The 144179-nt window shown below is 39.4% G+C and overlaps 2 protein-coding genes across 3 annotated transcripts; both read right to left on the reverse strand.

Annotated features, from left to right (window-relative positions):
- Positions 1 to 5876: 5876 nt before the first annotated feature.
- DPY19L1 (dpy-19 like C-mannosyltransferase 1) lies at positions 5877 to 57613 on the reverse strand. The gene is made up of 23 exons (XM_068935876.1): positions 57087 to 57613; positions 56028 to 56096; positions 51586 to 51610; positions 50196 to 50283; positions 49418 to 49555; positions 45263 to 45383; positions 43520 to 43613; positions 35252 to 35309; positions 30515 to 30606; positions 28258 to 28357; positions 26878 to 26955; positions 25260 to 25346; positions 24484 to 24543; positions 21799 to 21879; positions 20299 to 20400; positions 19470 to 19541; positions 19047 to 19096; positions 17919 to 17943; positions 16285 to 16404; positions 11538 to 11712; positions 10358 to 10457; positions 8942 to 9067; positions 5877 to 7622 (listed from the first exon to the last, which is right to left on the reverse strand). Exons 1-23 carry the CDS (start codon positions 57382 to 57384, stop codon positions 7466 to 7468), a joined length of 2316 nt encoding a protein of 771 aa, XP_068791977.1. The 5' UTR covers positions 57385 to 57613; the 3' UTR covers positions 5877 to 7465.
- A 19362-nt stretch (positions 57614 to 76975) lies between these two features.
- Positions 76976 to 119121, reverse strand: TBX20 (T-box transcription factor 20). Of its 2 annotated transcripts, XM_068935887.1 has the most exons (9): positions 118994 to 119121; positions 116780 to 117014; positions 115275 to 115439; positions 109978 to 110086; positions 104004 to 104162; positions 99946 to 100022; positions 88239 to 88348; positions 85359 to 85577; positions 76976 to 79442 (listed from the first exon to the last, which is right to left on the reverse strand). In XM_068935887.1, the coding sequence occupies exons 1-9, from the start codon at positions 119118 to 119120 to the stop codon at positions 79423 to 79425; spliced, it is 1221 nt and encodes a 406-aa protein (XP_068791988.1). In that variant the 5' UTR covers position 119121; the 3' UTR covers positions 76976 to 79422. The 2 variants fall into 2 exon arrangements, with proteins under 2 accessions (XP_068791988.1, XP_068791987.1); XM_068935886.1 differs by lacking the exon at positions 76976 to 79442 and having other exon boundaries at positions 79708 to 85577; positions 118994 to 119120.
- Positions 119122 to 144179: the final 25058 nt, after the last annotated feature.

Below are 144179 nucleotides of genomic sequence, written 5' to 3' on the forward strand. Positions count from 1 at the left end.
CACAAATAATTCAAGTTTTCTGTTTGCAGACACCCTGGATATGTCATCTTCTGCTCCAAAGACCCTGAGATCAGAAGGGGTGATTTCATTGGTTGTATGTTCATTAAAACACAGCTCTTCAGCAAAGTTTGCCAACTGAACTACTTAGAGTGGCAAGACATCTTCCTGCTTCTCCTTCAGTAACTTGTCTCAATTTGCTTTAGCATCAATCTTAGAAAGGGTAGGGAAAAACAAACAAACAAACAAAGGAGCCTCAGAGCAGCAGCACTGTGTAATTCTCCAAGGGTCAGCAAAAAACAATCACACACTAGTCCTACATTCAACACACCTGTGGGTAAAGAGCAACTTGAAAAAAATGCCCACTGAGAACAGAAATTTTGATGTTCTGTGATCAGATATGTTTTTTTAACTGAAAATTCTTGTAACACTTCCAAGATGCGTTGTAACTACTATTGTATAGCTAACACGAAGTCAGTTAGGGAGTAGGATTTTCCTCTCTCTCTCTCTCTCTCTCTCTCTTAAACAACATTTGGCAGTTAAAGTTTTGCTTTACACAGCCAATTTGGAGTGACTGTATTGACCAATCTTTCTTTCCAGAAGTTAGGCTGAGATTGCATATCCTAAAGTGGAGGCACATAAAATCATTCACTACCTCTGAAAAGCCAGATCTTCAGCTCTTTTGTGCTAAAGTTTGTCTCATTACATTCCCATCATTAACAACACCAACAATCCCTCATTTTTCTGCTACAGATTTGACAATCATCCCAGCTTTAAATAGTCTCTTGTAAAATTGGTAACAAGGTAAGTTAGCTTGAATACTTTGAACACAGCACCTATGGCAGGATGCTCTGGGATCTCCAAAGCATCTCCTCTGTGCTCTTCTACTCGGTTACATACATCAGATGGATTGAGTCACACTACTAAGGCATACATCATGATACAGTATATGACATTTCTCCACAGGATGTTGAAGCTGCAATCGAAGTCTGGGGACACTCAATCAAATCACCATTCTGACATAACACAGATGTCAGTCTAATTTAGAGTAGCTTCAGGGAATACTTTGCTAAAACATACTTCTGGACTTAACGATTTTGTTCATAGCAACATAAGTCCTATTTACAAATGAATCTAGCTCCTACCAGACAGACAGTTCAAGACCATGCAGAAGGCACAACACTGATCATAGCTGCTATGCGTTCACTTCCACTAGACACAGTGCAGCAAAACGTGCTTTTCATATGTTACCATGATGAGCATCTGCTTCACAGAAATGACTTGGGGAGACTGGAGATCTGCTACTTGTAGAATTTCTAGACAAATAAGTTATTTGCAGATCATATAAACAAATACAAATGATTTTTTTCTCCCTTCCCCTCTCCAATTGCATTTGCTTTCCATAAGGTCCTGATACTGATGTGCCCTCCAGGACAACTGTAAGGAGTTCATGAATCTTTTTAACTCATGAATAAATAAATTGTAGAACAATGGAGAACGTAGCCACAGATTATCTAGGTGCAGCAATACCAACAAATATGGACAACTCCCTGTAAGCCAAGCATCGGACAAACAAAATTTAGAAGAAAAATGGTCATATTTGGAAGACAAAAGCACCTTCTTAGTTTTCAGCTATGCAGTTTTAATCCATTCTATTCTGTTCAGTTTTATTCCATTTTCCAGTATGAGAGGGAAGCAGAATCGGATAAAATTAAACACAAAAAAAACACCCCGCTGTTCCAAATAAGGTCTCGGTTTATTGAAACTGTGTTTCTTTTCAGCAGTTCTGCTGGACCTCGACATGACAAATATTTATGCTTTTCAACTTATTTCAGTTGGAACTTTATTGTTTCACTCCTTCTTCCGTATGCAAGGATAATCCCACCAAACAAACCATCAGTGCTGACATACTTCTTTCTAAAGTCATTTATCAACTCTGGTGCACATTGAGGGTTAAAGGTATGCAACAGATGTTGTCACAGGCTCCAAATTCAATGGTGTCTTTTGACAAAGGAGTGGCATTTGATAGGTTTTTAAGCACTGAGAATAGTAAAATCTAAGACAAAAGTGCTGGATCAGGAGGTCTTGGAATACAACTAGTTTTGATCATTAAGTTACCATTTTAAGTTCTCTTCTCAAAATATTTTATCTACTTAAATTACGTAATAAAACAAAAATGGCCAAACAGTATCAAATCAAAGTTCCTACATGAAGCAGCAAGTAGCATGATAATTGATGCTAAAACAAATAGGGTTCTAGAACAAAGGAAACAAAGGTTAAGGAAAACATCTACTCCTGGCCTTTTTATGCAACTTGAGTTGAGTGACCCTTAAAATACTTAAGGAATATGAGAATTTTCCTCAACTATTAAGCTAGGTAATTTCCCCTCCATAATCAACATAGGTCTTCTTGTGCAGCACTTCCATTTCTTGGCCTCTCAGTTCAACTTCTCAGCTCATGAACTCATCTCACACAATTCCTTATGGACAAAGAAACCCTTTGTCCTATCCATGTTACTACCTTGCTCATCCAGGATCTTCTACATCACTTTCTTATCTTTTTGCTTCTAACTTTAGCTCATTTTTATGAGCACTGGGAGTTAAAGTTTACCAAACATAGATGCATTGCATTTTCATAATCAAAATCAAAGAAGAAAAGCAATGCAGTAATTCAAGTACTATCATAAAGCTAATTCAGGAACAAACTGGAAGTATCCTGTTGTGGGGTATTTTCAGTCTTTGCTACCTTTTATCAGCTAAAAAAAAAAAAAAAAAAGAAAACTTTTTATAACGTAACTATTTCTAAAATAGTGACTTTTTTTAGAAAAGGCTAGGAGTTTTTCCAGTGCTCAGAGACACCCAAAGCAAAACACTAACTGCCTGTATTATTACATTTCCTAGACTGCATCCTGAGATGCTTTAGGGCCTGGTAATCAGGGCAGCTGAGCAATCAGTTGCTCAGTAATATAAAGGCAAGACTGCTCAGGTGTCTAAATACACCAATAATCAGTAATAAAAGCAAGAATTTTTGGCACTGAAAATAAGCTTGGGCACGCCGACTGAATAAACTCAAATGACTTGTCTCCTTCCAAATGAACATCAAAAGGTCAGACATTTTCCCTTTAGAAGTTTTCCTGTTTCAGGTCAAAAGCTAGATCTCATCCTTCCTGCTAAACTCGGAAGACAAGTGCTGCTTGCACTCAAGAATCAATTTATACATTAGTATTTTGAGTAGGTGTAAGACTGGCCACAGTAATATTCCCATTTGCAGGAATTTTACAGAATAATCAAGCAGTATTTTCTCACCTAATAGGAAAAGGAGAAGAAACTTCCTAATAAATGACTTCCTGTGTATATCTGACATGGTTGGGGAGGCCATTAAGCTAAGGTAGCTGTAATGCCTGATCCAAAGTCCAGGGAAGTCAATTTGATATTTAGGAAAAGGCTTAGTTGACATCATTATGATCTCTTCTTATGTCCTTCATCGATGTTGAAATGTAGGCTATCCTACTTCAGGCCTCAGCCAGATACGAAGACAGCGTTATTCATTCATCACATTTTGTATCTATACTTCATCATCTATTGGCAATAGATGTTATGCACATGTTCTTACAGGAGCTAATAAAATTGTTCAACTACATGACGAATCCACTCCAACAGCTGACATTTTAATACACTATTTAGACTTTATCAATAATGGAGACTCACAGGACAAGGGCAGAAATAGAAGTCAATTTGCTGAAGAGAAGATAGGGATTTTAAAACTAGCAAGTGTAGTGTTAAGATCAATTGGAAAATTCACATTGTTCTTTCAAGATAACACTAGCACTGTTTGACCTGATTTCTCTGCCGCTCCACACAAGAGCAAGGTAGATCAGTTTTTGAAACAAACATTATTATTTAAATAAGCATCTGATTGTTCCTCATCTCTAACTGCACCTTGTTTAGTAACTTCTTCTACTTGAGCAGTTATGTTATATTAAAAATTGTAATTCATGCCTTCTTAAGAGGTGAACAGATTGTATATATACTGATTAATAAGAATGGCATAACTCAGTATAGTTAAATCAACATAAATTGCAAAATAAACTGAAAAAAAATGGTAAAGCAATTCTTACCCCTTCTATACTCAGACTCAGGCAAAGGTGAATAAGAAGAATCTAAAATTTGGAGAACCTAAGAAGACCAGCCATTCCTTTCTGGAAGTAGAAGGAAAATTGCTCAATATTACAGAGTTTAGGGAACATTTTGCAGATGTTTTGCAGACCTTTCTTCCCCTAAGTTTATCATGGAAGAGGTGATCTAGCCCATGGAATTTCATTAATGGCTGCAATTTGGCATCTGTTCAACACAGAAGCCAAATCTGTATGGCCATCCATCTATGCTTATGAACCAATATACCAGCTAACATACTTTGTCAAGTGTTCATGTTCATACCATGTACTTCCACAATTATTATTTCCACAACTATTTCTGGCAAGTTTAGGAAAACTGTTCCTGTATTCCATTGCTCTGCATTAACTTTTGATATTTCTCCTCAGCTTTCCATTTCCACCTAGCAAAACTTAAGTTTGTTCCAGACAAGGTAGTTAAAAGCTGTTCCTAGGCACCATCTGGCTACGGCTTAGTACCCAAGGTACCCAACTCAGCACATCCTTCTTTTCTGCTCCAAACAAACAGGTCAGCTTTAACCTCTGCTGAAGACAGTTTATCATAATCTGTTTGACTTTGTACTGAAATAGCTTTGAAATGCTTGTGTCAGCTACAGTTGAGAATTTGTACATCATACCAAGAAGAGAGCTTTCATCATCCAAGCAATTATTACACAGCTGACCAGATCTCAGATTAACAACTTTTGCATGCCATTTTACGTCCCCAGTCTTAATGTCATTCTAAGAACAATCATTCCTTAACATTTATACTGTTTAAATATTTATAGAGTTAGGCTTAGCTTTCACACCACATCTGCCATCCTACTCTTTCCTTATAGTACAACCATAAAGCTTATACAGAAGATCTCTAGTATCAGTTAAGATTTCAAGTCCTTTGTCTAGCTGTTGAAATGAGAGGATTACTTTATTTGTCTTAAAAATATCGTATTATTTTACTGTAGTCCTTCACATTTTGTAACTTAGGTGAAATAACAATGTTTACAGAAAATGTGCAACAATGCAATTTGAATACACAGGTCCCAAAACATAATTTGCATTTCCTAATTGTTTTCAACAATGCTGATTTCTGAAAACCCTATAGTCTTCCTTATGCATTTGCTTTTGCTGAAGGAGCTTTCTTTACTTGTCTTGGATTGAGACCTGTATTGTGGAACTCGCATCTTAATTGAAAATCCAAGTGAAACTGACTGATTTAGTTTCACTGTTTAAGCTGAATTGCAAAAAATGGCAAAAGCAAAACATTTTTTTTAAATGGTAGATAAGAATGACAAAGGGTCAGGCAGTACTGAATAGCACTTAGCATCTTTATCTCACAAAGGTGCCTCATTTTATCTTCATACTAAACGTTACAGTTGGCACAATTATCAGAAATGAGATACTGAATTATAAGTAGTGCCCACTGTACTGAAGAAATTTATTGCAGTGAAAGCTAGAAGGATTTCCAATTGCAACAGACAAATCAGGTAAATAAGAGCAGAAATGTAACATCAGAAACATGAAAACACTTCACATCTTTTTTTTTTTATTTAACCACATACAAGTACATGTCAACAGTTGGCATAAACCTCATAAAAATACAGTACCTTTTTGTGCTGTAACACTAGTCACAATGTTTTATATAAAGATTTTTTTCCTGCTTCCTTGAATTCAATCAACATTTTAAAAAGTGACTTCCTGAAAGCCCTTTTTGTGATAGCTTCCTTATAGAAATTTTTCCAAAATCCACTCTGTAAAAGTTAAAAAGCTAATGCATTTTCAGGCATTTCCCCCTCACTCTCTCGATAAAACAGATCTTTTTTTAAAAAAAAGTTTTTGAATATTGATCAGCTTTTATACTAGTACTTTATCATAAGTTCTCATTTAATTGTTACTGTTACAGGTGTGAAAAATTTTACTTCTATAGCACCTCATACTGCTAGATGCTATCAGGGCTGAAAAAGACCAGTCATGTCAACAGACTGATGTCTGAACAAAAAACAAACACGAATGATATCCAGAGGATCCTCCAACTACTACAATCTTAGACTGTAGAATCACAATTACTGTAATGCTTCCAATGGCTATTTATACAAAAACTCTGTCAAGTTAGTTAAATGACTACAGGGAGTCCTTGCACTGAGTATATTGGAAAGTAATTCTCTAAACCCTTTATAATGTTGGTTTGACACCAAGACAAGCGAAAAACTGTAGAACCACCCTAATGTTGTGTGGAACGATTACGTCCACACCACCATTTGCCTATCCCCATATCACAACTGGGGTGAATTTCATTTTTCTTTAGAGCTGAAGATCCTTCAAACTATCTGAAAAATTAGCATTACATCACTAAAACTGGATGAACAATATACAATAAAATCCAGGCAGGATCCAATACATGGGGAAAGAAAATTGGGCATAAATTTTGAAAGTCATTTCTTACCAAGTTAGAGACCGAAGGTCTAGTTAAGGCAGTGGAGAGTTTATTTTAGTATCTTTATAAGGCTATAATAGATTTTTCCTGAATAAAGAGTTTTCCCTTAAAAATTTCACATACGTTATGTCAGCTTATTCTGAATGTGTAAGAATGCCAAAATCCTTGAACACTGAGAAGCTAAACTATTGCTCACTGCAAATATTACCCCTGTTAATTTTTTTTAATACCAATAAGGTTCCAGAGAGATGCATCTAAACAATAAAGTTTCAAGATTGTTTACAAATCTTTCCATTTCAAAAGCAAGTTTAAAGCATGTGTTTAAGTGATCCAAAACGATCAATGTTCTTAATCCTCTCAAAGAAGAAAAGTATTTCTCTCAGACATGACTAATGAATTTGTGTGACTTTTAAAAGAATTTCTAGCAAGTATCACATTGTCCAGAAGAGAGATGGGTAATGACAGCGACATGAGAAATGCAATGCCAGATGCTATAGCACCATTCCTTTGCTCCTAGCTGAAAGCACCAATGCTTTAAACAAACTTGCTTTGCTAAAACATTCTGACAGTCCCATTTCACAATAGTACTGGTTTTGAGAATGGAGTTTCTTGCCACAGCTACTTTTAACTCTTTTTGGATCAGTGTTAAATAAAATGTGCAAACATACAGTCATTTGCATAGCAAATCTCAAGGGACTGACCCTGAAATAGAAATCCAAACTGTTAGGTTTAAGATACTTCTATAATCAGAATTCATTTTAAATGGTAAAAAATAAAATACACATTTTTTCATTTCAAGTTTAGTAGAAAAAGTATTTTTGATTTAGAATTCTTATAGTTATTAGTTTAAAAAATTTGAAAGATCGATGGTTTTCTGCATTGAGACGTTATTCCTTTGGAACCTTCAGGACTTTGTAATTGCTATTCTCAAATACAGTGATGAAATATGGTCTAGAATCCTTGCTCATCAGGTTACATAAAGGAATTTTGCCACTATTGGCAGGATCTTCCACATCCCAAATTTCAGGCATGCTGCAACCAGGCCTGGAAAATATTTGAGTATGTAAACAGAAATTAAGAAATGCCGTCAAAACATGTAGCTCTTTAAATTCATTTGTACAAACTTTTCTATGAATATTTGATTGTGCCTTTTTTTTAAAGTTTGTTTTCATGCTAGAAGTTCTTATCAGATTAGAGAATGAATAATTATACTAGTAATTCAAGAAGAAGTATTTAGAACATATAAAATTAGTCTGCTTTTGGAGTTACAAAATTAATAATGATTAATTTCGAAGAGGCAGCATACATTACAAAACGACTCTTAAATTATATAATATACATTGCCAGAGACCCTTAAAAGCTCCTATAAAACGGAAGGCAATGTTCACATCCCCAAAACTTCTAAAGAAAACTCAGGAAATAAAACAACGTTTTTTAAAAAAAGTGGTGTCTTCTTGCTTTTTTATTAAGGCACACAAACAACATCAATTCCTTATAGGGTTATCTTTCAAAGTTAAAATTACTGAAAATTTCCTAATTTTGTCAAAGATAGTATCTAAGAAATAGCACAATTTATTTCATTTTATTCTAAATACATAGAAAATCAAGTTACCTGAATGAATGATGTTTTAAAGGGTAAAAAGAAAAATAAAGAAAAAAAGCATAGCTTTTTCTTTAGTACAGTTTAAATTCGACAAAATATTCATGGACCTACAATGGTGATATTTTGGTTCTCAAATTATGTTTTATTCTGCACCTTTTAATCACAGTCGATGATTTTCATTATAAACACACATCTGCTCTTTCCACCACAGAATTAGGGGGATATTAGGGCAGATCTTATCAATGTGTATAAGTTTCTGAAGGGAGGGTGTAAAGAAGATGGGTCCAGACTCTTCTCAGTGGTAACAGAGCACTGGAACAGGCTGCTCAGAGAGGTTGCAGCATCTCCATCTCTGGTGATACTCAAAAGCTGTCTGGACACAGTCCTAGGCAATGTGTTCTAGGAGACCCTGCTTGAACAGGGGGGTTGAACTAGGTGTTCTCCAGAGGTCCCTTCCAACCTCCATCACTCCGTGATTCTGTGAATTATAACGTGTTTCCTTTGTGAACCTCCTCCATATTCTACAGTGAAGTTAAAAAGCTGTGTTGTGACTATTTAGAGTGCAAATGAAGACCACAGCATTATCAATGTGTTGCTAACATTAGTAATATGTATTAGTGTCTGGAGAAGTTGGATGAAAATGCATTTTGGGCACTTTTATTAAAGCATAGATCAACATTTCAAAACTACTGCTTTATGTGAATACTAGACTACATATTTGAGTGCCATACCACTCCTGTGAGAAAGACAGATTACTCACTTAGTTCTTCTTATGCACCATGACTCTTCTAGAATGTAGTAATCCACTCCTAGCTTTATCAATTCTTTTTTTACTTCTTTTGCAGGTTTTCGACTGTACATGGAATACACTATCTTAGTTCTGGCCCTTCAAAAAGAGACGTACCATAAAAGTTAGCTAACAACATGGCAAGAAAACCATAAGCTTAAATTTTAGGCTACACAGGAAGGCTTATTTCACAAGGCAACTAGTGATAAATAAAGTCTAAAATAAGAGTGTCATTTGTCTTAATGCAATGATTTCTTCACAAATAGAACGATTCTAACAACAATATACGCAGTCCTTCCATTTTTTTGTATCAGGAGACAACTTTGTAACAAGATCTGTGGTTACTGGGAACACAAAAGATAAAGATGCCTAATCAAGGTATTCAAAATGTAGTATTCAAGGCTAGATACAAAGACATCAGTTCAAGCTCGCTTGGACCAGACGTCATCAGAAGTTGTTTGCTCACTCTCCTTTGCCAAAGGTAATTCTCATTGCTCTTGTTTAGACTATTCTTAAATGCAGAGCCCAAGACCAAAAGTTCACTCTGAAGTCTCTGTATGCTGAATAGAGCAAAATTGTCACTTGTAAAACATGGTCTTGTTTGTATTACCCAGTAATATCCTTCTTTGACTGTGCAAAGCATGACATTTTAACTCCTGTTCATTTTCTGATTCCATATATCTTCCCCAAACATGCCCTGTCCTATATTTTTGGACTTAACACGAGATACAGAACTAAGGTCATAAGGAACTTAACATCAGTGTCCCATCACCTCCTTTATCCCTCTCTATCTTGTTTTTAATCAAACAAATGACCTTAAAATAAAGAAATTCATGACCTTTCTGCATAAGTCAATTCTGATTTAGAAAAATTTCCTAATTTTAAAAATAACAAAGAGCACAACTCAGTGATCAATGTGGAATGAACTGGTAGAAGTTTCATTAAAAGTTTCTATTCCAACTAGTCTTAGTACCTCAATAATTAGATACAATAAGATGAAAAATGACACTCAATGGCAGAAAGGTGAAAAGAATAACTAAAGTGGCTCTCTTGAGGAAAAAAAAAAAACTGTCCATCTACAATGTCATGGGAAAACAGAATGAAGAAAGGATATATTAGTACATGTTAATCCCAATTCCAGAATCATATTCTAATTTTTTTTAGACATAAGTAAGTCTGAAGCTGTATCTATCCTACAGTATATCCTGGATGGTGAACAAAAATCCTGAAAGAAACTTCATGTTTTCAATCTGACTAAAAATCAAATCAAGTTTTACAAGTTTTTAACCAGTTTTACTATATAACATGATGACAGTCCTACTTCATATTACCAATGTTAAGAGAGCTAATAGCTCATTAAAAAAAAAAACCCTCAACCTTTATATTTACCTCAATCCAGCATCTTCGTAATGAGGATGATTTACAATAGGACGAAGAGTAGACAGTTTAACACTTGCCATTGTAGGCATTGCTCCTGCAAAAACTGCATCTGAAACACAGAATAAAAAAAGTATTTGAAATTAAGAATCAAGCAGTAAAAGCAGAGAAGGGATCTTCAAATATCTAAAACAGTATTCCTGCAGAACAAAATAACAGAAATGCAAGGAGGGAAAGGTGCTCTTTTTTAAAGAGCTTACACGGCACCCGCAGGAGACACACAAATTTGCTCTTTTTTTAAAATCTTGACCCCAATATAAGTCATTAGATAACTAAACATATAATAATGGGTATTTAATATATATTATTTTTCATTCTTAAATGGATACTACAATGTATTCATTATGAGAACATTTGTTTATTTATCCCTACTTATGCCACTGTTAAATGTGTTAAAATAAGAGAGAGACAGACAGAGACAGACAGAGACAGACAGAGACAGACAGAGACAGACAGAGACAGACAGAGACAGACAGAGACAGACAGAGACAGACAGAGACAGACAGAGACAGACAGAGACAGACAGAGACAGACAGAGACAGACAGAGACAGACAGAGACAGACAGAGACAGACAGAGACAGACAGAGACAGACAGAGACAGACAGAGACAGACAGAGACAGACAGAGACAGACAGAGACAGACAGAGACAGACAGAGACAGACAGAGACAGACAGAGACAGACAGAGACAGACAGAGACAGACAGAGACAGACAGAGACAGACAGAGACAGACAGAGACAGACAGAGACAGACAGAGACAGACAGAGACAGACAGAGACAGACAGAGACAGACAGAGACAGACAGAGTGTGTGTGTGTCTCTCTCTCTCTCTCTCGCTCTACTGTCTGGAAAGTATTTTCCCATCACTTTTTTCCTCCTGCAAAAACTGCATCTGAATTGCAGGAATACTACAACAGTGGTTAGAACTTCCAGACAGGTAGGCTGGAGTCTAACGAAACAAGCATTTTGCTATTTTTTTTATTGGAGATAACTTCTGGCTGGGTGAGTACCCATGACTAAATAGGGACTCCTGGATGGTCCCAAGACAATACCTTTGCAGTCATTCATACCAAGTCCTATAGTTTCATCTCATGGTAAGCAGGGAATATCAAACATTATTAAATAGTTTACCTTGTCTGGTATTGATTTTTATCCACTCTAAAAGTTCCTCCTGTGGCAAATTGCTAAATTCTCCCATGATGTTCCATTGAGTTTGAAGGTTTGATGATCCTTCTATTGTCATCAATGCTAAAATGGCAAAGACCAATATTTTGGGCTGGACTTTACAGAAGAGCCATCCAAACAACTGAAACAGAACAATCAATTAATTCCTAAACAACAATTCTGTAACACTAGGAACAGGACAACTGATTTTTATTTCTCTGTAAGGAATCCAACAATATACGACAATATGAAATCATTCTTCTATTGCTTCTCCACCATAGTTCAATGAGACCTCATAAGAAGTACTCACATTTATTAAAACGTATTTTGCACTGCATTCAATACTGTAAAAAAAGAATACTGACACTAATGCAGCTTCTAAAGTTGCATTCAATAATGCTAGCTGCACTTAGGCAGCATTTTATCTTCTTATATCAAGAGTTTCTAGCTCTAGCATATGGATTATGCAATTTTCTGAAAAATATATCAGAAAAGCAGAATTTTAGAATATGGGCTTAATATTGCTTTATAGCCTATGCTTTGCTTTTCTGAACTGAAAAAGATAGCCCTTGCATTTTTCCCTAAAGACTATATGCTAGAGGCTTAAAACAACTACTAATGAATCTGAAAAAAGAACCAAATTTACTGTGTTGTTCTTTGGTTTGAGCAAGGATGCTTTAACCTATCCATATCTGAACTAAACCTTAGATCACATTAAAAATATATAGTATTTTTTTAGCTATCTGTTGATTGGAAAGCTTAACATTTCAAAATATCAAACCCGCACTAAATAAGCATATTTCACTCAGAGTACTTTTATTAAAGTATGAAATAAAGTTTCCCAGTAAAGTCTCCCACTAGGCTGACTATATCAATTAAGTAATGTATATTATTTTTGGTATACACTAACCCTAAACTATTTTAGATTATTTAATCTCCCATGCCAGTGAACTCCACTCTTTATCCTAACAGACTTCCTGCTGAACCCTCTAGCAAAAACAGCAGCACTGTCCAAGGAAACTTAATATACCAAATATGCCTGACCCCTGGCACAGGTCTAGAAGGGAAATTAATTCATTTGTATGCTGGTCTGCATGAGCCAACCTCTTTTTTAAACAGCAGTTGCAATAATCTTGGTTCAACTAAGACCATGTCAGAAGTTCAGAATTCTTTAAGGAGTTTCATGGCTTTTCAAATCCAAGGAAATCACATACCTATATGCTTTTATAAAACATCAATAATGTTAAGAAATACCTCAATTTAACACTATTTTGTTTATATAAAGAGCCTAGAATGGCTGAACTTATATGCAGTGCAAAAGAAACATTTCTTTTTCCGGGATGTTGTTTCTTTTTTTTTTTTTTTTGTATTGATTCAAGGTTTTTTGGTGGGTTTTTTTTTTGGTGAAATAAACAAATAAGTTTTAAATCTCTCTAACTGTCCATCAGATGCCACAAGCTGTAACACTGAGATAATGGAGAGTATACAGATTCATGAAATGGTCTCAAACAATGCTACATGCAAAATTCCTTTTCCATTTACAGATTCCTTCTGATATATCCTCTTTACAAAATTCCCTCTCAGACTGTTTACTAATAAAAGGATACATTTTTACTGGCAGCTGATTAACATGTCTCAAAATAAAGCACTTGTATTAACTTATCCCTTGCAGGTAAATTAAAAAGGTCTGTTAGAGGAAAGGATAGTGCTGACCTCACTTACAATGAGATAATTACATATGTTTAATTTGCTTAGGTTTTTTTTTTTTTTTGCATCTGTAAAGACAAATTGTTGCTTGTCAGCATATCATCCACGTAAACATCTAAAACTTTAAACAGTGAAAAATGTAGCAGACTCTAGTCAATCTTCTGGTCCCAAGTCCTACCTTCCTCAGCTCACCCCTCAATCACAAGAATTCCTCTGTATCATTGTTACACATACGGAGTCAGATTTTTCAATCTCAGAAAATTATTTCTGCTCAGAAGTCAGTAGGGCAGAAAAAAATATGAAAAAACATTTGATATTTTCTTGAGCCTACCAAAAATAAAGAGTTTTCTTAGGCCTTTGTTTGCTTAAGCCAGAGTAACTTAGAAGTGGTCTGATAGCCCTGTGGACCAGGATGTCAACGTTTCTCTCTCGTGCTCAACCCAGTCACGTGCTACCTGGAAAACTACCAGCAGCTCCACACTGAAAAAAGCGTACATCAGTCAGACTGGAGAGAATCTAACTTGTCTTTTGCAGGTATCAATCAGCATCAACCCAGAGAACGTTTTAAAGGCAAAAGGACCTTCACTGACAGCAACGTGAGATTTTGTTTTATCATTATTATTATTTTTACTTATATTACAGCTGGTCATTTAACTTCTTCCATATGGAACAACTCTCTTAAACTACAGCAACTTAAAAGTCTTGTCTTTCCTAGCATTCAATAACTTGTTCTTTCATTCCAACTATACCTCCACAATGCTGCAAAGAAGGAGGAAAAACAAAAACAAAAAAAATCACTGGACCTGAGCTATGTGGTCCAACAGGAACAGCTCCCAAAACAGATTATCATTTGGATTTGTACCTTCCTGAGAATCTTGCTTTCGTTCAACAACCAAAAAAATAAGAGCAGAACAACCAAAGGACCAAAAGGCTTTTGGAAGCAAAATACACCTTGTCTTGCACTTTTTTGTTCTTTCCAATCTCTCTCTCTTTTTCAACACAATCAACAATCTTTCCTACTGACAGACCGGATAAAAGTTAGTGGCATAACCTAAATCGTAGAAAATTGATACTACTTGAAAGGGAGAAAAAAGTATTGACAAATTATTCTGAACCTTTCCTTTGCGCAAGTATTTACATAGTGCTAACATGGCACCTCTAAGATCGAAAAGGCAATGATTACCAAAAGTACTCTATTTCATTAACTGGCACAATTAAATTAGTTGCAATAGTATAACTGTTATCCAAAATGAATTTTAAATTATAACCAAAATGATTCCAAAAATATTGCTTTGGTACTAAACCAACTAAATAAAGTTAAAATTTTTGCTAGTTTGCTATGTACTAGCCAGCTTACTATACAAAAAAAGTAAAGGAGACAACCTGTTAGCAGAAACCTTCCTATCAGCTCATCTTTCATCATTACCAGGTACAATATATACTTTTTCTTATTTTTCAGAGAATATTTCTCTCCACGCAACAGAAAAATAGTAGTTCAGATTTCCTAAGTAATACATCTGTCAGCTCTCAGAGGTTTGAGAGAGAAGCATCAGGCACAGAATACAGAAATAGTACAACTTTGAAAGTTCACCCGCTACAAAATCACACAAGAATTTTGTTATCCACAAATTACAACAACATGTTAGAAGATAAACAGATATTCTTTTTGCTTTTCTGATGTTTTACAAGCTATTTCATTTCAAAATACCATACACTGATACTTCCACTGCTAGTTTAAGACAGAGGCACCTTGCGAAAGTCCACTTAGAAAATTTTAACTGCAGTGTAACTCCTATTAATTACTCAACAAACAACCAGTCTCCCTAAGAGGACAACAATACTGCAAGATCAAGTAACCAGAAGCTGGGGAGTGCCATAACAACATCGGCCTACCTTTCAGAATGGCAACAGAATATAGGAAAATTAAGTTCCTATTAAATCTGAAGAGTCAGTTCCAAGGTGACTAAATGAACTTGTTTTTTAAAGTATATGTCACATGTTCATAGCATTTTATATGCTCCAAGTACAGATTCCTTTGATGTCAGCAAGCACTCAGCACTTTTGCATACACGGTCTCCAAGTAGCAAAATAGGCACCAAGAAAGTAAGGAGCACCATATTACACCAGACAGATTACTATGTAGCCTGTACAACATTATGGAAGAACTATCCTTCCCTGGATCCTGTATCGCATTGAACCTCATTGTAGTGTTCCCCATATAGACATTCTCAGTAGTTCCCTGAAAGCTGAGTAAAAGATGATGATTATTACTCTCTCAGTGAGGGATATTTACTTTGTATGATGTAACACTTTCCAGACAGAAGACTGCTTACCCTACTTTTGCAGCAACTGCAAAGCTTCTGAAACAGCTGCCCAGATAGAGATTCAATCAAGTTCACTTCTCAAAAACACAACTAGAGAAACATGGAGAGCCAATTCTAACAGATATTCTATATCTGCAAAACAATCTAATAACATTTGATGTTATGGATGATTTCAAGCTAGGAAAATTAAATGAGTTACGCATATTACTTCTGATATTTAAATTTAAACTGTTTTCAACATGCAACACCATTTAGAAATGCATTTTTAGAGTGAATTAATAGACAAAAATATGGAAAGCGATCCAAAAAGCTGTGAAAAAAATGTAAACAAGCTTAAACACCATTTGGATAAAATGAGTAGTTCACACAAAGCTTGCAAGGGCATAGAGGTGTTCAAATAAAACAAGATCTAGTATATGCCTCCCTGTGCTCCAGCTCAATCTGTAGTGTATTAATTCGTATTATAATGCAGTTGGGCAAGCTGCATAATACAAGATTTTTCTTTATTTGCGCTGAGGGGAGAGGGAACATATGTAACCTTATTTTTAGACAGGCTTAACTGGTTTATTTTTAACTGGTACATTCAGATTTAGCAATGAGAAACATAGAAATTTGTTTTAAAACCAATAGCTGCGTAATAGTACGACTGCTGAGATAGTTATAGAATCAAAAAAAGATCTTACCTGCTTTGAACACACCAAGGAAGCCATAACACACAGATGAGGCGTCAAAAACAGTTTCAGTCTCATAATTAAAATCGCTAGGACACTGTATGCCAACAGTTGCAATACATGATACACCAGCTGCAAAAACAAACATACCACACAGAAGCATAAACTAGTATTTGCATATGGTTCAGCACTATCAACTTCTTTTTCAGCATAGCTTAAACAACAAGCTTATCCAAAAAAGAGTCTGTGTCAAAATAAAAAGCTTCACATTTCAGATAGTGATAACAACTTTGTAATTTTTTTTTCAGGAAAAAGAAACAGTAATGGTAAGACTGAAAGCAGCTAGAGAAATGCCTAGCTATCCAAAAGATCCTGAAGCATGAGGCAGGCAATAATACATGCAAAATTTCTTGTATAATTTGCTTATAAGAGTGAAGAGATCTTATTATTTGGTATCTAAAATACTTAACAATTATGAAATGAAAGAAACAACTAAAATCATCCTCAGTAATCACACAACCACAGATCTGGTTATAGCCCCAGAATGCTTTAACATTCTCAAAAGTAAAAGCTTAGAAAGTTCAACAAGGTCATCGCTCAACACTCCTAACGCTGAATCTATGTTACCTGTGGAAGTGCTGTATTTAAACATTAAGCATTGATTGCAAAAATACCTGTATCTAATTGATTGATTAAAATATTTTGAATGGCATGAGATTTCTCTCACAGCACAATCCACAATAAACTGCTAAAATACCCACAACAAAACTGAAGCTCCTTAGGAAACCTGTTTGCATGGGAAGTGAGAGCTCATTCCTTCACATCTGAATCAATTTTGTAAAGTCGATTCACTATTTTTGGTGCATCGTGCTATAGTTATATTTTCTTAATTATTTAAATAATTCAGTAATTCCATATCCTAATAACACTTTCCACATGCCAGTGTCTGCATATTTAAAACTGATCTTCAGTGAACTATTTACTTATTCTACTATAGAGTTACAATAGTTTTCTTACTAAAGAATTTGAATAAATGGGTATATGAAGGTCAAAAAAGGTTATAAAAAGCTTAACTAAAAAGCTACGTTAGCTGTTAAGAAAATTTTGTACTGTCCACGCTGACTTACCCGCAAATAAAAATGAAATCACAAAGAAAGCGCTACCATTCAAGTATACTATTTAGGTAATTTTAATAAAAGAACCACATGTAGGACTATTTTCATTATGACATATTTAAAAAGGAATTTTAAAAGGATAATATTGTTTGTCAAACAACGACAAGCTCTGTTACCACAGACAGAAGATTATACCATGAAACTACATCTAGTAACCACTTGCTGTCACAGTCTATACAGGGGGAAGCTGAAAGGCCCAGTTTAAGATCAGTGTTCTGTATCTCGACAGCAAAAGCCCAGAAGATTCCTCTCCTGCACTACCTCACCTCCCCATTAGCTAGTACATTTTTTTTGTTCATTCCACACTTATTTTGGTGATATACTGGACCCAATACAGAACACGGGAACAGAAGCTGATATAAATACTCAGCTTCAAATAATCATGTATCAGCATCAGATCACCGCAATTTGTATTTCAATATTGAACATTCACATTAACATAGGAATAGAACTGTGCAGAACGAGTCTTACCTCACCATGGTTAAAACGCTCCTCTCTGAATCAAAAACAAAAAATCAAATTATTTGTTTATATCATACAGAAGCAGTCGTTTTACTTTAGAAGCAATTATGACAGTTCTAAACAATTGAACTAACCTGGCAAGCATGACTCAGCACCTGCACAGATATTTTGTTTTTCTTAATAACAAGCTTTGAAATATATTGCAAATCAGTAACTATTCTCTTCCATCCCTATGTCTATTTCCAATCTGAAGATTAATTTTAGCAGTTTTTTAATTACTTCCGTGAAATATTTCACATATTGAACAGCTTATTTAGAGCACGATATCTCACTAACACAAAAGAGGCAGAACACTGTCACCAAAGAGTCAATCATTTACTTGGTTACTACATATGTGGTCTTGGGCTTCTTGGAAGAAAACACAAACATCAATACAATCAAAAGGACATATACTTGCTGTTCTGCTAAAACACCAGTGAGGACAGGATGGTGAATCCTGCTCACATCTGCTGAAATTTTGATAAAAATCATCAGACTACGGAAAGCAGAGAAGACTAAACTGACTGGAGGTAAATAAAAGAAAGAAATTGCAGCAGAAGATGTGTCAGGGAAATGAACAACGCTCAGTTGGCCAAATTCCCCATTCTTGAGCCTGGTATCAACAGCTGATGCCAAATGGATATAACAGATAGAGCAAGCATTACACATATTTAGTGAATAAAACGAATACGGTAGGGATTCCCTTCTAAGGATGAAACTCAAGTACCTTGATAACACAGCAAAAAAAGATAATAGGAAGGAAAGTGTTTGCATTCACTGTTTATGAGAGAAAAGTGAATAGGAGCATACATAAATACTGGTTTAAGAACATACAGTAGAAAATTATATTAAGAAAAAAAAGATTTGGGGGGAGGGGCTAGTATGTCTAAAACGAAGTTCAGCAGCTAAACTTAGTTTTAGACATCCTACAAAAACATCATAAGTAGTACATCCAAACCATTCAGTTACTGAACTGCAAATAATTTATACTTCAAAAAGGGCCAACACAATGTAAAATTCTAAATTATCTAGCATATACCAAATCAAATAAACTTCCGGCAGAAAATTCTGTTTTAGATTCAAAAAGACGACATTTACCTTTCACATTGGCCTTTTTGAGATAAGGTCCACACGAGATATTTAATTGCCTGAAGAAAATGAAAGTTAACAACAAGCATGAATAAACTTTCATAAGCATTCTAAAGCATTTTCAACACTTGCAAAATTAAATTGCACCTGGGCAATCTCATTCTAAGATAATACTAAGATAAAGACATGCAATATTTTAGCTAAAATCTCTTTGTTAGCATGTTTAATTAGTCAGGCAGTTTTCAGTTACCCATTTGTTCTTGTGTAAATTGTAAGTTGTTTTTACACAAATTACATATAATGAAATTTACAGAAATAGTTATAAACTATAGTTATATGACCTATCTCCTATCTCAATATAAATAGTTGTCCCCTCAAAAAACCTAAAAAACAAATACAAGGTAAAGGTGATTCACTAAATCAATCACTTACCCTTTTGGTGATAACCCCAAAAACCACCAGAACAACTGGTAGTAGCAGAGTCTTCGTGTATCTCATAGGGGTCTACAAAGGAAATAACTGCATTAATTGCATTCCATTCATCTATAACTACTACAATGATCATTTTAAAGAAAATAATAAAAAGACATCCTTCCTCAAGGCAAATGTAAATTTAAACATACAAGAAAAACAAAGTAAGTTTAAAAGAGACTGAAATTTAAACTCTATCTAGAAATCTGAGTAGAGGTCTTAATACTAAGGTCATAAGCAAATGTTTCCCATTTCTTTGGCAAGCTTCCCTCAGGCTAAGAGCAGATTGTATGCCATCTGAATTTGAGTACTATGGTTTGAGGAACCTATAAATTTTGCAAATATATATTGAGATACTGATGAACTACCAAAGTCCACTAACAGCAAATTAAGAAGCATCAATGCTCCTTGGTAATCCAGATCCACCACACAGGACCGTTATAGCTCTAATCACATTTTCCCTCCATTCAAAGTCAATTACCGACAGCCACATAAAACCTGAAGTTTGCAAAGCTGTAAATTTCCATTTGCCCTTGAACCAACAATTCTTTCATTCAAGCAAGCATGTTTTCTAGATCTGAAATCAAAATATTCCTTTTAGTCCATTTAAAAGTAATAAAGCTAGTTAAATTTAGCTGAAGTCCATGTACGTCTCTAACTTCACCAGCAACCTCTTGAATTCAAAAAAGAAAAGTCTTATTATGCAAGCAGGAGACAGCTGTTTTTAGTTATAAATTGATATAAACCAAAAAGGTTCCACTTCCACAATCACCCGATTTCATCAGATTACCTCTTTTTCCATGAAGTCAAATTCTGCTGCACAGGTATACATTAATGTATCAAAATCCTTGTAGCCAGTAAATTTAGATTTTAATAGATTACCTATATGAGCCTGTTAGGAAATACAAAACAAAAGTAGTAGTAAGCAAAAATTGGCCTGTGTTCTGCAGTGAAGTAGATGAAAGGTATATGTACAGATTTTTAATTAGAATAGAAGTCTATAGGATTTACAATATTGTGACAAAAGCATCAAAAATTTGCAAAGATTAAATGAAGTTTTCACATATAAGAAAGCTTGGACAAAATAAAAAGTGGAAAGTGGTACAAGAAGGGGGTTATCCCCGGGACTAAGCTCAACAAGAGTATAGTTTTGCATACTCATTTTAAGATATGAGCTTGCCACCTTTTACCTCTTGATGTAGCATCTGCACAGATAAGGTCTAAACAGTAGAATCTGATAATAAAAGGACCAAAGTGCAATGAGAAGTTCTAGTCACAACAAAGATTTCAAAACCATCTTAAAAAATAGCTTCACAGAAAAGTAAACTACGGAATTGAGCAAATACAGGAAAAGATATCAGAAGATATCAGAAATGCACAAAGCTCTGTAAAGCCACATTTACAGACAAACAAATGATTTGTTAATTCAAAAGTAAAAACTTTCGTCTTTTTACAAACTTAGGTTATAGCACCTCAAAGTGATAATTCATAATGAATGGGAAAGCAATTATGCAATCTCTCTCCCACTTCTGCAAAAATAATCTTGGAGATTCAGGAAAATAGATGACTAAGATAATAAAAATCAAAATATTAGAAATTAGGAAGTTTTCTAAAGACATCAGTCAACCTAAATAAAAGAAACACATCAATACCTGACTTGTAGCCTCCATTGACTTCAGTTGATATGTGTTACTTGCTGATTTGTCATTAGTTGACTATTTATATAGTTTTATTATTATACCACTCCCCTACCCCAATGCTATAAACTTTAATATAACATCTTTCAAGTAAGATTTTTTCTTAAATAAAAAAAATTCATAATGATGGAACAGAACGGCAGGAAAATAAAGGTTCCATGTACAAAGTAATACTCTTCCACAAAACATAAAAAACATAATTTCTTTCAAACATAAATCAAACTTACTTAAAAGCCTGAAAATAGTTTGTTAAATTGCTTCCCATGGGCCTAAAATATCTAATTGGACATATGTACTCCTAGGCTAAGGAAAAATTATTTTTTTCTATGCTAACTTACCTTCTTTCAATATCATGCTTCACTGGCAAAATAATGTTGGTTTTTAACCTAACTCCCACTTCAGTTTCATTTAATTTAAAAAAGAAAGAAAACAGAATAATAAATGAGCTATCATATAAAATATTATCACATATATCACTATCAGATAAATCTACTCAGAAAATAGTATTTACAAAAAAGTGTTACGTAATAGCAGACAGCTTTCTGAACAGAAATCAAAATGCCAGATAGTAAGCTAAGAGAAAGAACACTTACATCGTCAGTTATTCCAAATGCTAAAGAAGTCAAATATTTCAAGGCGACTGTCCCAAATATCCAGGCACATCCTTCAATGACCTTAAAAATACATTCACAATGATATAAACACGTCTCAAAGGAAGTTCAAATAGAAACTTTCTTTTTAGAAAAGCTGATTAAATTAAGCACTTGGTTAAAAACTCTCGGATGGCAACACCAGGAAGTGCAACCATCTCTAACCACTCATACTTCACTAAGCAGAGTGCACTAGGTAGTTTTTTTTTGTTTTTTTTGTTTTTTTCCTGTTACAACCGAAATCATTTTTGTGCAACTGATTTATGTTATGGCTGTATCACCACACACTACACTGTAGTAGAGGAGATACCTAAGCTGACTTTAAACAGGAGCAGCCTAACTCTGAATGCCATTTGTTTTCCGTAGATTGGGGTAGTAGGATTATTTTCCACTGATAGCTCCTCCAATATTATAAGGTTGTACTTTTCAACCAGTCCAGCCCTTTAGAGGAATTTTCTTATTTACAGTACCTTCTCAAGATGAATTCAAGTTAGAAATTCATGGAAATATAAACAAAATACAATTTATACTTTTAGTTATATATTAGGTTTAGCCCTAATGATGCAAAAGAATGATGCAAAAGAAATTGTAGACAATCTAACTGAAGCTATCCCCAAATCTTTATAAAATCAACTGGATAGGACAACTTGGCTCAATATCTTGTATCTGACAGATACCCACAGTAGATGCTTTCAAAGTGAATATAACAACAAAATACAAATTGATCTTTCCTTTAACGTAATCAGGGGGGTAACATGACCACTGGTTGCATTCGATCATCATATTTAATGACTGCAAACAAACCTAAATTCCTGGGAGATACCTAATCCTTTCCTAACACCTCTGTATTTTTTTGCTTCACAGTACTTTTCTTCCATTTCCTACTATGAACTTGCTGTTGCAAAGATAAGGGGCATCAGAAACTATAATAAACCATAAACTAAACATAAGTTGTAATCATATCCTCTTTCCATTCTCCGGTTTTAGCACATATACCTCTATCTTACCAGATGAAGAACTCCAACCTGTTGAAAAATCTCTATTTCACTATTCTACATTGATAATTATATTCATGCCTTCTGTACTTAAGTTTGATGGTCAGACTTTTGGGGCGTGGTTGTTTCGGGGGCGGGGGTTAGATTTTTTAAGATAGACATGTTGACTGAGACGGCAGGCAATATTTAGGATGGTGAGCATGCCAGATATTTACAAAATAATACAGTATTTCCTGTGCTGGTCTCCATTCCCTTCTCCAATAACCCCCCATCATGTATTTGCCTTTTTCATGCCTGCTCAGTAAGAAATTGATGTGTTCAGAGAACTTTTCATAGGAACTCCAAAATTTCTTTGCTGAGTGGCGAACGCTTATTTAGGATCCATTATTTTATACACATAGTTCGGGTGGTCTTTCATTTAGAAAACTTACCATTTAATCCCACCCTTTGTTTCTTACCTTCTAACATTCACACCTTATCCCATGGAGCTTATTTTCTTTAATAGTTCCAGTTAGATATCTTCCCCAAAAGGTTTCTGAAATTCAAGTGCATTACATTCACCCACACACCCTTACCTATATCCTTTGAAGAAGTCAAATACATTTGCGAGGCATGACTTCCTTTCACAGAGGCTCTACCGAGTCCATCCCATTATATCACACATCTTTAACAACTTTATCACCGTTTAAATACTTATTCTTTTGCAAAAGTTACACTTATTAGTCTACAGTTCCACAAATCCTCTGGGTCACCTTTTTGAAAACTGATACAAAATTTGCCTACGCTTCCATTCCCCTGGAATGCAGTGACAGGTATATATCCCCTGCAGTTTGTTATAAATAATTTTTAATTTTAATTCCTTTATATTTTAATTCCTTTACAACAGCTGCATGAATTCCATTCTGTTCTGGTAATAGGTCACCATTCAGTTTATTTTAATAAGAATGTCCATCTTAAGCATCTTGATCGACTCACCGATTCCTTGGTAGGTTCTTATTTCAGATGTTTCTACAAGTTGCTTTTTGTGTCTTTAGCAGTAAGTTGCTCCTTTTCATTTTATTACAGTGTTAAATTTTATTTGTAAGAATTGTGGGTATTGCCTCTGTGTTTGGACATGGCTTCTATTGCCCTGAAACCCCAACCCACATCTTTTTACTTCTACATGCTTCCTTTACTTAATTATAGGCTGTTTATTGTTGTTATCAAAAAGATTTTAGAACAGTAATTATATAGGACATATTTTTATGTGAATCTCTGATGCAGTATCTTAATTTCTATGTCTGCAAACACTGTTATCCTTTTAGCTGCTTCTTCTAAATTCTTTATTTTAAAGGGAATTTCATACAGATCTTAGTAATTGTAAATATGTTCAAGTTGGTAGTATAAAATTAAATGTGCTGCCATAGAAAGGATGTTATTTCAATTTTATGAAATAAATATATGTTTATGCCCCATTTTTCTTTTTCCTTAAATGAAGATTAATTTCAGAGAATATGGACAATTTAGATGAATACAGCAGTTCAGTTATATTTCTAGATTTTAAAACACAAGAAACTAAACCAGAAACTATTTCATAAACACAAATAAAAGTAATAGTCCTTTTCTGAAATTCAAAATATATCAAAATCCTTACCCATAAACTGACTTCTCTTCTACTCATTTTCAAGACTTTTGGACTCAATGCAAGAATTCCCTAATAATAAAAAGAATGTGTATTTTAAGGTAAGCTATAGTAGCCACATAACATTTTCCAGTATCCCAGATTATTATTTTATTTTAGTAAGAGCTTATTGTACTATGCAACTATGTATTAAAAAAAAAAAAAAACTCCAGAATCAATGCAACCTAAAATATGAAAGAACATATTATTCAGCAATTTCATCCTGCACAGATAGGACATACTAAATAAAGACAGATGATGACGACATGATGAATTTTTCATGAATGATTTCACATTTGGGCTCAGCAGTTTCAAATTGTTTTAAACCATAGTTATATATGTTTTAGTCATTTGTCCTATATTTGCAATTTCGCAAGCAATACAGAAACGTTTTAAAACAAACTCCTCTTTGCTCAAGTTCTCTTTTTCTAACTATTTAGGGCTAATACTTTATGAAAGTGTCAGCCAGCATGCACACGCTTGTACAATTTAATCGGATCTTTAAAAAGAGAGTTGAGCCCTACTCAAGTTTCCCTTATGAAAAGGTCTTGATGTGAAAAAATATATATATAAAAATATCTATTAATTCTCCAAATATCTTAAAAGGTTTAATCCCGTTTGTCATGTGAAAACAATCTTTCTGAACTATTTGGCAATGCAGCAGTTTCACATTTTACATCAATGCATTAAATAACAGTACAGCACTATATTCTTAGCATCTCTCATGATTTCTTTCTTAAACAACTTACCCAGATAACTACTAAAGATGCAGCATAATAGGATGTCAATAACATTGAATTACCAAACATCAGAATAAAACACACTACAAGAGATACCTGAAATAAAAAAATAAAAGTAATCAAATTTAAAATAGAAAATATAAGAATTGTCTAAGTACTGAAATCGCTTTTTAACAACTTGAAATTTAAAGAAACTTGCTTCACAGCAAATGCAAACTACATACCCAGCTTATAATTAGTGTTTTCCGAACAATTCTGTAAGAATGTAATGGTTGTCAGGGAACCAAATGTAGACTACTATAGCAACTTACATGAAAATGCAAGTAGAAATGGACAAAAAGATTTGATCACAGGACTAATTCATTTTATGTGATATATCAATTACATTTTTAAAGTTATTCCTAACATACACATTTTTTCAAATTATTATATCTCTATCCTGTTTATTGTCTTTCAGAGTCCTAGACAAACAGTAACAATCTTGAACAAATGTTTCTTTGTTTGTTATTGTTTTTATTTCTTACACACCAAAATACAAGCATCGCTAAATTTAAAAAAGCAAAATTCTAATTTGACACTTCAATCATATAACACATAACTATTTCAGCTGATAAGGTTGAAAGTCAAAGCTGAAATACAACTTTTATCCAGCATCTTGATTTTCTGCTGTGCCTGTTTTAGTTTTTCAAGATTTTTCTCTTAAGAGAAAGCAAGATGAATTAAATTTTGTAACTTGAAAAGTTAGACCAATGATCAATCAATCTCTCGACCTTCTCCTACATTCAGGAACATAAGGAAAAATAATGCAGTTATTTGTAAAATATGCAGCCTTTTGAACTTTTTTATTATTTTTCATGGTTAGACTTCCTCATATTCCACAGAAACGTGGAAGAAAAAAATCGAAAACACAAAACACTGGCAGTTAAGCCCGGCTCACTAAATTTTCTCTAGAATATCACACACTTGTGTATCTTTCTGAAATTGGACTTTTTATGATACTGACAGCAAAAGTATAATACAGTTATTGACAGAAAGGCATAAGTATTTCATCCTGTTTCTGACAAAAAAGAATTACTAAATCAGGAGGCTTATTTGCAAATTTTCCTGACAAGTCTGACTGGAAACAACCACTTGGTGCGCCAGGTTTATTTCAGAAATAAGTTGTACAGAGCTTACTACTGCCTTTTACTTAGGATTTAGAGTATTTCAGCATGTCTGAAAACATATGAAGTACGATTTCATTCACAGCTGTTTTCCTGTAGTAGATATTCTCTCTTTGCCCACCGAATTTCCTTAGCACGATTTTAGCAAAAATGTATTTTTAAAAGCAGCCATATTTCTTCAAAAAAAATTTACTTCTTTCTGTATATTTAAGACTTCCACAAATCTTGTAGGGCTGATAATTTTCTTGAGTTCAAAGATGCTGGTGTGCCAGAAGGATTCTAGTTTCTGGCACTGTGATCTAAATATATGTCAGGTCAAACTGTTCTAATGGAGGCCCTTCCACCCCTTATTTATTGCATCTTTTCAATCATCTTGTAACTAAGCAAAACACTTCAGAGAGCTAGCGTCTTTTGATGCTCTAACCTAGTTGACAGGATTTAGCTTAAAAAGAAATAAAAATTACCATATGAGCAGAAAGTATCTTCTGTAATTTGCAGGAGTCAATATAACCCATAACATACACAGCAAATAAAGAAGCTATCTAGAATCAAAAGTGAAAGATAGTTAAAACAATTTAAAGTGATGCACTCTCTCTTTAGCAGAATAAATACTCATTCATACAGAAAAAGTAACTGTGAACAATCATACATCAATTTTTATAGCTACATATTTGAATATTTAAGAAATAAGTTTTCAGCTTTACAAAAAATGAAGGACATTGAAATATAATACTAAAATAACACCTTTCACCCTTGATTAAAAAAAAATATTAACATTGTTGAAATTTTACAGTTAAGTAAAGTACGAAAATCTAAAATTTGCTGACAAGGAAACTGAGATTCAGTGATTAAGTAGCTTGCTAAAAGTAAAACAGCAAATCCATGAAATTATGAACCGAACCCGTCATTTCAAATTTCAGGCCCAGCATTTTAAACAGGTGTCTACTCCAACTTGTCTTACTGTTTCTGAAAAAACACACAAAAAAACCTCCAAAAAACAACTAGAAGTTTATAATGACAGATTTCTAAAATATTTTATATAATTTAATGGCTTCCTCTTTTTTAGTTAGAAAATACGTGTACTGCAGTACCGACTGATTGTTCAAAACTATCCACTCAAACCAAATAGTAACAACTTTGAATGGGATAAAGAAGTGAAAAGGTTTGGACACACGTTTGGATTCTGATCCACAGGCTACAGTTCAATCAATTTAAATACTAAGGAAGAACGCTGCATGTCAATACCCTCTTGCTCACATGCTGAAATACAGTAAACGCTGTATATAATAGATGTATGCTGTATATAATGCTTTAGCAGTAAATGCTAAAATTACCTAAACTGTTTGAACTCTCTCAGACAGTAAGATTATGCCATTACTCACAGACTCATCAAAATCAAATATAAAATCATGCAAAAATCATGCCACATATTACATGCCATGCAAAAACTGCTCAGTTTAAAAATCCTGTGTTTAATTTTGTATAATCTAAGGTGATGCAAGACCATTGCCTTAATTTATTTTGCAATTCAATTTGCAAAGCTTTCTCTTGTTCGGCACTCGTTCTAGTGCACCAATCTTAGGCTGCAGGCTGCTTTTAAGGGAAAGGTAAATTAGTGCTCAAAACAGAAAACTGAGTGGTGTAAATGGTCAACTTTTAAATTTTTAAGACAACTTAGAAAAGTATTGATGTGACAAATGGAATGAACCTTTCTTGAGAGCAAGAGTAAAGTCTGGCTAAAAGGAAAACATCAGCATAGTTGTTAATTCAGTGACTGTCTGTAGAATGTAGTCAATCTGTCTAAATAATTCAAAGATGCTATTTGAAGTTGCATACAATCTCACCTGTGTTAGAAGAACAAATTGAGCAAACTGCCAGGGAAGCATGAAAAAAATATTAGAAACACACAGTGCAATCAAGCTTCCTGTATTAATATTCGGAATCCTTGGGAAAAAGAGACAGAATAGGTATCAGTAAGTTCAACTACAGAGATATTTGCATATTATCCAAAAGTGTAGCAGAGAACAGAATAAAAACAAGGTTACCTTGAACATTAGCTAGCAATATTGATCCACTATAGACAACATAGCCAAAATAAATTTTAATCTCAATTTTACATCAGTTTGCAAAAACAGTAACTGATATTCCTCAAAAATATCTAGCTGAAGAGTGACTAATTACCAGACATATCTTTTCTTGGCAGCATGTAATATAGCAGGCCAAACTATGTCTCTTGTTGGGGTCCAACTCCTTGTAATAACTCAGTCAAGTCACATCTATTTCTTTTTCAGTCGAGATCACAAATATTCGCAGAACGATCTGTATCTGACAGTGATTTCATTCCTATAACACCCTACCTCACATGTTTCTCTCCATATTAACTTTCTGCAACTTTTTGCCAATATCCCTTCTTAGAATGAAGATTTCAGGGCAGGAGAGAAAAACAAATATAAAAAGGACCTCTTGAGATCCTCTTTAATAGTTATCTGTCTCTCAAAATTGAAACTCATCTTTAACTGAACAAAGCCCATTCTCCAGGTGCTACTAGAAATACTAATTATTTCTGCATCAGCTTTGAATTTACTTCTGAAACAAGTCACATTTCAATTTTCACTAAGTGGCCTTCATTAGATGAGAGACCATAAATAGTCTGCTGAAAAAAAAAACAAATCCAACTGATTTTGGCAGCCTTGCCAAACTGTGTAAAATTACTCTTCTTCAGCTCTGTTAGAAAGCCTCAAGATTAACCTATAGTGGAAGTCATGCTAAGCATGAGACTACTGTTTTACTTGATTGATAAAAGTAGTGGAAGATTTAAGTTCCAGCCTCTGTTCCAAAGAGGGTTCCTGTATTACATCAAAAGACTGCTATACATAAAACTAAGCTGCTCCTGAAGCAAGAACCATACCTGAGAAGCAGAATGTTAAGTCTTAAAATGTTTTAACACCTTTTCAGGACCTGGTGCTGAAATGCCTATTATTAAATACCCACTCCTTACTGGCAAGTAAGCTCAAATACTGTTATATGTAGAGAGAGATTTGAAGAATAGGAGTGAATCTATCTAGCTAAGAAGTGCCATAATTATAGGTACAGAACACATACACTCTGATCACCCTAACTTAAAAGTGTAATTTTCTCCTTTTTGTTGTTAGACCTTACACTTTAGGAATAAGCATTAAATGAATAGGTATCATTCTAATATAAAATCTAACAATTAATCTGTAATAAACTATTGCTCAAAATATTTTTCTAGATAGTATATATCTTTAGCCCCATCTAAAAATGACAAGTTAGTAACAGCTAAGCAATACATATTTTTGTGTTAATGATCAATGACTACAAATTAACACGACCTAACAAAGGAAAATCTGGGGTTGCAAATACAAAGTTTACCTAAATCACAAGTACACTGAGAATGTGATACCAGGGAATTTGGTGGCAAAGGCCCTCAAGTATCATGCTTACTTTTCAAACCAGAGGCAAGAGAGTCACATAAGCATGTTGTAAGCTAAGAGCTACCACTGAGAAACAAAGCTAATGACCTCAAGAGAATCCTTGTATTAATATAATGAGATTGCTCTAAAAGCTTGAGCTAATAAACTCATAGAAAGCTGCACAGACATTCTAGCTAATAGCTGCCTATAGCACAGGCCATTGCATAGCATAGGCATATTCTAAATGCAACCAACCTACCATGCCCTAAGAGAGACAAAATTAAGGTGACAGAATATCAGCTTGTTTCTCATTAGGAAGTAAGTGACATGAACTGAAATTTCTGATGTGTAGTTTTGATATGTCTTTGCCAACATGTTAATTGTGATTTGTATTACAGTGATATCTAGCAACTGCAATGTTTTTCCTCTTAACAAATGAGTAATATGACTGCAGTTCTGGTACAGTGTCTGCCATATAAACAGCCACAAGAAAGTTTCTGTGCTAGTGATACCATTGTTGCAGCATACAAAGGCACTGGAAATAACAGCAGCAGATAATCTACAAGAAAAAGCTCCAATTTGCAAAATAATATAGCATTTAAATAATGCCCTGTGACATTCAGGTTTTCAAATAATTGTAAATAACTAAGTATAAATTAAAAGGTACCTGAGAATATAGGTCAAAAGCAACATCTGAAGCACAAGGAATGGGTATGAGAAACTTTCACGAAGAGGCGGAGTCCACATGACACGAGTACACTAAAAATAAGAACCGGGTTAGCTGATGTTTGCTGCTATATTTCCATAAAGAGTGCATTTGTATTTCAAAATGAATGACCACTGACACTTCAGTAAAGGAATACCAAACAAGATGAGCTTTTACTCATAACTAACAAAACAACATGCCAGGAAGCAGAAAAGGGAAGGACTAAGCAAGCAGCTTTCAGACTTGAGGTCTATGATGCACTGTTTTTCAGACTGCTACTGTTGGCTCATTCTCCTGAAATGTGAAAATCAAAATAGATTATGGCTTTTCCAAAATTTAATGTGAACATCAAAGAAAAAAGCCAGGACAGCAGCTGTTTGTCCCTGCTTCTGCTGAAGCTAGTAAGCCCTTCTGGTAACCAAAACCATTCTGAAATTCAAGCAGTGATTTGACACACTTACATGGAGAAAGTGTGTGGCAAGATGATCTGAAAGATAAATTTAAGTGCTCTTCATTACTCTTCGTTATGCTCTAGTTCTCTAGGTTATAGATATTTCATATTTCTAGCAACAACAACACAGAAAGTACAAAATTTGTAGCTGTCCTGTAGGCCAGTAAAATTCAGCAATGAAACTAAGCTTTTACAGAGCTATACTAACTTATACCTTTCACTCTTTAACCCTAATGAAGCAAAGAATAATAAAATGAAATCAACTGAATAGCTTTTTCATTAATTTCTGGCAGTTCATGGCAAATAGCTCAGCTCCTAAAATCTCATCTTGAATCTTTATATTCAATTATTCTTAAAGGTTTGGACATGGTACTGACCATCAAAAATTACTAAAACTTTACATTTAAGCACATTAATTTACACACCATTTCCATTTTAAATTAATGTACCTATACAATTAAGTATTACCTTTCTTTTTTTTTTTTTTTTCAACTTTACATACGATGTTCTTTCAGATGCATAAGCAGTTTACCTGAAGAAATTATATTTTATATAGAATTTATTGTAAAAATCACAAGTTTGCATGCAGGACATATAATCACTTTTTAAATCCAAGGCTTACAAGTGAGAAAAGCTTTGATTACCACTACGTATCTACCATATATGGGGTTTTCACTCAATATTTAGGAAAAATACTTTGAACAAAAAACATCTTTGGTTTGTATTTATTTACTGAGAGAATCATGCTTACAACTTTGCACTCAAAATTTTTGCAAAATTGCTAAGTATGCTTTGACAAACAAACTAAACATTCCTGTAGCTCTTCCTATATAAACCTATCTTATATAACAGTATTATCCACTCTCCTTTGTCTATTACCTTGTTCATTAGTAAGTGATTTGTCCCTGTAAGATAGGCGTCACTGAGTCTGCAGCCAGAAAGCATGCAAGTACCGTCAGCAGGAGCCTAACATTACTCTCCTTCACAATCTGAAATTCTATTCACGCCTGTGTCATGTCTGTAATCAGTTAGTACAGTATACTCCAAACGAAATAAAACAATTAAAATGAGGAAAAAAAAATCCCTAAATCCTTGCAAGGAAGATCTACTAAAAGACGATCTATTAGAAGAGGAGGAGAGGAAACCTTGTCAAAGAACTGTGTAATGGAGATCTTATCTCAAGAGTGGAAACGTAGAAAGGTTTGGCTTATTCAAACAACTTACGTGAAAGTTGAAAGGGGATAAAATTGTGTCAGTAAGTATTTTGTGATACAAGCATTGTGGAAGGACTATTTTCCAGTAGAGGTCAACTGTGATATACAAACAAATGGGTTTGGAATGGCCATCAATAGACTCAGGCTAAAAAAAATCACAAGAAGGCTCTTCACTACTACAGCACAGAAACATAATTCATTCTAACATGAATCATGATGAATTTATGAAAGCTGATAGTATGCGATGCCTGAGATAGAAGGGATAGCTACTTGTTGAGTTCAAACCCTGCTACTTTAATTCTTATAACATTAGAAACATTTTTAAAGCGTTGCTTCACCAAAGAAGTCATGAGAAGCAGCATTATAACATTCATTGCTTACTGTCTTGCTATTTTACAAATATGTTAAAATAACAGTGTAAAATAAATGCAAAGGATAGAAGTCACATTCAAACACAAACCTTAGTCTAACAGGATTTTCTAAAATTCACATTCTGCCAGCCAATACAATAAACTTTTCATAGATATAACAGGTAACGTTATCTTCTGCTGATTAACAGACATGATTACTTTTTGTTAATAAAAATTTTTAAGACTACACTGCTTCAGAATAATCGTGATTATGTTTGTTATTTTTCTAGAATACAGCATCACTTGATTTACCAAATCTTTGATATCAGAGAAGGGAAAAAAATGGTAAAGAAATGGTTATGATGTACAACCATAAAAACGAAGCATTACCTAAAAAGTATATTGACTAATGCAACCCATGCTATTTTTCTATATTTGGAAAGTAATACTAAGTCATCAGTGGATAGTTTATCATAGATGTAAACTAACTTTATTACAGGTATTAATATGTAAGATCTGTCTGGGTTTGGCATCATTAAAATATATTAGCACAAGCACACCACAGATAAAAACATACAGCCTTAGGGATCACCAGCTAAACTCCAGAAGGTTAGCCACTTTTACGTGGCATGGAATCTGAGCTAATAAGACTTGCAAACCAGGATGACTCTTGTAGCTCGGTCCTATCCTTTCAGATAAGGAAAGCAATCCTTTAGGACTGGTCTAGCTCCACAGTGCGTACTGTTGAATCATATGCAAGACGATTCCCACAGAACCAAAAGCGTATCAAACTCTCAAAGAGTTATGTGATTAGATGTAGTATAAAAACAAAGAGCCAGTTGAGATCTCGCACTGAATCTTGGCAAGGAAGCCCTCCTTCCTCTCTAGGAATCCAAACTATGAAGGTGAGCCTCAAATCAGTCACAACCTCCACATAAACCCCAGACTAAGTGTTCCTACAGCCATGCAGTTGTAATGTCTATGCCATTGTCCCAAATATCCACATTATCTGCATTTTCTCCCCCAGGTGCAGCCATCCATATAATGGAGAGCTGACTGTACCACAGTGAAGTAAATGCTTCTTTTCAACAATGCTACCACTATATTTGATGCTTCCAACTTGTTCCTTTCTGAAGTTACAGTTTATCACCTTCACAGATTCAGCAAAACAGCACATACTATATCAGTATCTCCTGGCAAAGGATAACAATATTGAATTCATTTCAGAAGAATATTAGTACAAATGGAAACCCATGCAAAACTCTGTAAGCACTTACAGCATGAAAAAAGTTTAAAAACACTAATATTTATCTGACTTGCTCCAGGCAGTTAATATCCGTAGGCAAAAAACTCTGAACAAAGGATATTTAGAGAAAAATATCTCAAATGAAACTTAAAAATGTAATACCTATTTCACCATCAAGATTTTTGCTTTAGAAGAAAACCAACGCTCATCATAAGTAAAAGAATATTTCATTTTATTATATACAGCTACATTTTCTTACTACTCAGAGATCTCCATCAAGATCAGCTCAGTAAACTAACAAAACAAAATAGAGATTTAACTCTTAACAAAATAATAACAACTCTTAACAAAAAATTCAAACTCTTAACAAAATCCATCTATACAAACTTTACAGTTCAGCTATATTTTAAATAAAATAAAATGGGTATTCTTAAAAAATAAAAGCAGAAATACTGCCCAAGGGCATGCAAAAACAGTGACAAGAACAGCATTGGTTGGGGGGCAGAGGAGGACATGTTAGGTGGCAGTCTTTTTTTTCAGGATTCAAATAGCTTCCTAAAAATGTTTAGCATTAGAGTACTGCATATATGTATGTACTTTCTAAATTCTATGTATCCTGTCAAGAGTATATTAAAGATCAGTATACTATTTGAAAGTAGTACTACAGCTTTTTTTTTTTTTTTGCCTTTTTTAAAAATATTCATGACTTTCTGATAAAATATATGGTATTTACACGTGTATATGTGTCTGTATTGTGTGTATTTTTTTTCCATTTTTGATACTTCTTCATATGGTACATCTAAGTCCAGCTATGTCTGGAATAGGAACAGACGTTTCGAAATTTGAAGTCATTGTGCTACTAAGATTTCAATTTTAGAAACTTGTTAGAATACATTTTCTCCCCTCACTATTTCTTCTCTCTGAAATGTAGGTTTCAAGGAAACAAAATTACAGGCTATAAAAGTATACTTAATTTGACTTATTAAAGGGTCTCAATAAATTTGCTAGTATTCTGCTGGTAAACAACAAGAACACTACCAGGCAAGGTTTAGCAGAAGATCATTAGTTAATTGATCTAGTTAGGCTAGGTAACACTAATTTTCTCTCAGGTTTCAGTATTTTCTTATACATCATCTCTCCGTAAAGAATTAGGCAAGAAACAAATTATATCAGAGCTCTCATAAGGGATTTACTCTGGAAGATGCCCCAAACAGATGTATCAGATACAAAAATGAAATTCAGAAGGAAGACGTCTGTATCTAAGATGACACGTTGGACAGTGCTATAAATTTTAAAGTCACTACTATTCTTCTTTCAGTAATGCCTTACTCCTTTCTTATTAACCCTTTAAATTGACCCTAAAATAGACAAGCCATATCACTGTCTCTAATGAAGAGACACCTAGCTGAATCAAAAAAAAAAAAAAAAAAGACCTACCTCTCCATGGTTGAAAAAGTAACACATCACAGTAACGAGACCTCCTAGACGGCTCCCACTGTGAAAAGAACATGAAAAATAAGTACAGTGGAATCTCGTAATAGACAATGCTGCTTCAAAATTGTGGCTACATACAGTTAAGTCAGATTCTGTGACCAGACTCTCACTGAAGTTTACAGGCAAAAAGATATTATTCAAGCATCAAGGGAAAGCAATCGAGGGTGTAAAATATGAACTAGCTAGTCAACTAGTGTTTGTTTCAGAACTCACCATTCCTCGTGTATCAGCTCTTTTCTGCAGAAGATTTCAAAATTCCAACAGGAACAACTAGCAAAATGGTTACTACACTCTGTCACAAACTTTGGTTTTGATCACTTCATCAACAATAGCAGTGTCCCCTAAAAGTTAAGGTCTTCATTTTGATGTACTTACAGCTTGGATTTGAGGAGTGCCGAGCTTTTGTTTGTTTGTTTGTTTTTTTAATGCCAGGCAATAGAAATGGGATATTTCCTCCCTAAGCTGTTGAGCAGGAGTTTGGGCATCTCTGCAAATTCTGGTCTGAACTAAGGACTATGATAGGGTGATCAAATCAGGCAAAGTCAAAAACATATTTAAACATGAGCTTATGTAACACAGTTAGTGTAAGATATAATTTAATTCTTATATGAAGTACTGTGACATTAGCACAAGGCTATTTTAGCCTTTGACTTAAGGATTCTAAACTGGATAGGTTTCTAAACTGATCAGGTTTACCTGTCAACTAATTAGCATCTTGGAGTCAACACTAAGAAGAAAAATAGCACTTACATTCTTCCCACCTCAAAACAGCACTAGATAATGCTCCCATTTTGTTTGACAATTTGTAGTTATCCATGTTCTGGGATATAAAGCAAAGAAATTTCTCTGCAAACAAATGCACTACTACTAAGTGATCACATTACCAAATCATTATTGTGTATTAGCACATGGCAATATAATTGCTGTTAGCAGCTGCTCTGTTTCTTAAAGCTGCCCTTGAACACTGGATCAGCACTTCCGCAGCATCTTGTTATCCCTGCTTCTTGACAGAAGGCTGGAACAGATACTGCTCCCGTTCCCTGTACTGCCCGTGCAACTGAACTAGGATCTCTTCCCTAGCCTCACTGCACAAAAAAGTACAATACCAACTCTTCACCATGCTGTATCATAACTGTGTGTACCACAAACTGCCTCATTAATCTGATGCACTTCTTGTCCATCCGAGACCATGCCTATATTGGAGGGTGCTCTTATGTCCACTCATTAAGGAAAGAAGGGGAAAAGAGCTCTTACACCACCCCTCCACACCTGAATCTACAAACTGGTGACATCGCAACCCCTAAGCTTCCCCACATACACCTTTCCAGACTAGCAATGTGAGAATGGAGATTGTCTGAAGAGAGCTGCATAGTCCTAAACTACATAAAAAGCTGCAAAGCTATAATGACATCCAGTATCAAGTCTCAGCTACTGTACTCCTCTCATGCGGCATGCTCCCACGCAGACCTCCAGACTGCTGAGTCTTGCCCTAGCATTCTGCTTCCTATGCTCCTCACTCACCCATCTAGGAGAAATGTACCCTTCATCTATCCCTGCTGGTCCTGGCACTGCATCCTCCTCACCACCCTTACCAACACCTATTTTTTCTTAACTCTTCCTCTTCCTGCTGTTTTTGATAGGTCTCTATTTCACATCTAGTTCTAAGCTCTGCCTAAGCTCTTCAGAAAGACGCTGCCCCTTTCACTGTAGGCTTTGAATAGTTAATGGTCAGAAAAACAGGAGAAGGGGAATGGAAAAGTAATAGCCTTTCTTCAGGTCTCTCTCCCTTACAGAGCATTCTCGTCTTTAACCAAGCAATATTCTGCTACCTAACCTTTTTTTCAAAAGCTTTATCATGGTTAACAAGAATGTGCCCTTACTCCTCTATAGTGATCTTCCAGGCTTTAGGCTTTTTATACTTGATAAATTGTAACTTTTTATAATTGTTGATGTTAAGTACTCTGAAAATAAACCACCAGTTCTCAGAGATGGTAACCTCAAACATTCCAACTAACAAATTAAGTACAATAAACTTCTGACCTATTATAGCCAATAGTTGAGTATTAATATCACTGATTTTTGCTGCCTACAAGACACACAAAATTCAAATTCATAAATAAATTCCTTACAAGGCCATTGTTTTATATTTCCTGTTTACAATGCATACTTGAAATAGGTATGCATTTTAGAGAAACCCAAACCCTGTCGATAACACCTATTCCCAGATTTGCACGTTAGTGAATGTTTTGCAATATGCACCTTTTACTTGAACGAACTCTCGCTGATTTTAGATTTGCCCAATGGAAGAAGAGAAGAGCCTAATTCACTGTTTCTCAGCTCTATGCCAAAATAACACCACTGAAATCAAATTCAATGCTTACATGAGAATCACAGTACAATGCAACTGTGTATTCACTGTTTACTATCAAGTTTCGTGCTGCATCCCATATGATGTGACCTAAAGTGAATATTATTCATAGTATTCGAAAGAAAAACTGTGGTATACATAACAGTAATATTTGAAAGGAAGGAAAGGAAGCAATGAAAAATACACAATGAAAAACACATCTTAAAAGTCTAGTCTTACTCCATTAAAATCAATATAACTTTCTACTAATCCATTCCACTGGCATTAATCCAGTCCACTAATTGCTAGTTTTGTTCAGCAATATTGTTATTCCTGATTTGACTATCGGTTTGCAAAAAAAAAGTATTAACATTTTCAGTGATAGTCATTACATTGGTGCACTAATAGAAGTTTGTTAGGATCTGGAGAGGCTTAGCTTAAAGTTACTGGCTTCTAAAAAGGTAAAAAAGTACATTTTAACCTTTTATGTGAGAGGGCATAAGCCTTCTGCTAATGAAGTAATAAAAGTAATTAGCCTTTTAATACTTTAATGTGTTAGTCTGAAATGCCCACAGACAATAAAATTTTATGTGTCAATTGCCTTTGTAATCCCCCTAAGTGAAGTCAGGCTGCACCAACACCAAATACTTTTGAGATGTTCAGAAAGTGAAAGTGATAAATCATGCACTAGTCAATCCTAATGCTGCTATAATACTAGCATATAGTATAAAGAAGCAAAATAAAGCACTTTATGGTATATCATTTGGGGTATGTGCCCATATGCAGCTCACAAATGAATGACAAATTGAATTGAGCGAGGGCATTGGACTAGATAAACTCCAGAGGTCCTTTCCAACCTCAACCATTCTGTGATTCTGAATGTCTTGGCTTAGAAAAGAGGAATAAAAGACATGTCTAAGTATTTAGTCTTGGAAAAGCTGTTTTCCCCAAAACAACATCTGAAATTTGTAAATCAGTTTTTTCATACCAATCCCCAACAGGTTAAAAGAACAATGAGAGAAACTTGGAGAATATTTGTTGTTAGATGAAGACTTTTTGTTGTTGTTATCTGAGTGTTGTATTAAAAACACCTTTTTTAATTTCAAAAGAGATACCATGTAAAATTCTGTACACAACGTTAATAACGGAAGAGGATTAAAGGACAAACCTAAAACAAGAGTAAGGCCAGCTAAACTTTTACTTCATCCAAACAGTTAAACTGATATCATGGCATTTGCAAAATCCTCATCTACAGGCATTCGAGGAAAAAAAAAAAACTAACTAAAAAAAAAAATCCACTGCTGGAGCAGAAGAGTGTTAACCTGATGTTTTATGATACATTTTAGTATAGAAGCACTCAGCCTAAAATAATACAGGAAGAGTGCGCATCACACATAATATGTAAGATTTAATTTGTGGAGCATGACGACATAGAGGTACAACAGCACTGCCCTCTCACATCGCACCATAGCATTAGGATGTCTGTGTCTTAGTAGAAAAATGTTTACCACTCCATTATTTAGGAGCTGATCAAAAGAAACAACATCCTTCAGCTATGATGTTCATTTAATAAGCAAATTACTATTCTAAAGTCAAGGGAATGAAAGCCAGTATGGTTATTATAAATACATTTTTTACAGTTAACGTAATTTGATTTAGAAAGAGAGAGAGAGAGAGAGAGAGAGAGAGAGAGAGAGAGAGAGAGAGAAAGCGAGAGAGCGCGATGACAGTACTAACTGCTGACGCACTACACAATATGTTTTTCAGTTACTAGGTCGCTGCTGCATTTTTGTATTCAAGAACTGTAAGTATTTTTGCCTTAGGGCTTTAGTATTGCTAACAAATGGTCTATATCTTGGTTTTGTTTTAAAAATTCTAGTTTAAGGTGGCAAAAAAGTAAATGGGAAGGTCACGCACATAAACTGATGAAGAGTCTGCTGTTAAAAGGTAAACACTCACCTGGAAAAATAATGATGTTCTATAAATACGGAACTCGGAGGTTTTAATATGGGATTTAACACATTCCCCAAAATGTTAAGTTGTTTAAGAGAAAAACAGTTTAAAAAAAAAAGGGGGGGGGGGGGGAGAAAAAAAAAAGAAAAGCTTTTAGAGGTAGTCCTGAGTTCCCTTAAGTCCTTTAAGAGTTTGATGATAAACTACAGGTAACAGAGCATGTTTCCAGAAGTCTTAAGAACTTTAAAAAATCCCAAAACTTGCATCTAAAAATAAACTATTGTTTCCTTTGTACTCTGTTCTCCAGGCATTTATCTAACTTCTCTACTTTTGTGAATTTCAGATCACTAAAAAGATGCTGTTTATTAGCAGTGTATGACTTTACATATTAGGATTACTTTTTTAAATCTGTCACAGCTGAGACATAATTCTTATCATCCTAACCAGTTAATTGCAAGTAATCTAAATTTTCCTGAGCGTTTCAATGCACAGTTAGTTAGAAAATGAAACCATGGGCCAGACCTAGGGAAGTAAATAGCTTACTAGTTTTGAAGTTGTTATTGTTGATTTGAGTAATTGTTCCATATCAATGTGCATGAAAGGTAAAATTGTAAATTAGAAGATAAATTTGGCACAAAATATCATTTTTGCTACTAAACAAAAATATCAGCCAGACCCTCAGATCCTTCACCCATCACTAATACACAGGTCAAACAGAATCAGTGATTTCTAGGTACAATATCTGAGGATTAAAGATACCAACTGAGTGTTAGAACAATCTCCAGGAAACGTGCATTCTTGCACATAACGCAGAGCCCTTCATTCCACAAATCCTAAAAGCATCAACACTGAAACCCAGAATGATTAGAAGAACGTTCTTAAGTCTTAGAGCAAACTAAAAATTTGCACATGTACACACACACACTAACAAAATATTAAAGCATTATGCTAAAGGTTAACATTCTGATGAAACCTTAAAGACTAGCACACCAGGTCTTAATTGTATTACGAATGCTTTAGAGATATCAGCCTCTTTAAGGGATCATTTTACCACATGAGAAAAGATCAGAAAATCTGTAGGCAAAAATAGGGAAAGGCACCTTGTCAGTATCTTTTCCCAGAAGAGGAAAATACACATAGCATATTTCAGCGAGGGGCATATGTAACATTGAGCTAGAATCATTATTTGCTAACAGCACAATGCTAGCATGTAAGAGATACAGTAGTTAAGTCATTCTATGCCAATATAAAATATAAATGGTAACACTTCCTGTTGCAACTCTCATACCATATTACAACTAGTGAAGTATATGCACAACTACGTTTTACAAATTTTTCTAAAAAGCCCTTCAGCTGGAAGCTAAATCTCCCATATTTATTAAATCTTATTTTAGACTATTCTGTATTAAAGAACTGTAGCTGACCTAAACAGTTATACTTTATCTGGTAGCATCCGCTCTGGAATAATAAAGGAACAAATATTTTGACTCCTCAGGTACAATAAACTGATGCCTGAAGAAATTCTATCTAGGGAACGGTTATAATATATTATTATTGATTAATAAGCAAGAAACAAAGTACTGTCTAGAAGAGATAAGGGAAATCCAATGTTAGTTCCTTGGGCTACAGTATTTCACAATCACCTTAAATAGTCTTCCTCTCACTCCCTTGACTATAGGAATAGAGGGACTGAGAAAAAAAAATTAAAAAACCCTTAGACTTGCATAAAGGAGTTATCATCCAAACGCCATTCCCTTGTGCATAAAAAAGTATGAGTTCTCACCAGATTGTTTCAATTATCTTTCTATATATTTCAATTATTAGAATGCTCCAGAGCTTGAGATTATTTTGCCTCTCACAAGAAGATTCCCAAGTGCCTTGCATAAACAAAAGTTATAGTTTAACATTACAGCTAAGCCAATTCAGCATCAGCTACTGTTGAAAGGGATGGTTCTATTCCCCTTCTTTCCTTGGCATACGCTTCCATGTCTGGTCATCTTCGAACCTTTGAAACTGGTTAAAGAAGCTAAAGAGCAAAAAATTAATCCTACAACAGCAACTAATTTTCCACTAGCTTAACTCCCTGGCCAAGCTCACTATGTACAGTGAGCAGAGAGGTGGAAACACATGCTAGCTTGGAAAACTAAGGCAACAAAGTAGTCTTCCACAATCCTTTCACCTTCCATCACTAGTCAAAGTTGTGAGGAGACTAAAACTAAGTAAAGGCTGAAACAGAAGTAAAGTATACACTCTATGAATACATATGGTGAGAAAAAGCAGAGGAAAAACAATCATGTATGCTAAGATGATTGCTGCCAAAAAATTCAGGGATGAAATGTTAGATGCAATACTAGAGGATGGCCTCCCATGATCCAATGAGTCAGGCTATGAAAAAGCCCTTCAAAAGGCATAACAGAAACAAAATAGCTTTAGGAAGGAGACTTGCAACAATTCATGAGATCACCCATTTCAATATATTAGAATTGCATTGTTCCAGAATGGTGTATCTGGTTCTTTTATTTTTCACATCCCATGAAAAAGCCTAATTATCCTGGCGTTCCTTGACTAAGAGGAACCTTGGAACTACCCTAACAACTAAGTAGTCATCTATATCTGGTATCCAATTATGACTTTCTTCAGAATAAATATATAAAATCTCAAAACTACTTGCAGGAAACTCTGTAGTCAGTCATTTTTCATAACCCCAGATGGCTAGTGACTTACACCTTGCAAGAACTGCATTTATATTCTAATCATCCTGACTACCTACATTGCAGATCATTTGCAAGTAAAATTAAATCATTCTCTTGAATGATATTTATAAATATCATAAATATCACTTGATATTTATTTACTAGACTAATACTTATATTCAACATGGCCCAACTCACAGTACTGAGAAGTTAAGATAATACTGACTTTTCAATGACATTAGTATGTAATGTTGATTTCTATACATCTCCCTTAAGAGAAACATGACAAGTTAATGATACTAATATTCAAAGTTTATTTACTTCCTCAAAGCATGAGGCATTCATTTCCTGTATTAAGAAACACAGACATACATTCTTTACCCCTAAATGCCTCATAGTTCTAATAGGCAACTTCCCCTTTTCACTGCCACATTCAGTTCCTGCCCTGCCCTATTCCTTACTTGAACTTTAAGCACTCCTTAAAATTAGCACATGCTTTGGAGACAACAGAACACAAGAGTGAAGCCAGAGAATGAGGTGGTGGGGAGGGGAAAAAATCACTCTTCTTAGAGGAAAATGTAGCACATTTTTTCACTTTTGCACAACTAGCATAAGAAAATAAAATTATAAAAGTGTTTCCACTTCTGTTTTTCTGTTGAATGTGAAGTTTATTTTCATATGAAAGTGAATTAGGGTTCCTGAAATTTATCAGATACTGAAAACAGAAATTCACAGAAAAAGAGAAGCGTATACAAATGCCTGCAAAAAAACTGCATTATTTTAAAATATTTTTCCTTCTCAGTTAAGTTAAAAACAAAAGAAATGCAATATGAGTTCAGGCAAAGCACCATGAAAACGCTAATCTTGGAAACTTTATTTACAAATGTGTTGCACAAAAAATTTGAAGAGCATAATCATATCAAAAGCTGTTTAAAACCTGGATAGCACCTAACTTTATGCAAAACCCAGTGGTGTCAGTAGGATACTCACTTCACTGGAATCTTCCACAACTTTTCATAGCATCATCATTAATTTTAATCAACAAGCTTCTCTGTCCCAGTAATATTTAGGGACAATGTATGTTGTAATAAAAAACACTAGTACTGTACAAACAAACAAATCACATCCCATCAAAACATTTTATTATTCACTTTTTAAAATTTTACTACAGAAACGGACAACTATACCAATTAAATAGCTCAATCACAACTGTCTTACCTCAGGTATGTGCCATATATGAAGAACAGTGACATCATTAATCCATTCAAAAGAAAAATCACAGCAACATAAAAGGAAGCAGGGTCCCCCAGCCCTAACAAACAAACAGTTAACACATATTGCCAAAATATATGAAAGATTATAATTTTATAAACCACAACCAAGTCAGTATAATATGGCACATAGCATACTTCTTTAATATATCTACAGAAATAGAAACACAAACAAGGTAAATGGCACCAAAATTATAGGAAGAATTAAGTTAGAGGACTACATCCCTAAAAAGGGGGGTGGGGAGAGGAGATAGCATTTGAGCAGTCAGTATAAACCAAGAAAAAAGCATTAACTTTAAAAGACTGCAATGTATCTAAGGGATAAGCATGACTATAAGAACATTCTTCAAAGATCACATTTTGACTTCATAGGGTTTTTTTTTTTTTTTTAAAGGGCTCATACTCCCTATACTCTCACTTTCTACCTTCTTGAAGGAATAAAGTCATCTTTAGACATACCACTGTACCACAAGCGCCCTTCACTTTGTTTCATTAGGAGTCAAGAGTTCTTCCAATAATGCAAGTCTTTATTTATTCACAAACACTTCTATGTTCACATGCCTACTATTCTCTTTCCCATTGTTTTTTAACCCTCCTGGCTCTAATCACTACAGCTGTACGGCATAAAAAGCCACATTCACTACAGAGGATCTAGCAAAACCTCACAGTTTAGTTTGCAGAAATGATTATTCATTATTGCTGAAAATACAAGACAGTTCTCTAAAGTAAGATGAGAATATGCCCACCAACTACGGAAGTCTTGATTAAGTTCTTCTACTCCCCAATCCTCCACCCCAAATCAGGGAAGACAAGTTACAATTTATTCACTGTTATGGCTTCTGACAAAATTAGAGAAAGCGAATGGTTCAAGCCCTGAAGAAAGTTCTTATAGCCTTTACGCAATGGAAAAATATTAAAGTCACTATTTGAAGACATTTTAAGTGATAAAATGAAATAGCTTCACAAACTACGTTATATCATTTAGCTATAACTGACTGTAAAACAATGCATTGGTGTTTCTGGGCAAGGTGTTTTTATCAAATAAAACGTACATGACATGTAAGTCAGTGTCAATACATTTAAGTATGGAAAAAAAGGCAAAGATGTGGCAGCATCCAAGCCTTGACACTAGTATCATGATATAAGGTTGAAACTCTTATGCTGGATATTAGGAGGATTATCCCAGTAGAATCACTACAAAAGATACCCTTCAAAAGGAGCCTTGTGTTTTCCTTTCTTCCCCCCCACCCCAAGTTCTGGTTTAGGGAGGAAATACAGAGGGTAAGAATTTAAAACGAAGGATTTTGAAATGTATAGGGGATTCTACAGAATCTACAAAAATTTAATATATCTCCAGTGACCTTCAATTATAGTTAATGACACATTGCTCTTTACAGTAGCCCAAGATTATGTAGGCTCAGGCTTCATCTGTGAAGATCAGAAGTGCAGTACAGGAGTTCAAGCTAGAGAGGAGAAGCTATCTAATACACAAAGCCCACATTTTCACTCCAGTGTTCTTAGAAGTATCTTCTTCTGTGCTTCTCACCTATGTTGTTAATCTGCCAGAAACACAGGCTTAGCAAAACGAAAGCAAGTAGTGATAAAGACATAGGAATATTTATTCCTTCTGAAATACGTAAAGCCACGGTTACAAGCTTCCAGGAAGAAACTAGACCAAAACACAACTCACCCTCACAACTTTCAACAGGACTAAGACCTGTCCCTCTGTTTACTGTCCAACATGTCTTTGTTGGAATACCCAGGAAATCCATAACGGTAGTATATATGCGGTACCAGCTGGCAAGGACCACCTATGTGGAAAACAGGATTTGAAGTTTCTAAAAATGAACTTTGAGATTAGGTAACATTTTATGACAATTGGCCCTCATTTAAGATTCTTTTTCAAGCTTAGAATTTATCTAAACAATTAAGCAATGTTGAACTCAGTTCACTAAAGGCACCCAATACAGACCAACTACTGAGTAGGAAAGTAAAATTATGCCTGCTTTAGAATGGGAACCATTTCAAACATCAGACTGAAGTACTTGAAAAACTGGTATATTTCAACATTCCCACTGGAATTCCCAAAGGTTCCCCACTGAACCATTTTGTGCATCTGTGATCTTAAAATTCTAGATTTTGCTGGCAGGGGACAGATAGCCTAATTTTAGATTAATTAAAACTAATTAAAAAAATTATTGACCTGGTAAGAATTTTAATGGATCAATCTTTAGGATTTTAACTCAGATCAACTTTAATAGGTTAAATTTAAGCACATGTTAGAAAGGGCTTGCAGATGTAACATAAGACTGCTCTTCCATTTTCCATTCAAAGGTATTATCATAATAACAAAAAAAAATAAATCTCAACACTTGACACAGAAAACACCAGTATTTTACATACAGAAAAACTAAGATTCACTTCATGGCAAAGGCACTGGTTAGTATTATCAAGCTATTCCATCAGGACATAGAAGATTCTATAGACCTCATAAATGGCTAAGGTGGCCATCTTAGTTAAGCTGTTTTGAAAGTTATATCCCAGGGGTTCCCAGTCTGATAACATGTTGCACCACTGCAGCAACAGCTGTCCCAGCCCTGTGTCAAAGAAAATACTTGTACAGGAAGGATGATTCCCTCTCTTTTTTCCCTCGTATGATTAAAAAAAGTATTTATGTCACTTTTATCTTCAAGAAGGGCAAGAAGGAGATCCAGGGAACTACAGGCCTGTTACCTTGATCTCCAAGAACGTGATGGAGTAAATGCTCCTGGAAACCATTTCCAAACACACTAAGGACAAAAAAGGTGACTAGGAGTAGTCAGCACAGATTTACAAAGGGGAAAATTATGCTTCACCAATATGATAGCCTTCTGTGCTAACTGGCTTGGTGGACAAAGGGACAGTAGGAGATGTTTTTTATCTTGACTTTTAGCAAGGCTTTCAATCCGTGTCCTATAACAGCCTCATAGATAAACTGATGACGTATAAAGTAGGTAAGTAGGCAGTGAGGTGGAATGCAAAGGGGCTGAACTGGCTTGGAAGCTTGTGATCAGCGGCACAAAGTCCAGCTGGAGGCTAGTCACTAGCAGAGGGCCAACAGGACTCTCACAAAGAGAAATGCAAAGTCCAGCACCTGGGGAGGAATAACTCCAGGCGCCAGTACAGACTGGGGGCCAACTAGGTAGAAAGTAGTTTTGCAGAAAAGGACCTAAGCATTCTGGTGGACAAGTTGAACATGCACCAGAAATATGCACTTCCTGCAAAGAAGAGCAAGAGCATCCTGGGCTGCGTTAGGAAGACTGTCACCAGCAGGCTGGGAGAGGTGATCCTTCCCTCTGTTAAGGATCCGCCCTTCCCTTCCAACCTCAGCTGTTCTGTGATTCTATGGTTTATTACTTCTTCAAACTAGGGCTCCATCCCTCTTAACTCTCTTCACCTACAGGTAAAAGCCAAACATTCTTTTCTCAAAAAAAAAAAAAACCACTATATCTTTCTTCCTATACCCAGACTCTGTGCCTCAGTACCGTGTCTTAAAAAGTACACTGCCTTGAACTCCTGAAAGTTTCCTGAACATTTGTGCCAGGCATTTTTAACTATGCATGCATGCATATAGGAACCAAGTGCTTGATGCTTCTTCAGGTAAGCGAGAACAGCACTGTGGAACCAATTCCAGATTCCTCCTCTAATCAGCTGAGTGTGGTTTGCATGCTACCAATAGAACGCATACGGCAGCTTGGAGACATCTGTCTAAGTATCCGCATGACCAGCCCTGAAACTGACATTGCCCTAAACACATAAAGCATTCTGGCTGAAACAATGTAGCAGAAAAAGATTTTACTTCATTTATCAACTTAACCTTTTTATGCCAGAAGTGCTAACATCTACTGCAGATGTTATCACACAGGAATACGCTCTGAAAAAAGCTACCTGAGTATGTACTCCATACAAGGCAAAGACATATTTTTTGCCAAAAGCTACTTTACTTGAACAGTTAACATGAGAATAAAAATGAAAGCAAATTAGTAGTACAAAATTGCTACGCCAATTAGAAGACAACAGCTTTTTTGAAATTTCTACTGTCCTGTGTTGGATAAGAAGTAGCAAGTACAAAACACAGAAAAGAATAGACTATTTTGCAGATCCAGGAGATCCTCTATAGGCCAGTCCTTTGTTCTGAAAGAATATGTAAAAAAGTCAATACCTTTTAGTGGTTGCCTTTGAGTAAGCACTGAAGACCTACGGGTGTTTGCAACATTCTTCAGTCCAGCTCAAATTTTTACCATGATGGCCACATACAGATATATCAACTGTTTTGTAAAGGCAAACAGCCAAATAGGAAACTGCTTCTCAGCATGAAATTAACATATTCTCTCTCTGTTATTTTACATCAAAGACCACAGACCAAAACAGTAACACAACTAATGAAACAAAGTGACTATGCAGCAAATTACCTAGAAAAAAATCAATACTTTATCAGCACTATAATATTGTATAAGAACTGGTTTGTTCCTTTTGAAAATTTTTTCCTGCTATATATTTTTAATTTACACAGAACATATAGCCCATGAGTGCTATGGATTGCTTTCCTCCTCCCCCCCCCCCCCCCCCCCCCCCATTTTTTGAGGTTTCAAGCTAGCATCAACTGTCCACCTAGGTGAATTGTTCTATTTTCCTTAATAGGTTCTGCATCCTGTTTAGTATCTGAATTTCAAGGCTATTTTTGATGTAATTAATTTTGAACTCCATTAAACAAACAAAAATTTTTATTCAAATTCGGTCTTAATGCTAGTATTGAGCTTGAGAGCTCCTAAAATATTAAATAGGAAATGAAAAACTTTCATAAAAAACATGACTAAATACTGGGTATCAGAAGGAAATACTTCATTGACAACAAAGCAAAGAAATCCACAAGCATCTTCCCTACACAGAGTGCTATTATAATTACAATAAAACAAAAGTATAAAAATTTTGAGAACATATTTCAGATGTCATGTTGTACCAACTGACAAATTCTATAGATGCAGTTATGTGAAAACAACGGCACTCAAGAAATACCTTTTAAAAACTATTTACAAGATGACTAGACATCAAGCAGCAAATGGATGAAAGGAGTAAAGGAGAATATTTGTCTGCTTTGTGGGCCCACACAGGCACAGATACAATGAATATAATAATACTGAATAAATGATATTATATATTCAAATATTATCACGAAGTTCTGTGGGACAGTAAGATGCTAGAGAACTCTGAAGAGACAAGCCTACACTTTCTGCACAGAAATCTAGTTAATATTCTTATAGAATGCAACCATCATATGGTTGCTCTTGTTTTCATGATAACAATTTCTTCTGGAATATACCAAGTAAATGATCTCTCATGGATGATCACTCATGGATTTTAGGGCCAGTGAACTGTGATGTTCATTAGCTCACTGTCCTACACAAAATGCAAGCCAGAATAATCTATCACTATCTGCACCGTTACAGACACTATTCACATGTAATATGCCCCATACTATTGATACTTCCTGTGTCACATTTCCTGAAGTGCACAATGTAAGCAACTTACCTGCTTTCAGTAAAAAAAAAAAAAAAAAAAAAAGAAAAAAAACAGGTAGAGAAATACAGAAGTAGACTGCAACTTTAGGGCATGAATTATTAAGATATAGAGAGCATTCATGTTTGATTGGACATATCTGAAGACTAACTAAGGTAAATATCGATAGCAGTTGATCAGTGTGAAGTAAGAGTCACACTTTCCAGAATATCATTTCTTACAAACTTATAATCAAATTTAAAGAAACCAAAGACTTCTCAGAAGGTATATTTTTCAAAATATGGCTTACCTCTGGGTAAAGATTGAACCTCTGTAAAGTGTTAATCACTAAAGGATATTCAGTTAGTCTGTCATTCATAATTGCCCATACTCCATTCCAAAATGATGGTGCCTCAATAATGGTCTTGAAGTAGGAATAATAAAGACCCTACAGGAGTGCAGAATTATTATTTAGGATTAAAGAGGTCACTTCTGCTTCACAAACTGCCATACACAGGTTTCATTTTTAAATGCAATTTTGTATTATAACAAAATAGGACAAAATTATTCCAGATCACTACGCAGTTTTCCATATATCCTCTATCAGTACTATTGAAACAAGCAAGGAGGGCTTCCTTCTACCTTGCCTCATAAGTGCATCTCAAAATCTCTCGTATTGGTAGGTAATGTGCACTAGCACAGTATTTCACAATTCTCAAAATAAATAAAAGCTGCAAAAAGATGTATGCATATGCAAAATTTATTAATGAAAAAGTGATTTTAAAAAAAAACACTGCATAACATGGCTGTAATTGAAAATATGTTACAGAGTATTTGCAGTTTTGTACTTAAGTCCTCTAGAATCATATTTTTCAAATAATTTGCTTAAAATACACTTTAAGAGATACATTACATCAACTATAAAACACACAGATGCTCTATATGTAGAAGTGTAATGAACATTAGTTGTAACATATCAATATATTTACTTATATATAAGGTATAATGAAATTTTGGAAGGTCCACGATCACAAGATTATGGACAGAAGTTTTCCAATCACTGAATTTTTGTTAAAAGATAATCTAACCATTTCGGTGCGAAAAGCCATTTCTCTTTCTAGTGTTGACAGATGAGAAAAATGACGGTCATTTTCAAAAAGAGTTGTTATATGACACCTGTTAAAGAAAAAAAAAGTCTAATAATTAAAAATGAATAAAAAATTTTAGAACCTGTATTAAGTCATTCATATCAAGACATAGCCTTCAAACGTTTCACTGCAGACCTGAAGTCTATTTGAAAACTGATATTTTAATTTACTAAAATATTAAAAGAACATTCTCCTCTCTTCAGACTATTTTAATTGGAAAAAAAAAAAAACATGAAATCATAGAGCATCTATTGCATCCTATTACATAATTAGCTACAAAACATTTTAATGCATTTTAACTTAAGTGCAGCAACTTAATGATCAAAAGTTTAATGCTACTAAAGCTAACAAGCCTATACAGTAGGAAAGAAAATTCAAATGCCTAACAAATGAACAGGACAGATTAAAAACTGGTGGAAATATTACAGTGTGTATGTAAATACTGCATGTTTTTCTCCATAAAAGTCTTTCCTGACTTGTATTATAATGCAGTTATCTGCAACCATAAATATATGTGCTTACCATCAATATTTACATAAAGATGCAGCTATGAAAAAAAAAGTCAGAAAAAATACAGGTTTTGCCTCCATAATTATTTGCAAGTTCTGAACTTTATCTCTAAAAAGCATAGAAAAAGAAAGAAACAGAGCAGTGCACATGCCTTTGCTTTCGGGTAGGAATTTGGGAGAAAGAGTCTACAACAATTGCTAGCTCTTCTTCAAAAAAAGAAAACAAAGTAGCAGGAGCTGTTACTTTTTTATCTCTGCAAGGGCAGCTGGGGCAAAATCACTACAGAAGCCATTCTATTCCATGTCTTTACTACAAAAAGAGAGGGTGAGGATTGGGAAGGAACCTGAAACACAAGGATTATGCTGACAAAAAGCAGCTGAAAGGACACTCTTCTGCACACAAAATATTCCAAAATATGCCAGTCTTCTCTGACGAGACAGAAGGGAACATGATGCTAAACGAAGGAATTAAAGCAGAATGTAAATAATCAGAACGTAGGAGAAAGCTGAAAGGATTTACTTCAACCCTCAAAACCAGTTCAAATTAAAAAGGTCTGCTAGTAGAAATGCATCTGAACTCAGAGAGCTAGGTAATGTTTTCCACCTGGAAAGGAAGCTTCACTCTTGGCTGAACAGGCTTAGGAAACCTTTTAAGTCAGCTTCACAACAACAGAATTATTCATCTTGGAGATGACAATTCAGTTTTGAGAGGAAAGATCTGGAGATAAATAATCCCCATAGCTTGTCTAGGTAAAAGTCAAAATGATATTTTTATTATTTTAAAATATCATATTACTCTCAAGCAATATATATAATCTTACCAATGTAGGACTCCTGCAAAAGCAGCTGTAAAGAAAACAAAAAGTGCCAAGTTACTTAAGTCTTTAAACCATAGAACATGAAATCATGCTTTTTAAAGTAATTACAGTACTACTTCAGAGACTGGGCTTAGTGCACAGAAGGTGCTCAGTCTCCAAAGGAGCAAAGGCATACGAACACCTGAGTTAACTTTTTTGGTCAACTCTCAGAATATCTGAAGTTATGCTGATAGCTTTAAGTAATAGGTAATGATCTCATATGTACCTTGCATCACTCAAATAGATCCATTACAATCTAACTAATCTGTTTCAGGTATCAAGAAACAAGATTGAGTTGTAGGCAACTGTAAGTTATGCACAGCGTATTTTTAGGACGCCAGCACAAATCTAATTGAGACTATTATCTAGTTCCTAAAAATGGTGCAATCACTACATAATAACACACCGTTTGTCCATTCTGAGACCTTTTGTACTGTTGTCACTGACCGCTGCGGTAGAGAGTAAGTGAGGTAATTTGAAGAGGGAACAGAAATGACAGATAAAGTTGTGAGTAAACAGTCTAGCTCTCTGACTTCTTGAGCATGTCAAGATCCACAGAGAGCAGGAGCCACTTCATTTTGCTCGGGCAACGTTCACATGGTATCCAGGGCTCACGCTACGGATGTAAACCTAGCAAGAGCGAGGGATTGAGGGTACGCATTAAAGATAGAAGGAACATGGTGCTCCTCCCAGACTACAGGAGTCTTGTCTGCTCTCTAGGCACACAGTGGTTCTGTGCCCTAGGAAAGTCAGGTAGACTGGTCGCCTTCAATTCAAGAAAATCTAGGGGGTTAGTGACAGGCCATCTTAGTCGCACAGGCTCTATGGAGTGGAAAGAAAGCTGAGAGGACGACAACCCTTTCTGCTCATGCCCACCTAGAGCCAGAAAGGTGCTGAGCACCATGTCCCTCTCCATGGTGCTGATCTTCACAAGCCTTCAACAGCACACAAGCCTGAGGGCATGGCACCTACATCTGTACAGCACTGGAGGGGTCAGGTTGGGTGCATACCCATTTATTATAAGTAAAACATTTGTATACTGATGCAGGAGATAGTCAAAGGGTTAGTGAATGTGCATATGTTCATAACATGCTTGCGTTATATGTGCAGGGTGGTCTCCTTCTGGCAAGCAGCAAGAACAATAGAAAAAAAACTTTTGCAAGAAGACCAGATTTATGTGGGAAGAAGCACGGAATGAATGCACTTTTACTTCCCAGTTATCTATTCCCCCAAAATAGGTACCTCTGACACAGAGGCAGAAACCGTTGCTGCTGCCACCAATGGCAGTATCTGTTGCATTGTCAACTGCAATGACAATGATAACAAACTACATTTATAAATCTCAATTTTTAATATTAAAGTTTTTACACATAAAGATATGTAAAATGAACTATCGGGGTGAAAAAGATCACATAGAGGAATAAATGAGTTTAAACTATCTGCCTATACAACTAAAAGGAAAACATTTACTTAAAGTTACGTATTTTATGTAGTAGCTGAGTCTACACAATACCACTCTGAAAATTTCTTAGAAGTTTTTAGCTCCACTTTGGTCACTGAAACAGTTTTCTCAAATAGAGGCCTGAATTTCGGTTAGAGAGTGAACTTCATGACCCTATACCGAAAATCTAACATTTTTACACATACTTTCTAGAAAAAAATTCACTGAAGATTGCTCTGTATACCTCACATTTAAAGTTTTCAGTGAACTGCAGTTTTTTTTAATATTAAGGGCAATTACATCATTTCTCATGGAGAAGCTGCAAATACTTTTTTCAGATAAAATGTATGGAATTCCAGGTAAGCACGTTAAATATATCAGCAATGTAATAATCCATATTTAGTACACAAACTTGTTTCGAAATAACTGTGTGGACAGAAACAGAACAGTTCATTCCTTTTCTTAACTACTACTTATTGAATCTGACATTCACAGACAAAAGCACAACAACGCACTATTTTATTTCACAGTAAAATTTTTAAGATTATCTTCCCAATAAGATTAGATGTAGAAATATACATATATTCACACACACACATCCTAACTACAAAAAAATCAAATTCAAGACAGATTACATGTTAGGGAAGTATATACAGTAAGGACATGATGCACATTAACAACTAGCACTGTTCACGATCTCAAATTCTGGAGGTGTCAGATAAGCCAAAACACAGAGTATATTTATGTTGCAATTAAATTATATATTAATACTGAAATTACAATTTAGATTCAAAGGTGTCACTTATTTCATAAATAAAACAATTTATTTAAATCTGATTTTTCCCTTCTCCAAATGTTTTATTTAAAGTCAATGAGTTAAGTGTAAATGCCTTCAATCAGTTACTCTGAAGAATTTCATATACACTTTTATTCAACTTCACAATATCACTCTTCATTGCAAGTATATAAAGAAAACCTTTTGTAATCATAGAGCAATTCATGTAATTACTTACATTTCAAGAGACAACGTGCACCATTCATAGATTTATACTACAAGAACAGACCTAGAGTCAAATTTAACAGGCTATATCCAGACTTACAGTAAGCTAGTTTCTGAGGGAAACCATGTGGAACAGCTCTCAAATTACCATTATCTGACCCCCTTAATGTTCTTACTGGGGGAAAGAAGGGAAGAAGTGGGCAGGAGAGAAACACTATAGAGTCCTGATACTACATAGATTCATACAACCGCTCTGTACTTGAATTTGCAAATGATATTTTCTCATCCAACAGAAGCATGCAATCAAATTTTTGCAAACTAGGGAGGCTGTGTAAAACCTCATCTTTGACTCTCCAGATTTTCACCTATGTTCTGTTCTAAGAAAGGCAATGTGAATGGCATACAGGAAGCATTCCAGTTTTGGAAATTAAATAACAAAAATAGAAGCCATTCTTAAAAAGATGTAGCATATAGAACTACAAGAGAAGCATTTTCTTCTCATCAAGACAACAAATACTGAGATACTGTAACATAACACTACGTGAAACATGCTAGAAACTGGTTAATACTTTGCAAGCCTCAAAAGTGACTACGCAGGAATACAGTAGGACTGGTAACAACGAGGAAAGCATAAGGAGTGACTATTTTTGCAGCTTACTCAAAATATTTCATTGTGAGAACGTCTTCAAGAACTAGGCCTCAATTCAATGGTCGTAAGAAGACATCAGAACGGTCAAAATACTGCATAAGAACATTCTTAAAAATCTTGCAACTTTATTGCAGTACCGAAATTTGAGTTAATTTCTTAAAAAAAAAAAATCCAACAAAAAAACCCCAAACAAATAAAAGAACCACACGAAACCGTGTAACAAAATTTATTCCAACTGCGAGAGCCTCTGTATTTTGCCTGGACTTGAAAGTTTAAGCAAAACAACAAAACAAAAATCCAACCATCACTAAAAGTTACCAAAACTACTAGATAATATTTAGTATATTGACATAGTTTACTATTTTCAATAGCTTTGCTGCTAAAAATTGTAAATAGCTCCCTGAAGCATTCAATTTGTTATCAAGGTTTCACAGCCAAACTTAAACTCCAGAAATTAAAAGGTTGTCTGCCTAATCTGCTCTCAAATTTTAATCACATAAAAGTATTCAAATTTTGACCATTTGGTCTTTTTTGATTATGTTATAGTGTCATTTAAATAACTACTAGTCTAAGAAATGTTGCATAAACTGAAGTAAATGAAGCAATTCATGAACAGTTTGTTCATAGATCAGTTTGTAAGCTAAGAATTATTTCTCTGCCACAACTTTGCAATGTAATTCATCAAATAAAAAAAAAAAAAAACGTTGGCAACATGAACTCCTGACAGTGTCATTAATACCACTGGCATATTTGGAATACATTGACAGTGTTTTCATATAATAACTTTAAGAGTATACCTAATTATGCATCTGCTAACTATGCTATTATTTAACATCTGTTAACTTTAGGAACACATTTTGAATTTACTTTTGCAAAAGTTACAGATGATTTTTCCAACAGTGTAGCCATTAGCAATTTTATTATTTACTTCCAAATATTCCCAGGGATAATGACATTTGAATTTAAAATCCCCATTGTCATACCTCTTCCATCAACAATCCTTACAAAATAAGCTGTTGTGATTAGATTACTTAATAACAATTGCTACTCAGTGTCTTTTCTAGAAGTTAATGACTGACTAGAAGAGATCCACAGCCCTCACCTGGAAACTCATTTTCCTACAAATGTCCTGGCAAAACATCAACTCCTGTAACAACAACTTTTAAAAAATTACCAAGTAGGAAATTATTTCCTCTCTCAATATGAGCTATACTTTTTTAAATCATATTTCCAAGCATATTTTGATACAGTTTACGATTTCAGACCAAGAAAGGTGAAAAGAACAGACTTTTCCCCAACATATTCCTTCCACTTACCTGAAACAAGCGTGAGCCATATCCTGCTATCAGCTTTTAATATGAAGGCCTTTTTGTCTTCAACAAACACTGTTAAAAGAAAACAAATTGTTAAGCATCAGTTAAGAACACCCCGTTTAAAAGGAAATCTGTTCAAATTCTGCAGCATTAGTTTTCTGTAAAAATCCTGACCAGGCTTCAAAACCACTGAAAGAAACTTTACACAGTAAGTTTATAGTTACATATACAAGCTTTAAACAACACAAATAGATTATTAAGGTGACCACACAAATAATCAGCTTTTTCTTAATTTCTGAAACATCTTTTACAAAATAACCTGAGAAAAGAAAATGTGTACATAAACATGTTATAGGTATATTTGCTCAAACAAGAAGTCATATGTTTTTAAGAATAAACAGCTCCCCATCCCTTCATCAAAGCACAGGCAAATAACACCCAAAGAATCAGCAGAGCTAGTCAATGTCATTAGCCTGTTCTAAGATGACTTGGGGCACGTTTTTCCTTTTCTCCCCCAAAGGATACAAAAATGATAAAAAAGCACTTTTCCTTCCTCTTGCCCCCAGAGGGATACCTGCCTGGGTCCTGTCGGCCTCTTCTACCCCCTCCAGCTCTAACAGGCTAGAGGACAGGCACGGGGAGAGCAACCAGCCGCCAACCGCTGCCCCATGCAGCGCACACGAGACCCTCCCTCCCGCCAGTGAGGGGGAAAGGGCTGCCCGTCTCCTTACAGAGGTGCTTCTTTCCAGCCCCACCCGCCCCGGGATCTCCCTCCGGGGGAAGGACGTCCCGAGGTTCCCGTTTCCAAGGCGGTCGCGAAAAGCTGCCCCGTGCGACTGGACCCAGGCTTTCGCGGCTTGTCTGTGCCCAGCAACACTACGCGCACACTACGGGGAGAAACACCCGGAAAGAGGGCAGGGAGGCCAGACCGAGCGCCATCCCGCTTCCCCCGGGGAGGAGGGCTGACCCCCAGGCGAGCCCCAGGCCAGCCGGGGCGGAGGGCCGCGCAGGGCGGTCGATCCGGGGGCGGGGGCGACCTCCCTCCCCTCTCCCCCACCTCACCTCGGAGCCAGTCTCTGCAGACGCGCAGGAGCCCCAGCGCCCCGCGGCCCAGCACGTCCCGCGCCCCCTCAGCCGCCGGCCCCTCTCTGTAAGGTCTCTGGGGGTCGCTCCTGGCTCCCCGCCGGCCGCCGCCGCCTCCCTTCCGCATGGCGCCGGCCCCACAGGCCACCTGCCTGCCGGGCGAGTGCGGCGGGTGCCCGCGGCCGCTCCTGGGGCTGGCGCCCGGCGACTGGTGCTGCTGGTGGCCGGGCTTGAGCGGCGGCGACTCTTTGTTCCTGCCTCGCGTCTGGACGGCCATCTCCGCATAGTCCCCGCCGGGGCCGGGGTGCGCGCCGGAGGGGCGGGGAGGAGGCGGTCCTCAGCGCGGAGCTTCCCCCACCCCCTAGGCAGGGCCTAGAGGCCGGGGGCGGGGGGGAACGGAGAAGGCGCTGGCGGGCCGCGAGTAACGGGGGGGAGCGGGGAGAGCAGCCGGTCACTGCTCCGCCGGGCTCCGCCGCCGCCGCCGCCGCCGCCTGCTCCGCCCGACTGGCCACGTGGGGGAGGGGGGGCGGCGCGCGGCCCCGGCCCCGCCCTCGCGCCCGCCGATTCCCGCCGGGGCGGGTAACGGCTCCCATCACCGCCCCGCTCACGCACGCGCCGCCGCCTCGGAGCCCAACGGACGGCAGGAGCCGTTACCTCCCTCCCCCCGCCCCGGTCCCCGCCGCGCCTCAGCGGGGAGCCGCTCGGCGCCCTGCCGCCCCGTCTGCCGCCACACGCCCCTCCCTGGAGCTCTCGCTCCTGCCGGGGCGTTAGGGCCGAGCCGCCGGGCTGCGAGCTCCCGCCTTGCCGGGGCCGTTTGGCAGGGCCCTCTCTCAAAACAAGGCTGTTTCTCCTCTTGCTTCCTCCCTTCTCCCCTTCCCGCTTCGGGACAGCCTCGGGTTTTTCCGCCTTCCCCTCGTGCAGGCGGTGCTGCCCCTGCCTCCTGTTTCCTCTTTGCTCGTGTCACGTCCTGCGGTGTGCCCGTCTGCTGCCTTTTTCTTGCCCCTTGTGACACCATTTAGTTTTTGTAGGCATCATCTAAGTCGATGAAATGCTCCCCAAAGAGAAAGGAGATCGCAGAGTGCCCCCCCCCCCAATTCCTGTCTGCCAAGTTTTAACTGCCAGAAGGTGGTTTGCTGTGTGTTGCCTTGTCCCCAGTGGCTTCTCCCTCACCGAAAACACCTCCTCCTCTTCCTTGTGGGGGTCATCTGTGATTTTGCATTATCATTCGTTAAAGATACTAAAACATCCCAGTTATTGCCTGCCCACAGCCCTGAAATCTTCTTATAGCCCCTCCTCCATCCTGAGACTGAGTGCCACAGGGAAGTTCAGGAGAAGTTTTCTAAGGATGCTCATGAACACACCAGGAAGAGCAGTGTTTTTGACCAGTGGTCTGCCTGTGCCTTGAGACTTGGTAGATTGCTTCTAGCGGCCCGATGACCAGCAAAGCAAGGTCATTTTGCCACGAGCAAAATGTAGCTCTAGTGAAAACATTTTTCTGGGTTCTGAAGTTAAAAAGGGTTGACAACTGCAGATCTGGAATAGCATTTAAAGTGCTACTCTCCATCTGAGATTTAATTTAAGGCAGGTAATTACATGTTTATATGAAATAAAACTCCTTTGAAGTCAGTGAGAGTACACTTGATTGATAGCAACTGAGGGCTAGTCCAAATATTTTCAAGTCTCTTGTAACAGAAGGTTAGCATTTCTCTCATACAGATTTCACTCAGAGATTTTAAGATTTCACTTTTCTATTGCTGCTTGTGCTTATATGCTGCTTGTGCTACCCCGAGAAGGCTTTGTGCTGTGACCCGCACAGTCAGCGTGGGTCAGCCAGGGTCACAGACCACATCTCACTTCCAGACTGGCTTGCCTAACAACCCAGTTCCTTCATTTTCCAGGAGATGCAGGGGGAGAAACAGTAGTACTCAGCACATTGTGTTGTTGGTTACAATGGCCTGAAAACATTTACACTTCCTCACAGTACGCACTTAGGTTCTGTATAACATGGACCTCTGAAACCTGAAATACTGTTTCACGACTTTCTAAAGCAGTCATCTTCAGTAAATCGTGGTAGCTATTACTGTAGCTCCTATGCTAAGAAATAGAATTACTGAAATCACTGATGATGCAAATACAACATAACTGTCAGACAAGACTGAGCTACAGAAGAACAATCTTTCTTCCTCCTACCTGCGTTTTTCTGGTTTGCACGACTGTGGTCAGAAAGTGACTGATCTGATAATGATACATCAATTTAATTACCATTTTTGGATAGCAGTGATTAAATATAAAAGAGTATAACTGTGGGGATTGAAGACACGAACCTTGCATGTAGTGAAGCAAGACTGTTTATTTTATATTCCACCCTCTCTTATATACCTTATTGTGTGAGAACATACACCTTATCATGTGAGACTATAGCTGTGTTTACAGATTAAAGTTACTTGTTATTTTTGCTACATTGCTACAAGCCGCGCTCTGCATCGAGAGTCCTTGCCCAGCTCACGCGCCCCCGTCCGTCTTGGCACTGACTCAAGTCTTCGGTGCGCTTTCCCAGGGCTTGTGGCACTGAGAAAATACTTTGCTGCTGCTCCCAGTCGTCTTCTGGTACACATCGCCCCCGACATATAACCTCTTCATTTACTGCAACCTCTGCAAACTATCTCCTTCACTGTCCTCTCTCTGACTCCTTTTCATTTTTTCTCCTACAAGTTCTTTCTCAACCACACATATTCCTTGCTTCCTAGATGTCCAGTGTTTCTGTCTTAAGTGTTTCTTTTGACTCTGCTCCCTATTCATTTCTCTGTATTCATGTTTTTGCTCCTGAGTTTTCTACATGTCTTGAGTTTCCTTGGCATCATCTTTCCATTCAACTCTTTGCTTGTGTTTTCCTGGCCTTTCCACCGATTTCCACTCGGAAATAAAAGTCGTGTGGCTGTTTCTAAAATGTTTACAGCTTCAGTTTTTCGTTTTCCTCTCCTTTCCTAATTTTTTAATGATTCCTGTCCTGCTTAAAAGTAAGGTTTCAGCATTATGCAACAAATATCACGCTATCATATTATTTCAAGATGTTTAATATAGTCAGAACATTAGGACAGGAGGGCAATTTTGGTCCAGGTTCAGCTACTAAGGTTATGAAAATATGACAAGAGAATGGCGTTTGTATCTTTGTGGTAGTAGGAATGTTGTTACCACAATAACGGTGTAAGTATGCGTTACCACAATAATAGACGTAAGCTGATACAGCTGAATAAAACAAAAAAGTCTAGGGGATTGTCAGAGGGCCTGTGTGTCCACAGATACTCTTGGCTTTACATTCCTTAGCTTGTCGAGGGAAAATCATTGCTTCACCCTCAAGTTTTTGAGGAAGTACATTCAAATGGCATATGTCTTGTGTCACATTTATCTCAAAAATGAGAGGGGGCAAATCTTTTGGGAAGAAATAATACCAGTTTATATAATTGTATAAAATAGCCAGTCTCCTGGGCACACAAGTGCTTCTTCAAAAGTGAATTACTTGCAACAGATTAACATTATATGGAACATTTATCTGCGCTTATTATATACTAAGTATATCTGAAAGGATAAACAGAGCACTATTTTAATGTTTGAAGATTACATACTGTTTTTCTATCTGTTTTCCAAGTGGCTAAACCAGAAAAAGTTTCACAATCATCTACTGTTCTCCATATCTGGTATCATGAAGCCTTATCATAAATTTAGTGACTAACCAAGTCTGCTGTTGCTGACTCAGTGTTGAAATGTGCAGTCTCTAGATATTTAAGGAGTTGTGTGTTTAACTGGCATAGAAATAGAGTAATATGATATGTTCTGCTGATTTTTAACTCCTGACACCTACTTTTAAAGCTTGTCGAAGTCAATATAGTTATGGAACGTTTAGGAACTAGAAGAGTTGGCATTGTTAAGGTTCACCTCATTGCCGTGGGATGTCTGGACTATTAAGATTAACTGGTCAAGCCTGTGGCAAATCAATTACCTTCAGATTGTTTTATTTTAATATAACTCTTCAGACAATTTATATCAAAAGATGCCACCCACAGTACATAATCACAAAGGCACTTACTACTTAACTAAACAACCCAAAAGATTTACGAAGCTGTAAGCTTTATGATAAGAACACAAAGATAGAACATCAAATCCTTAAATGTAAAGGTATTCAGCAACTATGAACTGTGGTAGAAAACCATGACAGAAAAAACCTTTAAACCTACCTTGAAATAAAAGGAGACTTTCTTCAATCTAAAAAAGACATAAGCAGTTAGAATCCAACAATGTTTCATACGGAATAGACTAAACCTGCAGATCACAGACAAAGGAGTGATCCTTGTAAGCCAGCACATACCTTTCCATTAAGAACAAAAAGAAAATAAGAGGAAATACTGATAACTCTGAAAGTAAATTTCTCTCAACTCTTGATGGTGCTGAAGGACATGGTAGGCTGTAAGAGAGACATCACCTTAATCAGCTTCTGCTAACTTCCTTTGCCCAGGGACAGCAAAATGCACGTGACATCACTTCACAGTGTCTGCTCTCCTGGGACAAAGCACATCCTAGACCACAACACTCATGTTTCTGCTAAGTTCTCCCTATTTCTCTGACTACGGATTTTCCACGAATGACCATTGGCGTGTCTCTTCGTATTTCAAGGTCACTCTTCCAGGTTTCAAGAGCGTCAGAACACTGAGTTGGTGGTTTTGACACTCTTGCAGCAGAGATAATTCACAACCCTTTAACTATCAGGACCTGCCAGTTGAAACACATTGCCTTGGCAGTTCCTATCCTTTTTCTGGCAGTATTCTTCAGGACACTGGACATGTAGTCCTCATCACCAAACAGTCCAGAGCTTACTCTCTTCTCCTCCACTCGTTCTCATCTTCTGCACTGTTTCTTGTACCAGCTATTTTACTTCACTTTGCACTTTATTACCAATACTAACCCCTTCCCTCTCCCAAAGTGGTTTCAATGAGACTGCCTGTGAAGAATTCCCTTTTTGATATCTATCATGTTTCTTCTACTGCTCTGCTTTGTCCCTGTTGTGTCACCTCAGAGCATATGCTGCAAATTTTGTGACTACGGAACAGTTAATCTGCCGTTGGCAGCTACCACATCGCTCTGCTTCTTTGAAGCTTGTATTGATCCTCCACACTTTCCCATATTCTTCAGCGTGCTGTTAATAATAGCAGGATTGCACTGTAGCAATTGTTAGGGAACTTCAGTGTCCCTTTCCTTCCCTTATTTAACCCAAGGTTAGCACACAGTAAAGGCATAATCTAGAAGGTATGTCAGTTCAGTAGACAAATGTATGGCTGCTGCTTGGTTGGATGTGCTTAAGTTAGCATTAAACTAGCTATTTTGAGTACTGACAGCAACATAGCTACAGCAATATGGAGCTCAGAGCCCCAGGTAAATACCCAGTCAGTTAGAGATTGTTGAGCTCCATGCCATATGGCCATGTTTGATTTAACTAATTATTATTCCTGCTTGAACTTCAGTCACTGGGCAGACAAATTCTTACCTAAGGAAAATACTTTATGAGGATAGAAATAGTTGGGACCTCTTATTATGAAACTAGGCTGAGTAGACGTGCAGAAGTCTAAGAAGTCTCTCAAGGCAGAGGTGAACAAACAGGGCTGCCCTAGGACTTTGTAAGTGATGGAACCTTCCGGGAGAAACAGCAAATGTAATGGTAATTAAGCTATAATGTGTATCTTATTCCTCTGTGGGGCCAATTCTCTTTTTGTGGGATATGAATAGCTCCCCTTGAGTTGACTCTCTTAAACATGCATTACCTGTAACCTGCAGAGAGAAAAAATGGACTCCTGGTGACTTAGTGTTACGGCAGTCTGATTTCTACTGGCACATCTCTGTTCATATCTATCGTCTTTCCCTTTTAGAACTGCAATTGTACTTTTAACTGTACAACTGCAGCATCTATGCATACATGGCTAACCTCTTATGCAAGTGAAAGCTTGTTTCTACTAGAAACAAATGAGAACAATTTATTCAGCATGCCTGTCCTGGCAACAAAAATCGCTTTTTTAGAATGGAAGGTTCTGAAGACCCTCCTTTCTTTGACACAGAAATTACCTCCTTGCTTTCTAGAAAGATGATTATGAGTTTCAGACTGCTTGCTTCCAGAATAACATTGGAGAGCATTAGTGACTCAGAAAAACCCAATTATCCTCCACAGACGTTTTCTGGTTTCTTGTCTTTCAGTTTCCAGCACCATCATTTTCTTACTACCTTCAATACTTCCCTGCAGCTCTGAAAAAAACTAGTTTAAGAGAAAAGTGCATGAATTATTATGAATATCAAGAAAAAATTATTAGCTACATTGTGAACCTCTTAGATCTAAGACTTTCCAGTTACAGTTACTCTTCCTTCCTTGCTGCAGACAGAACGATCACAGCAGCACAGCTTTCCACTTGCCCTATTCAGCAGCTGATTTGGGAGATTTGGCAGCGCCCCTTCTTATAACATGGGATGTGATCACCTTCTCCCAAATGGAGCCTGGAATGTTTCTGTAATTCGTCATCATTCTGAGGACTTTTATCTCCTCTGCATGATATGATCTCCTTACAGATTTCAAAATGAAGATCTCTTGCTGTATGCTCCACGTTCTCACTGCGCACGTTTGGCCACAGCAAGTGGTCATGCTGATTTGGCATGGATGCCATGATTCATAGCCACAGCAACTGCGTCTCATTATGCTTGCATTTGCAGGAGGATATTGTAGAGCAAGTTATCTGAGGACTCCAAAACTCACTGTTACAGAAAGAAGGGATGGACCCAGCTTATCCTGACCTGATCTACCAACTGCCAGGGTTTTGCTTTATTTTTCGTGGGGTCTGGGTTTATTTGGCATCTCTTTAAGCAGCTGCTGCCAGAATATGTATCAGGGAAGAGAGAGGAAGAAGCTTGCAGTGGCAAGCAGGAGCTAAGTGGCAGTAGCAGAACAGGATCATACGAACATGGACTGAGCTAATACTATTTTTCATGGCAGAGGTCCTCTATGCAAGAATGAGAACATTGGCACCATTTCTGGTGGAAATACAGGAAGGCCAGCAGTGGACTTAGAACAGTAACATGAGAAAAGCAATGATCTGGAGGTGAGCACAAAATAGCTTTTCAGTTAGCAGCTAGCAAAGCAGTCAGATGTGAAAAACGGTATTGCTCTTGAAATACATTGCTATTGCCATGTTGAAGTCAGTAAACTTACACTGCTGGAGATTTCCTGGAAAATCTACTTTGGCAAGAGAGAGAAGCTTGTGAACCCCTGTGAAACACTTACAGACGGACGACTGTATCAGAAACAGTGGCAGGGTCCGAGATCACCTGTTGAGATGTAAGCAAGTTAATTTATTGTTTACCTTTTGCCCATCCTGATATTCATGTCAGTAGTGTCCCAGTTAATCAAGGCAGAAAAGAGGCAGATCCATTACCTTCAGAGAGTGATAGAAAGTGTCTTTGGCAAATGAAGTAAAATGACAGATTGAACTGAAAGAAAGATGATCTTGCACATCAATCACATACCCCAAAAATGGTAGACAAAGTCATGATGTGAGAATGTTATTTGCTACCTATAGATGCCTGAGCAAAGGTGACTTCTTTGTGGTTAACTGAATCACTGACACAGTCGTTTTGAGATCTGCATGTCATCTCATTTCTTGGTAAGTCTGGTCTTGTTGCCAGGGAACTTATCCAGAGGAAAAAAATGTTGTTGAGGCTACAAGCCCTTTAATTTTACACCCACCCACAACTAAAAATTAACACAAATTTTATTTGAAAATCACATACAAAGTCCTTGCTGGTGACTAACAGCAGCAGTTTAATCTGTTTTCCTTATCCCCTTCCTTACTTTTTTCACTTTTTGATAATCTGTGTCAAATCATGGTCCTGACTATTTGTATGGTTTCATTATGTGTTCTGAGACCTTGCAGACAGCAGGACCTAACATCAGGCTTTAAAGAATGTTTGCCAGTATATTTGTTTCACCATGTAAACAACTTGACTGATAGAATTCTTTCTTTCAATTTTCCGTGTGGAAAGGTCACTCATAGGCATCACGGCATTACACTACCTATCAATCTGCCCCTCTTTGCCACTCCACCACTGTAGTCTCTTGAACTACAACCAGATAGGTAGCGCTTCCTTTCAGCTGGAATAATGCTTTTGTCTGTGGCCCGTCGGCTGTGCTATGACAAACAGGTGGAACTATAGCCTACTTTTGAAGCATATTTTTGAGGTCACAGTGCCCTCTACTGTCAAAGGCACCCTCTTTACTTCTGCGTCATCTTGATAGAAAACAAAATGCAGACGGTGTTTAATATGTGGTCACTGAATAGAGTAATATATTTTTTTTCCAGAATTAATACGTTCATTTTTGTTTCAACATACACTTTCATATGGCCTAATGGACCAACTTTTGACTGTTTAACTAGATAGATAGAAAACAGGTTGGTCAGGGCATGTTCATTTGCTGCTGACTATAAGGGTATTTTGTCAGTTCCTGTTGATTTAAATTAAGTCAATAATCTATGCAGAGTTTGAATCACACCTGACTTGTAGATGTAGAGTAATTCCATATAATTAAATGCTCTGATGTACACGCAAAGTAAGAAGAACCAAGCCTGTGTTTAAAGTACAAATTTTGTCTGCCAGAAGTTTGTATTGCTTCTGGTGATCATTCTAACTCTGCAGATAAGAATCACCTATTACATACTGAGACTTTATTTAAAAACTCCTCTCCTGTCTGTGTAAGCCTTCGTCCTTTCTCTTCATGGGTGGTGGGATACTCTAGAGGGTTTCGTTTCCTTCTGAGCGTCCCCCTGGTCTCACCATCTTGCAAGCGAGCTTGAAACCATCCCTGCCCTCCTGCCAACCCCACTCTCACAAATAACCAGAGATCCCTTGTGGCATTCCTTCCCTCACCCCTAAGAAAAACCTCTCCCTTTAAATTCACACAAGACAGGAACTGCTCTCATCCACCCTTTCCCTACCAGAAAATCCTACTTCCTCATGATTTCAGTAAATAGAATTTAAATAAAAGAAAAATAGAATTCAAACAAAAAAATCTAGCTTGGCCCACTTCTGAAGAAACGTTCAGCACGCAGGAGGTAGTACTGAAGCAGGGGGAGCACTAGGTTTAAAAAAGTACTGTTTGTTTTGTATTGTGAAAAGCTTTTATCCTTAAAGAACACCTCGGAGTGCTTAGGGTGGCAGACGGCTTGTTATTCTCCTATAGGCAGATGCATCCACTCAGGCTTCTCAAGATGCTACAACTTGTTTCTCAGTAGGGGACACTGTAGGATGATTACACATAGGATGACAGGTAAGAGTTAGAGGATTTTGCTTGGTGAGAGATCACATCGTATATTGATTGTGAACTAAAACTTGAATATCACACAACCTTCATCCTTAGGGTGATATGAGAATGAGGAGAGGTTACGGAGCAATCCACTTTCAAGTGTACACATATATTCATATATATGTGTGTGTGCATGTATGAAAAATATCAATAAAATACTAAAAATCATATAGCACTGCTGGGAGTGGAAGCTATATTTCAAATGTAGCAGGTGTAGTTGTTTTCATTTAGCCATTTTGCCATGCAGCTACCAAAACATAAAGTCGCGGATAATTTCAGTGAATACTGAGTACAGCTGAGGACAAATTCAGAATGAAACTGGGGCTGCATTGAAAGGAACTGTGGCCCAACCTGTAATCTTGAGTTTCTCTGAAGAAATCCTTCACAGAAAATCTACTTTTAAAATCATCCCTTAGTGGAAGGATGAAAGGATGTCAAAGAGCTGAAGAACGTGCTAGATGGAGTGAATACTCAGTGCCAGTTACTGATATAAGAACACATTGTTGGGACTGTGCAGGGGGACAGAGAATGCTATGTGCATAACTGAAATGCAGAATGACTACCAGCAATAGGTGCTAAAATATTAACAAATCTTTTGTCTTTAGAGAGGTTTCCTTTTTCGCATATGCGGATGCAATACCTAGAAAAGTTCGTCTACTTTTCAAACAGGAAGAGCTTCACTGCCCACTGACAACTCACAAATCGCTGCCAGTAGCAGATTTAAATTATCTTCATGTTTACATGCCACATACATAAGCAGGGTTGTGTTTTGTAAACAATGGGGAACCTCCACAGTTTCAGACAATGTTATAAGCCTTATACCCAGGACTATTAGAAATGTTGCTGTAGAAAGAATGCAAAATACATTACGACTGTGTTGCTTTACTGATACAAAAATCTCTTACACTATAGCGAAATCGGTCAACATTGTTACAGAGCTGTAGGAAAACAATGCTGCACTGGGTGTGTGATCAGAAGTTCACATCTCACACATGAAGTAATCTATTGACTCCAGTTAGCACTGGTAAGATCTCAGTTAAGAAATATTAGAGCACAGCACAGTGCTTAAGGAAAGATGTGGAGCAGTTGAAGAGTAGGGATTTTTTCTCATATTCTCTTTTACCCCTTATTGTAATACTTATTGTACACCAGCATGGTAGTTACAGAGTAGACCATCCCCCAGCACACAGAAGTAGCAGGAAAAACTCTTAAAGTCCACACAAGAAAGATGAGAAGAACAGCCTAGAGAAAAGTAATAAGAGGAGATGTAATAACAGTTTTCAAACACGTAAAAGGTTGCTACAAGGAAGAGAAAAAAAGCATAGGATAAGGAATGAAGAACTAACATTACAGTCAGGTACATGTTAGACATTAGGACAGATTTCTAATGAAAGGGTAGTTAGGCATTTGACTCTCTGAGGGACCCTTGAAGTCTCCACTGTCGGAGGGTCTTAAGAGCAAAAAGGACAAAATCTTTTAGAGGTGGTTTAGTTAAAAACTCATCTTGGCTTGAGCCAAGGAAATGATCTCTGAAGAAGCCTTCCTGCCGAATTCTTTATTATTATATAGGAGCTAATCCTCAATGAGTTTTTATGAAAAAAATCTCATCTCAAGTATTCCCTGACCCAGCTGTGAGTTAGAGACCATGCAGCAGTCCCATACACCAAGAAAAATGCTTTTTCTTTTCCACTTTGAGCTACATTCAATGGTTGTTCATCATGAAGACACTCTACAGCTCAGGGAAAATAAACCGTCTACAATGAAATATGTTAGAACTACTTCAAATTATGCTAATGCCTGAAAAAACAAGAGAAGAGAATGGACTCCAGAAGCAGAGGAGTGGGAATATTTGCTTGGGCTTTTGCTTTTCGGTGGGAAAGCAAAGAAAGAGAAAACAGTGAGTTTACAATGAAAAATTAGTTTGGATCTGAGACCTGAGTTTCTGTGATGGGTCTACCACAGACCTTCTTTGTAAGTACAGTGGATAGTCTAAAATGAGGGTGATAACAGAGAAGGAAGGGCACTGTGACAGTATCATTGAGAACAGGGACCATGTATGCGGAACAGGATTGGAAGGGGACAGGAAATAAGCGAGGAAGAAAATGAAAAGGCAGAGAACAAAGAAGGAAAGAGGGAGGAAAAGCAGAATTATCTTGGGAAATAAATAACCTTAAATGTGCCTGTGAAAAAGAGCTCTAACTCCAAAAAAAGGATTTGCTATTTTCAGTGTTTCATATATTTTTAAAGGAGAGGAAGAGTGGAGGGTGCAAAAGAGATGCCTAAATACTACAAAGAAACTTGATCCTAGAACCTGGATCCTTTGGCCTGCCACTCATAGGAGGTCAGAGGCCATGAGGGCTCACATTTCTGCAGCACTGCTTAAAGTCTTACTCACAACTAAAATTTTCATCTCATTCAAGATATCGAGAAGTCCTCCTTGTATGTATGCTCTCTAACTCGGGATACAATAAACGTTCATTTTTTGTAGAACGATATCCAGTCTATCTCCTACGTTCAAAAAATGGGTCTGTCTGTCATGTGATGGATTTTTCCTGCCTTTCTCTCTTGAACATCAGAAGTCTCTTCCTTCTCAAGGCTTCAGGAACAGATTCCAAAGGTCTTTGGGAGAGCACGCTTTTTTGGTACTTCTTTCTCATTGTCTATCACTATTATTACCTGAAAAAGGAGAAAAGTTGCACCCCTCATGCTTGAAAGAAAGGAAATCTAAAGAAGGTAAAGAAATTCACACCAGTAGACAACTTACTTATGCAGAAGGAAAACTACAACTGCATCTTCAAGTTTTTCCTTACATTCCTCCTGTTGTTAGCTTCACCCCAATAAACACTGTCAGATTTCTCTTCTGTGTTTATGTTACTCTTCAGAAATGTCCTATCCTTCTCTTACAGCCCCTATGTTTCAGAACTGTGTTTGGAATCAGAATCTTCTTTTCTGGGGTTTTGCCCTGACGTTTCTGAAAAGCCCCCCAAATGTGGCTTGAAAGCACAGTCTGCAATTCAAACTCCATGACCTATCAAGCATATGTCTATACTTCTCAGAGATGACAAGGTTATGTCTAGAGTCAGACACATGTTCTCTGCTTCAACATTACCATTAGAAGGAAATTTATTCCCATTTAGCTAGAGAGTCCAGGCGAGACACACTTATACTGCAGCAGAGATCGCATTTGTCCCTTTCAAGGCATGAATTTTTTCCTCTCACTGTGTCCACTTGAATATAGAATCAAAAACCATAAAAGTTAAAAATGAAAATAAGTGTCTAAGCTCCTGATTTTTACTCGGTTACCTACAGAAATAAGATTTAAGACTATATGTGCATAAATGAGTTTGTCTAGCCGTATCTAATGACTCTGCTATTTAGCCAATTTCAGCTTAGTTTGACGGTCATGCTTTACAGTAGTTGTGAGGTGTTTTTGTATTCATGTGATTTCTGGATTAACAACAGTTTAGATCTGTGCAAATAGTGGAAGAAATAGAAGATAACATTTTGAGATTAGTCCAAAAGAGTAAATCATTTTCATTGTGCTCAAAGTGAAAATCGGCAAATGTATGAAAATTATTTCCACAAAGAGAAATACATTCATCATAATGCAAATATTCCATCTGCATAGCTTTTTCCTGAGTGAGGTGTTAGATGTGGCACACTTACCCAGTTCAGCAACAGCAAGCCCAGAAAGACTATCCAGTTACACAATTCTGGTATAGAAAGAAAGCTTTAAGTGGGTGCACACATCTGCTTTAAGCTTGGTAATGCTTCCTGAACATTATAAATTGGCTTTTGTGTAAATGAAAATAAAGCTCTAAATTTTCTTCCTGATACGGTGTGGAGTACATGCTCCAAAAGTACTTAAAGATAGCTCCTTTTTAAAGATATGGAGTGGTACGTTTGTTTTGCCTCCTGGGAAGAAATTAAAAGTAATGCACATGGACATGAGCTAATGCTTTTCTCTTTTTCAGATAGCATTCGTTACAGACAACGCAAGTGTTTGCTGAAAATATATAAGAATAAAAAATGATCTTACATCCATAATCCAAAAAGACATTGCACAATACATTACAGTTTACAACCGCCTGGATTCCTGCCAACCAGTAAGTATATGGAAAACAAAAAACAAACAAACAAACAAAAAAACAGAAGAAAGCCCACTCAACTTAAGAAACAAAAAGAGTTAGCTGATACAAGTCATCATCCTTTCACTCACCTTGTGGATTTTGCACCTGAGGATCTGGTAGAAAATATGCGAGGTTATACTCAGGGCTGAATGCAGGTTTTATATTGCATAGGGAAAAAAAAAAAGGATTTGGTGCCTGAAAAATGTTTGAAGCAGCAAAATGAAATTTTGCAGCAGTGACAGTAAGTTCCTGGGGAAAGAACTGAAACAATCACTGTTGAGGGCAGAGGCTGGGAGCCAGGGGAGGAACAAGGGAGTTCAGGAAATACAAGTAATGGGGTCTGGGGCACAGAGAAAAGTTTAGATAGACCGATTTTTTTTTTCTCTTTCCCCTTTTTCCTCTTTCCCTCCACCCTACAGTGCCACCATCTGCTCTCATCTGCTTCCCATATTTCCCCTAACTGGACACACACACTGTGGCAGCAGGACACTGCACGTACAGCTACTGCTGGTGAAAAGGCTATTGTGGCCCAGGGAACTGCCACCACGCAGCCAGCAGAGGGCACAGAAAGTCTATGAAATAAATTATTGTACTGTGGTACTTGAAAAAGATATATTTTCTCATTCAGGTGGCATTTTTCTTACAACTCTGTCCAAGTATAGGAGGGGAACAATCAGATGATTTCCAAAAAACTTCGAATTTTTGATTATAAACAAAGATGGGAATTTTTCATGTGCAAAAATAACTTCAGGTTAGGCTCATTGTTAGGGCAAGGAAGAGGAAATAAAGAAACACACTGGTGTCCCCCCCAAGCAATTGTGAAGGTGGACTGCCCTTCTACTGCCAGTCCTCCATTTATTGCAGCATGCTCCATCCTCTCCTGTAGTGGCCATAGCAGAGAGTTACTGTCCGTGAAAAAGTTCCCTGATAGTGGCACTTGAGCAGGAAACATTTTCCTGAGGTTTAAAGTTTGATGGTGAGGCTGTGCTGCAAGAAGACACTTGTGCCAGGGATTATATGCATCAGCACATGTACATCAGCATGGAAGTGAGGTCAGTTGTGGACTAGAGACCCAGTCAGTGTTTACCACTGCAGCATGGCAGAGAAATGGGTTTGTGGCAGAAGGAGGTATAAGCTGTTGACCCTTAGCACAGTGTTCAAGGAGGAGCTGGGTCCCTACCTTTCTGTGGAAACTGGTGGAAAAGGGCAGGGCTGCGGCAGCCCAGCAATATAGGGCACCTCGGTTCTCCAGCGCAATCAGCAAACTGCAATGCAAGGCTACGTGGCCAGCAGAAGCCCTCAAAGCAGTTACCTAGTGCATACAAAAAAGGGTCTAAAACTGTCATAGCATCCCAAGTTACAGAAGGGGATGTGAAATTATATATTGTCTCAGCCTTTGCAGTAGCCAGGACTGCAATTCTTTTTTTATTTGTTTATTTTGCCATCTAATGATAAAAGAGTATAATGGAGTAAGAGTGTATAAGAGTGTAGAGTAGAGATTAAATACTCAAATGAAGGAACATGACTTAGGACCAGTCATGGCCAAAAAGTTCAGTGATGAGTGAACTTGTCAAATGAAAAACCTGTTTCCTGGGAACTGAAATGAGTTTCTAATTCAGACCAAATCATTTTCAGATGGAAGAAAAAAAAAAACAAAACAGGCAAACAACCCCCCCAATACTTCATATATTAAAAAATGTTATTTTGATAGGTGATAAAGTGTTATAATATTTCATTTTGAAAGAAATTACTTAAGGAAGAACGGCAAATAACCTCAGGACAGAATCTAATATTTTCAGTGAATGCAACACTGCAGATTTGCCTGCAACGTATTTCTTGTTCTTATTTTAAATCAGACACTTCTGCCCCTCCAAACTCCATTTTTCCATTTTCAATTCAATCTGAATCAAGTTTTGCCTAATTTTTCAGTTCAGCATCCAACCAAAAAGTACACCCAAACCCATTATTTTAGATTCCTAAATACAGCTGCATAAAGAGCAATAGAGAGGAAAGTCCCTTTGCCATTACAGATTATTTTGGTTATGCAATTGAGATAAATTATATTAGAAATAAATGTATTTGGTGGCATAGCAACATCAGCAAAAGTTATTTTGCTATTGCCAGTACCAATATTAAAAAATAGACAAAAAAAAAAAACACGAGTCATGACCTAACTAGGATCATAAAGGTGTTTTAAATGTTAATACAATGATTTGGGACTATAATTTTATTGTTACTATCATTTGGGTGCTAAGTTTTGAAGCAAATTCAGCTCACCTCTATCTATTTGAAACTTTAAGGGGCTTCCTTCCCCTCTCTCCTGTTCAAGGAAGCTGGGGTTCTTAGGAAATTTTGATTCGCATGGCTGTATTTTTAAGAAAAAAAAAGTGAAACATGACAAAACACAGTAAAAATACAAAAGAAAAATCACAGGGACTTTTGTGGGGGCCGGGCGGAGAGAGAGATCCAATGCTGAAATGAAAATTCAAGTTTTAAAATTAGATTATGGGGATTGCAGCCATCCCCTCTTCAAAGTTAAAATGAGTTCGTACCTTACAGCTCTCCTCCAGATATTTCATTCATGTGACATTGGGTGGAGCAAACTGAAACAACCAGCTTAAAGGTTGTTCCTATAAATAAGAAAACTCAATAAAAATAGCTGAAACCGCATTTACATTTCATGAACAATCTCCCTGCTATAATCCTTACCATTTTAGAGGTATATATCTCTAACAGAATCAGGTTTGTTCCTACACTTTATCATGTTTAAGAATCATTGCTTTCTTTACTAACAGGAGTGCACATCCTTATGTAACATTTTTGTAAAGGCTCGCTTGTTTTTTTGAAACTTGTGATTTCCTCACCAGCTTAAGACGCTTCTTTTAAGTGCTACTTCTCAAAGCAACTTCACATGAAGAAATCTATTTTAAGGCATTCATTAATTCACCATTGGTGAAGTGTGAAGCAAAATAAAAATGAAGTCATTATTCATTTTAAGATTATTTATGTCATATGCAGTGGTGGGGGATACTTTGCAGAGCTCTGTTTCTTTCCTCAATTTCATTCCAACAACTCGATGCACTTATTAATTCTTAGGGCTTTCATTATTTAAACGAACATGAAATACAGTTCTCTTTTTCCTTTTCTGGGATCCTTTTTGTCTTCTCTGAATAATTTCTCCACCTGCGTGCATGCTCAGCCTTTGTCACGATTCACAGATAAAGCAGAAATCCATTATTTTGGTCCCATTTGTTGTCTTTGCATGTTTGAATCATTGTTTCGGCCTCAGCCATGCAGGTTATTTTACGTGGGCATACTCCAGAACCAAGGAGGTAATTAGGGAATCAGCATTGTAACACAACCGTTAGGATGAGCACTCACTTTTATTGCACTCAGACATAGTTCATGGCTGATTTTTAATGATTTCTTGAATCAGGATCTGGTATAGCTGAAATTTTGATGTATGCCTTGTTTTTTCTTCAGGTTATATAATAACAGAACCTTTCATCCTAAGCTGTAGTTGTCTTTAACCATGTTGCACTTTTGTTTATGCTCATACAGCATGCGTGATTTTTTGTATTTAAGAATTCTTTTTGTTGTTAGCAATTTCTCTTGCAATTTTATGTTTTAAAATATCTCCTCTAGTCTCCTGTTATCATACAGGGCATATTCAGTGCAAAGGTTTACACTTGGCACATAGAGCAATTCATCTCAAAATGACATGTTATTTGCTTAATTTGGTACTTCTATTTGCAATGACTCTAAATACCCATTTGGATCTTATACTCAGCTTCCAATTTATTTCTACTGCAGCATCTGGACAGTTGCTATTCTTGTCTTTCTAGTTTTTCCCAGTGTGTTCATTCTGCTGAAAGTGCCCATCTCATCACAGCTGCATTGTGGATTTCCAGAATAATACAAACACTAGAAATATTTAAGTCATCAATTTTTGGATATCCTATTTGTGGACATATTTCTACTTGTAAAAAATGGCTTTACCAAAGTCTTGCTAAGGTTTGGACTTCAGAATAAGCATCATCTAAACTTCTCACAGTTCTCCACTAGGATTTGAGATGAAGGCAGGACTAGGACCTTGTTCAACCCTAACATGCAGTTAGGGGCCTGATCTATGAAAGAGACTTGAACACTGCGGATCTTAATTTCTAGGTCCCTAGATCACCAGGGGAATCTACAGCCTTGAGTAAAGTCAGCTCTACACACAGGCTGACAAGGCAGTTCCTGGGCATCAAAGAGTCTGTGTATTTATATGTGTATGGATAGGGGGGACAGACCAGCCCCAGTTCTGCTACCTTCTTTGCTCCCTATACCAAACCCCTGGAGAGCAAAATTTGCTGAGGGGGATACTTGAATGTGCCAGAGCAGCAGCTACTGCTCAGGAGCGAGGGTTGGAGACACTACTTCTTGGCTGCAGTAAGAGTGTGCTGGTCCTACTCTTCCCCATGCAATTCCACATTCCAACTTTACCCAGCCTCCTTTGTGTCAAAAGAGCTCTGGCTCATCCCTCATAGCTGGGACAGCAACATTTTGTTTTGCTGAGACAGCAGCTCTGGCTTTGAGACAAGTACATAGACTCTTCTTATGCTTGTTTTGATAGTAGCTCTGGCTTTGAGACAAGCGTAGAGACTCCTCATGCTTTGCATAAGAAGAGAACTAAGCTCCGAAGAAGAGGAGCCACAAAAGTCAGCATGTCCCAGTCCCCACAAACAGAGAGAAGAAGTGAATCTCTGCAACTTAGATGAGTGTTCTTATTATTGAGATAGTAAATAAAAAGGAAGTATCCATGTGTTCCCTAACAGTTTGGCCAAAGCTATTGAAACAACAGGAGAACAAAGACATGATATTATGGCATGGGGCAAAAGAAACTTTAAAATACAGTTTCAGGAAAGGGTAGCAAAACTTTTAGGCTGATCTCTGAATAAATCATAAGCCTGCCAAAATAGCAAACACTATAGCTAAGAAGGGATTTGGAAGCATGATTCTTACTAAAATTAGTAGGATCTGTGCATCTATATACCTGGATGCCTTTTAAATCTCGGCCTACAATATTCCTTATTAATCTTTTTTCCCTTAGCAGGCATCTAGGATGAAAAACATTCTCCCTGATTGAAAAGACAAGTTGTCTATCCAGAAGAACTGGAAACCATGCCAAATTGTCTTAAGTGCTAGGCAGGATATACAGTACATGCTAATTCATTTAAAAACAATTGAAAAATGCTTAAAGCCTTGTAAAGGAAATTATGGGGGCACAAGCATTTGACTTTTATATGTGCATACAAAAATGTGTGATGTTCCTGGAGCATTGTAAAATGAAAGAGCAAATAAGGATAAAGACTTTAACCATCTAAAACAATCTAATCATCCTCTGGAAATGCACTGTTTGGGGTGACTATGTTAACAGAAAATGGGAATGATTAAATAAGGTCAGAGTGACAAATCTCCCGAGTACTACTAACTTACTTGTGACATCATTGAAGCCAAGTGGCATGACTGGTGTCTCAAGTCTGAAGGCTACGACATTCAGAGGAAGGTAATTGAAGCCTGCCATTCCAAAGCCCTGGGTACCTGTTCAGATACTATCAATGCAAATTTTACATCCAATGATTTGCATCTAGATAAAAATTGTTTCCTCTTTTGGCTGCCTTGAGATCTATGAAAGAGCAGGAGAAGTAATAATAATAGACTTGTAAGTGACTGTGCATCAACCATGACTAAGACAGGGAGCAAAAGAAACATAAAAAACAGATCTCTCCCACTCTCAGTTTTTACACTAGAGAACATCAATGAAGATCGATAGACTTGGCGTATCATAAAAACATACGGAAAAATGCAGGTACTGACAGAAGTGTGGGGGGACTGACTCTCCAAGTATCCTCCCACTGATTGTGGACACTTCCAGCAGCTCCTATCAAACACAATCAGTTTAAGCATCACAGCTCATTCCAGCTCTGTGATAACTCAAGGAGAGAGTGGATTCTGATGACAAAGACTCAAATAATTTAGGATTTTATAGTTTAAGTTATATTATGCATTGCCCCTAAAAGCTGACTGGAAGTTAGTGCAGACTTTAATTAGAAGAGTTCATGAACTTCTGCAATTTCATATTACTGCTTTCAGGACATTTTAAGATGCCTTAAGACAGAGGCCCATGCAAAAAGTACAACAATAACTCCAGTCTGAGGTGACAAAAAATATATGAATGGATTTCCTCTGAAAGAGGAGATTATAGATTTCTGGAAAAGATACAAAATGTGTGACATATACTTCATCCCTGCTATGAATCTTTAGGGACGTTTGACCACAAGTTAAGCATCTAAACAGAGAAAAGTTGTAAATGCTCGAAGAACTTTATTACTTCCATCTTTTTGAGGGTTATTTTTCTTAAATGTTATCAAGTACAGATTTAGTGGAAGGTATTTGCCCTTCTTTAACTGATCTTATTTTTTGACCTAGTCTTCTATAGTAGCTGACTGAATTAAAGCAGATGAAAAGCTAGTGGAATGTCTTCTGCATATCTGAACCACTATTTATTTGTGTCACCACTGTTCCTGCTAAGCACCTTGCTCCAAACACAGGAGAGCAACAGAAATTTGAAGCAAATATTCATGAAGTTAGCCAAACCTTGGCTCAGAACTAGGAGTTTCTCTGGGACACAAAAACCTGGAGCCACTCAAAAATAACAGCACATATCCCTGGCAGGGTTCACAATTAGAGTAAAAGCAATTCCAAGTCAACTAGTAGATCAAAAAGAGTCAGTATGGTTGCCCGATTTTAATTCAACACTAAAAGAAGATCAAACTAGTTAATGCAGTTTCTGAGTTAAGCCTGGTTTCCAACATAAAAGGCCTAAAAGTTGCCAGGTTTTGCTATATCTGCTTGTAAAATTGTATTCTCTATTATTTCCTTAAAAAGAAAGTAGACTGAAAAATAATTGGCAGAGCTAAAAATGCTACAGTGATCAGACATGTAACACGCTCTGTCTTGAAAAAGGTTACCATTCCACTCTTCAAAAAAAAGCCTCACTGGTAAACTTTTCTGGTAAGCATCCTCATGGGATTTTGTTAGTTCCTCCAGATGTCATCAGTGAGGACAAGGACCAGTTCACATAGTTCCCCCAAAGGCAGTTTCCCTCTAGAGCCTCACTGACCAACACTGATTATCACTGACTGGCTTTAATGAGGATATTGGACATCAGACCACTGGCAATTTAAATCCTTTTTCTTAGAATTGTCATTAGTGATTATTGCTAAATACAGATATTGAATGGAAGCTGTATACTCTAAGTGTTTTTATGTAATTATCTTTTTACTTGTGATTCAAAATATTATTTACTTCTCAGTGGCTAGCATGCCATTAAATTGATGTATTCGTTATGTAATGTTTCTACATGGGAAGTTTAGAAAAATTACTCTCCATTTATTTTCTGCACTCCAAGACAGGTAATTTGGATACAAATCTGTTTACTAAACATGAAATAGAAGACCCAGCCTACAGTCATCATGACTATTCATCAGTCTTTTCACAGTAATTCTGCTGGGAGGCAATTCAGGAACTTTGCTTTATTTAATCCCCTGTTTTCTCTATAATTGGAGTCTTCATTCACTATTGTCGACAGAGGTGTTCGTTGCATGGACAATTTGTTCCCAAAAGTCTTGATTCTACACAGCACAGAGGGTTCAGCTGCAGAGTCAGTGAAATACTTAAGTAATGATTTAAATTTAAGTGAGCAAGCCTACTGATTTAAGGAGGCTATTGACATAACTGTAACTTGAACTCAAGTATACAGCTCGCATTCCTGAATCAGGAAAGTGTCAAAGAACATGCTCAGTTTTTCTTGCACTCAGGAAAGCCCCCCCCCAACCTGAGGTTATGCAAAAGACTTTCAGAGCACCAAATATCCGTGAGAGAATAAATAGAAGTTTTTTGCTACCAAGCAGACGTTAAACAGAGACAAAAGACACCATATATAGTTACTAACTCACTGAGCTTGTCTTCATTTTCAAATTCCAAATTTAAAGGCATAGAGTAATGCATGATTATAACTCAGAATAGTTAAACATGTATTTGAATTACCTCAGGATGGTCTCTCCTTGTTTAAATTCACAGACAGAAACCAAATTAAAGCAATGCTACAACTGTTCAATGGGACCTTGTGCTCTTCTATCACATCAAGTTTCTCCATAAGCCAGCCACTGCTGTGGTTGCAGTAGCTGCAAAACACTCAACAGCTGATCTCAATTTGAGGATAAACTGAACTACAGGTGTGTAAAGACAACACACAGAGGAATCCGAGGAGTTTGTCAGAAGCTGCTTTAACGCCTAGCTCTCATAGAAAGTTGGAAAGCATCTCAAGAGATCGTTTGTTTGTCCCAAGGACACGTTAGCTCTATTCATATGATTCTTAACAAATGCATGTTCAACCTGTTCTTAAAGACTTTCAGTGATGGAAATTGCTCCTTAACTTCCCTAGGCAATCCTGTGTTTTGCCTCACTACTGTCTTCTTTGAATATCTTAAGTGGCTCATATAAGTCTCTCTTGCTTTAACATAACACTGTTAAAATACAAACAAAATCTAAACCTGTTAAAAGCCTGCAGTAGATATGTAGAATAATTTATTCCCTCTGTCTTTACATTCTTCATAGATTTGAAAAACATCTTTGTATCTTCCCATAATCTTCACTTCTCCAGACTAAACAGACCCAAGTCCTTTCCCCTCTTTTCTTAGGCTGTTTCCTTGGTCTCTGATCATTATCTTGGTGATCCTGGGAACCCCAAATTTCAGTCTCTTATTTGCACTCCTGTGAAAAAAAGCAATTTGGAGGACTGTCTGAATAAGAACATGGCTGCAAAGCACTTTGAAAAATCATTTGTGTAAAAATGCACAAGCTACAATTACATTTAACTACAATACAACTATCACTATAGAACCATGATTTAGGCTACCTTTTGCAGATGAGCAGCTCTTCTGAATTTTGAGTGTTCTGAGAGAAATCCATCACTGGTTTCACTGCACCCAGTGACTTGGTTAGAGACAGAACAACAGAAGGAGAAAGCTTTAGCTAAATAAGAATGATATATCAAAACACCCAATATTTTAATGAAAGAAACTGAATATCCACACATTTGCACTTCTGTACAGGTTTTGTGATATATATATATAATTTTAAGCTGTTTACAAATAACATTTAATGCTTCAAATATTACATAATGTTGATATTATTTTTCTAGCAGAAATAAATATATTGCACTTAAAAAGAAACTTTTCATTAGATGTCGCTTCATAGTTTATGTTCATAACTTCTTTTTCCATAAAAAGATTTCCCCCCTATCCCCACCCCATACACACAAACACACACTTCAGTACATGGTGAATGTGCTCACGCAATGCATTATAAACAACAAAGTCAACACAGCAAACAGCAGAACTGTGGTACATTCTGTTATAGAGGTTACATCCAGTTTTTACCTTCCTTATTTTTAAACAAAATCTTTCCTCCTGTTTCTGAAGGTACAACAAAAAAGAAAAGATTGTTTAAATGTGCTAAAGGTAAAATACAGCAAACTGTATTTCTTGTCCTTAAACTATCATAAAAAATTACTTGAGAGTTTACTTAAATCACTGCTTAGTTTTCTTTTAAAAAGGTAAAATAAAGGAAAAGAAGTTGTCATTTTATAAACTAGAAGCTGTATTCAAGGACAGTTAGTCACAGAGTAATTAGAAATCCTCTGGCCAGCAGGTACGTGGTTACTGAAAAAAATACATCTTCTGCAGCAGAAAAGGCTCGGTTAGTGAAATAGTGAAATAATCTTGCAATAAATGAATGTCATCCCTCTGCAGATGATCAGTATAAGCACTGTGGCCACAAACTGCCTCCCAGCTAACGAGCTGTATGCGTTGCACTGATCTCACAATTGCTTTTCTGTCTATGGGTAAATTACCACAATTTACATCAACTTCCAGTTTTGGAAAGCTGTCCAATTTTCACAATAAATTTCGTTGATATTTCTGTTTCCATGTAACACATGTACAAACACGAAGAGGATACAGTGCCTAACCAAGTTCCGAGCCCAAACTTTTTCAGTGTAAAAGAGATTCTTTTTCAAATGCTGGTTAGTGTTTGCTGGATGTTGGAAGCTGCAGCATCTTCTTAAACAGTGTCACAGCCACCACGCTTAAAGACTTCTAGGGGAAGATTTCCTACTGCATTTTGCAGACTGTAATACTATTACACAAGGTATTATCCTAGAATTTGTAAAGAAGCATTCCCATTAGAAAAGCACTCCTTAACTCCGCACTCTTATCCACTTGGTCTATGGTTGTTTGTCAGTTTATACCTAGAAGAGTACCATTGAAGCCAGTGGAACTGAATTTGTATTTTTGACAGTTCCTCAGGCGATACTGCAATAAAGCAATACTGCAAATCAAACAGCCACATTTAAAATGCTTTAGATGTCTAACTTCTTTCAGGGCTCCAAAAATAGAAAAAAAAATCAGACAAATGCATCTAAGTCAGTTCTGTTACTCTTCGGGATGCTTTTGTTAGATAAAAGACCTGAGGCTGTTGACTATCTATGGATAAAGGGGTAATCCAGAAAACACCCAAATGCACTCATAGCACTTTGGAGGATAATCCTATCCGTCTCTTTGAAAAGCATATTCAGGCATGTTTTCTCCACCCTTCTTAAAAAAACAACACAAAACAGCACCAGTTCACTGAGCCAAGAAAGCTCATAAAGGTGAAGAGCACTTCAGATGGGATATAAAATGTGAATTATATTGGAAAATAAACTCTAGATTGTATTTGGCTTTCCTAGATCATCCACCAGCAACAGATGTTCTGTACTGAAAGTGATATAATTATGACAGCAGTACAGCAACTCCTTAAATAAATTACTGAGTTATTGTCAAAATAGTACAGATTGTTTTAGGCAAAGTGATTTCACTCTTTTAGTGATTAATAACAAATTTACATTCCTTTCTTCCAATTGTGAAATCAATGCTAACGATGTAGCACTGGTTTGTAGTCTTTCCTGTAGAGCATTGCTGGTATCTCTACAGTCGCCATCCATATAGCTGGACTTTTAGATAAGCAAGTTGGATGAAATCCTGTCTCCATCATAGATACGAAATTTACCACTGACTTCAGCAGGGCGGGAATTTTATCCCTGGAATCACTCACATGCTGCCCACTGCCAGCTGAGAGAGATAGGGAGCATAAATTTCCTAAGGCGGCACAACTTCTTTGGTGCGTGCTCTGTGATATCTGTGCATTTAATTCCATCCAGCTAAACTCTATGTAACTGGTTTTGGAGACTGGATTGTGAGGACAAAGAAGAGGAGCGGCGAAGTGGACATATCTATTAACCTTATTCTTGGGGAACGCTCTCAGAAGCTGCCCTCATTACCCTGACGATGGTTCTGCTTGGGACCTGCCTGTGATTCTGCAGCAGTGGGGAACCCAGTGGGTTTCTGATGCAAGGGGCACCACGGTTGAGCAGTGTTGCCTAGGTCAGAGAACAGCACATGGAGGAATAAGCACCCCAACAGAGACTTGATCTGGCTGGCAAAATCAGTGTGTGGATTTCCATTTTCCTGAGTTTAAAAGTCTTGCCAGATGGCTTTGCAGAGCCCTGTCCTTGGTGGGCTATAATATGAATCTCATCATAGAGAATTTGGATGAGAAGTTGGCCCTCTCATATTTTTATATAGTGAGAGTCTACAGCCATATTTTTCAGATATGCTTCAAATTTCATTCGTAGTGAAAAGCACTTGTCCTTCATTTAGTATTTTTGTAAAGGATAATGTCAAATTCCAGTTTCATTGTTTTAGGGAGAGCCAGGAGAATTGTCTCAGAAACAGTATCAGAGAATTTGTGCCAAATACTGATATTGGCACATACTGATATATAGGATAAGGTCTGGGAAAGAGCTAAAGAGATCATACAGTTTATTTTTTAGAATGTGCTTCATGAAGGGAGGGTAGGTCACCGTCTGAGCAGGCTTTATGAGACTTCTCAAGCTTACCTAAGTCAGTGAACTTGTTCCAAACATTTCTGGAGTTGTCTGAAAGCTGCCTACTTTCTTGATATAAGTATCAGTATTAAAGCCACTGGCTCGAATTCTGAACCTAACTGCATCTCCTGCAACTGCAAATAACTTAATGGATCTGCAGAAGGAAATAGATGCAATAAATAAAATAGAATTTCCACACAGGCTTTAGTGAAAGTCATCATGGGATCTTACCTAAGAAAGACAAATATAGCTACATATATCTCTTACAGAAGTCAAGCAACTGAAGGACAGGGATTAAAATTTCCTTCCAGATCATCCCTGAAATTCTTATTTATGGGGAATCATCTAAATATTTGAAGAGTTATTTTCTTGTGGGGCCAGTATCATCTGGTTTCCTGAAAACTAGGGTTCTTTATATCAAAACAGGTCATGAGTAGACACAAGAAGTGCCCTTTGCAATATGTACTTTTCAGATGATGTGATAGCCCAGAGCAAAATCTAATGTTTAGATATATCAAGCCAAATTCAGTGTTTAATTCTAAGCCATTTAAGCACTGCAGAGCTTGACTCACTATATGAACTGGCTCATTATAGAGAACTCCTTATCGGTTCATTTGGCTCACTATATGAAACTTCTTGCAGTAACTCTGGATCCAGAAACTGTGAAGGGTTTCTTTGCTTGTCTGTCTTTGTTCACCTACAGATCAGAAGAGTTGCAAACTGCCTTAAGTCATTTTTTGTCCAACAGTGAGTAAATGGAAATTAGGCTGATATTGCAGATTACTGAGATACTAAAAATGGCCAGTTTGACAACATTTTAAATTCAGCTACTGGGAAATACACAGAGAGGGCCCTTATGCGTGGCATGCATGCATTGACGTACAACAGAAATTGGGAAGAGTCTGGGAGGGTGTCATAGCTATGTATGGCTGGACATGTAAGATAAGGAAAAGGGCTGGAAAACAGACATGTGGCTCGCCTTTCACTTTACTGAGATGCAAGGCAGGTGACCCAGTGTCTTGCATTCTCCCATATGTTGCTGTTACACATTGGTAAAAAGTAGAGGAGAATAGTACCAAAGTTTATTTCCCATTCTGTGTTCTATTTCTACACAGACCTTTATCATATGAGATCGTATTGCTTGTTCTTTTAATATCAGTAGGCTGTGAGAATTGAGGTCATTAAGCCTCTTCTATAACTTGGATGCAACTATACACAGCAACTCTGTGTTGACTTCTTATTTATAGTGAATTCCCAGCTCCTGCTATGCAGAAAAATCAGCATCACACTAGCACTCTTTTCAACAGTGCAAAGGATTCAGGCTAGCTCTCTGCAGAGAGGTCATTTTTTCTGATGACTCTAAGCACAGTTCCTCTGTTGCATCAGACAAAACGTACTAGAAAGCGTGGACTGTACTTTGAACGAAATGAATTCCTAATTACTGACTCAAAAAAGCAGATATGAATTAAAAAATTACAGGCAAAGTTCTGCACTGATATTTTCCGAATAAAACTCCACCATTCTACCGGGACATGAAAAAGCAGAGAACACAACCCTCATTTTTCTGGCCAAACAGCTTGTCTAACAACAGGTGCGACTAAACCCAAGAAAATCAGAAGAAGTAGGAAAATACTCCAATGCCATTCATCTTATACCAATCCGTTGATTATATCTACAGAGTAAAATAATAGCCTTAGTACAAATTTGCAGCTGGACATAGGTCTTCAGTGGCAAGCACAGCAGCAAATAAAAGCTTTGATTTAAGGATTTGATATCTTTTGGATTCCTAAGTTTAAGTAACACATTTTCCAAAATCAGCACTTTCCTTCATCATAACTAACAGACTGCTAAATTGCTCCTCTTAGGATAAGGGACAGGCTTATCTTTAAAATGAAGAACAGAATACACCATTACTGCTATGGTCCTGCACACAGTTCTTTTTGAAACTGATAGTTTTGTGAAGGAAAAAAAAAGAAAGAAGAAAGACTCGTTAACAACTTCCTCTTTGGGATTATAGTAGAAACTATGAAATACTGCTCTTGGTGAATATAAGGCAGTCTCTTAAAAAGGACAGTGGCCTTCTCCACTTCGTCCCATTCCCAGCAAATGTATGCTGAGATAGCCTAAAACATGCTCAAAGCTACAGCAATACATTTTTCTGTATTGACGCTCATTAGTCACAAGAAGAGATGAAGATGAGTAAAAGCATTGCCTTTTCCAGAATTCTTTTGGCATATGAAAAAAAGACCTATACACAATTAATTTGTACACTGCTGCATAAACACAATCTCTTTCCACAAGGCATAATGCACCTTCGAAACAACCTGCACACCATTAAAAATCCTGGGAACTCTGGGATCCCCTTCGGCTGTGTTAAACATATATCTGTGAGCAGCTCCATGCTGCACGCCCTCTTCTTGAGATCCCTTAGAGGAGGAATCTAGATCCATAATGCATTTTATTAGCTGGTTTGTTACAAGTTCAGTACTTTTTTGCCACAGGCCTTTCAGGAAGGTCCCTTATATTTTTCATAGCCAACCTGCACATTTAAAATCTCATGTTTCTCTTGTCTTACATCAGTCATACAAATGGTGTCATCACCGCGGAGGAGTGACGCAGTCCTTGGATAGCTGCATAAGGACCCTGCTGAAAATAATGGTGGTACCTAGGCATGTGGAAGGAAGGGAAAGTTGGGCCACTACCTTGCATGGAGCTGGCAATAGCTGAAGGTGTAAGAGGCATTCCCAAGCGGCTGTATGGAGGCAGAGATCCTTGGATCGGATGAGGAATGGGCGTAGCTATGGATGCAGTGCTGGTACCCAGGGCGCTCAAAGACTGTGGATGCTGAAATCCAGGAAAACTGGTTGAGGAGGATACCCAGGAACTGAGGGATAGGTTATCAGATGTTGTAAAAGCTGATCCTGCAAAAAAAGATAAAGAATGCCTGATGTATGCACTGCAACACACAAAGCTTGTAAAATAGCAAAAAAGAAAAACAAGTATTTCACAGCAAGGCTGATTTTTATGACGAGTTATTAGTGCAAATACTTCCCAAATATATCTCCCTCAAGTCTTTTTTTACATTATTATTTTCCAGTTGCTCTCTTTTATCCCTATCTCTTAGACACATTTCTTTTTTTAGAAGCTGGGTCGGTGGCTTGATCATTAAAATTAGCTTTGCACATTGATTTTACATAGATTCAAATAAAATCATGAATATAACTTTGTTCTGCAGAGTTGTCAGTTTGTGAATAGATGTATAAATTCCATCTCAGCGCTGGTATGAAACACTGAAGCATCTACTCTGACTTGGAATCTCATTGCATTACATCCCTGTTTTCATGACAGGCTTGTAGCTTTGTACATCAGATCTTCAGTAGAATTAATTAGATTTTTCTAAAATTTCAGTCTGGCAAAAAGGTAACAAATGTAATTTGCAATGCAAAGGTTTTTTTCCCCAATAAAATCTAGCCAACACTCCATCTTCTCACTAAAATTAACTTTTTCCACAACTGAGAATGAAAAACTCTAAAACGTCGAAACATTAGTTATTTTTTTCAACTGCGTATAGTGCTCTAATAAACAATAGCAATAATAAATCATAGTAAGAGATGCTGTTTTGAAATGGAATACACTAAAAGATTATAAAAATGCTCCCAAGCTAAATATGTACTTTGACCTAATCAACGATTTCTTTGGCAGTTTTTTTAATCTGAAAAGTTATAAAAATTCTTCTTTTCACAAATCTTCTACTCTTTAAAATATGTTTTATCTGAAGATTTCAGATTTAGGAAAAAAGCAACAATGATATCTTTATAAGTAAAAATTTATTTTATTTTGACAGTAAACTTTTGGGGAAACAAATGAATAATTTGTTTTAATAATAATAATAATCAATAATTAATGATAATTAATAATTTAATAATTAATAATGGTCATTTTCAAATAATCTGATGAAGATGTTGCTGGGAACTGCTGAGAAATTAGGATCCAGAGCCTAACTATAAGGATATCGCCATACTAGCAGCAAAATCCTTCAGAAATCCAGGAATATCTGACTATTATTGCACTATAGGGAAAGCTGGATGCAAATCTGGATTTGACTACAAGTTTTACGTTTGGCTAAATTCCAAGTGGCTACTATAAATCCTATGTGTGGATGTGCTAGAGCACAGGAACTGAGATATTATGGATTAAGGAGTTTTAATTTGATGTATACATTTCCTATTTGTTAATTTCCTTGGAAACAGACTTCCTGTGACAGATACTCTACTGAAGGTTAGCCACTTACATCTTTAGATGGCTGAAAACGGCTGAGATGAGAATGCCCTGGATGGGTGTTGAAGTATTCAGAAATAATTAGCAGTGACACATTTTCTTTTTGTATACAGAGGTAAGTGCCTTGCTCTGAGCACTTCTGGCAAGGGAAAATTTAACATTGTCTTCAACAGTAACTGGCCAAGTATCTAAACTGACATAAAGTGAGGTAATCCCCAGAAGTGTTTGAAAGGGTGGCATTGTACCAGGTAAGGAGTTGCTCCAGAAACTCTGCAAGTTAAGGAACTAGTCTTAGAATAGACACGTATGAACAAGCCCAACTAATCACATTCTGCTGAAGAGCAACTCATGGTTAAAAATAAGTGTGTTTTCCCTGCACAAGTCCAAAGAACTTATGACCAGAAATAATGCTCTTATCTTAGCAGCACTGTATAAAGCTAGAGGACAAGACAAGGGCACTGCCAGTCGGAAGGCAGTTAGAACTGTTTTACCTCAAGTGGCTGTTGCATATCAGGCAGGTCATGAAGTCAACATGCAGAGCATAACGCAACACAAGTTTATGCTAGTCAATGATCCCACATGATGGGTTTGAGGCCTACTTCCAGTGGCAAATTATGGCAGATGCAATCTGTCCTGCAAGCATCCCCACAGAGAACAAGCTCCACATTGTCATTAGTTTTGTGATCGCTAAAGCAGACAAACCTAAATCATTTGGGGTGAAACGCTCAGGCAGGAAAGACATCTTCTGGAGACCATGAAATAAAAAATTAAAAGTCAGTTTTTCCAGCTGCTATAGACTTTTCTGTCTGTAGAGGTAAACCAGGGTAACCACAGGCCGGTTGAGGGTGGTCAGAATTGAGACTTCTGTTGGCAGAAGGCTGGAGGGGCAACAAAAGGCACATCCACGTGGTACTTCACAGGTGGTGCTGAGCTCCAGCTAGTAAGCCCTGCCAAGGGGTGGAGAGCGTTAGCTTGTACTCAGCATCACATTAATGAAGTTGCCTGTTTTTCAGCCAGCTTGAAGAGGAAGCAGAAAGAGTTCTTGTCTCCCGGCAAAGGCTGTATAAGCATCTCCACTGCTGCCCGCTGAACCAGCCACCTGCTATGGTGCTCCATATGTGCTGTAGGCATATCCGAAGTGCAGAGAGGCCATACAGGAACGAGCATCCTCCACTGTTACAGCATCTTATGTCAGCAGCACACACCAGATCAATGTTTCAGGATACCATAGCACTGGCTGTGGTCCTCCTTTTCTCAGACATAATTTGGTCACAGTGGTTTAGCTAATGAGAAGATTTTCTTACCTCTGCTTTGTGTTGCCTGACTCTCATCTCCTAGATCATCTTCTCCTCCATAGGTTCGAATGGGGGATCGGGCATAGGAATGCTTCTGGATGAGGCTTTCCACACTTTCTCTGTGGAAGAAAACAGTATATCATATCAATAACTTCCTAAACAGCCCCCTGTCTATTTCAGAGAATAAGCCAGATGATCACTCTATGACTGGCCTAAAGGAGGCACTGAATATTTGGACCCTGGAATGAGAAAATAATTTGTTAAGTTAAAACCAATGAACATGCTGCCTTCTTCCTGTACTGACGGCAGTTTTCTCACACAGATTCTTTCTTCAAAATTATTTAACAAAAGGGTTTCCTCATAGCATGTTGCTGGAAACCCCAAACTTGGCCTGCAGTGTTTTATCACTGCTGATTACCTCTTAACTGCATGGTACTATCTCGTCAGCAGACAAATTAGTGAACTTCTCACTGCATTTCCTGAATATGGTTTCAGATGCCAAATATAAGACCAGCATTCCTCACAGATCTGAAGATCCAAGCATAAAACCCGTGCCTTGTAGGTATTTGGGCTCAGTGGCCGGTCTGAGTTCAGAAGGAGAATCACAGTCCAACTCCCTTTGAGCAAGCTTTCATGTTACACATGACCACCTCATCTGGCACTCTCCCAGTCTTCTGAAATGAGGGGCAAGAGATAAATGTGTCCAGAGACAGTTCGCCTCTAAACATATTGTCTCCACATCAGAGCTTAGGCCAATTCGTAACAGGAAGTCTACAGATACTACAGATCTCGTGCAGTATCTATTCTGGGAGGTTAAAAGTGTCTGCCAGGCCCATGCCTCGCCAGGGACACAAAGCACTGAAGTCACCCAAACAATTTTTAAATAGACAAAAGCCATATCTGCGTGATAAGCCATAGCAGTTTGTAAGGAAGATCCAACCGTATACATTCCCAGCGTGTTTCCATGTAAGTAGGTGGCATTACACCAAAGATGAATCTGACCTAGGCACTTTTCCAAAATGGCTTTGACCTTCTGTTCCCATTTAACAAATCTAGGTAGAGATAGCTGTCTAAATCTGCTCCTCAGTGAAGGGTTTGTTTGAACTCACCATTTGGCCAGTTGTATTTGCTAAATGCCTTTCACTGTAAGAGTGTGGCTGTTGCAGAAATTCCAAGGAAAAACATTTTCCAAGTAACACAATAAATCACAATGGCACATGTTTTCCTTTCCTACAAGAAGCCCATTATAGTCATTTTGTCCTTGGTCTATCACTGGCATCATTACTTATGCTAGTCTCCTCGAAAAAAAAAAAAAAAAGAGGATCTTATCAAAGTGATTTACTTGTGTCAGGATTGGAAGTGGACTGAAAGCAATGGCAGTTCCTACATAGAGGACGATATAATTGAGTTACTGCCTTTTAAGTGATTGAAAACAGTAGGCATATTGGGGCTATCTTAAAGAAGATTTTACAAAGAAAAAGACAGATGGTATTGTTTACATTATGTATTGAATGCCTCTTGAAACTTTTTTTTTTGAAGCACAATGTGAAATGCAAAGAATTTTACTTAACTAAAAAGACTATCTCGTATGACTACAGAATAACAGAATAATGAATTAGAGCACTGCTATCTAAGAGATTTAGATACCAGTCTATAAATTTATTCATAGCCAAAGAATTACTCATCTTTAAAGGTCTGAAAAATAAATGTGTTTCAGGTGATTGTCTACATTGTCTCTATTGACTTTATTTCTACTAAAGGCCTGCTTACAATGACGGACATTACAGCATGTAATAATATCCTGATGCAATAGAAACAATGCAGGCTCCAGTTCTAGTGTAGTGGGCCAAATTCATCTCTAACCTCATTGGATCCAATGGAGGTTTGGGGATAAACTCACCCCAATAAATTTACATTTGAATGACCTACAGGGATTTAAAATTAAACCGAATGCTCACAATTATTGCAGACTAAATTCTTTCCAGATGGGTTTGTATGCTAGACAGAGAACTCTATTATTCTATATGGTTGTCTTCTTTTAAAGGGAAAAGAAAGATGACTTCTTAGTGAACCCTGAATCTGAAAGGTTTGAAAAGAGGAAACACTGTGGTAGGCTTATTTATTTATTTTTAACGTAATTTTAAAGGTAGTACGCTAAAGATTTTAGAAGGTTAATTTCACTCACTGGTACAAGAAGCAAAGGTTTTTACGGAATGGGGAACAGTCTGAAACTCAGATCAGGCAAAGCAACTCATTTCACAAGAGCAGTTAGTTTTGTGCAGCTAGGATTTAAAATTCAGAACTGTATGTGCTTATCTAGCCTGACCATGTTGGTGGTTTAAGCTATTATCACAACACGCCTACTAATTTTTCATTTTAGAGCTGGAGGCTGTGATTCACCTCATATGTGCAAAGCACTCAGATTCACACCGAGATTTAGGCACCTGGTCTCCACAGCAATATCCACGGCCTTCAGGTGGATAATTTCCTTTCTACATACATGTACTGCATATATACCTCTGAACAGACCTGCAAAACATGAAAGCCAGAACAGAAAACCACTGCAATGTGCCAAAGGAAAACAAAGAAAAGCCAGAAGTGGTATATTTTCTCCACACATTAAGCATATGTCTGAGTCCTCCCACTAGGCACTGTTCGTCCACCTAGCAAAACAGGATCTCAAGTCTGAACTCAGGTCTCCTCCACCCACGACCTAACTACTGAAATAAAGGATAACCTTCACTTTCCTCTGTGTCTCAAAAGAAAGAGGTGGTGTCCTCTGCGCTGTGCACAAGTATTCAATGCTCAGAAGACAACACCTAGAGATCTTGGAGAAGACAGGTTTGCAACTAATCCAGTCTGTGGAAACACATAGGGTTAGGTGGGAAAGAGGAGTTCAACCTCCTCTACCCTTTGAAGATGGAGATGCCTCAGGACTTGCTCCAAAGCAGACCTGTAGGACCAAGTAGAACTTTAACATGAAGATTTAAGTGCTGTTGAAATCTAGTTAACCTGAGGTAGTAGTTTAAAACGTGGGAACAAAGCCAGAAACATGGAATGTAGGTTCCTACTTCAACCCTCTTCTCAACGTGAGCCAAAAGGGCTTAAAAGTCAAAATCTTCCTGAAAATTCTGTTTCTAAAAGTGTTATCTGCTTAGGATTCCCTGAATATAGTGCTCTCAATGCCCAAAATATAAAATAATAATAATAATGAAAATAAACTAATTTATTTAAAACTTGTGGCTTTATAGTTCTCTACACAAAATACCTTCAGGAAATCTATAAAAGTTATAGCAAGACCACTCATATCTCAACATGATTAAAAGCATTTCTGTAGATAATTTTATAAATTACTGAACTATAAATCAGTATTTGCCATATTATGATTCTGCTCGACAAAAAAAAAGAAAATAAAAGCAAGAACAAAAATAGAATTTGATGGAGTTTTTTTTTTAAAGCTTTCCTTTAATTTCTTCCAAACTGACTGAAGGGCAAAGTGATTTCAAGTTACTCAATGCGCAACTTCTTTTACTCAGTTTGTGATCAGACACTTGTTATCTAATACTTGGACCTAATGAATTTTCTTTGTAATGCATCTTAGAACTCTACTGTGTCTTCTATTAGCAAGAAGTTAGCAATAAACTTTGTTTTGAGAAATCAAAAGCTGTCAGCTGGCTAGAGGAAAGATGTCTTCTTTCTGTCAAATTCTTTTGTGTGGTCTCCCAACTATTTTCAGCCTTCCAGTCTGCTTTTTAACTCACAGTTATCTTGTAAATACCCAGAGGGGAAAAAACACACATGCACAGGCATAATATATTATTATGATTAAGCTGTGTTATGTGTACAACTGGATAACAGTAGCAGATGACAGGCTGGAGAATAGCAAGTTAGGGGCTAAAGCTGTCTGAGACATTAGAGAAGGAATCATTTGCCAAATGGAGAGGGAAAACCTAAGCAGTTACTATCACTACTGTCTCAGGCTATCACATCCTAAGAGAAGATGGTGAGACAGGATAAATGTGAGGGGAGGTAACATGGGACAGGACCATAGGTTGACCCCAGTGACCTGCATTATGACAGAAGCACATCTTGAGCCCAGCCCTTTTAATAAACCCCTGCTTATTATGAACAAAGCACTTGCCTCCTTTCTGCAAGAAAGAAACCAGTAACTTTCGGACTGAGAATCCAAGGACGTGAAGGATTGGCAGAACTTATCATTTAGCAAGCTTTAGGGTGCCTAGACAGCACCTTGCCATTCTGCAGGTATTAACCTCTGGATTGAACAGTTCAATCTTGTCCTTGCCAACAATCAATTTCAAAGTTAAAGTCTCAGTGAAGGATGCTTTCTCCGTTGCATATACAAGCTGAGTCTTTGGCCTTGTTCAGTGACACTGCCCTGTACATACAGAGCAGTCTCAGGGGATTAAAAATATACAGGAAGACTCCGATGTAGCTGATAAATAATTCACTAATACTTTACAAACTAAATCCAAGATCTTGCCATGGTACTGGAAATGAACTAGGAGACAGAAAACACAGAGTGGATTTAGGAAGCAGCTGAGGAGCAAGGCCCTGGGTGAGGATGCTCACTCCCTCTTGCTGTCAGCCCCAACTTACAGAAATTCTTGTAGGAGATGACAAAGTCCATGATTACCCTGAGCAGGATCTTCAATCAAGATGGAAGAACAGTGCTGCTTTGTAGGTAAAAGCAGGCATTTCTTTGACGCTCCTTCAAATCATTTTTTCTGCTGTTATTCTTTTTCAGCTGTGTGTTCACCACAGCCTGCTGACCACCATGACCCTGATCCTGAAGCATGTGACCATAACAGACTCCACAGCCCCAGAGGAGCCCCACTGACATCAAAGAGGGCTCACCTGAGCACAATAAACCATCAGTATGGATGCCACTACATGCTTGCATGCACCTGAAGCTATGAATTTTCCTGAATTTGGCAGAGAGAGCACCCAGGGGATGGAGACAGGATGTCTATCTTCTCCCTTTGTGCTGAGGAGGCTTGAGGCAAATATATTCAGTTTTGGCAGAAGGCGTTAGAAAAGCTAACTAGCCTGATGGCACTACCCATCGTAGATCCATCCCATGGATCCAAAGGTGATGGAGTTGACATAAAATGAGCCATCCATTCCACTGTGAGCCTGGATCAATGCCTATTGAAGACAATGGGCAAAAGACCATGTGAGAGAAAGGAGGTTCCAGTGCCAGGCACTCAAATTTTTATCTTATGGTTAAGTTACTGTGTCATTTAGGAATGTCTGTAAGAGGTACTAATTTTAGAGCAATGATGAGTAACCCGTTAGTATTTTCTCTATTTGCCCTTACTATCCAAGTGATAGGCAAGCAAAAATGGAAGAATATCCTCAGAATCTTCTCCCTATTGCCAGTATCATGTTTTTTGTCATTTTCTTTTTAAGAAAAGCAATGTTAAAAAAAAAAGATTAATAGAAGAAAAATAATAAAACTGGCAACCATGTTTTCCTTGGCCATTCAGTTCTACACGAAGAAAAACAGAGAACAGGATATAAAGTGTATGAATTATCAGTTTGCAGCCTGAATGACTTCTTTAGTTCTGCATTTCAAAGGTTTCCTTTTTTTTTGTAGCTGCCAGTTAGTATGTTTGGAAGAAAGCCCAGATAACAGAAGACATCAGAAATGAGGTGAGGTGAAGACAGATGGAATAAATGGGCTGAGAAGGCACAAAAATAAACTTGTCAGAAGTCGCACTGCAGTAGAACTTATTTTTTAAGGAAAAAGATGGATAATTTGTCCAAGGTACAAGTGCTAAAAAGGAGTCCAAAAAACAAGCAGGAGGAACAAATATTTCCATAACAGCAGCTAGGAGTGAACAACAAATCTGTCAGAACTGCTGTTCAGATATCACTCAGCCTTCATGTTCCTGTAGCTTATAGCTGTTACTTTACACATGTACAAGCACAAATACAGACACAGATTAAAATATGCTACATACTGTTGTTCTTATACAAGCGTATTAATATTATAGACTGACGTTAGGAACATAGTTCAGCTCTGACACTGTATAGACCAAATCCTCAACCAAAAAACTAGCACCGGTCCACTGATTGGGTTAGAACTGAACCAGTTGCTACCAGCTAAGAACAAAAGCCCACCAAAACTTAAGAGAAAGGGGAAATTAAAAACTGAAGTATAAAAAATCTAGATTTAGAAGACTGCAGGAGAAAGAACAAGCGTGGCTCCAAAACGGTGTTTTCTGGCAGGTTCCCAATATACATCGGACTACTGACAGCGATTTTGGAAGACGCGCAGTTTGCTTAAAGGTGACTTAGCCTGACTGAAGCTATGACACAGGAAGAACAATGGCACTTGGGAAAGTGGAGTATGAGATTATTAAATACATCTCCCCTACTTCTCTAACTACCAAAAAAAAAAAAAAAAGAGAGAGAGAGAGAGAGAGAGAAATAGCTATCTTTATACAGGGAACAAGAAAAGTGAAGAGATTATATTTCTCTTTTCTCACTTGCCAAAAAGTACACATTTACAAATGTGTATTAATGCTCTTTCTCTGTAACTTTTTCTCCTCAAGTAATAGCGATACACTTCACACTAACACAACCCCACCGGGCTCCATTTTGCCCAGTGAACGTAACCAATTATTTCTGATTGTCAGGCAAAGGATATGAACAGTGCTGTGAAACTGGGACTGGAAAAAGGCCCTGGGAAATTTCCCCTGTGCTGGAAACAGTAGGTCTGACCTGCATTGTCCTGTCCCCTTTTGCATGCAGTACACCTGCATGAAGCAAGTGGAAAACACTAGCAAGATAAAACACTTTAAACAATTTTGCACAAGGGACAAGATAACAGAAAATCAGGCCTCCGTGAAGAATGACCTAGGGTACGAATACTTAAAAGTTTGGGAACTTAAGAGGTTTTAGCTGGAATGGAGGGATTTCTGCTGGGGAAAAGGAAGCAGAAGTGGAGGAACCAGACTTGAAGGGGATGATTCAGGTGTCTAAATGTAGGCAGCAAGTGCTTTCTAGATGTCCTAAGACATCCAGACCTCCTGCAAGGGTCTGGAAGGTGTGATACTACAGACAATTTGTCTACTCTTTCGGAGCAGCAGGAGCCGGAGACCAGAGTAACCTCATGGCATCTGGAATGGCATCAGCTATAGATGTTTAGGCACCTAAGTCCTGGTGCCTCTCCCTAAACTCAGGACTTCTCCCAACCTAAACGTTTGAGATGAACTCCCGTGGCTGCTCATCAACATCTACAGACTGACAACTAGCAGGGGAAAGGTGGTCAGCTAGCAAGTTTGACTTGGAGGAGAACTATGAGAAAGCCCTACTTGACCATGGATATGGGAGTAGATGTTAGAGAGTATATATTTCTGGCTGTTGGTACGGGGCTTTCAAGATTCGGAAAAGTTCTTCTGGACCAGTAGGAAGCAGAGTAGGGAGGAAAGCAGCTACTGTGGGGCAAGCAGGAAAGGGATGGGAGTGAGGACTGCTGCTGATAGCACATAACATTAAGCACATGGCTTTGATTGGTACTTTAACAGGGCAGTACCCATATCTGGGCATTAGCATCCATTTCATTTACAGCCTTATAACTCATTACAATATATTTCCACATTTCAGACATGAAGTTCCTCAGGGGAGAATTCAGCATCTGATTACCATGCAAATCCAGCTGGGATGCTGTGTTACAATTCTCTCTTATGTACTTCCCTCATCCCCAAGTCCTTCCTTTCTCTGCTTAAAAATTATTTTCGTGTGCAGACCATACTGTTCCACTACCTAAGATATTGCCTCTTAAAGTATGTATCTACCTCCTAGAAACATTTATAGGACTTGTGCAGATGCGTATACTCCCTTAGTTCTCTGAAATAGTTACAGGTCCATACCCTGAACTCACCTATCGCACACTGGGTCAAATTGAAAAACTATGTTCAGAATATGATTATGAGCTGTCAATTTTTGTTTGATCATTATTTTATGATTCAGTAGTTCTGTTGACTCAGATTCTTGAAGTAATCACATTTTTCATTGGACTGTGTACATGATATTTAACTGTTATGCTTTTATTTATTTATCTTTTTTTTTAAAGTCTAACTCTTCATTGCAATCCAAAAGATAAATTCAAGTACTAGATAAAAAGTGACTCTATTGGGTTCTGATTTGCCATTTTTTATAGGTTTGTCAGTTTTTCCTTAAACAGAAGCATAAAGACATTACCTTAAAACTTCTCTCCAGAGTGAATTGCTAATATTATAAAACCTGCATTAGAGTCTTCTTTACAAAGGTTACCATTAAAAAAATCACTCTCAAGAGCATCATCCATATTACAGTGTTTTTGTCATCTTCTGGTCAACACTGCAGTATGTCAAGTTCCACAGTCTGATAATTTCTGCTAAATATTCAGTTTTCCAATCACAACCGATGAAGGAGCCTTTTTATAGCAGAAGAAATGTAAATACCACATAAAAAGAGCCAAAGGTGAATCATCAACTTATCTAAACACAGTAGCCCTAGATAAAGTCTATACTGTTAACGTAAATACATTACCACAAGTAATGTATGGAAAGAGCTGATTTTAGAAGGAGCCTCACACCCTACTGAAAACTTGATACATACCAAAAACATGTAAGATTTTTTCAATAGTTAAAAGATTTGCATAATTAGCTATGAGTATGAGGAAACTGTTCTACAGTGTTTAGGCAGGAACAAAAGAAAATGTAACTTCAATAGCTTGCAGTTGCCTAACTCCTTTATTTTGCAGACTTCACTACCTTTACACCTACTATTTTAACTCCAAGACATATAATGCAAACATATTTTATCCTAAAGGCATTCGCAGTTTGAATTTCCTACACAGAGATCGTAAATCTAGACTGGGAAGCCTGAAATCGTTAAAGTCACATATTTATAAAATCATATTCAATTAGGTTAAAAAAGTGCAATTTCTGTCATCATGTCATAAAAAGATGTGTTTTTCTCTCAGATCTACTATAAAGAAAAGCTCCCTATATTGTTACAGATAGAGGCTGTTTTCAATCAGTTACAAGGAGCAATCCAATTACTGGATGGTTTAGTGCAGTAACTGACTCCAGACTAATTTAATTTCTTCAGGTCTCTAAAGATCAATTGATCTGATTTGTTTCCCTCCCTAAAGGCTGTTTAGGAAAAAGCAGCCTTAAATACCTGGAAATGAAATACAAAGCTCTGTACACTTTCACACTACTTAGGTCATTCTGAAAAGCTGGAACTTGCAATAAATGAGTGCTCTCTTGGCCCTAACATCACAGGATGCTTTACAGAAGACCATTAAGATCACCGCACAACATTGCTGATTATGCATGCGCACAGCATGTCGGGATGCTTAGGAAACATTACATGGAAGCAATTTACACAATTTCTAGTTAAATATTCATTCTCAAGAGCTGTGCAAATGCGCATTTGCACTGCATACTCTTCCCAGATAAAGAAAAATTTTTATCAGCGAGTCGTCTTATTGAACTTACTAAATTTCCAGGTAGACCTTGCTGGAGCCATGCTGTACTACTATTCAATGGATTACCTACATCTTGCAATGCATGCCGCAGTGGACATAAAACAGGAAACTCTTCCTGTTGTTGTATCTCACTTTGTTATTCCTTTTGGTTTATATGAGATTTATTTGAACATTTTTTCTGGTGCTCTGATGAAATCTGTAAAACCAGTGCTGCTGAGGAAACAGCAATGGGGCACCGAGAGAACACGGACTGACTGATTTCACATTCTCTTCTGACTGAATATTTTAATGCTGGAACTGAATAAAACCCTTAGTATGTCTGGACTGTATCAGATAACTCAGGAGAGGAAAAACGAAATTCACAGTCTGTTACCAACCCTCTTGTGTGTCACACTTTTACTATCTTGTTACTTGATGCGTTGTGCAACACTTCTGGTTTTTTAAATACAGTTGTCCCTTAATAAGAGCTAAACTTTCCCATTTAAGTCAAAATAGACCTGACCCAAACTTGGACTCTCAAAACCAGGTTTTAGTGTGGTTTCCCTACTTTTCACATTCTATTTCTTATATTTATTGTAGGTTTCACACTTGGATACCTTATCTTTCATGGCAACATTCATGCCTGGGCTAGGCTGACTGTCTCAGGCTCTGTTCTTACACTTATCAATAAACAAAAGGGCACTGTGGTTTAAGCTCAGCGTTTCTGACTTCATGCCATGTGCTGTTATAATAAGATGTCCTCTGGAAAAATTCCCTTCGTATCCAGCACCATGATAGTCAGTTCATCTGCACAGAGGTAACTAAGTTTTTCTCTCAGCTTATCTGTTCAGATTCTCTCAGCCCTTGTAAAGCTGTGTCATTAGATGTTGCCTGTCTGTAAAAAAAGGAGACTCAGATGTGAAAATCACGGCCTCTTCTCTTCCTACAGGTTCTTTTTTGACTATTTTCTGCAAATAAACCTCATCCCTGGACCTCATTTACCTTAATATTCTGTCAGTATGCCAGGCTATGCTATTTCAATTAAATCTACTTTGGTTTTCTTCATTTTCAACTAAGCCTTTCACTTAGGAAGCAAGCTTTAACAACCCAGCAGTTTAACAACTATACTATAGTCTGCAAGCTTTCTTTCTCAAAATAACTGTTCTTTCACCCAAATTTTCAACAGATCACTAATAATCCAGTAACTAGTAAGGTATAAAACATACTGCCATTTCTCAACCTTAAACTTGCTTGGGATTGATGTACTTTCGAAATGCTGTAAAGACTTTCTCTAGCTGTTTGAATATTAGCAGCTTGTCCCCTATATGCACCCATGAAAGATGAATCATAGAGACATCTGGATATCCACATGTAAGAGCCTGGAGGGTTTCAATCTCTCCAAATTTTCTTTCACGATCATGTTCTTACAGGAAAATTTGGATGCGCTATATCCATCTCCATCAAATTCTCTTCCAGCCTAAAGGACTCAGGCAGCTTAATTTGCTTCATTTGCCAAAGCATTTGACACAGTATCGTAAAACTGTGATGCACTGGAAGGATACCAAGAGACTGAAGCTTATTTCCTACCCAACTGTGGATTAATGCTTCTGTCCCTATGGCAGTGATTGCTTGTAATGAGCTGTAACACAATACCCCACAGTTTCCAGATAAAGCTTTCCCCTAATGAAGCCTGCTGTACACTTTTGGTGAAACAAAGATGGCATCTTTGTCGGCAGAGGGGGAATTACAGGGTTTGTCCTGGTGGCAATAGTTGCTGACTTCAGTGTCTGGGACTGCTGAAGGGTATTTTTGGGAGGCTCCTCTCTCTCTTTTCCACTGTGTGGAGCAGTGGACAGCTATAAAGATGTTTTTCATAGGACCACAGCCCTTGTTTCCCAGAGACCCGATTCACAGCCTTCAATAGGATTAAATGGCATGATAAGAAAAAAGCTTTTCATTCTGAAGTTGTAAAACTGACCCTTTACCCCTTCAAGAAGCCCCATCAGGAAGATGAATATATCGGCCCCAATTGAAACAGATGTCAAAACTCAAAACAATTCTTTCTTCATAAAGTTTATAAGTTTTTTTAAAGGAGGTAGAGGAGGCTTACTATATGCAACAAGATAACATTAAAATGCGCAGCTTCTGAGGAGTTGAAAGGATGCTTTTCCTACAAACTCTCTCTTCTCTTTATCTTATCTGCATGGAAAGTAAACAGAAAGCCCCCATTACCTCTCGATATCAGTGAGTCTGGAAGAGTCCCGGAATCCTTTAGCAAAAGGGTTGCTGTCAATTTTCAACTTGGTTATCTGGAAACACAGAAAAGAGCAACGTAACATGAACATAGTGTTAAGGTGTTGCAGTGTACAAAGTGTTAACCAGTCCATCCTCCTGACCTCACCACTAATTTTATCCATGCTCCTTCTCTGTGTGTCTGGGAGTTGTTTACGTGCATGAAACTCTTGGGATGCTGCAGAACTCAGGAGGCAAAGCCCAGTCCTCCTCTCATGCCATGGCAAAGAAAGAGCAACTGCTCTGAAGTCAGTAAAGTGATACTGCTACAAAACTGGTATCAGCAAGAGAACAAGTCAGATTTCCTTTTGGGAGCTCTATGTCAAGCCAGCTCACGAGGCAGGCTGTATCGTCCATACAGCAATTAAAAGACCAAAGGGCACAATGGGTTGAGGCTTCAAGTTACCCGAGCAGAGGGAAGCCCCATACACACAAGGCTGTTGCTTCCAAATACTCTAGCACAAATCAGGTCATGTTCTCCATCAGCAGTGCACAGCATCCTGCTAAGGTCTGAGCCTCTTTGGTGGAGCTGCACACCAGCTAACGTGAGCCCAAACCGTGGGCCTGTTGCCTGCAAACTTGAGAACGCTATTTCATTTCAGTCCCACCTATTTTTTGGGGGTTATACAACTGTTCTCAGCCAGACCTACCAGCCATCACACAGAGCCAGTATAACTGTTTTTGCAGCGATAAGACGCTGGGGAAGGGAAGGAGGGAGGGGAGCAGTGGGTAGAACCCAGATTTGAAGTGACACAGTCTGTATGTTAAAAGGGTGGCCCCGTTAAAACCATCACAGTCCTAAAAGACCCGATCTCTTATAACCAAAACTCTCCTCCCCTCTTCAAATTCACCTACAGACCTGTTCGGCGTCTCTCACTAGCCTTTACACCCGCCATAGTAACCCACTGGTTAGGACTTCCTCTGCCCCAAAGTATCAGGGCTCCGCTTAACTTTGCAATGAAACCGTTCAGGAATAGAGGGTGGCTACCACTGTGCTTTTTGGGAGCAGGAAAAAATACACAACATTGCCCTTCTGAAATTTTCCAGCTGCCCAACAGAAATGAGATTTGGTAAATAAAACCTGAGACATCACAATAATAGTCAGATTTTTCAACTACACTATTTCTTCTAGGAATTAAAAACAAACTATAAGTAAGCCGTTAGTTAGAATTTGATTGTACACAAGACAAGGTCTGTCCTGCAAAGCTGTGAATGCCACAAATGCTAGCTGAAGCCAAAGAAAATCAACAGCTCTCAGCATTTCATACTGAGCAGCTATTTCAGCTTGGCTTTCCCTGAAAAAAGCCTGTATAATAGAGCCACAACCTCATTTTTAACAGCTGGCCCTTGAGACTCAGAAAGAAAAGGGATCTTTTCCAAATCCACAAATGATCAAACGCTCTCCTGTAGTAAAGGTATTTCAGATTTGGGTGGCGCCTCCAAAAAAGGAGGAGGATAATTGAACCCAACTTTTTGTTCTGAGAGAGAGGTCTTTTGGGAGGCAAACACAGAGAGGGAAGGATTAGCTTACAAAAAGGGAAGTATATGGAGCAAATAATGAGTATTTAATTACTGGTCTGCAGTATATGAAAGGCAGGTCTGAGCTACAGCTCTGGACACAGTAAGAGGAGGAAGGGAGGACAACAAACAGAGAGGCAGTCTGGGTAGGGGGAGGGACTGGGGTCAGGAAAGCTATAATGGAAACTAGCTGTCCTGATATCGTCAACAAAACCAGACGTCAGGAGGAGCGCCCACGGGTGCTCCGAGCGGCTGCTGCCGGGTCTGCCACCAACCCGCTCTGCGACCCTCGGCAACTCACGTCACCGCTCTGCTGCTGCCTTCCCTGCTCGACTCTTTCCATTCAGCGTGCAAGCTCCCTGGGGACGGCAGTGACCCTTGCTCTGAGGAATTATGCAAGAGATGGACCCCTGTGTTGGCTGGGGTTTGAGGCTGTCTCATCACACAAATACAAAGGATAACAACTACCCTGAACAGTAGTCTTGCCACAGCATTTTCTAACAGTTCAGCAAGCCAGTTACAGCTCCTCCTGTTCCCAAGAAGTCGGCGTCCTTGACTCATGGTCATATTGCAAAGAGCAGGGGGTTAGCGCCTCATGTACAGCGAACTGACTTCAATTTGTGGCGACGTTTGAAAACTACCTCGGAAAAAGGCAAGCTCCATGCAGTTGCATTGACTTAGATCACCAACATGCTGAGCCGACTGGACTGCAGAATAATAAGAATTTCTATTCATCTCTTGAGTATCTTTTCACCAATCAAACTTCCATTTTCCTGATATTAAAGGTTTGGTATGACATCACAAGAGAAACTTTTTGTATCCACCAAATCCAGATGAGACTCGCAATCATTTATGGCCATATTTTTCCTGAGAGACTGTCTCACAAACAATCGGGGAACATCTGCTAGAAAGCATTTTAAAATGAAATTTGACCTACAATTCAACTCTGTGGCAGTGGTTTGACTGTTTAAATAAATGCATGCCCTTTAAATCTTAAATTATGAGATAGTTTGTTGAAAGTGTAATGTATTTAGCTTTTATCTAATAACCTGCAGAAATGTAATCAACCCCTCCTTAAAACAGTTCTGAAAGAAATGGCAAAAATGAAAAAAGGCTCCATTTTCATTAGTCATAAATAAAATGACAGCATCAACCTCTAGGGGTTCCGGAGATGTTCCATTGAGAAATTTTCCAGGGCTCGTTGTGTGTGCCTTGGGAAGGTTAGTTTAGAAATGTCTCTGATGTAAATATCTTTGGCAAACACAAATCCATTCCACAGAATGAAATTCCAGGTTAAGCTGTTGTTGTGTTTGTTATTATTTTGCTAGTTCTACAGAAAGTTAATTGGAAAAATCTTTTCTAACCATGAGTCCAAACTTTATATTCTTGAGATCACCACATGCTGAATTCATTTTCTTTAACTTTTAGATATACACTTGAGTTTACAGTCAAAACATTCTGATATTAAAACCTTAAAGCTGGGTGTGGGGGGTCTGTCACAATCACTGACATAGCCCTACTACTATTACGTTCATTGCTTATTCAGCCTAATAGGCAGTCATTTCATTTTATTCGTAGCACTTAGAAAGGAATCATTTTTGCCTCACGTTAAGAAATGTGGGTTTTTTTTTAACATAAACCAACAGCTATTTGGACTCTCTGATGCCACCTGCCCACATATTTGGACAGCACTTGTTACATTTCTAGAACAGCCTGTCTTAATCTGGGGGACATTGAGAGGGAAAGAAGCACTTTAAGAAAAGCAGTAGTCGCTAAAATACACTCTGAATTGCACTGAAGCCAACAACATCTTTCCACTGACTTACATATTAAAGCTTTATCCACTGTTGAGCAAAGCCTCTGTTTTCCAGTTGTTTATACATGTCCTAAAATTACTCATTAGCAATCCATTGTTATGATCTCCTCCATTTTGTGTATATTATTCACGGGCATGCAAATTGAAATTCAAACATCTGGATGTAATCTGGGCAACCTCTGAAAAGCATATCTCTCAGCGATTTCCCTTACATTTGAGCCTCACAGCTTAATTAGTCGACTTTTTAAGTCCATGAAATTGTCATGTGCAAACCAGAATATCTGCCAGCTACTTGCTCAAAGCGTGAAAGATCACTGGCAATCAGAACAGCTCCTTAACGAACTATAATTGAAAAAGTACAAAATGATAGTATGCAAACAGCGTTGTACAGATAGAAGGGAAGACAAATGAAAGCCTCTTTCACGTCATCTTTACTCACACGAACAATCCTTATGTCCCTTTGAAGTTAGAAGAACTACCCGTGCACATAAGAATTACTCCTTAATATGAATTAGGCTGGATAAGGTCACTATAAACATCAGAATGGAAAGGTAAGTTATATTAAAAAGATTTCCTCAAGCACATCTCAGTGTGGAGGAGAAGAGAGAATTTCTTAGCTGTGCGGAATTTAGTTAAATCAGAGAAAGTTAGTAACCATACTCACCAATTGATTCTGGTAGGCAGTAACAGCAGTAAAAACTGTCTCTGGAAAGATAAATGTCCTGAACTCTTCAGATTTCAGATTTAGCAAAGATGCCGTGTGATCCTTCTTCTTAATAATGTGGACCCTTGGCTGGTACTTGTGCATGGAGTTTAAAATGATCTGAAAGAAAGAGTTATGGGACATTGTCCTGAGAAGAAGATTAACAAGATTGTTGAAGACAATAAAACGGTATGGAAAAAAGATACAATTAACACTGTAGAGGGGACATCTTAAATCTAACTAGCCTGGGGCTGGTTTTCAGAGTAAGCTCTCCAGCTCCTCCGGGCAGGTGCTTCCTTCTGAAAATCAAGCTGTAAGAGCAGGCAGTTCAGGAGCTGATTTCCTCTCACTGCTGTGTCACTAGTGAGCACCCACTTTTGAAGCATAAATACCTGTTTCTACAGGCGAGATGTTCTACATATATAATGTGTTGTCGCTGGTTTGTGCCCCAGTTTGTAGGTGTCACTGACAAGTGCAAATATTAACTCTTGAAAAGCACATGGCCAAGAACTGACATTTGCAAACTGCATAGGTGGCAGAATGAAGCCAGGCAGGGACCTCCCCCGCAAAAGCAAAACAAAACAAAATAATAAAAAATCTGCCACTACCAGCCCAAAGAGCTGAAAAAAACAACCCTTCCCAGACCCTTTCATCATTCAAACCTTTAAAGCAACCTACTTTGTAGGCGTTCTTCAGTACAAACTACCAGAAATGAAATCATGGAGAGAAACCAGTCCAGAACCCCAAACTGGCCAAGTTTTGCCATTTTTTCTCGATAATAACTGTTTATGAGCAAAAGCATAATTCCAAACCTAATGGACCATCTAACCAATTTCAACGTTCACTGGAGTCAAACAGAGATTCCCACTTGCTTCAATTAGCACTGGATGGAGGCCTATTTGGCTGCCTCTAACCACAATATTACAATATAAGAATTAAATACAGAGCTCGGCTTGCACCAGTCCTTGTTTTGGATATAATCACAGTCATAAGACTAAATTGGCAATGGTGTGGGTGGTTCTATTTTACGGGGGCCATAACGACATTACAGCCAGTTCTGTACATCTGGAATAGCTAATCTGCATTCCACGGGAAACGTTAACTTTAGCTGAAACACAGCAGAAGTGCAGTATTTCATGCTAACTCAGTAAATAAGAAAGATTGCATATTGCCTAGGAGTGGGGAGCTTAGAAACAGCTTTTTCATGGCTGAAATTCCCTACAGCACTTTCTTCTCTTCTCCTTTGGGGCCAAAGGTTGCTGTGACTTGCACTGTGATTTTAGTAGGGTGCACATGGGGAGAAGGGAATCACTATGATAACAGGGAGTCATGGCTCTCAAAGTGTTATATGTCAGCTTTTACCAGCTCAGGTCCTTTCTCAGATTGCTTCATCAGTTTATACACAAACATACACACACAGATGCACACCCCCAATGGGCACATGCTTTGCAGTTAATATTATCAGTACTTTTCCCTCTGCTTCTGAGATTTTGTCTCTCCAGCCTAGTCAGCGGGACTACCAGCTGCTCTGTACATTAAGACCAGCTCTAAGCAGTTGGAAAAGACATTTGAAATGATGGTGTATGCATGGTGATCAGCTTACTGAGGGGTTGGCCTACAGCACTCGGCAATGCGCTTTCTATTGTCTTTAATGGCCGCAATATCCGTGCCGCAGCATTACATCTGAGCAGCAGCCGAGTGGAAGGAGGAAAAGGCTGTGACAGAGCAGCTCCCACACAAGCCCTTTCCTTTCACTCCTCTGTGAATGTGAATTGTGATAACAAAACTCCGTTTTTCAAATAAGACCACGTAATCCTCTATGAAAGTTTTCTAAGACCACAAGGATACATAAACAACATCCTCTGCCACGATACTCTACCTCACGTATCCCCACCAGAGAAGTCAGGTCATTCAGGTACAAAGAAAGTACCGAATGCAGCTAGGAGTTCACAAACCTTCTGGGAGACCCAAGGCCAAAGTTAAGGTCACTATTTCCTTTTTAATAGCATCTATGCATGTTGTGTTCCATCCGCACCCCCACAAAGGCTGTCAAGGTTGCAGCATTTGCTGACATTAACGTCAGCTGGATACTGCACAAAGATACCACTTAATATCTGTGCACCTTTTTGTATTCGGATCGTCAAAGCAGCCTAAAGGAGTTAGATGCACAGGGTGCATCTGCAGAGTAGTCCCACTGGTTGCTCTCAAAGTCAGAACGGTCCCCTACCTGCGCTGTGTATTTAGCAGAAAATCTCTGATGCCAGCTTTGAGATACTCAAGCTGGTGTGCTCGGAGGGAAACATCGGGTGCACGAACGCTTACAGCATCCTCCAGCACATGCTTACTGATAGTGTGGAGTGATTACAGGCCTCCAGTCATCCCATCTGCCTCTGTGCTGACAACCTCAGGGAGGGGAGATGACCAGGATCCTTTGTGGCAGGATCCCATTCGCTGCAAGGTCAGGTGGGCTTTGGAGGCAGCTGGCTCCCGCTGGCCACCAGAGGCAATCTGGATGACAGCTGCAAAATCCCTGAGGTGACTTTGAATTCAGGAACTCTGCTGTGCATACCGCTTCCACATTCACCAAAGAAGAGCATTACCAGACAAGGCTCACTTTTAAAAAGCATTTAGGTTTCACACTTCTACCAGCTTAACTTTTAAAAAATGGCCATCATTCCCTGTGGCTACTCCGAAACCCTTGCTTCACAGTTACTCTTTGGCCATGCTCACATCTTTGCATCTGTTTTTGCAAACGTTCATGCATTCAGGTTTTGTAGTCACAAAAGCCGTGTATGCATTTGCCCCAGAAAAGCAATTGCAGTAATGTAAACATTCACAATTGATCTCACTGTGGACCAAAGGTGGTACCACCACAACCAAGTACAACCCAAAGTCCTAAGACAAGCAATCGGTGTGAAAAACATCACCAGAAATCTAACAAAATCACAATGTTCATGGAAGTTCAGCAACCAGGAAAACAGGAATTACTTGCTCGACTCTGAAAATCCAGAGATGGAAGCCATTTCCTTTCTCTGATGAGGATATCTGTAAGCGTTTCCATAGAGAAAGCTGTATGTCATGCACACAAGAGATAAGACTTCTGCATGATGCTTGGGGAGACTATGTGCATAGCTATGGAGTTATGCAAGCTGCTGAAGATACACCAGCAGAGGTGCTTGCCAAGTCCAAAAGTCTCAGAATAAGTGAAAACAAACAAACGCCAAAACAAACAAATGCTTCCCCTCTCTTCAGGTGGATTCCTTTTCAGGAAATGAACCACTCTACAAATAAAACACCACAATTATCATAACAGCCAAAACTGTCTTTTGGGGGATGGAGAAAGCAAGCAACTAGAACAAACTGGAATTAGGTTGGTTCCATCTTCTATACCTGTAAGTAGTATTTAAACACAGTTTTTAGGCCATTAAAACCTCATCGGGTGCCAACGTGCCTTATCAAACGCCAACGTGCCTTATCAAACATAATTAACATTTTAGTAGCTCAATTAAAAAGATCTCCTCAGTGAAGAAGGGCTCTTTCAATCAGAAGGGAGAGGTTTCAGAAGGCATTTCAGTTCTCCCCTCCCCTTAGCACACAGGAGCTCAGGCATACCATTGGCCATACCACAGCGAACCACCCTTTCTAAAGCTTCAGAGAATGAATTTGTTCCTTAATTCTATTGAGCATCCAATGATAGTATTTACATAGCTTCAGTAAGGCAGCACATAAAACTTGACACCCTAATTTGGAATACAAAACACCACAAAATATTAAAAAGGGAGTGCTCCATGAAGGCATAATGTCTGTCACGCAAATCTCAACCCAGCATCAAGCCTTCGGGGCTTATTCTTAACTGAACAAGCAAAACTTTCCATCGACTTGAGCTGTTCAAAGCCTTAGTGCAAAGAATGTGTTCCACCTCTGCCATTTCTTGGAAAGTTAATCAGGAGGCCACATCTCCTAAGCTACAGATCATATTCTCCCACTACACGTATTTGAAATGATTACATCTTGCTCTGTCACATGTCTTGGTTCCCGACAGTTTCTCAGACCTACTTCTTTTTTATACTCATCTGGACTTCTGGGAACTGCACCACTCCTAACTAGTTTGCAATATACTGCTGCAAGCCCTTTATTAGAGGCACACATGGCCCCTGTTATGATGAAAAATGCTTCTTTTTAAATGTGCACGTATACTGCTCTATCATCACTCGATGATAGAGCCCACAAATCTTCAGCTTTGCCCTTCTAGAGATTATGAAATAAGAGAAAAAAGACATTCTCCGCCAGCCAGGAAGGGAGTGATGGTGGGAAAAGGATTCAAGAAAAATATATCTGCAGACAGATCTTTACAAGGGAACAATTCATAGGCATCTAGCTGGACTTTCTTTTGACTTTTTTTTTCTTCTTCTCTTTTTTTCTAGCTTTCAAGATATATTTCAAACTGTAAAGGCTGTTGTTCCGTTTTTAGGTCTTGTTATGAGCAAAAATTCTCTTTCAAATGAGAAGTGTTTGCACAGAACACAGCTCAGACAAATGGCCACTATGCCAAACAGTGTGCAAAAGCAATAAATAGCACACTACAGGAGAGCTTTCTGATATTGCGTGTCTGTGAGCCACAATTATTCTGCTTTGCAGGTTAGTTATCCTCCCCTATGCTTCCAAGTCCAAAATCAACCCTATCTTGCTGATATCTTTATCAACACTCTTTCTTTTTAATTGTCCTGTTCTGAGCCAAGAACTCTTTCAAATCCGTCCACTTGCTTCTTCAGCCTTCCTATGGAGAATTGCCTAGCTCAGAGGCCCCTTTAGGCCTTCCTTCTCCATTACAAGGTGCCACCAAGCCATTCCTGCACTTTTCAGGCAGCTTCTTAGGGGAGGCTCTTACCACTTGGTGTTAGACGGTAGAGTAGCTGAATGCGGCATCTCCACTGATGACTAAAGGAGCATAACAGGAGCCCACTGCCAGCAGCTCTACATCCTATTTTCCAGCTTCCAGCCTCAGAGCTTGTGACAATAGAGTGGTATCAGTCAGTGTTGGGACCTGTTCCCTTTAGAGGCCCCAGTCCACCCTGTGGCACGTTGGGTATCAGAAAGTCTAAGGCTATTCTGGGAACAACTGAGGTGTATCTATTTTTATAATTCTAGATCCCTTGTTTTGGTGTTACATTAATAATTTTCTGCTGTCTCTGCGTCCAGTCTGCCTTGAGTCTGTAAGTAAAAGCTGTTATTGATGGACCCTGTTCTAATAGGCTGCCTGTAATGGTGACATGCTATTCAGCAGAAGGGAGCTCTCAAGCACACATAGAAAAGCATGTGAGCTTGCTAGCCAGTGCTATGTGGCAAAACACTGCCAGGTCACAACAAAATGAAGATAGAAGCACAGCGAAAAGCTTACCTGCCTCCCTTTCTCCTTCACTGTTATGCTCAACCCCACTGTGAATTTTTCCCCATTGGATGCTCTGCCTCGAACTGGAAAGGCAGCACGATTCGAACGCTTGTGTTGGCCTGGGCCCTACCCATCTATCTCAGGAACATCCCAGCAGGACACAGCCTCTAGGACCTATGCGAAACATGTGCTTGTCCAACCCTCATCCAGAGCTCAAATGTTCCCAGGGTTAGATCGCAGATGATGCCACACTCCCTCCTCCAGAAGGGCAAACGCAATGGTAATGCTTATGCAAAGCTAATGCTTATGACAGATAATAAATGGATTTCTGAGGTTATCAAAAAGAAAGATTAAAACTCAAAACATTTAAGCTTCATACAGCTCCTCCACTGTGCTATGAAAGGCCAGCCAAGAGAGGTGTAACCTCAGAGCTAAGGCAGCCTTTTCCCATTGGGATCTTTGTCCTACAGGATTAGCCTTGCGGTACAAGTGAGAAACTTCCCCGTTGTGGTTTTTGGACCCTTTCCCACCAGGAGGGCTACTCACATGGCCATGCTGATCCAGCTCGTTGTTTGTGAGCTTCACTTTTTCAAACGACACCATCTGCTTTAGCAATTGCTCTCCTGTAAATGGTGAGTCGGGGTGCACATACAACCTAAAAAACACATAGAAAAGGCCCGCTCATAAAAATCTCACGACTTGGCTTGTGTGTGGGCACCACCGCTGTAAGAAATTTTAAAAGCCTGCAATATTTTGCTTTCAGGATATGCAATGGTTTCATAGAAATGGATTTCCTGGAGCTTAGGATAATACAGTTCTGCTACAACCCACAATCTGCCTAAATTAATGAATGCCTGAATTATGACCATTAAGGAAAGACAGTGGAGCACATGACTCGAGTTCTTTCATTCACTGGAATATAATGAAGAATTTTGTGTCCAAGTGCTAGATTGCTCTTTACTCATAGCTATTATTTTATCTAGTTATCTAAAATGGAGACATTAACTAACATTCACTGTTTTGTCTTTTCCCAAATGAAAAATTGATCATGTCTTTCCCCACAGCTGTACTAACAAGCACTTAAAATAACAATGACTACAGCTCCAAGAGAAAAAACATGGTGTCATTAGAGAGATAATGGGGGAATGTAGATAAAAATGCATTTTTCTTTATATGTAACATTAAGCTGTGATAATGATTTTAACCTGCACTCGATCACACGTTAGCTGTGGTGACGTGTGTTTACAAGAGGTTGAAGGCTGCAGTCCAGCACAGTGATTTGACATTAAAAAAAATAATTTGCAGCTATGTAATTAACAATCCACAACTTCGGAAATTAAGCAGAAGAAAAGGAAGCACAGAAGACGTGCAGATATAAAGATATATACATTATGACTAGATTATTTACAAGTGCTGGGCTACTTAAGAACAATGATTTTACAGGAATGGTAAATTGCTGAAAATTATTTAACTCAAATGTTCTTTTGTGATACTGAATTAAGAGCTGAATTAGCTCTTCAGCTAGCTCAAACTGGAATTGTTCCACTTCTGTCAGTGTTGATTATTGCTTGTGGAGGGCTTGCCTCTTTCTCTTCAGATGATGTATTTGGCCTCACTGATAGATTCGTTCCATTAGGCGGGTGGGGTAGTGCTGAGAGGCAGGGTAAAAAGGTAAATGTACATATATTTTTTTTCTTATTGAGCTATAGTTTTGGTTAGGCAAAGGGAGAACTGAAAGACCATTAAATGACGGGGTGTAACTCTGACAGACTATGTGGATCCCCTCATCAAGGAGTGTCTGCACTAAAGGCTTTTGGGAGCACAGCTCTCTTGCTCAACGAGGAAAGATTTGATCCTCAATTCGCTCTTTGCCAGCAAAATCCCCAAGACACAATTCTGCTAGCAAAAGCTGAAGTTTTACCAGCATAGCTCGCTTCAGATGTTCAGGATGTTTTCCTGAAACTGATATGAAGCACAGCTTGGCTGGTATAACTATGTCCATAGCAGAGATGCTGTGCCAGGATTCATTCATCCTGCTGTAAAACGTCCCTAACATATGCAGGACCTTGCTGCTATCGACTCTCCTGATTGTACTGCAAGGCTTGTGCGAAACAATGATTTATTTGAAAACCCAAGATGTGGAATCCTGTTATGTCAAAAGAATATTACCTTCCATGAAAGTTAACTTCTTTGCCTTCCTGCAGAAAACTATGAAAATCTGAATCTTTAAAGGCTCAAATCACAAAGGCAAAACAAAAGGAATCTTAAACATATTGCTTCCAACCTTCCAACCTCTGCAATTTTTCAGCCGGTCTTGTGGGTTTTTTTTTTTGAGCCTGACTCCTGATTCTGAACGGCTGGATAGCTAATATTGTTTACTGTGATCACAGAGTGTCAAGCTTAACAAGGTTTGGCTAATTGGGACCAAAAAGCCAAACTATTTCAAATAGGCACTTGAGGAGTGAGTAAGGATCTTCCTCTGTTTAAAAGCTGAGTGCAATTGCTTCACTCTGTACACAGTTAATGTCTGACATGACACCGCTGTCAAGCTATGGTTTACCTGGGTGTTAGCAGAGAGCTAACAGGAAAGTCACTGAAGCGTTGGTACCTGAATATCGGTTACTTGAATGTATTAATAGACCTGGTTTTCTTTACTGCTTTGCCAACATGTCTTTGATCCCGCAGGAACACGTGGTTCCAGTTGTTTGGACTACACCTATCAGCATACTTCTCCTATGGCCTGATCTTGCATAGTCTGGAAAGGAGGATTCAAAAGTAGATATAATGCCATGTGAAGCAGAGGGAGTCCACGAGACTGCGAGTGTGTACGAGCAAAGGGATTAGAGGACTAAACATGCACGTCCCGCCGAAGCGCACGCAACCCCCGTTGCCGAAGCTCCAACCTCTGCCGCCGAAGGCTGGCCAGATGGGAGAGCTCATGCAGTTGAATTCACAAAGGCTTTGGGAGCCTTATTTGGATCTAAATTTGCTCCAAGGTATTTATAATATTTCATGAATTATCCATGACTTGGGTACTGCTTCCTTCTTACATATTTTGTACTGCTGCATTGTTTTCCTTCTACTTGGTTTACAGTTGCACCAGTCCTACAAGCTCTCTGTGCATGCAACTTTTAATTACCTTAATGTCACAAACAGGTAATTTGCAAGACATAGTAACACCTTTTCTGAAAACATAGTAACACCTTTTCTGAAAGTTTCCTTCATAGGATTTTCTGTAAGTGTGTAAATACTACAACTTCATTAAACAAATGATTATGGGCAGGCCAATGTTGCCAGAAAAGTACAACAACAAAAAAACCCTTTATGGGTGAAAGACAGGAGGTAGAAAAGGAAGAATAGGCACTAAAGGTACATGCTGAAACTTACTAAGCTGATATATCTTTGAAATACCCTTTGCAATTTGGAAGAACAAACAAAATATCACATAGGAATTCTATCCCCAGAAAGCACTTCAGAAGATTTACAAAAGACTTTCTGAAAAGTATTTTTATTCAAGTGTTCATGGCAACATAAAGTTGTCTTAAATGCTGACAGCAGGAAGAAAAGGATAAAACTGTTTTTTGTAGTAAGTTCCCTGAAGGGCTAACCTTTCATACAGCATCACAGAATATTTACTGATTTTGAGAAAGGTTGTTTTAGTGCTTAAAGTTATTTTTAGCATAAAAACAGCAAAAAGGCTTACGGGTTTGATGCAAAGTCTTACACCCCTGCATAACATGACTCGGGCATAATTCCCCTGATGCCATTGAGACTGTCCAGGTGAACACAGCGATACATATGTGGAGTTAGCGCCTTGGCACCACTGGCCCCAGCACTAAAACCTTGTGTTTGGAGGAAAAGAAATCACGAGCAAGAACTTCATTAAAGGCTTCTGTTCCTGGAGCAGGACCATTTTAAGATGGGAAGACTGCTACTTTTAATGTGTTTGAGCAGGACTGAGGCTCCCCACCTCAAAAGATGCCTTAATGCTCCAGAAACAGCAACAGTGATGCAAACACACCAGCATGCACTACCACTCTTGACAGCCTTTTCTCATCAAATCAGAGTCTAAGAAGCAAAAAGTGCATATACATATATGCAAGTACCATTTATAGAAATAAAAAGTAATCTGTGCCCATGTTATTATCAGTTCTGCTTTGTCTAAACATCCTGAAAATGAAACAGGATATGCAGCATATGTATACATTAGCACATAGGGGCACTGACCTGATGGGGACCTCTAAGAGCTACCAATATGATAATAAATAGTAAACTCCAATAAGGTTTGACCTCATCCCTATAAAAGTTGGTCAGGAATCTGCTAATTACTTCAAGGATCAGCCTCCTATCTTAGTCTCATGAGAATTTTTTCATTGAACTATTCTATGCCAGAGAGCGTATGGATTAGCAGTCTAGCTAAAGGTAACCCAAAAAAGCTAGGCACTTTTAACAGACAAAGACGAAGGGGAGAACCCTGCCCTGAGACTATTTCTGTCCTTAATTTTTTGTTTGACACTGACTCCTTTGGGAACAAGAGCCATCTTTTTCTTAGGGTTTGAGCAGTCCCTATTACAATACTTCAAAGGAAGCCCTTAGCTGTTAACCACATTACAAGAAGGAGTTTTTGGCCCTGAAAACAAAGCCAGCATAACTCCTAGGTTGCTGTCTTTAATAACAGCTTCCATGCATGCACTTTTTCTTTACTTCCCTGAGCTGCCTTCCAGAGATCCGGAGTCAGCAAGATTTCAGCAGAACTATTTATATAAGAAAATTGTTCGGGATCTGGTCCCGCACCCACACCTAAAAATGTGCTTCCATTTCTTCTGCTGTAAGTCTTCCTCTGTAATACCCAAGATATTAACCCTGGGCTAAGACACCTGGAACAGATCTGTGTGCCTGCAAAGAGCCCTCCACGCATCAGGAAGGTTTCTTGCGGAGCCAGAACGGCACCCACGTTTCTGCCGTATCTCCAGCTCTGACTCAGCCAAGCTGTTAGACATGTGCTTCTGCCTTATTGGTCTTGGAGACTTAAGTACATACTGAAGTGCTGTGTTAAATGTGATAAAGTATGGTAGAAAAGCACTTCAGCGGAGATCTGTAAGGCCTAGGGCTGTAGCCTCAGTTTCCCAATGCGGAAAGAAGTCAGACATTAATTATAGTAATAGGAGGATTTTAGACATGAGTTTTCTACAGCACTTTGTTCTGTATAGGAAAGCGTGTTAGTCTGACTTTTTTTTCCTAGGGTATCAGAAAATGCTAAAATTCCTCAAAAAATAAAACAAAAAAAAAATCTCTCTGCTGGAAGTACATGAATACATACTTTGACTTCTGTATAAAAGGTAGCTAAAAGCAAGAATAAAATTATGAGTTAGTAAACACTGGATATATTATCAAGAAATAATATAATTTCAAGCATAAACAGCATTGTACTCTAACGCAGCATTTCTACTTGGACTTGCCTAGTACTGCTTGCATTGCTTTAAAATATTAGGCTGAATGCAGGGGGAAAGGGAGGGACACCAAGAGACAAATCAAAGACATTTAAAAAAAAAGTTTCCTGATCTAAATTAAGGCAAATTTCCTTTAAAAAAATATAAAAGAGCATTAAGCCAAATCCTGCACAGCTTTGGAACATTCATTATAAGTCAAACCTCATGCAGAGATTTGAGGCCTGATTCTGCATCACAGCAATCAGAGTTTTGAGATCAACTTTCTTCGGCAAGGACTCAAGCTCTCAGACCATGTTTGCAAACAGCATAGAAAGGTTAATAGGTATTTCTTGAAGGGACACACACACACACACACACACACACACTCACTCCCCAGTTGTAAAATCGACAAACCTTGCAGGGAGTGGAGGGTCAGCTTTTCCAGCTACTAGCCAGGAAGACCTGTGGTAGGCATATCTGTATCTTTTATTGTCCACAGGAACTATATCCATTAACACAATGTACTTGGCTTCAGGATCCACTCCCGAAAAGGAAACTCTGATCGTAGGAAACATTCTCCTGAAATAAAGGCAGATCAGAAAATAAACACACAGATGGAGAGCAGAACTAAGAACTTCTGAAAAGTTACTACAAGTAAGAGTTACATTTAAAACTCCTGGAAAAAGATGGAAACATCAATTGCTTCTATTTCAGCATGATAGAAATTAAATCCCACATATCTCTATAATATACATAGAAACAACAGCTTGAAGTTGGAACAATTTGAAGTAAAAAGATAAAGTGGTAAAAGAGAAAAAATAAAGGAGAAAAATGCGTTTTTGCCTGGTACTTAACGTGCACAAACAACGATTTCAGAAAACAGTTGTACCTAAGGTACGTAAGTCCTTACAAATACTATTTTTATGAGATCCATGCTAGGGTTAGGGAAATACTGCAAAAAATTATTTCCACTAGTATTCCCACAAACTGCAGATGCATCTTCTTTTAGCCTGATTACAGTATTCTCGAGAAGTATTACCAAAAGTAAGCTTCCTTTTCTCCACTTAAATTTTGACAAAACATAGATTTTAAAATGCAGTGTTTTGCCATATACCAGAAATTCAGTTAAGCAACTTTAAATATTCTTTTAAAAATCAAACTTCACATTGCAGATTTTACACATGCTTTTTTTAAAAACATATACTGGTATCGTCGGCTAGTTATAAAGATTATCAGGGAGCTACATTAATAACAAGTAACTTGGGGGATTACAAAAACCCACATTTGGCTCCTTTGGACTGCATTTGGCTGATCCAAACCCAGAGAGCCTTACTGCAGAAACTCAATGCTTTCAGATGACTAGAAAGCCTGGGATTCTTTTGCACATGATATGCAAGGAGAGAAAAGAGACATTTATCAAAAAAAAAACCAACAACAACAAAAACAACCAATCAACCAAAAAAACTGAATTACTCCTCAAGACCCTGTGTTTGCACCTCTGTACCAACACAGCCCGGCAAAGTCACGACGCGACACAAAGCGGCTTTCAGCCACAGCGCTGACTTCCACTCGCCTGCAGACTAGGAGCTTCCTTGCAAATTATTCGAGCATCTAAATTTCTACCAAAACCGCTGGGACTTGTCCCGTACGAGCTCAGCCCCCCCTTAGAGGGGAGGTCTGCGCGCTGGCCGAGGAGCAGCCGCAGGGAGCTGAGCTCTGCCTGCAGTGCCGGGCCGCACCAGCCTGGCAGTGCCCTACCTCCACCCCTGCTACTCCCCCCACATCAACGCTCTTTGGGGTGGCTTTTTGTTTGTTTAGGGTTTTTTTTGTTTTTGCTTTTTAATTTCCCCTTAAACAGCTGCCCAGAGAGGACATCGCGCTGCCCTGCCCTGCCCCGGCGCATGGCCATCCAGCTTTACCTCCCGGACTTGGTGATGATCATCTCGGTGCCCAGTTCGTGAAACTTGTCCCAGAGCTCCTTGGTCTCCAGGCTGCAGGAGATTTTGGCCATCTCCTCGCTGGGGATGATGGGGGTGGTGGGGATGAGGGGCTCGGTGCACAGGGACGAAGGGCTCGTGCTAAAATCCCCGTGAGGGTCCAGGCTGGACAAGTCGCTCAGAGGCTGGGCGCAGGAGGATTTCTCCACGAATTGTTCTGCAGGGTTTGGGGGGAGAAGAGAAACGGGCAGGTTCAGCCAGGACGGGGCTGCTGGCGGCAGCGAACTCTTTTGCGAAGGAAGATACACAGCGTTCAACCGAGTCCCTTTTCGTAGACGTCAGCTCATCATTTGGGGTGGGAGTGAGGCTTTGGATTTTCGGAAAGCTGCGGAGTGCCGTGCACCCCCCCTCGCCCCCGCCAGCCCGTGTGACCAGAGGTGCCCGGGGGCCGCGGGGGGCAGTGGCCGCGGCCCGAGCTGTCCGCGGGGCTGCTCCCTCCGAAGGGCGCGGAGGGGCAGGACCGCCCTGCGCGCTGCCCCCCCCCCCAAGGGATTTCCGCGGAAAGGTCACTAATTCTCATTAAAACGGGAGCACTCGGCTCCGGGTGTGACAAGGGCCCGAAGCAACCCGGATCACGTCGCGGTGTTTCCCCGTCGGCGCCACGGTGTGCGCGGCCGCGCTGGTTGCGCGGGTCTGGCCGGCGCTGCCCTGGCCGGCAGCCGCGGGAGGCGGGAGCGCGTTAGCTGCTTCAACGCGCGTTTCGGCGGAAGGAAACCGTAAGATGGAGCATTGCTGCAATAACCTCTGCCCCGCTCGGACCCGCGCAGAGCCGCGCTGCCTTGCCGCCCTTGCGCTGGCTCTGCCGCCAGGCTCAGAGAAACAAATTCGCGGTACCCCTCCGTCCAAAAAAAAAAAAAAAGAAAAGGAAAAAACAAAAACAAAACGCGAGATTCCGCCCAAATCTTCAGCAAATAAAAGCCGAGTTATGGACAGTCGTTTTCCTTCAGTTTCTACTTGAACGGTGTGCGGCAATGGAGTTTAAAAAAAAAAAAAAACAGAAATATGAATTGAGAAAACGTTTTCAAAAAAGCCTTGCAGGAAAAAAAAAAAGAGCTTATTTAACTTGAGACTGTTTAAATATGTCAAACAGGCATTTTATAACACACCCGGCCTACGCTATCGCATAGACTAAAAAAATAAAACTTAAAAGGAATCCCTAGAATACACGAGAGCTGTTAAGTCATTTGATTAGAAGGATCAGACATTACAAGATTTGCCTCTTCTAAATTCCTTTAAGCTTGAATGAAATCTTGTTCATTGGCGCCCAGAAATTTTAATACTTTTTTTTTTCGTAGTTTTCTGCGAACTGTTGTACGCGTGCAAGTAATACAAGGCACAGAAATGCGCGGTGGGGAGAGATGCTAACGTTTTTTAAAAGACTTCGGGAATCTGAATCAAGGTGACCGAATTGAAGTGAAATCGCTTACTCGAAAATCACGAAAAATTACTATAAAAGTCTTCTCAATTATTATAGGCTAAAACAGTCCGTTTAAGCCCACATCGAGTAGCTGTGAAACAAGGGAGTTTTCAGGTGCACGTACAAATTTTATTAGTCCTTGCTAACTAGGAACAATACCGGAGATTTTTTTTTTTAATTTGACTTTTAAAAGCACAGATGACGTGCAATAAATATTTAAGAGGAGGTTTATTTCATACCAGCGAAGAGAAACATAACAGCCTCAGGGTGTGATATTATTCTACGAATGGCAAAGCTTGATAAATGAACAGAGTAACTTAACCGGGAGGAATTTAGAAAAGGGTTCGTATTATAAATAACCTCGCCCGCGAAGAGCGCTGCGTAATAAAAAGATTTAAATAGCCTCTGTGGTGAAGCTTTTGCTTCTGCAAAAGAGAGGAAAAAATATATATATGTATAATGTGTATATATACAGAGGGGAAAGCCACTGCTGTCTGAGGCGGGCGGATTTCGGAGAAAACAAGTACTTCAGCAGCGGGCTCGGCCGGCCGCTGCCGGCGAGTCCGCCGACGCGAACGAGCGCGGCGAAACCCGGCGGCGCCCGCAGCGCAGCGCAGCGCAGCGGACCCTCCGCGGCGGCGGCGGCGGCGGCGGCGGCCGGCACCGCCGGGACACGTCTGCCCGGCCGGTCGGTCCCCGCCGCGGGCTCCCGCACTCACCCAGCGGCTTGATGGTGCTCTCCGGCGACTCCTTGTCCTTGGAGCTCCCGCTCGACATGAGGGCGGCGATGGAGAAGGCGTTGGCCCGCGACGAGAGCTGCGGCTTGGGGGGCGGCGTGTACTCCATGGCCGCCGGCGGGGCCCCGCCGCCGCCGCGCCCGGCCGCCGTCGGGGGCAGGCGGAAAGACCGCAGCGGCGGAGGCTCGTCGGGCGGCGCGGCGGCGCGAGGCGCGGCGAGGCGCGGCGAGGCGGTCCCGGGCAGGCTGCTGCGGGCAGGCGGCGCGGCTCCGGCTCCGGCTCCGGCTCCGGCTCCGGCCGTGCCCGGCGGGACGGGCGGGCGGGCGGGCGGACAGGAGGTGGCGGCGGCGGCCCGAGGCGATCTGCGCCCTCCGCGCCGCGCTCCCCGCCTTAACTTGCGGGCCGCGGAGATCCTATCGGCCGGCGGCCAATCGGCGGCGGGACACGTCAAGGGCCCCGCGGCCCGGCCCGGCCCGGCCCGGCCCGGCGCGGCCGCGGGAGGAGGAGGAAGAGGAGGAGGGAGGAGGGGCAGGCGGTAGGGCCGGCCCTGCCTGCCCACGGGGTGGGCAGGGGGCGGCGGGGCCGCGCCGGGCCCGAGCCCCCCGCGCCAGCTCGGCGCCCCCTGCGCCGCCGCCCCGGTGCGCGCCCCGGGAGCGACCTGCAGGACCCCCCCGCCCGGCCCCGGCCCCGGCCCCTGCCCCGGCCCCGGCCCCGGCCCCGGCCCCTGCCCCGGCCCCGGCCCCGGCCCCGGCGGGCTTCGCGGGAGCCCTTGCGGGCCGGCCGTGCACACGCGATACGCCTTGGGATGCTGCAGAGCAGTTCCCCAGGCGCTTCGCTGTGCCGCGGCGATCATCAGCGGAGAGAGGGTTGCAGGGAGGAAAAGAGCTAGGGCTTTTGTACGGCGGATGCTATTTTTTTTAACTTTAAATTTAAATGCTTTTTTTTTTTTTTTTTTAAGCAGCCACTTTGTCGTTTCGGTCCTTCTGCCTCTACAGAAGGTTCCTTTAGGTTGATCGTGCACTTGGCATTGGTCTCCCTGTACCACATCCCGAATATTATTTGATCCCAATCAGTCAGAGGCACTCGCCCCTGCCGACACCGGGTTAGAGCCCCGCTGGGTCCCTGTCCCATCCACGCCACTCAGGGCCGCCAGCGCATTGTTTCCTTCAACCCGGTTTCATCGGCTCCACCGAACGAGATGGTACTGATCAAGGACATAACGCAGAGGGATAATCAGGACGGGCTGACAGTGCCAACAGGAAGATTATTCCAAGACAGTGATTTAAGTGATTCGTTCACCAGTGCTTTTTCAAACACATCATGTAAGCATCCGCCTGCAAAAAAAAAAAAAAAAAAAGCGGGGAATTTAACATAAGTCCTTTAAATAAAAAGAGGACTAAAGAGATTTGTTCGCTAAAACGACCCAGGGGCACGCCGAGATTTGTCACTAAAGTGCTAACTTCTAAACTCAGAACCAAACTGAATCCGAGGGGCTTTTAATATGCAGTCTAGTGCCAAGAGACATGTTGCTGGAAGGACCCTCGGTTAGACATTGGATCCCAACAGATCTGTGCGACCCTTTCCTGCTGCGCTTCTCGCCGTAAAATTAGTAGGGAGAAGAAAACTATGCGGGTCGCCCTGGCCGCCTGCTGGAACTTCAGCCAGTGGAGCTGGTAACACAAAACAGCGCCTTATTGCTTTGAAATGGGCAAGAACCAGCTGCTGAGTTTCTCCTTTTACCAGCCGAATTCACTAAAAATATATTTTTCTATAATAAACAGGACTCACATTTAGAAGAGCCTGAAGTGATTTCAGTGTGGGCCATAGCGGTGTGGGGGCCAGGTCTTGCATAAGGCGTAAGCTAAAGAGAAAGAGGGAGGCACAGAGGAAGAGCCCAGCCAAGCCCCCACGCCCGGGGAGCCAGACGGTAGTGGCAAGATCAGGTCACGAAGTATTTCCTCTTGTCACAGAGAAAGCGAGGCAAACGATTCTCCCGACATCAATAAAAATAATAATAAAAAAAAAGAGACCGAAACAACCGCTTTACTCCGAGCGAGATCCCTCTTTTTAACGCCCCGTGTTCCCCGCGGGACACGGCGGGTGCGGGGGTCGCGGGCCGGCTCTCCCGTGGGCGCCCGCGGATGCTTCCCTCGGGGCATGCGTTTGAGCGCTCGCTCCGTCTGCGTGCGCTGTCCCGCGCCCTGAAAAGTCTGGCCTGCTTGGGAAAAAGCCAGGGGAAGGTACAAATCACCTGGGGAATTACTCGCTTCACCCTTCCTGGGTGGGGGGAACTGCCTAATTTCCCTTTTGGTTTCCGACCCTCTCCATCCACCAAGCCTAGCGACCATAACAAGCGCCCAATTTGCGGCAAGCTCTCCCTTTTCCAGAGCACCTCCGCCCCCGAGCACCCAGGTGGGAACATACCTGTCCCTAGAGGAACTGCCCCCGTCGTGGCCGGCCCGTCGGGGCACCGGGGGGGCGGCGGGGAGGAGGCGGGCGGTGAACACCGACACGCGGTGCAGCCCGGCAGCCGCTGCAGCTCTCAGACCCCTTGCTGCTCTGCTTCGCTGCAGACCGACGGATTTCCACACCGACGGGGGGGACCTGTCACTGCCTTTAGCCGGGGAAGAAAGATTCAATGCCGCTTTTTTCTTTTTTTTGGAAACGTCGTACTCGGCCCTGAGAGCGGAGCGGGGAGAGGGGCACGGAGGTGCCGGGACGGCCGGCGGAGAGCGGCTCTGCGGGGTGAGGAGGAGACCGAGGCCGCGGGCGCCGGCAACCGCAGCCGGGGCTGGGGGGCTGCTCCCCTGGGGGGGGTCACCGGCCTCGGGGCTTGCACGTCCCTGCTCGTCCCTTGGAGATCAAACTGCCGGGGTGGAGTTAAACTAGGGACTTCGTTTTATTTTATTTTAAAATAAAATGTGTGGGTCCGTCCGCACAGGAGAAAACCCGTCTGTCTTTGCTCTGTTAAACCATCTGAGCTTTCGCTCTATCCCACAAGAATCTTTACTTTCTGAGTTTTTGCCTTGATCCGTCTCCGATAAGGAAGGGAGTGAGTCTCGCCTGGACCCCCAGAGCATCCCCTTCCCTCTTGGGCGATGAAGGGGACTCGGCTCCGGCCGCCTAATCCTCACCGGGCTGGGGCGGACTGATGGGGTGGGCGCCTTGCTTGGGATCTGCGGAGGGTGAGACACCTACTGCCCCTCTCCTTTCCTAACCAAAGGGAAAAGGAAAAAACGTTGCCCTCCTCTGCACACTCTTCTTCGGGAGATGCGAGTCGGGACAGCCGATCCCCTCCATCTTTCCCCCCAGGGCTCATCCCCGCTGCCGCCCGAGACGGAGCGGCTGTCACCTCTTTACAGACTGCCGTCCTGAGAGCAGAACTGCAAATCGTGCTTATCCAGAGCAAGACAGTTGCCTTTTATTAACCCGTTTAGATCAAATCCCTCATTACTGCTTTATCCTTGCGTAAAAGACACGCAACAGGCACAGCAGAGTTGGGGTGTTTTTTGGCTATCTAACAAATCCAGGTGTTCGTCCCTACTGTCAGTCTTGCATGGCAGAGCCATTTCAGTAAGTTTCGCTATCACTTTTTTCCCCAGACCCTGAAAAGCGCTCTTTTTCATCCTTTGCATGAAGACCTCCCTGCTGCCTGTTGCTGTGGCAAAAACTAACGTGCAGATAATTGCTCCGCGTCTCGCTGCGCTCGTTCAGTTACTAGCTTTAACCAGGATTAAATCTCAGTCTCATCGTCAGGTTTCAAACTTTCAGACGCCCTCTAAAACCTCCCTCTCATCTCTGAAACGCAAAGGTGAAAATCTGAGCCTGTGTAAGCCAACCACGGCGATCGCTGCTTCTTCCCGGCCCTTTTCCCACCTAGCCCAAATCAGGACGGGAACGACCTGCAGGAGACAGAAAACTGCCAACAGGAGAACTAGAGACCTAAGGAGCAGAAGGGCTGTTTTCAGGTGTGCTGTTGCTTGTATAACATTAAGCGCCGACCCAGCCCTGCACCAGCCTGGAACCACGTTCATTTTCTAGCAACAGTTTCACGCAGCTAACAGAGGGGACATTGTTACTTTTTTTTTTCTCTCATTTGTCTCGCTTCCCCGCACACGCAAAAGTCCCCCTGCTTCCCTCGCAATTCACACCGCAGAGACAAATCTGTACGCAGCCCCGCGGCAGCATGCGTCGCGACGTGCCCGAAACTCGCACCCGGCTGTCGCTTCCCTTCAGAGCCCTGAGCCGAGCTGGCACGATCTCCTCTCCCGGCCGCCCCTTGGGATAGCCTGCCATTTGCATCTGCTCCCTCCTCCCCCGTTTCTTGCCTTTCTCCCCGCGCACCGATCGCACTTGCGGAGGGCAAAAGGCCCCCTTTAATTAGCCACAAGCCCACGGGTGAGGGGTGCCGCTGCCGAAACCCTTACTGGTACCCTCTGCTCGAAATCGCCTTTTGCCAGGTCCTGCTGGGAGCTGGTGCCAGACCTTTCAGTCTGTGTTGCAAGGTAATCTGTGGCGGCTGCTTTTTACTTGAATGCATTCGCGCGTCGGGAGTTAAAACTATTATTATTAATTATTATTTTTATTTCTTTGAGATGAAAACAGGTTATCCTATGCAAAGAATCACGTTCTTCATTCGCTCGGGCATGGTCGCAAGGGCGCCCATTCATGTCCTGCGAGTGCATCGCTACTTTACCAAGCAATCGCTACGGCACTGCCCGGCTCCGGCTCTGCTCTTCCGCAGCTGGAGCTAACTGCCTCCCTGACACGGTTATCAGCCCTGGTTTCACCTTTTCCTCCTCCGCTGCACATAATTATATTGCAGACAGAGCAATTCCTCTCTCCTCTGGATTCACCCTCTTTTTACGCTATCTGGTTTCGGAACAAACCCCCTTTTCCAACGCTTTTTCTGCTGCGGGGAGATGACGCTCATATAGCCCACAATTCACACTCTTTATTTAACGAAAAGAGCCGTGCCAGCTAGGCAGAAGCCCAGGTAACCGAGATCCAATTTCACAACAGAAACATCTCAATGTCACCTACACCGGGCAGGTGGCTTATTGGAGCAAAATGCGAGACATTTTAAACCCATTAGGTATCTCCCAGATGCAAATCCGAGGGTGGAAAGAGAAAGGCTCTATTAAGACCCGAGGGCTGACAATTAGATTATAGTCCAATTGCCAGTGGATAATGTGCTAAAAGCTTTCCCACTTAGTGTAACTCCTCGCTGAAAATTATTCACACTTTGCAGGCTACTGCACTCCTAAACGGGAGACGTCTTTGTCTATGGAGAGCGCGAACGGCCAAGCACAGCTGAACCCCCCCCCCCATATATATATATATATATATATGTATTTGTTTATATACACATATATACACACACACACACATTTACACACAGGGGATCTCATAGCCAGAATCATTAAACACATTTATCCCGATCACAAACAGTAAAGCACATCTGAATCTGGCGAAAGTTTATACGCACGTGCGCTACAAATGCACGCCCGTTTAGATCTACCTGTAAGCGCACGTACGCCCACTTAAGCGGGCAATATTGTACACAACAACGGCACAGGCATGTAAGCAGGATGCGCTTACATGTTAATGCCCCTTTCACGTCGCTCCACGGCTTGTACACTTTCCGTATAAGCCTCAAGTACATGTTTAATCGGGGCGATGACATTTTTGTTGCAAACATAATCCAGCTTTTGCTCCGCTCGGTTCCGGCCCGTTTTGAGAGGGTCACGAAAAGGCGATCAAACACACGCTCGGCGTTGGTGCCTGTGATGCCCCGTCGCCGCCGAGGTTTGCTCCGGCGAAGGCGCCCGTCTAGGGCCGATACCGCGCAGCCCGCTCGCGCTCGCGGAGGGGCGCACGTCGGCCTGAGCTCGCTCCTACGCCACCTACACCTGAAGGCCGTTCCCCAAGGAAGTCACTTCCCTGTTTTGCAGGCAGCAAACTGTGTAATAAGCTGGAATGGTTTCCTGAAGATACTAGGGCAACTGGGCAAAAAAAAAAAAAAAAGAAAGAAAAAAAATCACGCTGCGGTGAGCGCCCGCAACGGGGTGCGCGCCGAGCAGGTTGTGAATACCTCCCGCCAGGGACCAGCCCCTGGCTCTGCCTGCCCCCGCGGGGTCGAGCAGAACTAGAGGCACGCCAGAGACAAGGCTAAGGCGGCGGACAGGAGGGAAACAAGCCTTCTGCGCCTCCAAGTTGTCACAGGACGGCGAGCCACCGACGACGTCCCAAGCAGCCCTTCTGCTTGCGAGTCCCATACTCGGACGTGGGAGTCGGATCCGGCTGCCCTTGCTGCAGCTGACCCTCGGCGGGGGGGGGGGGTGTACAATTTAGGGCGGCACGCTCGCAGCGAGGGGGAAACCAAAACCCGCCACCGAGCGGCGACATCTCCCGGGCGCCGCCGGGGGAGGAAAGGGGCGGGGGGGGGGAAGGCGGCGGCGGCGGCGGCCCCGCCGGTGACTTCGCCCTCGGTGCCCGCGGCGGCAGCAGCCCGCGGGCCGGCGGGTGCAGCGCGGAGCCCTCGCAGGGGCGTTATCATCGGTGCAACGGCGAACGACCGAGGCGGTGAGGCGCGGCGGCTGGTTTTGTGACATCTGCCTGCGGCTCCTGAGGGGCGCCCTGGCACGGGTCCGAGAAGATGGCGGCCCCCCCCCCCCGCTGCCCTCAGAGGGGTCCGACAAGATGGCGGCCCCCCCTTGGGCTGGCTCCCTCCGCCCCGCGGGCAGGGGCGCCCTGGGAAGCACCCGAGAAGATGGCGGCGCCCCCTCGGGGGAGCTTGCCTTGGCCCCACTTGACACCTCCATCCCTCCACCGAAAAGCCCTGGCCTGGCCCTAGGCCCCGCTCAGCCCCATGCCAGCCTGCGCTGTGGGATGGCGAGAGCCACCTCAGCCACCCTCAGCCTGGCCAGGGCTCGCCTGTGGGTCTCCAGAGTGCCATCGAAGCCCTCCCTGAGGCCGGGCGCCAGTGAGGAGTCCGCAGTGAGGACAGGAAGGAGGCCGCCAACCCACCTGGTGGCCTTAGGAAAACACCGGTGCCGAAGGGGAGGTCTCACACTGTACTCGTCCCCGCAGCGCAGCCTTAAATGGGTAGTTTTGCATCGACAGGCGACGCGAAGCGCCGGGCTTCGTCCTGACCAAAGGGAGGCCAGAGCGGGATCCCCAGCAGCGAGATCGTCCATGGCGTCCATGGGCGAGGGCCCGGGGCGAGCCAGGCTCCGTGCCGCGAGGAGGCCGCGTGTCGTAGGAGAAGGCATGGCTTTCCCTCACCTCTGTGTACCTCCTGCGCAGGGCCCAGGTGCAGAGAAACCTCGGTCCTCTTTGGCATCACGCTTGCCAGCAGTCCTAGCAGTCACGAAAGAGCCAATTTCTTTCTTTTTTGGTTAATGTGCAAAGTTGTGTTTTGCTCAGATTCCCAAACGTACTTTAACCGGAAAAAAAAAAGACACCCTCCCCACCAGTGGCCAGAACAGCCAAAACCTATGCCACGCAAGCTGCATCTGCAGTGACAAATTATTTGCTTTGGTTTCTGTCATTCACATGTTTGTGAGTGGTGTTTTAAAAAAAATACTTGATCTTTAACACTTTATTTTCGTATATCCATTTCAGTTGTGTTTTGTGCTCAATTTCAGATGAGGTCTTTAGAGCCCTTCCACCTGTTTTTCAGAACTGCCTCATTGACAGGATTTATGTATCGAATTAACTGGGAGAACTAAGCGGATGGTCTGGCGTTTTTGAGGGATGGGATAGGTTCAGAAAAAATTCTTTACAAGTCTGCAAAAAAAATCTAAGGATACAAACTTCTGCAGACTTTTCTACTGTGTAGGAGGCGCTTGCATTTCAGTAGCTTGCAGAATGATCTGTTTGCATGATTTCTTTACACAAAAAACATATCAGAATCTTCTAAACGTTATAAAATCATAAAACATTACTTTCTTAGAGGGTGAGAGTATTACTCATCATGAGAAGTATATGTGTGTATGTGTACATATAAGTACACATACATCTGCAGTACTATAAACTTGCTTAATGATGCTTTTATTAGTTACTTTCCATGAATCAGTGCAAGCAACCCTCGATCTGCCACAGTGCAAAACCATAAACTGACACCACTGCTTTGGACTAAAATTTTACCCAGAAACAAGGCTTCTGTATGTCAGTGCTCACTTTAAAAATGTACAAATGTAAGTCAGTGATGTGAAAGCTGAGCATTTCAAAATCTCATCTAGTTCATGACTTCTGAAGGCTCACTAAAGTTCCTGTATCCTAATAGGCATATGCACATCTCTCTATTTGTCTTTTTCAGAGACAGGACTGAGTTCATTCTTGACTTTTAACTTGAAGATGGAAAAGTGGTTCCTGGCAGATTTTAACGGTTCCCTCTCTTTTGATCGAGTACTGCGGCGTTTCAGGAATTTTGTTTTTTGCATTTTCCAGGTGAGCTGTCCCTATTTGTTGGCTGAAGCAAATCTCTTGCTACAGAGTGATGTGATTGCACAGTAGGAGTGCTTAGAAAAAGTACTAGATTTCAATTTCTTGGTATCGGTGACGTTTTCTGTGAAATCGCTTTAATAGTTTTCTTTCAAGACTTCCTGAATTTTTTTCATATTTCATGTTTAATTTTAAAAGTAAGAATTATTTAATAGGTCAGCACCTTTTAGCTTTATTCCATAACTGGAATTTAAAGAAGTATTTTGTTTCTAATCTTAAAACTTTTGAAAATTTCTTATTTAAAAGACATAATAATACATTGCTAATTAAAATAATTAGAAGAACGAATTCAATTAAATAAAAATGTTTCAAGGAGCATTTTTTAATTTTAAAAAATCAGATTTGCACAACAATCAATGTTAAGATCATCACATGCACATTAAGAGGATGGGCAAGTTCTTTCCCTTGACTTTTGCAGGCCTTGGATCAGTAGGAGAATTTCAGGGTTGCCTGTAACAGCAATATGAAAATAGGAATAGCGGGAAGTGTGGGGAAGAATAGAAACCTCAAGAACTAAGAAAAGCATTTTCTGGCAAATGCTAAGACTCTTTTTCTTTTTCTTTTTTTTTTTTTTTTAATAGCAGAGTCTCTGGTTTTGGGTCCTTGGCTTGAGATATCTTGGGTGTTACTTACTTCATCTAGATTTATAGTTCCTCAACACTTGTTTTGCTGTGTCCCAAGCTTTGTCCCAAAATATCGGAAGCTAAGAACCTAAAATTAGAGACTGCCTTTGAAACTGCTGACCTCTTCATATTTTCTCTTTGTGAATATACAGCAGTAGGAATACGCCCAAAGACAACGAGTTTTGCTTTGAGGGCTGGCGGGAGAAAGAATTAAAAAAAAGACTATCAGTTCTTTTCCAAAAACTTCACTAGCGTATGATTTTCAATTCTTCCTTAGTAGTGCATATACATCCCATGTCCTAAATCTCTCCTGGTAGTGGTAAAAGAAAATGGTAGTTTTCAAACAAACAAAAGTGAAAAAAGAAGACGACTTAAGGTGAATGTAGAACAAAGAAGATTTCATTTCTGGCCTTGGGAACTCGGAGAGTGAGAAGAAGCATAGTGATTTACAACTCTCCCAGATCATACAGAGTAGCTTGTAATAAAGCATGTTATATGGTCTGGGAGCAGCACTGCTGTCACCAACAAACTACCCTAGCAGCCTTCTGTCTGAAGCATTACTGCAATGATCACAAAAACCAAACGCTCACAGATAGGGCTGCACTGCTGGACCAATCAGACGTAGCAGAGAAGAGTGCCAGATATTTCTGGCTCATTTCCATACCGTAAGGACCTAGGGAGAAGCATTCCCACACCATGGCACAGTGAAAAGCATCAGCTTTTGCTTATTTTAACAGGATTGGGGTGTTCTGGCATGAGAAGGATATATATATATTTTTTTTAAAGCATACAGTGTTAAGGCCTGCAATTTTGAAAGTATTCAGGATTAGGTTTGGAAAACATATTTCAGTACCCATAATATACTGCTGATTTATCTGGCAATGACTAAACTTGTAGAGGAAAACTAGGCTTATTTGAAATCACTTGGTCGTAAATAATGTTGAGGTAAAGAAATTCACAAGTTTGTGTAATTCTCAGTATAAGCTTTGCTGGAAGATTGGCACTGAAACGGTTTTCATTTCACTAGTGTGAAGACAACTGTACAAGCTATGCACTTCCTGTCTTGTCCATACAGGTTTTCAGAACAATCAGGCTTGGTTCCGTTATTTATATCAAAGCAATGAAACCAATCAACCTGAAATTTGTACCATAAAACATTTCTAAAAGCCATGTAGATTACCATCAACTTTCAGACTATCAGAGGTGAAAGTCTGGCCCCTGTAAAGGGGAGAGCAAAATTCCCAGCAACTTGATTGGCTCTACGTATTCTGCAGCTTGCAGACATGTCAAGTCTGTAAAAGAGAGGACAAACAAAATGGGGAAGGAGGGAAGGCTGTGTGTGGCACTGTGACCCTATCACATAAGTACACATACTGCACTAAGGAGTAGGCTGAAATCTGCTTCACTGAAATGTGGACCTGTACATCTATTTGGCCCTCCCTCACCACAGCAGCTGGACCTCACACATCCCTTTTGCCACAGCATGGCTGCTCTCGCACTCATGATGAGTGAGCTTGTGTGACCAGCTGTGCTTAATACACATGGTCCTGTTCTGCAGACTGTTCTATGGCTGCGTATTATTTTTCTTCTCTCATTTATTTCGTGTGGATCAGAGCGGAATCTGAATCAGTACCTCAATTCAATTTTACCAAATTTGTCAGGGTAACCAAATTTATGTAGGTTTTAGAACTTGTTGGCTGTGTGTTTGTGGTCTGTGTTAAAGCTTTTAGCATAACGGTCATGATAATGTACAAATACAATCAATTGGACTTCTGGATGACAAAGAAACTAACACAATGTTTTGCCAGGACAGAAATGAGATTATAGTGGTTTATGTTTGATATAAGCAAATGTGTATTTTCTGTTAATGCAGAATACTTATAATCTTGTAGTACATGAATTTGTTGAAATATCACTAGTGTTAATATGGATGTTATCGTCTCAAGCCTACTTGCAGGATACAAAGTTGGGCTGAATTTTTCAAGATACTTGAAAAGTTGCATTTGACAAAATTGTGGCTGGTGTTACTGTAAAACAAGAATGAGGTAACTGTAACTCAGCTGGTGAATAATATCTTGATGTATATGTTGAGTACCTAACCAATAAATATAATTAAAGTTCATAAATGCGTATGTAAATTGGGTATTTTAGGGATAAAAACATAGGAAGTATAAAGAGGTGAAAACAGTTCCTTTTGACGAAAATGAGATTGCTTAATACCTATCATAAATCTTACTTTTTCCATGGCAGAGAAATTACGATTGCTAGTCTTTTATTTTAATGATTCTTTGTTACACAAGGGATGAGCTATAATCCCAACCCCGTGTTCTTTTTTGGCTCCACATTAAGAAGACAAAATGGAAAGATGTTCAAAAACTTCAGACCAGAAGGAATTCCTATTGTGCAAGACCACTCTCAGGTGACAAAGACAATGTAACTGACCCTGGACTTGCCTACTCCTGCCTTCAACTAAATAGCAAATTCTTTGGAGCAGGAGTTGGCTTTTTTTATGTATTTGCATAATTACCCAGCACCATCAAATCCCACCACAACATAATTTATGATTAGTAGCAAGAGCAGCCCTGACTTACGGTAGTAGTTGTTTAGCTTCCAACTGTCTATCAGTCAAAAGAGCACAGAATGACATAGTATATCTTAAGCCTCATCCTCTGCTGAAATCTGTACCAGGCCTGGCCCCGTTAACCCAGCCACTTACTTCTTTGACTCTAAAGTTTCTTCTTAAATTTAGGGTTAGGTACTTTCTTTTGGTTTTGTTTTCGTTTGTTTGTTTTGTTCTATTTTGTTTCCCCTTTAAGAAACTTTTATTTGATGAAAGGATTGATGAAAATCAGCCTATACTATGATTCCAGCTATATGTGGAATCAAAGCACAAAATGATTTGTCAAATAATAAAATCTCCTTCATTAGATGAAATGCTTTGTAATAATGGAAATTATTATTTAAAATATATTAGAATAAAATGTTTCAAGTTAAAAACATATTTTACATTGTCATGTAAATCCTGTTAAGGATTTGACCAAAAGCTTTGGTCTAACTCAACTTGAATGAATGAATTCTGCTTAAAAAAACATGGTATAACTTCTTTTGTATATATATCACAGTCCACATAGCTGTCTTTATTTTAGAAATTCTCAAGCAGCTATGGAGCACAAGCTTTGTCTTACCTCTTTCAATTTTAAAAGAAACTGACAAAGTATCATATAAGAACTGTTTTAATAAAGAACATTTTATTTCTAGTACAAGGAATGTTATGAGAGCTGATGCTTTCTAAGACGAACCTCATCTCAGAGGTTTGGGACACTTGGACATAAGTGATCCTTTGGGAAGTGACCTTTATATTGTGCACAAAATCTTAAAAATGTTCACCACAGTTAGCGCGGATAGCCTAAAAAGTCACAGAATAAATGAGAACTGAAAAGGTCCTTTAGCCCTACCAGAATAAATTATGTGGATTTACTAAGCAGATAGTAAGGCACTGTAAAAGGCTGGCGCTGTAAAAGGAAGATAACAGCTTAAAGTAGGCTATAATAGGGAGGAAATGCCTGAACACAATTTAGTGAGTATATTGAAGTAAATATTTTATATCCAAAGGGGGAAAAAAAAGTTCATTCTGGCAAAATAAATAGCTATATTTGATACTTTACTTGGTAATGGAAGAAAAAAGTTAAGACCAAAAGACTGAGAGAGAGAGATTTGGTGTTCAGTCTCAAGGACAGAGGGGTTACTTCTCCAGGCACTACTTGTTAGCAGAACAAAGTAACTTAAGTGTGAGTTTAACTTCCACAGCCACAGTGACAATTTTGTACCTCAGGTGATGCCCCCACCCTTCTTTAGAAATGCTACATTTGCTCTTAATCAGTACGAGATAGTAACTAAGCATAAGAAGGATTTAGTGGTCCTAGGTTCTAGACCAGTACTGCAGTTGTTTTACATTCCTGTGCTTTGCTTTACCTATTGACAAAAACAGACTAAATGATACCAACTTGCTGTGTAAGAGGCTTTGGAGTTCACTGATTAAAAGCACCATATAGAGAGTTGGAGTTAGTACTGCTGACAGAATAGGATGTTTGGAAGCTGGTTTGATTTGTAGACTCTGTCTGAGCTTTGACAAAGAAGATAGATTCTATTCTTAAATCTGGTGTTGCTCCTCACTAAAAGCTGATGACACTATCACATTCAATTAGGTCAGATTTAAGAGAGCTTTTTAAATATTTCTGTTATCAAAGCAACCAATATTTGAACCCATTCTTAAGTTCAGTTTCAAAGGATTCTCAGCCTTTTGCACTGATGTGTTTCTAAGGATTGGGAAATGCAGTTATATATTTAACACGCACTCATGTTTCCAGCAAAAGAAAGGCCATCTGAAATCTGTCACTTAATATTTGCAAACTGCATGGCATCCTTTTCTTCACTTTGACAGGGGAGATTATGCCCACAAATAAACATTCCCAATAGTATATTTGGGCTCTTACCACTTGGCATCTGTCAAACAACTTGCCATCAGCTCTCTAAAATTGACAGTTTCAGTAGATTTCTGCTAAACGTTGAAAAATAGTTTTTCTGACCTCTTTGCTATTGATGATTCAGACACCAGCTGAGGCAGCTGTCCAGTTTGTAGTATGATATAAGAGACAAGGAATTAACTAAACAGCAATTGAATTTGGAAATGTCTTTAGAGAAGCCACTGACTGCTGCAGGAAAGGGAGTATTACTCGGTTCTGCTGTCACTAAAATGGATGACATGTGCTAATCTGCAGTGACTTATTCCTCTCTAATATGTGACCTAAGCACTGGAAGACTGAACGGGTGCAGACTGCAGTCATAAGCACAACAGGATGGTCACCATTATTTTGCTGATATTCTCCTCTAAAAATCTGAGTATATACAGTTTTGAATAACATGTAACCGTGGTATTTCTAGTCTCTTGATCATGCTCTTTTGCCTGCAAATTTATGTCTATTATGGGTTGATGCTTTCAATATCGATGATGGCAGAATTAAGGGAGCAGTGGGAACCTGTCTTATTGAAAATAGTGTAGATGGCAGTGACAGGGGCTGGAGAAGCAGATATTGTGCAGAGTAGCATTTCTTCTGTATCGCTGTTGCTCCCCCTATTATTTTTCAGCTGACAGAACTGTGTGTTCTTAAAGCTGCATCATGCTGAGGCAAGGGAATGAGAGAGCTTTGAAGGAAAATTGAGATGCAAGAAGAGCTAACTTTTGGCTGTTACTGAAGCATAAATGAGAAGTGCCTCTTCCACGAAGATAGAGAAAGGAGGTCACGCATGCAGAAAAAGAAGAGCTAGTTGCTTTGAAAGCCATCTTTTCTCTTTTCTGTCTTTTCTCAAGCAAAAGAATCTTCAGTTTATTCGAGTACTGTTTATGTCACATCAGTGCTATCTCATCGCCATCAGTGGAAGCCTGCTGCCCTGAACATCTGTAAATGACTTTGCTTTTCTTAAAAAATAAACTAAAACGAGAACGAATGTTTGCTGTGAAATGCCAGATCTCTTTCAGAGCACATAAGCGTTGAGGTAGAACTTAAGCATCGTTATTTCCATCACAAATCCAGGGCAGTTAATAAGCAGTGGTCATTCTGCAATATTCTTCCTGTGGTATGTCACTCATATTCTTAACCAATTGTTTAGCTGGAGCTTTTTTAAACAACCAAGGTTAGTGGTGAACATAGCTCAGATATCCACAGGAAACACGACATACTTTTTGAATTGACTTCTTGATATCTTAAAATAACCTGTCCTGAGAGCTACAGATCAAGTGGGAAGACTTGTAAAAACTATTTTGCAACCAAACTAAGAATGAACTATACTAATAAACTGCCCATAACTCAGTCACATTTTCTTTATTGACTCATATGACTGACACCAGAAGCTGTGGTTAGTCGTTAGTCTATTTACCTAGGTTCTGCACCATGCCCATTGCTTTTATCACTGAGCCTCTACTTATTAACAGGTAGGGGGGACATGAAAGCCGCATAGTATTGTCTGGCTCTTGTAAAGAAGAGGCAGGCCTGACCAAAGTGCTAGCACTTTGAATCTTGGGGAGAGGAAGAGGCATGAGAGACATAACAGAACTGATGAAACTTGAGGACACTGATGCGGGCTTTTCCTGTAAAAGACTTCAGGCTGCTTTGCATAAAAGACAAAAGGCTTTGCATATGGAACGCAGGTTTTACAAAAGCTGCATTCCTTTTTAAAAAAGAAACAAAAATTAGATTTACTATCTGTTTAGCAGACTTTATATTAACTTCCACGCTGATAGCAAATGACTTTAGACGTGTCTAGGTATGATCCTGTTTGAAGGGTTGTGGGAAGTCTCCTAACAGGCCTGTTTAGTCACCCAAGTACCAGGGACTCAAAGAGGTTTAAACTATTGTATAAGAGATAGTAGCACATGTAACACAGCCAAAGTTAACTTTCTCCACTTCTGGTATAATTTGAATTTACCATATATATATATTTTTAAATCATAGTTTATGACAAATGAAAAAAAATCACGTAAACCTGTGCAGTCAAAGCAAGGAAGAGCCTGCCAGATCTCGCACAACTCTATGGGCTGGGGGACAAGACTGTCTTCATGGACTTGAGGTACAAGCCTACTAACATGTCTACCCTGTGCTGGGTTTATTGAGCACCAGGCCATTCCTCTGTAACACAATGGTGCATGTAGTATGTGCAAATACAGGTACAGTTTCTCAAGAGCATGTATTGAGGGGAACATGAAAAAGAAATTCTTTGCACTCATAGCAGAACTTAAAGGATTATCAGTCATGGATTTATATCTTATGACAGTTTTCTGGGCTGATAATTTATGTAATTAAGTCATTAACTAAGTCGTGCTGTAATCCTTCCCTCTTTGGAGGCAGGAAGAGAGTCTCTGCCTCCTAATATTAAGCTGCCTATATTTATGAAACATGTACACATTTAGGGCATCCTATCCTTCATTTCACAGTATACTGAAATTAGCCAAGGAGTTCAGAAGTTTTAGGAGTGGGATGGATAGACAGACAAAACCAGACACACACGCACACACAGAATTGCTTCAGCCTTGTTTCTTTAGGAAGCTGGTTTTAAAAAAAAAACAGGCCAAACCATATTTCCCTCATGGTAATGTCACAACAACCAAGTGTATCTGCTTTGTGTTTCATAAACAAAGACATGGTACAGTGCTTTGGAGTCAGAAACTCTGGGAGAGACTTCAAAATGCCTTGCAATTAGCCCATGTGTTCAGTGTCAAAGATGAAGATCCTGCAGGTGACTTGTTAGATTAGACCTCCCCAAAGAGAGACACCGAGCGCAAATTGCATAGCGTCAATGCCAGCTGAGCGTAAACAGCAGCAAAAAGCGAGAGACCCTTTCAGGCAGGCCAAGGAGAGAAACTCTGACATCTACTTCCCTACTGTTTCATAGCCTATACTTTTGGGAAGGAAAAAAAAAACCCCAGCATTAATAAGGTAGGAGCACAGTACTCCAGAAACTTCCCCTGCTTTTTTCAGCTTGACCAGCATCTGGTTTAAGAAATAAATATTGTAGATGGGGGAATATTTTGCCCTTGGCAGCAGTGAAGAAACCCATATAACTTATCTAATGTGTCAGCACATTGTTAGCAGCAGACATGACCCCAGTTGGGTGGGTACTGTGTCTATGCAGAACTATAATGGCAAAGAGAGGAGCATAATGAGAACCAGGCTGAGCTGCAGCATGGTTCACATGGAGAAAGGCTTTCTTTGCAAACGCTGCTATATGTCAAGGAAGCAGAGTCTTTTGTGAGTCAGCAGCAGCAACATCACTAATGTTCCCTCAGAGGGACAGTGCTGAAATAGCTAACAGACCTGGACCAGAGCTGAAAATACACTGCTATATCATCTGAAGCCTTGCTAGTGAGCATTGCCCATGTGAATGGTAGGAATGCTCGACCAGCTCTGTCTTCACATAGAGCTTTACAGCATTTGAATCTGCTGGCTCATTTTCTCCTTATGGAAGTCCTCAGAGCTTTGCTAAGCAGCAAACACTGTAATACACTGATACACTGAGCAGGGAAAGTGAGCAGAAAAGTAAAGCTGGCTTCACACAACTAGCCTTTTAATTAAACTGCTATGTGCAGATTTGGGGGAACTGCAGGAGAGCCAGGGAACCAGTTACCAGTTTTCATCATGTGACATGCAGCTTTGACAAGTAATTGACTACTGGCCCATTGTTCTCCCTCCCACCCCCAAACACATACACACACCCCTTCCTCAGTTCTTGTCCACGGCTAGATTGAAAGATTTTGCACCATGGCCATTTCCCCACATTTGCGCGCTGATGGCAGTGGACTCTGACAGTGTTCGTTAGTACTAGTAGTAGCCTTGTGCCCAATCTCGTGCAGCGCATTGCATTCTTAAAGCACCAGCTAGGTTTCAACACCCCCTCCCCAAACACACAACACAGGGATATAGGTTGAGTGGTTGTTTGTTCTGTTTTCTTTAAGCCGCATTTCAGTCAGAATATCTTCAACCAGCTCAGGAAGGCAACATAGCGCATTGGGCCAATAGTAAAACTTGAGGACAATACCCACACGGTTCTTGTTTTAATGACTAAGTAATGCAAATTCCCTAAGAGCTGATACTCATTTTAGCCAGATCACTCCACTGAACTCTGCTGGAGTCAAACGTAAGCTTTATGATTGAGCAACTTGCCAATAGTACTGGGCAGCTATTTATGTAGCAAGGAACGCATCAGCACTTAGCTAACGCAAAAGGTGATGGCGTTTGGTCGAGCATAAGCAAACATTAAATGTTACTATACTGTCTAGAAAATGGCTATGCCAGAGCAGGAAGCAAGGAGCCCAAGGAGTCCATGAGGGAAGGAATTTGGGTTTCCCAGCACCCTCAAACAATAGAGAAATTCAGCTGAGCTTGAACCACACAGATGGTTACTTGAAATATACAGAATATTGTAGCTGTCGATTCTCTTATTGGGAGCTAAAGAGAGATCTGTGGGGAACAGTTTTGTTTGTATGCATTTATTATTATTTTTAAAGGCGCTACCATGCTTTCTAGGCAAGCAGCAAAAGTCTGTGGACAAGGCTGGCAGCCTTTGAGAACATGGCATTGCAAGGCCAAGGGAAGATAACACAAAGGGACTTTGGTAACACATATTTTATCCCACAGCACTCCTCAGACAAAGTGTGCCACCAAGTGTCTATTAAGACATAAGCTTTCAAAAGCATCAGACATCTGATTTCAGTTGGTTAATGCGTGCAGGATCTGCATGAAGGAAGCGGAATGAGACAACTCATCTGAATACTAGCAAGTTGCAGCTTGACTGGCGAGCAGGTGGCCTTGCATCTGTGGCACTCAGTACATCAGAGAAATCATTCGTCTTTTCTCTTTCTGCCATACGAATAACAAAGAGCTCAGCCGTACAGTCCTAGGTTTTGGGCATTTCTGCTTAGGTGGAACTAGGTCTGTCTAGGACTAACGAAGACATATCCTTTGCAAGGAATAAGGAAATAGACGAGCAATGGCTCCCCTCATGAGCATGTGCTTAACTCAAGCTACAGTTCATCAGATCACTTGTCAGTGTTTTTGCATTAATAGTAATAGCAATAAATAAAGATAAAAAGATCTTTTATAGCACTTTGCAATGGTACAACTCAAGTTCTTTGCAAATAAGGTCATTTTCATTACGGATAGGAAAGGCAGAGCGCTGCAAAATTGCTTCAGCCTTGTCCTCTGGAAGGTGAATGCCACAGCAGGAAAAGTGCTCAAGCTTCCCAAGGCTCAGCCCAGTGTTATGTCAATTAGCAAATGTCTATGCTTCTTTTCCATATGTAACCAATGGAGATACCTGAATACAGATGCTTGGACTGGCATGGACACTCTCCAGACATGCCAGGAATCCCCGTCTAAAGAGGCAACTCAGTCAGTCTCCTGTTAGATACAACAGCATGAGGTACCTTTCTGAAACAAAGCTGCTCTGATGGCTGTTTGGCAGCCACTAGAGAAGGAGCAGGTAGTTTCTGTCTGACAGGACAGTTATGTCAGTGAAACCACGGCATAGAGCACCCTGGCTGCAGGGGTGGGGGGAAACAAAACAAAAACACACAGAAACCTTACACATGGCCAGTTTAGGCTGTGTTCTGTAATGAAACCAGTACTGATGGATTTGGTGCAGCATGTCACCATCATGAAAACACAGCAGATGCACTGACAAAACTGTTGCAATGAAAGCGTGCTTTTTTCTTCTTCAGTCATTATAACCAGCACAGCCCCTGTTTTACCTCTGTGTGAAAAGCTTATTATGGCTGGATAGGTAGTCGTATTGTTACAAAATATACCTTATGCTCAAGAATGAAATGAAAATTTAGAATTCCTAGCTTGACACATTTATTATGTAGCCCATGTCAGACAAGTTCCAGTACATGTTTGAAGTTTATTGCTATGGCAAACAAGAACATAACCCGGTGTGTAAACCCATGCAACTAAATACACAGTCTGACATTTGAACTGTGCTGGTATGGTTAAGTCATTTTTGGTGTTTAGATAACCCCCACTGCATGATTGGGGCCTGAAGATTTATTTGAAAGTTTTGGGGTGGAGATATTCACAGAAATATTGATCCGAATGAACTTATTAAGCAGATTAATTAAAACATATCAAATTTCCATGTGGACTCTCTTGTTCAAATTAAAGTAGCTTTTATTTGATTTCATTTGCTTCACTTCCAAAGTAAATTAAATGAAATCAGGTTAAGGACATTTTAACTTTGAATTAGGAGTTTGACACAGGAATTTAAATGGAGTTCAACTAATCTTCTTAAAATATACACCTTTACTTCATTTGGCTTATTCTTCCTGTGTGTGGACAAGCCCTTAGACTGCATGAGCTTTAAAGTCTTCTGTTGCATTCATAGAGTGAATAAAACAGGATCCTAATTTCAGCTCAAGCTGTTAGCTACTACGTAGATACTATGCTAAAATTAATAATAATTGGGAAGTATTTACTGCTACTTATCTTGTCTTGCAGATTCTAGGAGATAAATGTGTTTTGGTTCATAAAGCAAAAAAAGAAGAAAAGTCAGACACATGGAGTCTCTCAACTAGCACAATTCTCTGTGATTAGGAGACTGTCATTCAGCTTTCAGCTCTAATTTTTCCCTTTGCTCATTTTTCCATCTAAACAAGAAGTATTATTAAATCGAGAAGATTAGCATCAAGATTAATGCCATTTTTTGATGTATTTTGCATGGAACGAAATGTCCCGCAATCCATTTGTAAAGCAAGCATTCATAAATACACTGCGGCTGTAGATAACATGGCTGCAACTGAGAGCTGCAGAAAAGACTCCTGTTGCTTAAACAAGCCATTCAGAGCTACCTGTTCTCAACCTAATTTCAGTATTATGTTAGAGAGAAAAGTCTCTTTGTACAAGATCTGACAGGCATGTGTTCGTGAGGAAGTGGAGGGGAAGCCCTCCGTTCATATGACTAATTAGACAGACTTCATGCTGGGTTGCTCTTTTTTGATGCTGATCCCTCTACTAATTGTCAGTTTGTTCCTTGGGGAAGCAAGGTTGAGTTCAAATGCTGCAGCGCCTTGTTCCCCATTAGCTTTCCTGACCTTAAACTGATGCGAATTGACAAGGAGCAGACTGAGAGAGCGCGAGCAGTTCATTCCCCTTGTAGAGTGCACACTTTAGAGTTGATTCACAGGAAGAAACAGGAACGCAATTAACAGGGAGCAGTTACCACTTAGATAAAATAGGCTGTTGTGCCCCTGAAGCAACAGCGAGAAGAATTTGAGGAGGAAAAGGCAGCATGACTGATAAGCATTCACCCCTATTTGAGATTCTGCCACTCCTTTAGAGAAATACGTGTGGTTTAATTTTTAATTGGATCTCTGATCAGATTTTTTTCCTCTGCTTTTAGAGGAATAAGACCAAATTACCACAGCTGAACTAGCCTCACTTCCCACCAGCTGCTTTTTTGCTGAGACTGTTTCAGCTTTGGTCAGGCTTTCATGCAAGGGGAGGAGGAGGGAAGATGGGGAGCATTTAATCACATCTGACATTCAGGAGCTCAATCCTGCAAGGTACTGAGTTCATTGACCTCAGTCCAGCAAAACAATATACATTGAACTTCAAAGGGGGTACTCACATGCTTAAAGTTAAGCAGATGTCCAAGTGGTGCATTGGATCTGGGCCAGAGAAAGCAGGACCTTCCAACAAGCTAAGGCACTCCAGTGGGTTCAGGTCTGCAAAGCGCTACCTTTATCGGCTCAGCTCTCAGTGTAGCTCCAGAGCAGGTGTTACAATTATAGCAGGGTCTGAGATGAAAGGGGCCCAAGGGCCTGGCTGCAAAGATGGAAGAAAACCAGCAGTTCCTCAGCAGTAGTCCCCATTCCATTCCTTGCAAAATAAATGCTACATTATGCCATTTCCGGTTTAGCGTGAAGTGATGCAGCCAAATGCTGCATTTCCATCTAAAGTCCTGAAATACTAACTTACTAATAATTTAACTAACTTACTAATTTAGGCATGAGTACCCTGCAGAAGAGGAACAAAAATGAATTGAGGTTGTTCATTCTTTTTTTTTTCCACGCTTTTCTTTCTGATGTTTTTAATTTTAGGAAAAGAGTTCAGGAACGCCAAGCCCTAGCTTTCCAAGCTCGATGGAAGACAGCTTGGAAATCACTGTGTATACATGAAAGTCCTCAGAATCTGACTTGGAAATGTTGGCATTGTGCAACTTTAACTAACAGACCTTTTCCCATACTGTATGCAGTCCTCTGAGGGAGGAAAAAGAATTTTCAGCCAAGCAAGGACTCTCTCGGTCTCATTTCAGACATGATGATCTCAGCTGTTCAATGTGTCTTGGAGGTAAGAGAAAGCAACCGAGACCTGAATCTGTGATGTTAACAGCAAGAAGAAAAGAAATCCCAAGTAATGACCCCCAGGGGAAACATTTAGTATGATTATGATCTGCTCAGCTCTTTTTTGTCCAAAATTTAAATATGTTCCATGCACATGCATATGCATACACCTATGCATCTTTCAGTTCTTAACTTGCAGCACAGTAGAATTTGGACAACTGGAATGTTTATTTCTGGACATGGCACAGATAATATTTCTGTCCACTTTAGTGCACGGAAACATCAGGGAGTTGAAGGGGTACAGATAACATTTCAACCTCCGAAGAAGTTAATTCTTCAGAAATTCAACTAGCTGGACAAGAATTAAGCAATTATAGAAGATTTGTGAAATTCCAGCCATTGAAGTGTCTCTGAAATACGTAGAGAACATGCACTAATCTATACAGTATGGTAAACATCAACTTTCTGATAAAAGTCACTATATTACAAGTGTTTTGGGGCTTCTTATAGCACACATGGTGCAATTTGCAGGTTTTCTTTCAGGCTATGTCATTTTAATGTTTCCCTACTTAGGATATGCTTCACTTTTCCTAGACACTGTTCAAGTAAGAAACTTGAATGCCACAAACAGGCTGGAGAACCTAGAGAAATGAGAGAGAGTCCAAACAACAAGGCACGGTCATAGGTCCAATTCAGTTTAGGAACTATGAGAGAGGCAGAGGCTAATATAAACAACTTCCCTAATTCTGTTCTAGAGCAGTTTAAAATAATTTGAGACAGCTATGCCATTTTAATAGCTTACAAGCGTAAGAAGAGAATGACTACCTACTCCAATCCAGATTTCTTGTGAAACGGCAAGAAAAAAATGTCAGTCTTTCAAACCTTTTGAGGTTTAAAATAACTTTCAAACTTGCTATGAACATATAGATTAAGGGCTGCCAAATAACAGGCTACACAATCTCTCTGTTCTTATCATCTCTAGCTCTGCTGTAGTAATTGCCTAGTCTGGAACAAAAAGAATAGTGCAAGCACAAGCAAAAATTCACCTCGGGCACCTATCATGCATGACATTGGGAGTAACAAAACATCCTAGCTTTCTTAATTTGATAGCATAGGGTTTCTATTTTAGCACATTAGCAACAGAACAGCTTAGTTCTCACTGACTGCATCTGCAGTAGGCCCTATTTTCATTTAAATGATGGGTTTTCAACTTGCCATGGTCTAGACCTTGTCTAAATAGAGGAATATTATCTCATCAACACCTTCCTCCACATTCACAGCAGCACAGACTGGCAAGTGACCTCCCTGTAGAACTGTAGCAATAGGGTGCTTTAGAAATACATACCAGAAAACTGTTTAAAAAACGAATAGGCATGTAAGAGAGAGGTCACAAAGTGTCACACCCGATATAGCCATTTCCTCTGAGCATGCAGTCTTTCAAACTAAAGCAGCAGGCTCTCCTGCTTAGCCATGACATCTGTCACTACATGTCCTCATGAAGTGCTTACTAACAAAAGAAGGGACTTGCAGAATACCAGAAGGCACCATCATACCATCACAGTTCGCATTCACACCATCAAAGACCTTATCACAAGGGCTGTCATAGGGAGCTCTTTTGGAGCCTTGAATCAGATGTCACATCTTAGTCCATCAATTTTTCCTTTTAAACACAAAGGGAACTTTCTTTGTTTGTTTTTTAATTTTTCTGGAGCAATTTTAGGGGTCAACGGTAATGTCCTACCTATCTGTGAAAGAACACTTATTTGCGCCCTATTCCCATATGTTCAGATAGTGTTCAGACAGCATATAGAGTAGTACAGCTGACTCAAGTATAGCTGCAACTGTGTGATTGTCACTGCATCAAGTCATCAGAAAAACAGCATACATAAGTGTATATATTCGCTCAAAGACAGAGCATGGGATGCTAGTGGAGTTCCTATATCTGGTATAAATAGGTATCCACATACTAGAGTTCAAGAAAAAAAATTATGAAAAATAAAACCTAAAAACAAAAAAGCCCCCAGAATATAAGTGTCATGGATTTTTTTTCCTTTTCCTCTTTCGTATATGTGAAAGGAAAGGAGGGGAAGTAAAGCATAATTCTGGCACCTATTTCAGAAGAGCAGCTTAGGTCCCATCATTAAGGCTGCATCAGAACACATACAACATCCAATCTTTCCCCGAGATTCACTGTGGAAGGAATTTGTCTCAGCATCCTGCACGGGAGATGCAGACCATCTGAAACACAAAAGAACAGCAGGACATCTTTGCTACAATTAAAGGTCACTTGCGAATGTCTGTTGAAACAAGTCTCATGAAAATAGTGATCTTGATATTGCAGAGGTCATCAATCCAATGCTGGGTTTGTCGACATAACAATAATCATACCACGATAACAAGCTTAACCACAGCAATGGGTACAGAGCATCTGGGTGGTAGAGTCTCCAAACTGCAATTTTCAAATTCAGCCTCACTGTTTGAGAGGAAGTAGCAATGTGTGTGGCATGCCCTCAGACAGAGGTAAGGGTTCACTGAAAGCAAAAGTGTAGCACTTTGCAGAATAAAAGTTTAGTCTAAACAGTAGGTGATATTGTAGGGACTTGACTAGGTGAAGGAAGCTTTCATCACAGAATCACATTTTACCAGAAATATATATTCATGACTGCACACACAGAAACTCACAATCTCTTGTTTGTTTGGAGGAAATTCATGCTGTTTTCCTCTGTTTATTATAACATAGTCCTACATGGACCAGGTTTATAGGACTATGTCGACATATAACAGCTCCTACTATAGAGAGCTGGGAGTGAATACTTGAAAACATAGTCATCAAACATGATCACTGGAGGGGAGAGGAAAAGACTACAAGAGCTCACCAAACACAGTACTACCAAAATTTTATACAAAGGTTATTGCGATACAAAAATGGGCAAGGTGAAGAAAAGATGCTGAGAATTCAGGGGACTTTAGGGTAAGTGGTGATGAAAGCTTATAGTTCTGAGGGGAGGAGCAGAAAGAAATTGGACAGGAACAGTTTGGGGATGTGGAAGGAGCTTGAAGGATGAGAGTGATGCTTTGGAAAACCATCAGAGACCTTATTAGAGTGGGGGGTACTTGAACTCAAGGACAGGAGGGGTGAGAAGTGGAA

The sequence above is a fragment of the Struthio camelus genome, chromosome 2 (genome assembly GCF_040807025.1).
Source record: "Struthio camelus isolate bStrCam1 chromosome 2, bStrCam1.hap1, whole genome shotgun sequence".
NCBI lineage: Eukaryota > Metazoa > Chordata > Aves > Struthioniformes > Struthionidae > Struthio > Struthio camelus.

What these genes read in the sequence shown, in the direction of transcription:
- TBX20 (XM_068935886.1), bottom strand. Translation starts at nt 119,120, where the DNA reads ATGGAGTACACGCCGCCCCCCAAGCCGCAGCTCTCGTCGCGGGCCAAC. An exon ending in GAGCACCATCAAGCCGCTGG is followed by an intron (nt 117,015 to 118,993) that starts GTGAGTGCGGGA and finishes CAAACCCTGCAG; the next exon opens with AACAATTCGTGGAGAAATCC. An exon ending in TCAGGCAACACAAAGCAGAG is followed by an intron (nt 85,578 to 88,238) that starts GTAAGAAAATCT and finishes CTTTTTTTGCAG; the next exon opens with GATCAGCTTTTACAACATCT.
- DPY19L1 (XM_068935876.1), bottom strand. Translation starts at nt 57,384, where the DNA reads ATGGCCGTCCAGACGCGAGGCAGGAACAAAGAGTCGCCGCCGCTCAAG. An exon ending in ATGGCTCACGCTTGTTTCAG is followed by an intron (nt 51,611 to 56,027) that starts GTAAGTGGAAGG and finishes TTTTCTTTACAG; the next exon opens with CTGCTTTTGCAGGAGTCCTA. An exon ending in TGGCTTTTCGCACCGAAATG is followed by an intron (nt 49,556 to 50,195) that starts GTTAGATTATCT and finishes GCACTCCTGTAG; the next exon opens with GGTCTTTATTATTCCTACTT.